This window comes from Podarcis raffonei, chromosome 16 (assembly GCF_027172205.1).
Source record: "Podarcis raffonei isolate rPodRaf1 chromosome 16, rPodRaf1.pri, whole genome shotgun sequence".
Classification (NCBI taxonomy): Eukaryota; Metazoa; Chordata; class Lepidosauria; order Squamata; family Lacertidae; genus Podarcis; species Podarcis raffonei.
In genome coordinates this window covers 30,553,629-30,691,762 of record NC_070617.1, presented here as the reverse complement: position 1 = coordinate 30,691,762, position 138,134 = coordinate 30,553,629, and the positions used below count along the sequence as shown (strand labels likewise).

Genomic DNA, 138,134 nt, shown 5'->3' with positions numbered 1-138,134 from the left:
GGGGTCCCTTTACCTTTACCTTTATGTAGATAGGTAGGTAGGTAGGTAGGTAGATAGAGCACCATTCAATGCTTATCAGAGCAGCTGATGAAGGCAGGAGCTGAAATATAAAATATATACGATAACATATGTATTGTTTTAGTGGGCGACCCTTTTGGGGCCACATAGCTATCATGGCCAGGGCCAGAGGCAAATGTGGGCAGAGAAAGGAAGGTGTATTTTATTTCATTTTATTCTGTTTTTTTTCAGAATTTTCAGAATTTCAAAGCCGCGTATGCCCCTGTTCATATCTGATGATAGTTTATCTCTTTTAACTAACCTATATATCCATATCTATTGCCCTCACAGAGCCATGCTTCCTGGTGTTATAAGAATCTAAGGTCTCAAATATATAAAACAAATGTTCAAAAATTTACAAGGCAAACACATACCTAAGTATATAAATCACGTGTCTGAAATAGTCCAGGAGAACAACCCTGAAACCATTTTGACACTCCCAGTGACCTCAAATATTCCTCTGCAGTAGGGAGGGAAATGGGGGAGGCCTTCCCATTTTCTCTTTCCTTAGAAATCCTGTCTTAAGGGCATATTTGTGTATGGATAGGGTGAGCCCGTGACCTGGATTCAGGAATTAAAGTATTTACCATCACAAAAGAATGTCCGGCTGCCCAGGTAAAGCAATCAGTGACCATTATCAAGTACCCTGGCAGACAGGATTTCTGCTGTAGACCGCCTCCTTCTGTGATGTATGTATGATGTTTTTTGGGGGGTCTTGGGCTACGGGCTGGGCAATTTCAAAAGTCTATATAAAGGCTTGCGCACCATTGTTCTGGGTTCCTCCTCCCTCCTGCGTGTGGCGAGTGAGGACCCTGTTGCAACAGTTTAATAAAGATCAGGCTTACGAGCTGCTTTGCTTCTCAATACAGTCATACCTCGGGTTACAGACGCTTCAGGTTGTGTTTTTTTCGGGTTGCAGACTGCCAAAACCCGGAAGTACCGGAACGGGTTAGTTCCAGGTTTCAGCGGTTGCGCATGCGCAGAAGAGCTAAATTGCTCTTTGCGCATGCACAGAAGCGCCGAATTGCAACCCGCACATGCGTAGACGCAGGTTGTGAATGCTGCGGGTTGGAAACGTGCATCCCGCACGGATCACATTTGCAACCTGAGTGTCCACTGTATTCTCTGGTTGGCCTCTGTTATTTTCTCCTCCTGATAGGGGACCTACTTAAGGACTCTGTACGGGCTCTTGGATACCCCATAAGGGAAAAGGAGCAGTTTTTTCTTATAACACTGGGAAGAGGGCCGACCCACCCAGGAGGCATGGTGAAGCGACCGCCTTGGGTGGCAGGATCCACACGGGCAACAGAAGGAACGCATTGCCAGCTACTGCTGCTGTGGTAGCAGCGATGGCTCTGGCAAACGCTTTGGAGTCCAGATCCGCCGTCTCCTCAGCAGCAGCACCCCCCAAATGCCTCTACAGTCATCTCTCACCCTAGGCAAGGGAGGAAATGCTGGGTGTTCCCTCTGGGGTCTCCTGGGGTCTACATGCGCCCAGTGAGATCCAGAGTGCACCCCTTTCCCCTCTGCCACGGCCTTTGATTTCCACTTCAGCCATCGGGTAAAGTTTATCTGACCCTCCCACCCCCAGTTTTCAGTGTAGATCTTCCTTCACCCCTTCCCTGGTGGTGGGTGTTATGTACTGAAGTTCTCACCCTGGGCCAGTAGGGGGATACTGTAGATAGCTTTCATTCAGGTCCGCATATGCAAATAAGGAATCGAAAGTGACGTTCAGTGATTGGATAGTTACAGAAAGTTGTTACTGTTGCTTTGTAGTTGAGCTCTATATAAGCAGGCTGGCTGAACCCTTCAGTTCAGTTCTGTTCTGGCCTGTGAATAAACAAGAGCTGTCTGAAGAATCGCTGCGTCGTCTGATATGTTCACCCACAACTTAACAGTGGGGGTGCCATTTTGTGGTCCGCCTCAGCCACCAAAATGCCTCGGGATCGCCAAAATGCCTGGGAATTGTAACTTTGTGAGGGGAAGAGGGGGGGTCTCCTTACAACTCTCAGCGCCCTTAATGAACTACAGTTCCCAGAATTCTCTGCTTTAAATGCACAGTGCAGATGAGATCTGAACCATGGGAGGGTAATGGGGAGGGGCCAGACTCTTGTGTTGTCGAACAATTGTTTTTCTCATTATTTACATTGTTGTTTTTTCCTGCCAGAGCGCTAGAGGCAATTTAGGTTTGAGAAGAATGACTTGATAGTCATCTCAGGCTGATTCTGCACAAGCATCCTGAAACATAACGTCACAAACAAATATTCAGTTTACAAAAAAAGATTAACACGCGGTTGCCCACGGTTAAAGAATCAACACCAGCCTTCCTGAACCACATTGACACAACAGTGTGGTGTAGTGGTTAGGACAATGGTTCCCAGTAGCCCCCCTTGGGGTGGGTAGAATTACCTTGGGGGCACTGAGGCAAGGGGGGTGCTGGAGGTGTAAATAGCTCTCAGAAAAACTGGTATCAGTTTTTATAAATAGTTTTGTTTAATTGATTAGGCTCAATTGTTTTAATTGGATTTTGAATAAATGTGCAATTCACAGTTACTATTTTGAATTTTATTGGCTTGTCTCCTTTGGTGGGCCTTGCAAGCTGCTATTCTGAATAATGCTTTTTAAGTAGCCTTGAAATCTGAATGTTTCTCTCATCCCACTCCTCTGGGTCTCCTCCGCCGCAGGGTGGATGGCAAGTCTCCCTTTTGTCATAAAGAAAAAGCCCCCGTCACCGTGCCTGTGAAAACATTTGCCGCTATCTCGCCATACTGACAACAAGCCCTCCTTTTTAAAAATAAAAATTGTGAACTGAGGACAAGGTGCCCCGGATCAGCAGAGGCAATGTCAGAGGCAATGTAAGTGTCACGGCAGCAATAAATCCTCGCAAGGACAAACTTCAAAAATAATAATGAAGTCTTTAGTGGTCTTTTGAAGCAAGTTACCATGGTCAAAGTAAATGCGTGGGGTAGAACTGACAGCAATGGGTGGAAATTGCAGTAAGAAAGAATATTAGGTTTTCCCAGTCGTGATGTATGGAAGTGAGACCTGGACCATAAAGAAGGCTGATCGCCGGAGAATTGATGCTTTTGAATTCTGGTGCTGGAGGAAATTCTTGAGAGTCCCACGGACTGCAAGAAGATCAAACTGATCCATTCTGAAGGAAATCAGCCCTGAGTGCTCACTAGAAGGACAGATCCTGAAGCTGAGGCTCCAATACTTTGGCCACCTCATGAGAAGAGAAGACTCCCTGGAAAAAGCTCTGATGTTGGGAAAGATTGAGGGCACAAGGAGAAGGGGACGACAGAGGACGAGATGGTTGGACAGTGTTCTCGAAGCTACAAACATGAGTCTGACCAAACTGCGGGAGGCAGTGGAAGACAGGAGTGCCTGGTGTGCTCTGGTCCAGGGGGTCACAAAGAGTCGGACACGACTAAACGACTAAACAATAACAACAACCATACCCTCCAACATTTCTCCAATAAAAATAGGGACATCCTAAAGAAAGGTGGGACATTCTGGGATCAAATAAAAAACCGGGATGGCTTCTGTAAAACAGGGACGTCCCTGGAAAATAGGGACACTTGGAGGGTCTGGTAGATTGAACCAGAGCTTTGAAGATCACATAGAGCTGCAAGAGGAAGTAGAAGAGTCACTTTTTCCAACTTCCTCCTTCGGCTCTATGCTCTTTTCAAGGGAGAAAAAGGCAAACACCCTCATGCCCAAGGGGGCAGTAAGTGGGGTCTCAGAGGCTTTGTGATCACAGGGGAAAACCTCAAGGACGCCATTGCACCCATGGGCAGCGTGTTGGCGACCCCTGATTTAAATGGGTCATTGTGCTTTTCCCAGTTCTCCAAATGGTGAGGACAACCCTGGGTGCAGAAGGGCTTACAGTCGTACCTTGCTTCTCAAACACCGTGGTCCTTGTATGTTTTGGCTCCCGAATGCTGCAAACCTGGAAGTAAGTGTTCTGGTTTGCGAACGTTTTTTGGAAGCTGAACGTCTGATGCAGCTCCTGCAGCCAAGCCACGCCTTGGTTTTCGAACAGTTTTGGGAGTCGAATGGACTTCTGGAACCGATTAAGTTTGAGAACCAAGGTATGACTGTACCTGCGTTTCCTCTCCTTTGGAATGAGGTCGTCGCAGGCATTCCTGGAGAGATAACTGAAGCTCAGTCATAGAGCATCCCGCTCGACATGCAGAAAGTGTTGTGTCCAATCCCTGGCGTTTTCAGGTAGGGATGACAAAGAACTCACTGCCAATCACTAGACAATACTGAGCTAGATGGACTAGTCTGACTCAGTAAAAGACAGCTTCCAGTGTTGCTCACTTTGGTATTTATTTATTTATTTATTGATAGTATTTCTATCTCAAGCATCCTCTGTTTTCCCCCATCCTGAAACGCCACGCCAACCCACTTAATTGCATTTATGCTGCTAATCTTAGGTTGAATTTGGCCCAGTATTTCTGGAATTCCGTTAATCTTTAGCATTCTTTAAAATAAAATTAAAAAATAGGGTCAGATTGCAACCAAATGGTAACTGATTCCTATAAAGAACTTGAACGCTTTATAGAATTACAGTCCTCCTCCTGCCCAAACGAATTTGGGGTATTGCTTTCGGATTCAACTTTTTTTACTGGAGGCATTAAAATACTTACGTCAGTCCAAATAAAACAAACATATTGAATGGGGTCTATTATACAGGTCGTGGGTTTTTGTTTTTTTAAAAAAACTAGAAACAAATATCCCACAGGTCTGTTCTTTATTTATAAGGGTTATTTTTTGCATTTCTCATCTAAGCTCATATTAAACAGGATTGTGGTTTCCACATCTGCGAGGCTGGTGCCCGGCTTAAGCTGCAGCCCAAGATGAATTTGGGCACCCTCCAAAATGCTAAATGGGAAACACACAGCTCGACTGCGGCGATCTTAAAAGACCTCAGAAGCCAACTGGAAATCCAACCAGAGCATACAAAGGGCTGGCAACCTTTTTTACATCTGGCAACACATTTTGAATGTTGAGAAAGGGCACCAGTCACAAAATGGCTGCCACAATGGGTGTGGCCTAACACAAAATGGCTGCCACCTCCAGAAGAACAGAAAAAGAAACTTTTCCCACTTGGCTCCCATTGGTTCTGCCTACCGTCCGACCTACTGAAAGGGATGTACATCGCTAGGGTTGCATCTACAGAAAAGTTTGAGGAGGAGATGTCCAGGGAAAAAGAAGCAGTAATGAGGCAAAATGTCACCAGGTGTCCAGAGTTGGCATTTCTTGACCTTTCTTTGGGTGATAATGCAGATCTGTACTCCAAATCCTAGCTGGATACTGGAAGCTTTTGCAGAGTGCCACGCTGACTTCATGGTCCAAGAAATATTGTCCACTAGCATTAACAGAAAAGCTAATCAATAAAAGAAAAATACCAAAGGAAATGAAAACAAAAGACACATTTTCAGTAGACTGGTACACCTTTATTACGTACACAGCAGTAGGGGAGAATGGTCGGTCCCCCTCACATTACATAATTTTTTAGCTGGTAGGATTGTATGCTGCAGCCAATGTTTTCACACAACAGGAAGCATGGGTACATGGGTAGACAAACTAAGGCCTGGGGGCTTGATCCGGCCCAATTGCCTTCTAAATCCGGCCCGCAGATGGTCCAGGAATCAGCGTGTTTTACGTGAGTAGAATGTGTCCTTTTATTTAAAATGCATCTCTGGGTTATATGTGGGGCATAGGAATTTGTTCATTTCACCCCCACCCCAAATATAGTCTGGCCCCCCACAAGCTCTGAGGGACAGAGTGCTGAAAAAGTTTGCTGACCCCTGTTTCAGTAGCTTAGGGCCTCATCAAACCTAAATCTGGCCCTGGCTACATTGGTGCCAACCCTCAACCTCAATGCAGGAGTCTGTAGCCAGAAAGATTGGCTCCTGAAATATACTCTGAGTCGAGAGTGGATTTCATGCTCTTTATTCAGCTCATAGTGGTGAGGAGGAATGGAAGTTCCACCAGAATGTCTGCTTTATATACATTATTTACACAATGGGCCCCACGTGATTGGCTAATTCCGGGATTCTCCTGTAGGCCAATCAGGTTGGGGATTCACTTCCACCTGGAGCTGGATTGGGTGGCTCCTGTGGACCAATCAGACTGCTGCATTCTGTATCCTATTGTTCTAGGACCAATTACACTGCTGCATTCTGAATCCTATTGTTCTAGGACCAATCACACTGCTGCATTTTGGATCCTATTCAACTCAGTACATAACAGCTCCCTTCATTGTACAGATCTGGCTGTGCTTTTCATGTGCTGAGCTATAACACACCGCCAGCCTCAGGTCTCGCTAGAGCACAGCCTGCAAAGTCCTTTCTTCATCAAATTAACCTAGATACAAGCAAGATCCATTAAAGGAAATGACAATGCATGTCGCAGCAGAGACCTCCTGCTCCTCCCCACCTAAGTCCAAACAATGATCTCTGAAGCCTAACTCAACCCTTTTCTTCTCTGCCCCCACCCCACGAAACAGTAATTATGATGTTTTCCTCTAGAGCAGGTTTGATCCTGACACACGAATGACGCACCGTTGTGCCATAAAAACATGTTCTTTCAGACTACAGTGGCATCGTTTGAAAAGGGATGATTCAGGCGGTGTTAGAAAATCACTCACGCACCGATGTGCAACATGGCCGATGCTGTGATGACAAGTAATTCTCTGGTTCTTTCAGTCTCATTTGACACTGCGGGAAGTTCAGAAGAATCTGAGGAGAGACAGTTTTGGAAGCTGCAGTGTCCTTCTGCAAAGCTGTAGGGCAGGGGCCCTGGGGGCCCTGAAAGCCGTGTTCCCTTGGGGCCACATACAAGGGGCAGTGGGCTCAGATACAAAAAATGGGTGGGGCAGCTTATGCAAATTTTATTTTTGCACAGTAGGCTGGTTTCTACACAAAATTCATTCATTCCCTCCTCTGTAGGCAAGAATAGTGCGATTCATGGAGCATGAGGCTCTTAAGCTCACAGTCGTGGGTTCAAATCCCACTTTGGGCAAAAGATTCCTGCAGGGCATGGGGGTTGGACTAGATGACCCTTGTGGTTGGACTAGATGACCCTACCAAATCTAAAAAAGAGATTCTAAACTTGTGGAAAGTGCTTCCTTTTAACTGTCCCCAACCTCCCAAAATTCAGCTGCAGAGGATGGCCCCAAATTCCAGTATTATGAGAGAAGGGAGGCGGAAAGTATTTTTTTCTGACTTTTTACATACCATGCATAATATTATACAGATCCTCCCACTTACCTGCTTTCGTTTATAAGTCTGTAACACCCATCCCTAAAAGCTAACCTATACCTTGGGATCATAGAGTTGCACCTCCAGCATCCCTGAGAGGTCCAGCCTCTGTCTCAATACCTCCAGTGACAGTATGTTCTGCTGCTGAATAATCACAGTTATGAAGGCCAATGTGGTGGCCTCCACACGTTGGACTACAACTCCCAGCAGCCCCAGCAGGATGGCCAGTGGTCAGGAAGGATGGGAAGTGTAGTCCAGCAACATCTGGAAGGCACTGTGTTGGCCATCCATGTGCAGAGGAGGGAGACCAAGATGATAAATTGTCCGGAAACCCAGCTTTATGGGGAACGGTTAAGGGAGTTGGTTCAGCCAGGAGAACAGAAGACCGAGATGTGATACAACAGCTTTCTTCAAATACCTAAAGGGCTGTGCCATGGAAGATGGAGGAAGCTTGAACCCAAACCAATGGATTCAAAGGAGATTCCGACCGAGTAACAGTAATGTGTTTCTGATGGTAAGAGGTGATCGACAGAGGAATGGACTCCCTCAGAAGGTGGTAGACTCTGCTTCATTTGGAGGTCTTTAAGCAGAGGTTGGATGGCCATCTGTCATGGATGCTTTAGCTGAGATTCCTCCATTGTAGGGGGTTGGACTAGATGACCCCACAGGGTGCCTTCCAACTCCATAATTCTATTATTCTATGTTGTTGTTGTTTAGTCGTGTCCGACTCTTCGTGACCCCATGGACCAAGAGCACGCCAGGCACTCCTGTCTTCCACTGCCTCCCGCAGTTTGGTCAAACTCATGCTGGTAGCTTTGAGAACACTGTCCAACCATCTCGTCCTCTGTCTTCCCCTTCTCCTTGTGCCCTCCATCTTTCCCAACATCAGGGTCTTTTCCAGGGAGTCTTCTCTTCTCATGAGGTGGCCAAAGTATTGGAGCCTCAGCTTCAGGACCCTGGAAAACACCCTTTTACATGCGGACCCTGAAAACTTGCCAAGCAGGGAATGTGGCCCTTGGGCTGAAAAGGTTTCCCCCACCTCTGGCCTAAATGGTTTCCAGAGCAAGGATAATAAGTGCAGGAGGGTAAAAGTGCAAGAAACATTCTCTTCCTTCTCTAATGGCAAAAAATTAAATAAAAATTTCTCTCAGACAGGGATAGCCTTCTCCCACTTTGTGAGCACAGGAAGAAAAATAAGGAGAGTTTGGTTCCATTTCGGTATCCAAGTTTTGTTTCCCTTCCACTTCTCAGGAATATTTTCTTCCCCTGTCAGCTGTTTGCATGAAGGAACTGACTGCACAAGCGAAAACATTTCCATGGCCCTGACATTTCATTGTTCAAAAGGCAAGAGGGTCACTCAAAGCAAACTCCCTCCAGAGCTAGACCAAGGGTTTCTGAACGCTATCCTGTGCGGAATGTAGGAAGGTAATATATACACTGTTGAGACCTGCTGTTACTCACACGGGAGGATCATGGCTCAATGGTACATCCCTGGCGTCTCCAGCAGACAATCCCTGCCTGGAACCCTGGAGAGCTTCTGCCAGTGTCGACAAAACACTGGGAAACACTGGTCTGCGAGCGCTCCAATTGGAGAACAGCCTTTACCAAAGGTGTCGTGGGCTCCAAAGACGCTCAAACTCAGGACGCAAGGAAGAAACGTGCTAAGAGGAAGGCACGCTTGGCAAACCCTCACCGTGATCAACTCCCGTCCAGAAAACTTATGTCCCCACTGCGGAAGGATGTGTGGATCCAGAATTGGCCTCCACAGTCCCTTACGGACTCACTGTTAAAACTGTGTTCGTGGAAGACAATCTTACTCGGCTACGAGTGATCGCTAAAAAGGAAGAAGATGGACAAATGGTGTTGTCTCCACCGGGGGCAGCAAACATGGCACCCTCCAGATGTTGGACTACAATCCCCATCATTCCTGACCATCGACTATGGGGCTGATGGGTCCTGTAGTCCAGCAACATCTGGAGAGACCATGTAGGCTACCCATGGTCTACATCTGGTTTTCTACATCTGGCACATCACATTGGTATGGCAGGAAAGGAGATTCAAGGGCAATCAAAGAAACATTTAAGCATTCAGTGTTGTGTAGCATACTATAGTATCTATCATCTATCTATCTATCTATCTACTATCTAATTTGCAGAATATGGATAGATTTCCCCTCCCAAAATGAGAGTAAGAGCATCAGGTGATACCGAGGTCAATCCTAGCTGTGATGCAGAATCGCCGTTCGGATAAAGGGCTAGGGAAAACTTGTTTATTAATTATATTTTGGGAATAATTCCTCCTGTTATGCAGCTGCATTGTTTTATACTTTCCGTGTGTCCCGAGATATAATAATAATAATAATAATAATAATAATAATAATAATAATAATAATCAAGTGTTAAAAACAGTACAGCGTTAAATATTAAAAACTTCCCTGAACAGGGCTGCCTTCAGATGTCTTTTAAAGATAGGATAGCTGCTTATTTCCTTCACATCTGAAGGGAGGGCGTTCCACAGGGCGGGCGCCACTACCGAGAAGGCCCTCTGTCTGGTTCCCTGTAACCTCACTTCTCGCAATGAGGGAACCGCCAGAAGGCCCTCGGCACTGGAACTCAGTGTCCGGGCTGAAAGATGGGAGTGGAGACACTATTATAAAGTGGTTGTGTTCTGTGTTATAAATCAAGCACTGCTAGGCATTGTTTATTTTTGTTTTCCAATGCATTTTCTTATCAATAAAAAATTCGGTGTGGCGAGAGCAAATTCTTACAGTGGTACCTCAGGTTAAGTACTTAATTCGTTCCGGAGGTCCGTTCTTAACCTGAAACTGTTCTTAACCTGAAGCACCACTTTAGCTAATGGGGCCTCCTGCTGCCGTTGTGCCACCGGAACACAATTTCTGTTCTCATCTTGAGGCAAAGTTCTTAACCTGAAGCACTATTTCTGGGTTAGCGGAGTCTGTAACCTGAAGCGTATGTAACCTGAAGCATATGTAACCCAAGGTACCACTGTATTCTAAACAAGTGGCTCTGAGAAAATAGACCACTGTGGTCTACACACACACTGACTAGCTAAAATGCTGCGTTTTTCATGAGGACTATTTTTTTAATAATTAAAAACTGATGTGGATATGCGGAGAACTCAACTTAAAATTGGAAAAATGAGAAACTGAAATTGAGCATGCATATCTCCATAGCTACTATCTAGCTGGGGGTGATGGGTGTTGTAATCTAACAATTCCTGAAGGTTGAAGCACACTGTTTTAGAACTCTTCTGTTAGCTTGCATGAAACCCAAGCAAGACATAGGTGAACACTCGAAAGTAAACACTTTGATTTTATTTCCTAGCCAATCAAAGCCCCCCCCCCCCCCCGGGGAAGGGTGTCTGATTTTGGCAACTGTTTTGAAGCCCAAAGCAGGTTTTTAATTGTTACATCAGAAAACGTGCCAAATAATAAAGAATGTTGCTTTTTTTAAGAGAGAGAGAGAGAAGGGGAGGCAAAAACAGCCCTTGGTTCTACAGAACTTCTCAACAACTTGACTAATACAATAATTGCTGCACTGATATTGCACTGCCTGGTGGCAATGTGTGTGTGTGTGTGTGTGTGTGTGTGTGTGTATCTTTCATTAAGAGCATTTGTTCTCTCTACAAAATTAACACTGAAAATCAACTTTCCATTTTTTAATCATTATTACCAGCCATCAGCAGCAGGGAAGGAGATCAACAACATCTAGACAGAGAAATGAAGCACATTATTATTTACTTTTCCCTACGACAAAGATCTACGTGACTAGGGGCTGTTAATCTTTATTTTAAGATTAAAAATAAGATGAGAGATATACTAGGTTTAAGTTCAGTTCAGAGACGCTGCTGAACATTTTGCTTAGATTTTGCTGATCTTGGCTAAATTTTAATAGCACTGTTTATTGGCCAATGGCCAAAGTATTTGTGTGCTTATATCATATGTTGGCAGCAATTTTAACAGGCTGCAATTATGAAGGCTTTGTGTTACCTGCACCAGGACAAAATCTGGCAACTGGTGCCAAATTAGTCACCCTGAGAACACCAGCGTGTTCTTTCATTCTATATCGAAATTGGCTTCCTAGTTCTCATGGTTGTTAACAAAATCTGGATGTGTTGGGGCAGTTGCTCAGATCCAGGGAACCCTCATCAAAGGCAGTGTGTTGCAATGGTTAGAATTTGGGAACTAAGGCTGCGTACACACTGCCAGTTGTTTTCCTCCCCTCTCAGTTTGGATTCAAGCTGGTTTGGGGGAAACAGCATCAAAACACGGACAACAGCAAATTGTGATTAGCCAGCAGTGGGTGTGAACTCAAATGGGAGTGTGCACATGATCTAAGAAGGTTGACATGAAGATGAATGAAAATTCAAGTCACACAGAAGGTGCACAGTAAATTGTACATAGACTCCCACAAGACTTCAGCTTCCAAAGCCTTTCTTTTAGGAATTTTAGGTGCCGAAATCCCAAGGGAGCAGAAAAGGCTATTTATGTACACGACCACTGCTGCGCAGGTGTTATTGGCCCCAAGATGGAAAGAAGATAAAGTCCTGACCAGAGAAAATTGGCAGATGACGTTGATTCTTCAGGATGGATCCCGCTCACTGTCTTGGCTTCTTTGCTCTTTGGGGCTGGGGGGGGACACCCGGGCTTCCCCCGGCAGCCCCGAGAAGCTCTGGGAGAAGCGGACAGGCTTTTTTTTTCTTGATTTCCCCCTCTAAAAACTAGGTGCGCCTTATGGTCCGGTACGCCTTATGGAGCGAAAAATACGGTACATTCTCTTGATTTTAGGCACGCAAACGACTCTCTGAGCCTTGAGAAGCTTTCTCACTCTGCCTCGTCCCATGTTCTTGAAGAAAAGGGACTCTTGTCTCTCTGTTGGGAACTGTTTTGGGAACAAATAAATAGGCGAGAGGTACAGGAGCGTTAACAAAATTTCTCAGAGGGTTGTGTTGCAGAACTTAATGATGCTTACTCAAGTCACATGTAAAGATTTTATGAGACCGTTAAATGGCATTAAGTAAAAAAAATGAGACTTCGATATAACGACTGCAACAGCCTGTGCTGAGAAAATATATGCTTCTTTGATACAGATCCTGCTTTTTGGAACCTGAGGTTGCAATTCAATATACTTTTATCCCGGGGAGCAAGCGTCCTTAGAAACGATGAAGCTTAATTCTGGTTAAGCATGTGTAGCAGGAGTGGTCCTCGAAAAGTTACGGGACTCCAACTGCCATCAACCTCCATTAGCATGGCCAATGGGCAGGGATGATATGAGCTGTACTCCTGCAACATCTGGAGGTCCCCTATCCTTGATTTATAGGCTCTCTAGAAAGCTTGTCTAGGGATGCGGGTGGCGCTGTGGGTTAAACCACAGAGCCTAGGACTTGCCAATCAGAAGGTCGGCAGTTAGAATCCCCGCGACGGGGTGAACTCCTGTTGCTCGGTCCCAGCTCCTGCCAACCTAGCAGTTCAAAAGTACGTCAAAGTGCAAGTACAGTGGTACCTCGGGTTACATACACTTCAGGTTACATACTTTTCAGGTTATAGACTCCGCTAACCCAGAAATAGTACCTCGGGTTAAGAACTTTGCTTCAGGATGAGAACAGAAATCGTGCTCCGGTGGCGCAGCAGCAGCAGGAGGCCCCATTGACTTAAGTGGTGCTTCAGGTTAAGAACAGTTTCAGGTTAAGAATGCACCTCCGGAACAAATTAAGTACTTAACCCGAGGTACCACTGTAGATAAATAGGTACTGCTCCGGCAGGAAGGTAAACGACAATTCCGTGCGTCGCTCTGGTTCGCCAGAAGCGGCTTAGTCATGCTGGCCACATGACCTGGAAGCTGTACGCTGGCTCCCTTGGCCAATAAAGCGAGATGAGCGCCACAACCCCAGAGTCGGCCACGACTGGACCTAATGGTCAGGGATCCCTTTACCTTTTTAGAAAGCTTGTCTACACCACCACCAGTGCCTTTGGTGATAGCAATCATATTCCCCAGAGTAAGCAGACTCTGCTGGACTTGCTAACTTTGGGGTGATTGGAAGTCTGCCTTTATTCAACTTCTTGGTGTAACCGTAAACTGTGGTTTCATTAAACCGGGACCTTAAGTGCTAACAAAGGTAGGAGGCAAGGGGAGGAGTGGGGAAGGAGTGTGAAAATAAGGAGAACCTTCTCGGATCAGGCCAGAGGAGTTTTTCTAGCACTGCATTCTCACAGTGGCCAGCTGGGTGCCTGTAGGACGCCCACAACAGTGCTCTCCTCGCCTGTGCTTCTCAGCAACTGGTATTATGAGGCAGACTGCCTCCAACAGTGGAGGGAAAACAAAACCCACATCATGGACTTTGATAGCCTTATCACCTACAGATTCACCTGATGGACCTGCTTTAAAACCATCCAAGTTGGCTCCCATCACTACCACTTGTGGGAGTGAATCCCATAATAATAATAATAATAATAATAATAATAATAATAATAATTATTATTATTATTATTATTATTATTATTATTATTACCCCACCCATCTGGCTGGGCTTCCCCAGCCACTCTGGGTCGCTTCCAATGAAATATTAAAATACAATAATGCATCAAACATTAAAAGCTTCCCTAAACAGGGCTGCCTTCAGATGTCTTCTAAAAGTCTGGTAGTAGTTGTTCTCTTTGACATCTGGTTTGACTTCTGCTGTGTGAATAAATCTTTTCTTTCACCTGCCCTGGATGTCTCTGAGTAACGAGAGCGGGAAAACAATTTTTTGCTATCCGCTTTCTGCATGCTCTCTGCCTTCTGCCTAATGATAGAGCCGGCCCTGGCTAGAACACAGTTTAGCCCTGGGAACAAGCAACAAATTAAGAGAAAGGCAAGTCAGAGGTGGCGTTATAGAGAAGTATGAAATTATGCATTCATGCCACCTCTGACTGGCCTTTTCTCTGAATTTATTGCTTGTTCCCAGCTGCTAAACTATGTTCTAGCCAGGGCCGGCCCTATCGTTAGGCAGAAGGAGGTTGTTCCCTGGCCTTAGATTTCCATTGAGGATAGAGCTCCATGTGCCACAGAGCCTGTCCTGCGCCCCCATAACTAGCCTGCTGCCCTCCAGTGTTATGGAGGATACTGTTATTATTTAAATAACTTATAACGCCGCTCCATGCCAAAATGGGCTTCTAAGCAGTTTATAGGTATAAAAACCGATTGCACGAGCATTAAAATATAAACATTCACCATTAAAATGCATAATGAAACAATCCATCTAAAACAACACAGCACTTAAAACAGTAGACTCAGGTTCAGCAATCAAGGGAACACCTAAGTGAACAGGTGCATACTCAAAAGTCGGCCGAATGCCAGTGCAGATGGGACTTCTCATATTTCAGCAGTGTGTCCATTTTGTAATGCCACTGTCATAATAATAATAATTTATAATAATAATAATTTATTATTTATACCCCGCCCATCTGGCTGGGCTTCCCCAGCCACTCTGGGCGGCTTCCAAAAAAATATTAAAATACTGCAATGCATCAAACATTAAAAGCTTCCTTAAACAGGGCTGCCTTCAGAGGTCTTCTAAAAGTTTGGTAGTTATTTTTCTCTTTGACATCTGGTGGGAGGGTGTTCCACAGGGCGGGCGCCACTACCGAGAAGGCCCTCTGCCTGGTTCCCTGTAACTTGGCTTCTCACAGCGAGGGAACCACCAGAAGGCCCTCAGCGCTGGACCTCGGTGTCTGGGCAGAACGATGGAGGTGGAGATGCTCCTTCAGATATACTGGACCTTGGCCGTTTAGGGCTTTAAAGGTCAGCACCAACACTTTGAATTGTGCTTGGAAACATACTGGGAGCCAATGTAGGTCTTTCAAGATGTAGGTCATCAGTGGAAAAACTCACCTCTGCATCGCCAGAAGTTGATTTTCAGTAGGTTGTGGCAAGACTAACCAGGTCTCATTTGATGATCTTAATGGCCATACTGGGCAATACACTGACATAATTTTCAACTGTCACTCCAGCTGAATAACGTATGTGGCATGGAGGGAACTAGAATAGTGTCCGCCATAAGCAGCAAAAAGTCTTTGGCTGGCCTTGAGTTTAGCAAACTGAGAACCGAGTGTGGAAACCAAGCCACTGGCTCCATTTGCAGGCTGGCCTCATATTAGGTTGGAGGCGTATCTGTTGATGGATTTGCTCTTTAAGCTCCACCATTTAATTTCCAGTTCAGAGTGCCTGTTCTGTTTTCTTTTCATAAGCAGAACAGTCATGTATGAAAGAAAACTCCCACTTAGGCTCTCAAATATTTCCATCCTTTTATGATGATGGCCTTGACTGGGTAGCTGATAGCATTGTCTGTGTTTTTCTTTACCCACTAAGGGAGTAGGCAAATCCTCCTCTCCTTTTCTTTTAAACCATTTGGAGAAGTTCCACTATAATGTCAAGTCACTTGCATCTCCTATGCTATAAATCAACTGTACTCTAGTTATCATATCTTGTAGTGTCCTTCTAATAGATCCTCCTAGCTCACATATTAAGGTTTTTTTTAAAAGATCCTACTAATGCATTTCAGCTGGCAACAGTGATTGATTCCCCCCGTCGTCCCCACTGCTATACTCTCCTGCAAGATTTCCCACCAGTTCTTTTTTAAAGCATTGTATTATTAAATTATTGGGATGCGGGTGGCGCTGTGGGTTAAACCACAGAGCCTAGGACTTGCCAATCAGAAGATCGGCGGTTCGAATCCCCGCAACAGGGTGAGCTCCCGTTGCTCGGTCCCAGCTCCTGCCAACCTAGCAGTTTGAAAGCACGTCAAAGTGCAAGTAGATAACTAGGTACCGCTCTGGCGAGAAGGTAAACGGTGTTTCCGTGCGCTGCTCTGGTTTGCCAGAAGCGGCTTAGTCATACTGGCCACATGACCCGGAAGCTGTATGCCGGCTCCCTCGGCCAATAAAGCGAGATGAGCGCCGCAACCCCAGAGTCGGTCACGACTGGACCTAATGGTCAGGGGGCCCTTTACTATTATTAAATTAATCAGCCATGTAATGCAGGGAAGGGGAACCTGTGCCCCCCCGATGTTGGACTCCCATCAGCCAATGGTCAGGGGTGATGGGAGGTGCATATTTTGGCAACATCTGTAGGGCCACTTTTCCCCACTCCATAGTGGCCACATATCACAGTAAACCAGGCATGGCCAAACTTAGCCCTCCAGATGTTTCAGGACTACAACTCCCATCATCCCTAGCTAACAGGACCAGTGGTCAGGGATGATGGGAATTGTAGTCCCAAAACAGTTGGAGGGCCAAGTTTGGCCATGCCTGCAGTGAACCATGAATGTGCTGGTCTTGGCCATGATTCCTGGCTTAGCGTTAGGTCCAAACCCAGGGTCATGGCTTATTTCATTCCAAACAAACAATGATCTGTAGCTAAGGATTCCGTTCACGTTTAAAGATGGAAATACCCAATTTGCTCTTTCCGAAACAGTATGCAAACTGGAATACAGCCACTGTTCAAAATCTGCACTTCTCCCAATTTTGCAGTGCCATCCTCCAGCTGGGGAATGTGTCAGTTCCAAAAGTCAGCTTGGTTTATTGTGTTTAGCAAGCATTGTGTTTACACAAACAACAACAACAACAACAACAACAGGAATACTCCTACTAATAATGGTTTACATTTCCACTTGCTGAGCCCTAGTGGATGAATTACCGTATTTTTCTGTGTATAAGACGCCCCCGTGTATAAGACGACCCCTATTTTTTGAGCCCCAAATCAAGAAATAAATAATTGCAACATTCCATGTATAAGACGACCCCCAATTTTAAACTTAAAAAATTTTGGGGGGGACATATAGATGGAAAAATACAGTATTTCCCGTCCCCAACTCAAGTTTTGCTACATCAATCTGTAAAGCCTTAATAAGAAATTTAGATTTCTAAATCTAAAGCCTCTCTCTCTCAATTTATTTATTTGGTTTTTCAAATCAAAGTTTTACAATCATATATCCAACATACATCATAAAAACAAGATTCCAAAGAATCTCCTGGACTTCCCTCCTCCCCTTTTATTCATCATTTTCTCCTGCATCTTTTATAACAATCCAAATCTTTTACATCTCCATTATATCCAAAATTCACCACGAAACTATAAGTGCAGGATATATATCTCTCAACATCGGACAGCAAAAGACAGGTCTTTGCAAGAGACGACCTTCCCTCCTGCGATCTTAGCAATGGGTGGATGTGATTGTTTCTGAGATTGTCACAAAAAGGGCACTCAAGGAGTACATGAATTATGTCTTCTTCTGATAACAGAGTTGCAGCTGCAAACTCTATCTTTCGTAGGAACTCCTTTATGTCGGCCCGTCCAGTCTGCGGATGGAAGGACGTTTAGTCTTGCCTGTGTAAAGGCTATCGTCATTTTAACATTTGGTAAATCTACCAAATATCTTGGCAGGGAATGGATACAATGGGATAAAAGAAACATACAATTTATTAGATTGACAGGTCTTGATCTCAGCCACCTGTGATGGCATCTTGGTGACTCTCAGTGGGTAACGTGTACAAAAAAGGCATATATTAGGGACGCAGGTGGCGCTGTGGCCTAAACCACTGAGCCTAGGGCTTGCCAATCAGAAGGTTGGCGGTTCGAATCCCCGCAATGGGGTGAGCTCCCATTGCTGGGTCCCTGCTCCTGCCAACCTAGCAGTTCGAAAGCACGCCAGTGCAAGTAGATCAATAGGTACCGCTCTGGCGGGAAGGTAAACTGTGTTTCCGTGCGCTGCTCTGGTTCGCCAAAAGCGGCTTAGTCATGCTGGCCACATGTACGCTGGCTCCCTCGGCCAATAAAGTGAGATGAGCGCCGCAACCCCAGAGTCAATTACGACTGGACCTAATGGTCAGGGGTCCCTTTACCTTTTAATGTGCTATTGTTGTGTTGAATACCTGCAGAATACCTGCAAAAAAACCCAAACCCACCCATCAGAGTGCCTGCAGAACTCTCAGAAGCCTCCTTTCCCTGCAAAGTTCTAACCCAACCTTATTTTTTTAAACACATTAAACACATTAAATTGCCTGTCAGCAGGGGTCCTCCTTTACTATTCTGCAAAACAATAGGTCCATATTGCCAATTACCAGCCAAATTGTGCTTCAATCTGCTGCTCTTAGGGCAAGCTGCCAGGAGCTCCCTTTCTGCTTGTTTAGTAGCCCTCGTATTTAGCATTATGAGGAATCAGGCTTAAAGGCTCAAATGTGGCATTTTGGACAGTTTGAACGATCTATAAAATAAGAAACCAGCTCAGGGTGGTTGTTTTTGAGGGGTTTTTTTTGTAAGCTTGCAATGTCTAGACATGCTCCTTCTTTCGTTTTCTTCGACATGCCCAACCACCACACAGCGATATTACCACTTTTTCTTTCTTCTCTCGCTCTCCCCCCACTCACCCACCCAAGCAATCAGACACGGCATAATAAACCGTCAGAGAGACCCCCACCCTGCTGTCTGCAAAATAAACATTCTTATTGTGGCCACGGCCAAGCTCCTTAGGGAGAGCTTTAAGTCTGAAAATCCAAAAGACACACTGTGTCCCTTCTAATAATTTAATAGTCGAGTGCCCCTTTATTTGCTCATTCTGTGGTGTCATGGAAGTTTTCAAAGATGCTGGCTTAGGTTTCGGGATTAGGTGAAACCAGAGCGCTTTAAACCTCTTTAGAGGGCCGGGATTAGGCCTACATCAGGCCTAATGCAGCCTTTTCTGTGCAAAGCTAAATTAAACAGCAAGAATATTTGTTGCACTCTTCGCTGCACAGGTGTCTGGCAGCTTCCCAGAAAGACTAAAGGAACCACTGGGGGGAGCAAGGGAAGGGGGTGGGAGGGTGCCGTCGAAACCTGAGCGTTAGCTAAGTACTGCCGTATCGCTTGCAAACCTGGGGTCCCTTCTCCTTGCCCCCGAAGAGCTTCTGAGTGGTTTAAAGCACGGGTATCGTTTTTATGGCTCTCCCCCACCCCCCACCCCTCAACACGAACGCGAGTAAATTGAATATCTACGGCACAAGCAGACCAAGGGCTCGGTATGGCGTGTGGGTAAAAACCACGGATTGCTTCGCAGCAAATGAATACGCACCGGTTGGCCAAACAGCTGCATCGTGCTGCGAGAACACAAGTGGGACCGATGTGACAGAAAAAAAGAAAGAAAAATGAAGCAGCAGGGAAATCAGTATCCGCCAGCCAGTCCTGCCCATTTCTGGGACACTCCGTTCCATCCCGATTTTCTGTGGTGTCGCACTAGGACAGGGATTGGGAGCCTAAGGCCCATGGGCCACATGAGCTGCCCACTCGGCGAGTCCCCACACGCCGTGCCAAACCAGCACAGCACATCAACTCACTCCCGCGGCGCCGGAAATCGCATCTGCACAGATGCCGGAAATCACATGTGCGATCTGGCCCACAGAAGGATCTCCGCTACAGTGAACTGGCCCAGGTGAGGTAAACCTTGCCGACCCCTGCTCTAGGACAATTGAGACCCTATTAATGTTTATGGTGCCATTTGGCAGCTCCTATTGGGACGCGGGTGGCGCTGTGGGTTAAACCACAGAGGCTAGGACTTGCCGATCAGAAGGTCGGCGGTTTGAATCCCTGGAACAGGGTGAGCTCCCGTTGCTCGGTCCCAGCTCCTGCCAACCTAGCAGTTCAAAAGCACGTCAAAGTGCAAGTAGATAAATAGGTACCACTCTGGCGGGAAGGTAAACGGTGTTTCCGTGCGCTGCTCTGGTTCGCCAGAAGCGGCTTAGTCATGCTGGCCACATGACCCAGAAGCTGTACGCCAGCTCCCTCGGCCAGTAAAGTGAGATGAGCGCCACAACCCCAGAGTCGTCCGCGACTGGACCTAATGGTCAGGGGTCCCTTTACCTTTATTGGGTTGGAGAAGAAAAATGGCATGGAGGGTTTAATTGTCATGGGCAGTGATTTCTGTTAGATGCGGAATAGACCTTAGCCTCTGGTGCTCAGATGACTGGCAACCCGGACTAGCCCTACACAAGCTACTTCCATAGGTGTGTATCAGGGATGGGTAACCTGGTGTTGGGACTTCAATTCCTATCATCCCTCTGACTTTTAGGTGCACACACCTCTGGTATACCCAAACATCCCAACTTGTTGTTTGGAATGGTGGAAAGTAAATTGTTGATGAACAATGTCAGGCAGTGTGAATGCAGTGGTTAGGTTGGCGTCACAGGTCCCAAAAGCCCTGCATGGGTTGCCCGTGAGCTGCCGAGTCCAATTCAAGGTGTTAGTACTAGCATAAAGGTAAAGGGACCCCTGACCATTAGGTCCAGTCGTGGCCGGCTCTGGGGTTGCGGCGCTCATCTCACTTTATTGGCCGAGGGAGCCAGCGTACAGCTTCCGGGTCATGTGGCCAGCAAGACTAAGCCGTTTCTGGCCAACCAGAGCAGCGCACGGAAACGCCGTTTACCTTCCCGCCGGAGCGGTACCTATTTATCTAGGTAGCTCACCCCGTCGCGGGGATTTGAACCACCAACCTTCTGATTGGCAAGTCCTAGGCTCTGTGGTTTAACCCACAGCGCCACCCACGCCCCTAGTACTAGCATACAAAGTACTAGCATACAAAGCCCCAAATGGCTTGGGACCCAAGTACCTAACCATCTCAGGCCCTCTGACTGGCAGGGGAGGCCCCGTTACTGATGCCACCTCTGGCTGTTGTCCGTTTGGCACCGACCCATGACAGGGTCGTCACGGTGGTGGCTCCTCATCTGTGGAAAGCCCTCCCTGGTGAGGCTCATCTCTCCCTCTCTCATGACGGACTTTCAGCAGAAATTTTAAAACATTCCCATTTATCCAGGCATTTAAAACATTCCCATTTACCCAGGCATTTGATGGCTGAAAGACCCTAATCATGGCAAAAATTAGTAACAGTGAGTTATTGGATTGCTTTTAAATGCTTTAAAAATGTTTTAATTGCTTTTTTTTTTAAGAAAAAGTTTTATATTAAATTGTACTGTTTTGCCATTTTGATGTTTGCTGCCCTGGGCTCCTTTGGGAGGAAGGGTGGGATAGAGTTAATTAATAATGATCAGTGCTTTTTTTCTGGGCCACAGTGACGGACAGTATTTCAATATGAGTGGGAAAATGAGAGTACAGTACCCCTAAACATTTTTTAAGTGGGGAAAAGCAGATAATAATAATAATAATGGTAATTAGATTACAGTGGTACTTCAGGTTAAGTACTTAATTCGTTCCAGAGGTCCGTTCTTAACCTGAAACTGTTCTTAACCTGAAGCACTATTTCTGGATTAGCGGAGTCTGTAACCTGAAGCGTATGTAACCCGAGGTACCACTGTACTGGGAACAGATCTGCTCACCTCATCTCAGAAAGTATATTATACACCTGGAAAAGGTCGACAAAAGAATAAAAGAGCTGGAGTAACTCTCCTATGGGGAAAGGTTACAACATTTTGGGGCTTTTTAGGTTTAGAAAAGAAAGAATGGGATAGATAGATGATAGAGGTATGCAAAATAATGTACGGTGTGGAGAAAGTTGCTCAAGAGAACTCAGGACCATCCAATGAAGCTGAATATAGAAGATTCAGAAAATGGAAAAGGGCAGTCCTTCACATAGTTCACAGTGTGAAATTTGTGACTACAGGATGTTGTGACAGTCACTAACTTAAGATGGCCTGAAGGGGTTTAGACAACTTCAAACCCACCTACACTATACATTTAAAGCAGTATTGTGTCACTTTAAACAGTCACAGCTTTGGGAATCCAAAGGGTGTATAATTACATTCTGTTTTAATTAATTTGGTTTTGCCACTAACATAAAAATGGGGATTTCGGGGAAGGGAATTGGGGCCGACCTTAGAAAAAGACTTTTAAGAATAAGTATTGACGTATAAAGATTGAGGTTTTTAAGTTAAAATTGGTTAATTGAATTGAGGGGGCGAATCTAGAAAAAGATTTTTAAGAATAAGTATTGATGTACAAAGATTGAGGTTTATAAGTTAAAATTGGTTAACTAAAATGAATTAGAGAAAATAAGGTAAAGTTTGGGGACAAGAACTTGCTGAGCTAAAAATTGGAACTGGAATACAAGAAGGGGAGGTGTGGGGAAGTCAAGGAAATTGGTCATTGACGGTAAGAAATGTAAACTTTATGTGTTTTTGTTTTTATTTTTATGTTTTTTCTTTATTTTTTGAAAATTCCAATAAATATCTTTAAAAAAAATAAATAAACAGTCACAGCTTCCCCCAAAGAATCCTGGGAAGTGGTTTGTTAAAAGTGGTTAGGAGACCCCTTTTCCCCCTCTTGAAGCTTTGTAAGGGGCATTGTGGGAAATTAAATGGGCTCCCAACCACCAAGGGCCACTGCCTGGTGAACCCACAAACCTGGGGGCAGGGGGCAGGCCTTCAGTAGCTACCTTAGGGTAACCAAGGGCTCTGTACAGTGGTACCTCGGGTTACAGACGCTTCAGGTTACAGACTCCGCTAACCCAGAAATAGTACCTCGGGTTAAGAACTTTGCTTCAGAATGAGAACAGAAATCGTGCTCCGGCGGTGCAGCAGCAGCAGGAGGCCCCATTAGCCAAAGTGGTGCTTCAGGTTTAGAACAGTTTCAGGTTAAGAACGGACCTCTGGAATGAATTAAGTACTTAACCCGAGGTACCACTGTTGACATTTTTGTTTTGCAGGTCAGACACCTGGAGCTCCTTGGAGGAAAGGTGGAATGGAAACGTAATCAATCAAATCAATCATGCGACCTTTTCTATGGCCTTTGACCTGATCCAAAAGGGCTCTTCTTAGATTTAACTATGGTCCATCCCCTTATGACATTAGTCATTAGATCCACTGAAGTCAATGGATGTGACTTAAGTCTTAATGTCAATGAATCTACGCAGGACTTAGCTGGATACAACCCCATGATTCCAGTCCTCTTCGTTTTTGCCAAAAGGGCTGATTCACATAGGAAGCTCTCTTCTACAGAGTCAGACCAGACTCTATCTAGCTGAGTAATGTACTGCAAACTGGCAGTGACGCTCTGGGTTTGAGACTTAAAAGAATTTCACTGGAAGAATGAACATTGAGCCTTTTTTTGTGCAAAGTAGGAGCTCTGGGACATGGGTGGCGCTGTGGGTTAAACCACAGAGCCTAGGACTTGCCGATCAGAAGGTTGGCGGTTCGAATCCCCGCGATGGGGTGAGCTCCCATTTCTCAGTCCCTGCTCCTGCCAACCTAGCAGTTCGAAAGCACGTCAAAGTGCAAGTAGATAAATAGGTACCGTAAACGGCGTTTCCGTGCGCTGCTCTGGTTGGCCAGAAGCGGCTCAGTCATGCTGGCCACATGACCCGGAAGCTGTACCAATAAAGCGAGACTGGACCTAATGGTCAGGGGTCCATTTACCTCTAGGAGCTCTACCTTTTAGCGTGCAAAAGAATGCAAAGGCTACTGGACCTTTAACAATTGTGAGGAACAGTGAGGAGAAGAGGGAGATTCTACAGGTGCAGGCAGCTTGTCCTCCAATCTACACCTGGTTACAGAAAGGTAGCCGTGTTGGTCTGTCATAGTCAAAACAAAACAAATTTTTTTTGCTACTGGAAAGAAAAAAATTTTTTTGTTTTAATCTACACCTGGTGATTGATTGATTGGTTGCTTGATCGATCGATCTAACACAACTATTAAAAGCGCAGTGAGTGTGTCCCCCTTTTCCTTTTGCAACCGGCCACCTCCACCTACCTAAATGCCATAGCTGCCAATTAAATACCCCCCTCCCACACGTACCCCTTTGCTAGCGCCCCTATTAACACCTGCCCGCCCTCCCTCCCTCCCTCCAAAACTCCAGATTTGCAACATTCCTCAACGTTCCACCGCGCCGGGCTGCAGCCCAGCCGAGGAATCAAGCCCGCGCATGCGCCGCGGAGCAGGGAAAACCTTGCCGCAGAGGCAGTCGAGCCGCCCCGGAGTCCCTGTCACGTGACGGTGTTGTCGGCGCGCCCGCGCTCTCTCTCTTTCTCTGTGCTCCATGCGTAGCTCTGCGCCCTGCGTGCTGTGCAGCCGGGCAGGCATCGCCTGCAGATCGCCGATCGATCGTCTTCCTCATGGGTGAGGAATGCAATGTAGTTAGCGAGTGAGGGGGGATATTTGTGGGGAGGGGCGAATGGGGGCTCTTGTGCTTCAGTTAATGGGGGGGGGGAGAGGCCTGTTGGAGAGGAGGCCACTCTCCTATCCAGTAAGGCCTTCTTTGGATTCCCCCCACGCTCCGTAGTTATGGTTTTAACAGCTGCAGAGCAGGTTGAAATTCAACCGGTCTAGCCTTGCCTGTGGTGAGGGGGGTGGGCTTTGACGCTTCCAATAATGCGGCACTCTTTGGATACTCCTCCCCCTCTGGCAGGCCTAAGTTAGCAGCTGTGAGGCAGGCAGGAACCCAACAGGTCAAGCCTTTAATCTTACCTGGTGAGGCATGCTTTGGGTTGCATGGGGAGGGTCCACCCACCCTCATTTGGCGTGGCCTTTATTTATTTTTTATTTTCAAAATATTTTTATTAATTTTCCATTTAAACATATATAATCACATCGTTATTATCCACTTTACTTCTTTGGCTCTTACCTGTCGACTTCCTTCCCTCCCACCTCTTGGCTTTCAAAACTATCCTTTATATCACAGCATTATATATATTTTCCAATTCTAATGTAACTCATTACTAAATACCTCAAAATTTAAATAAATATAGAAAGGTAAAAAACACTTCTCATTACAAGTCTTCAGATAACCCTACTAGTGTTGTTAATTGCTTACAACGATCTTTCAAATGTTGTATAAATTTTCTCCAGTCTTTTTCGAATACTTGATCGTGCTGGTTTCGGATTTTCCCTGTCAGTTCCGCAAAGTCCATCATTTTCACCTGCCGCTCTTCTTCCGTTGGTACTTTGGCATGGCCTTCAACAGCTGGAATGCAGGGAGAAATTCAACAGGTGCAATTTCCTATAGAAAGGTTGCAGTATTATAGGGTGGAAGGGGGCTTGATGCAGGGAATTCAACAGGTGTTGCCTTGCCAGCAGGGAGAAGAGCTATTTTATTTGGTAAGGGGTGTTCTTTGGATTCCTGCTGGCAGAGCTAAGTCTCTTGCAGCCGTGGAGCAGGAATCCAACAGGTAGAGTTGGCATCTTTACTGTATATGGCACAGCGCTCTTTCGACTGCATGCTGCCCCCTTCCTGCCCGCCCAGTGATGCAGAATGTGAATACCAGGGCAGGGAATGGAATGGAATAGAAAAGGAAATAAAAGCAGCTAAGCAACTCATAACATAAGCAAAAACACATAACACAACACACCATCAAACAAACAGGACAGCTAAAAACAACAGAGCGGGTTGAACAATGATCAGCTTACAAAACTTAAAATGCCTGCACAGATAAATATGTCTTAGCCTGGCATTGGAAAACTAACAATGGTGGCGCCAGACATACCTGAAATGGGAGGGGTGTTCAACAGATGGGACACCACAGTGGCTTTAACGGCTAAAAACCCAACAGGAATTATTTCCCTTCTAGATATTCTGGGTGAGGGCTTTCCAGCATAAAATGAGAAGGATTCCTCCATCTAAGTAAAATAACATTAATACAATGATAAAGAAGCTTAAACCCAATAGTGAACTGGTGGTAACCTTCTGCACATTGATGCTTGTGACTCTCATGCTTTCACAGTGTCAGACAAAAGCCTTTTCATTTTCCCAGGCTTTTAAAATGTTAGATCATTTGTTGCATTGACCATGTTTATTATTTTTCTATTATTTGTTTTACTGTTGTCGTGTGTGTGTGTGTGTAAAAACTAAGCTTATATGGTGGGTGGGGAATAATTTTCTTAAATAACCAAATAAAGATACACCCTTTGAAGGTGAAGCTGTGTTTCTAACAGGAGTAAGCAAGGCAGGAATCCAAAAGGTGTGGTCTTTCCTTGTGAATATAGGGTATCGGGCAGGATTTGTTGCTGAACCTGTCCCTCCTCCCTAGCATTTTCCCCTTGCCTTACCAACCGAACGCTGGGCAAAAATCCAACAGGTGTCATCTTCTTCATTGACATACAGTGAATTTCTGCCTGTCCCTTGATGCCAGTTAAGAAACAGGAGCACTTGCAGAAAGTGAATCTGGCGATCAGGAGTGATAGTGAACGGTTCAATAGCTAATAGATAACTTTCCTTCTTTTAGACAATGCATGTTTTCTCAAGTGTGTGAGAGAGAAGGGAGGTTGCCTCTTCAAGGACTAGTACCTGCCAACTACAGCTTCTGTAAGTATTTGGGTTTTAAATACTAATGAACCTTTTTGCAATTTTTAAGCTATCTGCTAGTCCACAAGAACACAAGAGCCTGTTGACACTGGCGGAGGAAGAGGCGTGCAGGGGGAGCACATTGCCCCCGGGATGCATGCCAGCCCCGCCCCCACCTGCTCTCCACCCCCGCCGCCCCCCATGCCAGAGCATGAAGCTCCGCCAATGCCTGCTGAATGAGGCCAGGGGCCCATATAGTTCGCCATCCTGTTCTCACAGTGGCCAAGTAGATCCTTCTGGGAAATTCTCAACTGGACCCAGGCACAAGAGTCTCTCCCCCCTGTAGTTTCCAGCAATAGGTATTCAGAACAATTACAGTAGTACCTCAGGTTACATACGCTTCAGGTTACATACACATCAGGTTACAGACTCTGCTAACCCAGAAATAGTACCTCGGGTTAAGAACTTTGCTTCAGGATGAGAACAGAAATCGCAGCGCAGCAGCAGTGGGAGGCCCCATTAGCTAAACTGGTGCTTCAGGTTAAGAACAGTTTCAGGTTAAGAACGGACCTCCAGAACGAATTAAGTACTTAACCCGAGGTACTGCTGTACTGCCTCCAACCGTGGAGGCAGAGCATAGCCTTGTCCCTCATGAATTTGTCTATTCTTCTGTTAAAGTCATTAAGCTGGTGGTCTTGTTTTAGGCCATTAAGAGATGGGTTGATTCAAAATATTGTTTATTTATAAAAAATTGTTTATAGATTGCAGTTTAATAAACTATGTGAAAGCAGTGTACGGCAAAAATATGTAAGACCATACAATGAAAACTACATAAGAAAGTTAAAAACAGGCATCAATTAACCATTCTGGGAATATGTATTTTTAATTTCTTGCATAGGTCTGGCAGGATGGAAATGTTTTCAGCAGGTGTAGAAACAGAAGGTGCCGTACCACCCTTCATCAATATGATCAAGGATCAATAAAAATATATTTAGATTTTTATTAAAATATTTTTAAAAAACCAATGAAACAGAGAATTGAAATAGTAAAAATTATGTCAAATTCCATCTATAGCAGCCGCTTAAATTATAACCTTAAGCTTGGTATTAATAACCAACAATAAGTGCATGAGCAAATAAGTCTTGCTTGGGCACAAGTGAGGGGCCACCACTAAAAAGGCCTGTCCTTGTGTCGCAACCATATGCAGCTACATCAGAGGGGGACACACAGATAAGGGGTTCAGATGAATGCAGGTTCTGTGTACTCTCTGATGCACTTCCCTGCCTGGTCATGTAAAGATGATTTCTTACTTGCTCCAGGCGAGTGGTTGTTTTCAAGCTTACAAGTAGGGATGCAATAATATTCCTGTAGTTTTATCTGTTCATCAATTCTTGTAGCAGGCTTTGGGGGGGGGAATGCAAATTGCCCATGACCTGGAGCATTTCCTTTTTAGGTCAATCAGTTTGCTGATTTTTTGCCTCGTTTACCTGAGCTTATAATATTGCTCAGCGCACCTCATTTTAGGCAGCGAGCCAAGATAATAAGCGCATCCAAATGTGTAATTTTGCACAAAGCATCCTCCGGTGCCTTTGGGTCCTTTGCAAATAAGCAGGAACAATTTTTAAGGGATGTTTGGACATGCTGGAGACCAGCAAGGTAACTTAAATCAGGAGCAGTACATCAGAAGTACACCAGAATAGGTGTGCACACATATGATCAGTAGTGGCTGGGGCCCATTTGGACAGGCAAGGAACCCAGACAGTAGGTGGAGCCAGAGGCAATGGCAGGCAGAGCCAACAAATTCTACTTTCATCGCCACCCTCTTCCCTCCTGGGTTCTAGAAGGGCAACACTGAGACTCAGGAGGTGAAAGCTGTCAGGCAGGGCCACCCCAAAGACCTTTTTGCAAATAAGAAGGCGGACCAGCCTCCTCTGGGTGCAATGAAGAGTTTCGTTTCAGGCAGCATTCTTGTCCCAGTTCGGAATTATCATCTTAAGAGCACTCCAAACCCCTGTGCAGAAGGTCAGGGGAAGAAGGAAAAAAACCCCTCCTCTTTTGCTATGCCAGCTTTCAGGTTGAAACACCCTTTTCAGGGATTTGTGCTATCGCCATCGACAATGCAGCTGGCTTCTGGGTGGGTGCATTGATCAACTCCCTCACTGGTTGAGGCAGCGCAGTGCAGAGGGACCCCTCTATCTCAACTAAATATCCTCCAGCCTGCCCTAGGCTACGGTCCTAAACACATGTGCTAGGAAGATCCTCTGAACTCTGTATTTCTATGCAAGCATGCATGGGATGCGGCTGCTAATGTCATTTATTTCACAGTAGGAGAGTTTGGGCAATTGTATCTTGACTGGTTTGTTCACTTGCACTGCGAAGGGAGGAACAAAGAGTTTACTTGGGCAGGCAAAAGGCTCATTCATATTTCTGCTTATTAAGCCGAGATAAGGATCACTTGGATGTGGTTAACAGGTTACACTGATGCAGGCATTTTGTGCTAAGGGAAAAAAACCAGTGTTTTGGAGGGTAGTAGTGTAAGCAGGTACAGGGTTTTTTTGGGGGGGGGGTTTAGCAGAGCCCAGTCGTATGTCCATTTTAGTTGGAGGTAAGTCCCACTGGGTTCAATGAGGCCTCATCCTGCGTAAAATGTACCACTGCACTTGCACTGTGCAAATATCCTATGCATGTTTTTAAATGTTTTGCTCAATACAGTTTACTCCCTAGTCAATGTACTTGGGTTTTAGTTTAAATATCTTTGATCAATAGGGTCAAAAGCCTATGAAATGCTGATGGATATGCAAACCAATTTTATTCCTGATTAAAACAGCTGGTTTGGACTATTACAAATGCAATTTTTGTAGACGTCTTGAACTGGCATCATTAGGGCTCCAGAGGGCAACATGCTCTGCTAGCAGCTGGTGCTTGGGATCTTTGTACCATGAGATCATATCAAACCACCTCCCAGATATTTAATCTCAGTGACCTGTAAATGCCCAAACAAGTGACCCACACCTTATAATTTTGTGCAATTTGAATTTGATGGTCTCTCTCTCTCTTTTATGACTCTTGAATGCTAACCGCCAACCCTGTGGTTCAAGACCTTGCTGAAAAGGGTGGAGTTAAAGAGCAGTATTACCATCCAGGCAAGAAAAGCCCTTCTAAATTCCATTGATCTCAATGGGAGGATTAAATATGGGCTTAGATTGCTCCGTTTGAGATTGGTGGAACTTGAAAGGCTTGGTCCTCAGTATGTGTTTTCATGGTGAAATGGTCAAATCACTGCTTAGAGAGTATTGTAGTTTAGGAGGAGATGAGAAGTAGAGTATTGCTGCTGTAGTAAGCAATTAATTTATTGGTGATTTAGAGAACAAACTTCAGATTATGTTTTTGAACCTAAGAAGAGCCTGCTGGATCAGACCAATGGTCCATGTAGTCCAGAGGTCGGCAGGCTAAGGCCCATGGGCCGGAAGCGGCCCATGAGGGTTTCTTAACCGGTGTATGAGCCGCCCCTGAACCTAGCCGCCCGCTTGGCGAGTCCCCATGTGCTGTGCTAAACTGGCACAGCGCGGCATGGGGACTCTCTTCCCGGGGCTCCAGAAATTGCTTCTGCGCATGCCCAGATGCCGGAAATCGCGTCTGCGCATGTCTGCGGTGCTGGAAATCACTTCTGCGCAGGTGTAATTTTCAGCATCTGGGCATGCACAGAAGCGATTTCCAGCGCCGCAGACATGACCAGATGCGATTTCCGGCATCACACTGCCCTGGTCTGGCCCACAGAGGATCTCCATGGGAGTGATCTGGCCCATGCCCAGTAATCCTTGCCGACCCCTGATGTAGTCTAAGATCCTGTTCCCAGATGCCCTTGGGAAGCCTGCAAGCCGGACATGCATGCAGCAGCATTCTGCCCACCTGTGATTCCCGGGAACTGACATTCAGAGGCATTCTGCCTCTGACAGTCTAGGTGGAACATTCTTTCCCATTGACAAGAGACCAGCTGCTGCTGGTTTGAGCTGCTGAGAACTATAGGCCAAAACATCTGAAAGGCACCAGATTGTGGGATCTAATTCTGTTTTTTTTTTTTTAACTTCTTTTTATTGAGTTTCATATAAGTAACCAAAAAAAAAAAAGAAATAACTTCACAATTACAAAAAGAGAGAAAAATACAAAACAAATATCTAAACATAACATAAGTATTATCTATTTCCGTTACAATTCTTTGTCCTCACAATTATCTCTTTATATCTCAAGAACTTAAATCATTCTTCTACGCTCTATTGACCTCCATCCCTCCCGCTTTCAGGCTTCTTAATATACATAATTTATTTTCCCCGCAGCTAATAATTGTTAATAGTTTACACGTCGTAAGGTTTATATCAAATCTGTTATAGTTTTTAGGCTTCTGTAATTCCCTTCAATGTATATCATAAATTTGTTCCAGTCATTAATAAACTTTGTATTTTTTTGGTTTCTGATTTTTTGAGTCATTTCTGCAAGTTCAACAAATTCAAATAATTTTGTTTGCCACTCTCTAATTGATGGGATATCTTGATTTTTCCAATTTTGGGCAATTAACAATCTGGCGGCAGCTGTGGCATACTGAAATAATGTCTTATCTTCGTTTTTAACTTCATCCCCAACTATCCCTAGTAGAAATGCTTCCGGTCTTTTAGGGAATGTATATTTAAATATTTTTTTTAACTCATTATAAATATATTCCCAATATTTCTTCATTTCTTCGCATGTCCACCACATGTGGAAAAAATTACCTTCTTTAACCTTGCACTTCCAGCAGTTCTTATTCCCAGTTTTGTACATTTTCCCCAACTTTGCTGGGGTAATGTACCACCTGTACATCATCTTTTCTAAATTTTCCCTGTGTGTTACACAAGCTGTAAATTTCATTCCACTAGTCCATAATTTCTGGGATCTAATTCTGAGTAGACTTGTCTAGGATAGTGCTGTAAACACTGCAGCCTGCCTTTGTGATTTGGTCCCCAAAATTTTGTAGGCTGGCCATAGCTTACAAACCTTACCAATTACTTATGAGCTTTGGATAATCTCTCTCTCTTTTTTGTATCTTTTAATATTTGGGGTTAAGCAATGAAAACAGTAGTTGAATGGGGTGCTGATCATACAGAAAGACTCTGTTTATTATCTAGGAACATACCGTACTTTTCCATGTATAAGACTATGTTTTTTCCTTTAAAAATCATGCTAAAAAGTGGGGGTCATCTTGATTGGTTGCTGCCACGGCTGTCATCGGCTATTGTGCGTGTTATTGGTTGCTGCGTCAATGGGTGGTGTTGACTGGCTGACGCTCTGGCAGTTGGGCGGGCGATTGGCAGCTTCTGCTGGCGATGGGACAGATGGGAGGTGGATTTTGTGACGTGTGTGTGGGCAAGCGATTTTCGGCAATCCCCCCTGAAGAAAGCTCAACAACTCTGTGCCATCTCCCCCCATTTTCTTAAATTTGAGTCCCCCCAAAATAGGGGGTGTCCTATACATGGAGGCGTCTTATAGATGGAAAAGTATGGTATATACTGAATCAGATTGCTGCTTCGTCTTGCTCAGTATTGCCTACCTAAATTAACAGGATTTTCGGCAGGGGTTGCTTCCAGCTTTACCTGAAGATGCCAGGGACTGAACCTGGGATCTTTCGCATGTGAGGCAGAGGCTGTCCCACCAAACTTTGCCCCCTTCCCTACAAAGTCTATAAAGTTATTGTACTCCACACACTCGTGCTTAGCATATGAGGGCATTTGTCTGAACACAGCTTCTTCATTTATTTAAATGTAACAGCATTATTCAGTCACTGTAATATTTTCTTCATAACCTTAAATCATTGTCCCTCACACGTTGTTAAGGTTCCTAGCCAGACGTTTTCCTGTTCTTTCTGTATAAACCATGAATTGCAGACACTATTGTATTGCGTATTCTCGTGTCTTTTTATAGAATTTCTTTTTTGTCCCTCAGGGTGAAGATTTTCCATAAGCTTATCCATAAAAAACACACATAGATCTGTTTCACTGGCAGCCTAAAAACTGTGAACCAGTCAGCTGTAACGAGTTGGCTTTTGTCAAGAAAAAACAACTAATTCTCAGGATTCCCTTTTCCAAGATAGATGAATGTGCTCTGCCCCTATTGGAGGAGGAGTAAGTTCTGAGCGGTGAAAAAGTCAACACTCAAACTTTCCCCCTTTCTCTCTTTTTTGCTTATATATATAAAAAAGTCACCATCAAGTGGAAATTTGCATAAATGTCCAATCTAACCCAAGTGTTTTTTGTGTTTTTTTGGTGTGTGTCTGTGTGTGTATAGGATCTGAAAAGGAAGGAATATTACTTTGATCCAACACACCCAGATGGATGGATTTACTGCTTCTTTAATATTAAAATGTTGATGTATGAAAAAGAATGAGGTTGGCAGGATGAGTCGAGGGTTTCGAATTAACACAGGCTCAACATCCATTGTTTAAACTCCTGAGCCGTTTCAAAATTATGAGCCTCTCTGGAGCAGTTAAAGTGATCCCCCTAAAAATGAGAATAAAATGAACCTATGAAAACACTTTTTAGCTCTCGATCTTCCTGAGACTTGAGGACAAATTTTGCTCCCAGGAACTTTGTTTCAACATGGACAAAAGTGGGTTCTGAGGGCTTTAGTTTGGGCATACACAGTGGCTGCATTTTGATGGATCTTATGCTGGTTCTGTTAGTATTGATGTTGCGGAGGTAGCTGGGGAATGTTCTTTGGGGGCAGAAGGGTTGGCGCACCCATAGCTCCCCCATAGGTGTTAGAGGGAAGCACCCAGCTCACTTGGAGAGCACAGATAGTGGGACCAGAGGCAAAAGTGGATGGCACAACATGTGCAATTCTTAGCTGCTGTATTTCAGATACAAAAAAATTGCCAGATGTTTATATGACATTGTCTCCTCCATCTCTCCATTCTCATCCAGGCAAGCAAGAGATGTTATCACAGTTCAAGGACACGCTCAAGCCTGGCAAAAGCACTTAAGGCAAGCTTCCTTAACCTCGGCCCTCCAGATGTTTTTGGCCTACAACTCCCATGATCCCTAGCTAGCAGGACCAGTGGTCAGGGATGATGGGAATTGTAGTCTCAAAACATCTGGAGGGACGAGGTTGAGGAATCCTGACTACTGGTGGACCTAGGACTACTGGTGGACCAGGGACTGGGCATAAAGATCTCTGGATGAATCACATGATGATGTTTGAATGGGTGGTGTTTATGGGCTGTCAGTCATTCCCTGTCTCCTCCAGAAGGGTGAATTACCCAGCCTCTGCTGGCACCTTTCCAGACATCCGGCTCCACCAAAGTCAGGCAGCCCCGACCTGACTGCCTTCTTTCTTAGAACTAGTCTAGAAGGTGGCATTTGGCTATCAACTTACTGCTGCTTAGTCTGAGGGTTAAATAACTCAGCAGGGAGGAAGATGGCTACATAACTAGAATTGACTCTGCCTGTCATTTGTTATGGCTGCCCCTGTTGTTGGCCTTATACCCAGCCAGTCCCAATGAACGCCAACAACCACGAGTCTCAGGTTTACTGTCCCAGGCCAAATGTTTTCTGCGAGGATTGAGCACCCTCCCTGCTGCATCTTGTTCGGTACTTCAAGAGAAAGATACTGCCTTTAAAAATTAGGCAAGACTTTCCAAACCCACACAGCTGCAGCAGTTTCCCCAGGGAAGCAGTCTGTTCTGCAAGGCTGATAGTAGAAAGAGTAACCAGAGTATTAAGTGGAAGGCCAAACTTTGGCTCTGTGTTGATTAGAAAGAAAATCCTGGTTGTAAAAATAAATGAGTTTGATGCATTATTTTCCTAAATATTCTTTCCCCCAACCTGGGCCATAAATCTATTTTATGGTTCGCATGAGAGAGGGTGGAGAAACTCCTTTTTTATGTAATCTTCCCAGAAATTGAAAGGCACATGAGTTGGAATGCTCATCCAAAAATGCACAGCCAGATTAGGCTTTTCATTATTTTCCTTAGCCCAACAATATTTCACTTCATTTAGCCACTGGCTGACAAAGCTTGAGCTTGCTCCATGTTTTTCTGTATCACAGTTGGGGGACCCATAAGCCTTCCAGATGTTGTCGGCCTCCATCTCCCATCAGCCGTGGGCCTCCAAATGCAGTTGGACTTCATCTGTTCTGGTCATCATGGTTGGGGATGTGGGGAGTTTCAGTCCTACAACATCTGGAGAACCATAGGTTCCCCATCCTTGGTCTTCCATTGATTCTCATCTAGTGGGTCACAAGCTACACTGGGGTTGCATGCTGATTTAAGGTGACTGACCAGTGGAACTCGCTCCCACAGGAGACAGTAATGCCCACCAGCCTAGGTGTCTTTAAAAGAGGATTAGACGAATTCATGGAGAAAAAGGCTAGCCATGATGGAGGCAAAATCTTTTCTGAATACCAGTTGCTGGAAACTGCAGACAGGGAGGGTGATCTTGTGCCCAGGTCCTGCTTGTGGGTTTTTCCTAGGTATCTGGTTGGCCTCTGTGAAAACAGGATCCTGGACTACATGGGCCATTGGTCTGACCAAGCAGGGTCTTCTTACATTATGTAACCTTAGATATTTTTTTTCTTAAATAATTTTTGATGATGAGGAGGAGACAGTAAGAGATGGGACATGCTTAAATGCTTAAAAGGGGATCCCATGATGAAGATGGACCCCTGGTCTTAGAAAGTCAAAAGCTATTCATCCAAACTTGTTGCTTTCAAAGTCTGAAGTCACTGCTCGATGGAAACACGAGGCCTTTCCTAATCGCTCTTTGAATGTGTGCATTCATTAATACAGTGGTACCTCAGGTTACATACGCTTCAGGTTACATACGCTTCAGGTTACAGACTCCGCTAACCCAGAAATAGTACCTCGGGTTAAGAACTTTGCTTCAGGATGAGAACAGAAGTCCTGCAGCAATGGCACAGCGGCAGCAGGAGGCCCCATTAGTTAAAGTGGTGCTTCAAGTTAAGAACAGTTTCAGGTTAAGAACAGACCTCCAGAACGAATTAAGTTCTTAACCCAAGGTACCACTGTACAAATGATTCCTTGTCCTAATGAATCATCCTGACGCTGTGTGTTGTGATGGATTGTCTTGGGATAATTTGCCTACTTCTTAATATTATAGGTGTTTCGTTACACTTTGGGCCCAAGTGACTGCCAGTTTTCACACCTGGGCGAGGGTGTTGCCAGCTGAGCGGTTCATCCTTGTCATGCCGTTAATTATCCTTGGAGAAGCTCAGGAGCAGGGGTCAGCAAACTTTTTCAGCAGGGGGTCGATCCACTGTCCCTCAGACCTTGTGGGGGGTCCAGACTATATTTTTTTGGGGGGGGAGGTGAACGAATTCCTATGGCCCACAAATAACCCAGAGGTGCATTTTAAATAAAAGGACACATTCTACTCATGTAAAAACACGCTGATTCCCGGACCGTCCGTGGGCCGGATTTAGAAGGCGATTGGGCCGGATCCTGCCCCCGGGCCTTAGTTTGCCTACCTATGCTCAGGAGTATGCTTCTCCCCTCACCCTTTTCACTTCGGGAACTTTTTTGGGGACAACCTTTGAGAAGCCAGGCTCATAGCTCTTTCTCAGGTGTCTCTGTTTGCTTTATCAGACATTCAGAAATCAGAAACCCAACCATAGAATTGACACTGCCAGCATAAGTTGACTGAGCATAGAGGTGACGAGGCCTAAAAAGACTTCTGATATGACCGGTGTTTGGAACAACTTTTGTAACTACAGTGGTACCTCGGGTTAAGTACTTACAGTGGTACCTCGCAAGACGAATGCCTCGCAAGACGAAAAACTCGCAAGATGAAAGGGCTTTTGGTTTTTTGAGTTGCTTCACAAGACGAATTTCCCTATGGGCTTGCTTCGCAAGACGAAAACGTCTTGCAAGTTTGTTTCCTTTTTCTTAAAACCGTTAATACCCAGGGTGCATTGCTTGAAGACGTGCAGTTGCGACTTGACTTCAAGGAGCAACTCATAGCACGCGGTGTGGTAGCCTTCTGGAGAATGTTGGGGCCACTTCTTAAAATTACTGCAGACTTAATACAGTGGTGCTTCGCAAGACGAAAAATTCGCAAGACGAAAAAACTCGCAGAACGAATTAATTTCGTCTTGCAAGGCACCACTGTAATTCGTTCCGGAGGTCCGTACTTAACCTGAAACTGTTCTTAACCTGAAGCACCACTTTAGCTAATGGGGCCTGCTGCTGCTGCGTTGCCGCCGGAGCCCGATTTCTGTTCTCATCCTGAAGCAAAGTTCTTAACCCGAGGTACTATTTCTGGGTTAGCAGAGTCTGTAACTTGAAGCATCTGTAACCTGAAGTGTATGTAACCCGAGGTACCACTGTACTCTGAAGTAACTGAGTAGTTTCAGCTACATATGTCACCTTGAGCACATTGGTGGCAGGCTGGCTTAAACAAATGAATAAAGCACATGTTACAAGGCAAACACAGGGTTCCTTATGTAAGGGCCTGGGAAGGCTGAGCCAAGAGATTTTGCTGTCTGAGGCAGAAGAACAAATGTCACAACTCCCCGCAAAAGTTCATAGTAAGTCCCCAAGTTTTGGCACCTGAGGCCACCTACCTCTACCCTCAGAAGTAAAAATACAGTGGTAATAAATTTGCCCTTTCATGGTGCCAAAAACCAGTTGCCGAAGGCGGCCTCTTGACACTATCTAATAGTTGGGCCGGCTCAGGCCAAGGCATTTGAAAGAGATAATTGGTAGGGAGGAAGAGGGTATTTAGTCTTCTACCCCCACCCCTAGCCACCAAGTCTCCCCTGCAGATTTGCTCTCCCACCCTTGCCCATTTTAGCCCGTTCTTCCTGTGGCGGCTTGGCGATCAGAAGTAAGCCCAGTTGAGGGGAAAGTGTGTTTGAGGCTGGAGCATATGTGCAGATATGGTTGATGTGGTGGTGCGGGGGAGGGTTAAGCACCGCCCACCCACCAGTTCTCACTGACAAATGTCCCGCCCCCATGTGGGCGCTCCCTTGGCAAGTGCAGGTTTGGGAATGCAAGCCGTTCCGCCTGAAGAGCTTAAGCCAAAGGCTTATTACATGCATATTTCCTGAGATCATCCTTTCAGATACTTGAAGCAATTTATTTTTATGAGTCAAGAGATGTGATGATGAGGGATCCGGTCTCTGCATAGGACAAACCTTCCAACATCTTGAATGCCTTCCGAACAACTTCAGATGGATGCATTTCAGAATCCCTTTTGTTTTTTTAAAAAAATGTATATGATACCCATCAAGTAGTACAGTTAATGGAAATCGAAAGCAATGGACCAGTAACAAAATAGAGTTGTAAGGTGGTGATATGTTTGCCATCTCCAAATATCGGAAGGGCTGTCACATGGAAGATGGGTAAAACTTGGGTATTTTTGTTGCTTCAGAGCAGGGGTCAGCAAACTTTTTCAGCAGGGGGCCGGTCCACTGTCTCTCAGCCCTTGTGGGGGGCTGGACTATATTTTGGAGTGGGGGGGGGAGAACGAATTGCCCCACAAATAATCCAGAGATGCATTTTAAATAAAAGCACACATTCTACTCATGTAAAAGCACCAGGCAGGCCCCACAAATAACCCAGAGATGTAAAAACATGCTGATTCCCCGGACCGTCCATGGGCCGGATTGAGAAGGCGAATGGGCCAGATCCGGCCTCCGGGCCTTAGTTTGAGCCTACCCATGCTTCAGAGGATAGGAACTGTAACAATGGATTCTTATTACAAGAAAGGAGATTCCGACTTAACATTAGGAAGACAATACTGACTGAGAGCTGTTTGACAGTGGGACGGTTTACCTTGGAAGGTGGTGGGCTTACCTTCATGGAGGTTTTTAAACAGAGGTTGGAAGGCCATCTGCCAGGGATTCTTAAGCTGTGATTCCTGCGTAGCAGATGGTTAGACTAGACTCCCAAACCTTCAGTTATATGAGTCTTTAAATATAGTTATTATATATACTGCTAGAAAACAGAGTTTAGATGTCAGAGTGGAGAAGCATCTCCTGCCAGCAAGGTAAAGCATGTAACGGATCGATAAATCATCAATCAACACCCAAGCATCCATCCTGCCTGCGGAACTGAATGAAGCGAGGAAGAATGGAAAACTTGGGCAGAATGCAAATGTGGACATACATGAGCATTTGAAATCTTGTTTCTCCCAACTAGTTTTTGGTGCTGTTCCATAGCGGGTGGAGGCGGAATTAATTGTTCTTTAATTGCAGTGGGGTGATAGGGCTTGGCTTCTTATGCACACCCTGCCATGCTTATCCCGCGGCTAACCTCTCTGAAGATGGAAGATAAGCTTCCGAGTTTGTTCCTAAGAATGGGTGAGACTGTCACATATGCAAGGCCTGTGCCACAAAGCAGTCAATCTGGACTAGTTGGACTAGTTGGATTTGGCCCTGCTCTGCTGCCTCTGGTGGAGCTAAGTCCAGGGTCTAATGTGTCCTAGTTTAGTATTCAAATCCATCTTTGTTCCATCCTGGCACTCAACCCTTGATGGCACAGGAACATAGGACATTACCATTTCCCAGGTCAGATGGGCCATCTAGCGCAGCAGAGTTGACCCTGGATGGCAGGGTTTCTGGCAGAAGCCTTTCCCATTTCCTGCTACTGGGTCCTCCTTTTTATTTTTTTCAGCTGTAGAAGACTGTGATGGACCTGGGACTTTCTTCCTTCCTCTCGCCATATAGAGCCAAGATCTGTTGGCTCCTAGCAATCTTCTCCTTTTTGTTTTCATTTAAGAAGTGTTGGATAGGATGAAAGCATTCTCTGCAAATCCAAGCGAATCCCTTAGACACATTTTATTTTCTCATGGCCGTATGACAAGCTTCCCAGGATAACAAATCATTTTGTTTTAAGTGAGCAAAATAATCCTTTTTTTGAAAGAGAGAGGGAGAGAGGGAATCCAGGAATTGGCATGTATATGGAACATCCAGGTTGACTGTTCATCCGAGATTAAAAGGAAACGGCTGGAGTTGTTATCTCAGAAGGCTTTCATTCATCCTTCTAATTGTCTTCCTCCTTGGCATATGACACCTCCTTCGCTCTTGCGCTTGGCAGTGAGTTCATGGATTTGGACTCTAAAACCTCAAAACGTCTGGGGCATTGTGGAAAAAGTGGCCTACCTCGGACCGATTTGTGTTTTTCTTTTCTACGTGTTCTGTTCTCTGTTTTCATTTTTTATAAAGTTGACATTGGAGAAGCCTCTTTTCTCAATTTAACAATTAAAGGACTCGGTTGTTTCCTCTTCCATTCATGGAAGAAAAGCTTTTTATAGCAAGTTTTTCCATTTGCGATCGCACTTCCTTGCGAGACCTCCATCCTCCCCAAACAAAACGATTGGAAACTTTCTCTCGCATTCCTAAATGTTGGGTCTGCTCATAAAAATGACTCCCTTTCCAGCTTGGAGACTTATCTTCTGGTGTGTTACTTGTTGCTTATTTCCCTGTATCTGATTTTTTTTCCAATGCAGAGGTTTAATGAGTTTACAGATTGGAATGGGTCGACTTGTACAAACCCATGCTCGGTTGATCTTCTGAATATCCAAGATTTATTAGCGGGGTGGGTGGGTGTGAAAATTAATTGGTTTGCCTTTTTTAAAAAAATGTATTTGTCTTACATAACCCCATTAAATTTACTGTAATTAGTAATTATTAAAATTAGTTGATAGGTTAATTAGGATTCTCCCTGTAGGGATGAACAGCTAGGCACATTGCCTTGACACCCATGAGCGAGTTCAGTTAAAAGGCAGCACTTAAATCACATAATTTGTAGGTTCTTCTCCCATCTGTGAACCAGGGAAGTGCCAGATGCCACGAGGCAGGCATAGGCAAACTCAGCCCTCCAGATGTTGTTGGACTACAGCTCCCATCAGCCTCAGCCAACATTGCCAACCATCAGGGATGATGGGTTCTGTAGTCCAGGAACATTTGGAGCAGGGTCTCTAGCTGGTTTTTGGACAGCAGCGCCCATCATCATGAGCTAGCAGGACCAGTGGTCAGGGATGATGGGAATTGTAGTCTGAAAACAGCTGGAGACCCCAGTTTAGGAAACCCTGATCTAGAGGGCGACAGGTTGTATGAGTGAGAAGTCAGGGCCTGGCTCTATACATGTAGCAGAATGAGGTGTGGCATGCATTGCACCATGGCAAGTGAGAGACCTTGAGGACTTCCTGATCCCTGATGTCCCTGCCCGATCCCTGATAAATAAGAGCAAAGCATTTTTCCACTTGCATAATGGAGATGTTTTCTGCTGAGGCTCCATAAAACCGCTGTTGGGAAGGTTATTTAGGTAGCGTCCTTAATTGCAAGTAGCAAAACTGCGGTGGAAACTTTGAATCTATCATTAAGAGTTTAATGACGCTTCCTCATGCTCCAGATCCAGGAGATCAGATGTTTACATCTTCATCTGTCAGCCAGCTGCATGGCGAGTTATTGCAGCATGTTTCTTAAGTGTCACTTTCTATTAAGTAACGTTTCAGTTTGGTTCACCAGTTGGCGTAGTTATGTGGTGGGTGTGGAACCTTTAATACAGCCTAGGTTGAAATTCTGTGTTTCTGCATAGAGGGGTGTTGGCAGGATTTCTGGCAGAGGGAGCTAGCCGTCTAATCTGTGCTGCAGTGCCCCCTCCCAGGGTGGCCAGAAGTGGTACTGCGGCTCATCTCTCTTGACTCGCCTCCCCTTGTTTTTGCCTGATCATCGGCTGCCAGCCTGCCTTTGCACTAGGGTGGTCACTAAACGCATCGCCCCCCAAAGAGGAGAAAAGCAGGTGCAGATTTGCATAATCTAATTTTTATATGCAGGTGCAAACTAAGAAGCTTCAAAAGAGAACTGAGAAGTTAAAGAAATCTCACCATAATGGGAAAAGACCGTGACTGGGTGAGCCACATGCTTGCTTGGTCTGTTGCTCACTGTTGATGAAAAACTTTATTTATTAAATTTAAATACAACACATTAAAAGTGCTTTTGAAAGAAAGTGAAGAAAGAAGGGGGAGAGGAATTTTTTTGATAAAGACCCCTGCTCTCACTTCGTGGAGTTCTTCATCTTTAAGCCAAAGGAGACAACTCTTCATTTCTTGAATGGCTTCCCAACACAGACATTGCTGCAAGTAACCAAGAAGGGCAGGCTGGGCGAGAGTGTCCGATTGGCTTTGCCACTGCACTAGTGCCATTCTAGCCTTGCCACTGCCTCACCCCCTCTCTCTTGGTTACCAGCCACAACCTCCATATTAGAAAACCAGCTAAACAACGCCCCACCCCCCGCCCTGCTGGTCTCTACTAATGACCGAAATTCTGCTTCGACCATGTCACTGTCTCCGATCCTGCTGTTTCCTCTGTGTTGGGTCTCCACCAGTGCCGGATTTACGTGTAAGGTAAACAAGCTATAGCAGGGGTGTCTGCTAGCCTGCTCCCTAAAATATCACTGGTTTGTTTGTTTCTATATACGGTACAGTGGTACCTCTGGATACGAATGGGATCCGTTCCAGAGCCCCGTTCGCATCCTGAAGTAAACGTAAGACGCGTCTGCACGAGTCGTGTTTCACCGCTTCCATGCATGCGCATGATGTCATTTTGAGCGTCTGCGCATGCGTGAGTGGCGAAACCCGGAAGTAATGCGCTCCGTTACTTCCGGGTCACCGTGGAGTGCAACCCAAAAATATTCATTCCGAAGCTACTTCAGCCTGAGGGAGCTTACGTTCTGCATGTGCAAATGGCTTTAGATACCCATTAGGTCCATAAATTACCTTATAGCATATATTCAACACAGAAAAGCAGCGACAATTTGTTGTTGACAAAGGACAGCTGGCCATTTAAGAGCCCCATTGCCATAGGTAGCTTAGGGCCTCATCAAACCTAAATCCGGCCCTGGTCTGCACAGCCATTCCTTTTCCCCCTCCCAGAGTAACAGCTAAACAAGTGATTGCTAGACTTTTCTTTATGGATTGACTAGTCAAGGCGTGAGCAAGGCACATTTTGTGGCTTCCGCATTTGGACCTTTTTCCAGAGCTCTGTGCAGCTGCATGCTGCCACATTGCCCCTCTATGCCTTAAAGTCTTGATCCAGGCCAGGGGTCAGCAAACATTTTCAGCAGGGGGCCGGTCCACTGTCCCTCAGACCTTGTGGGGGGCCATACTATATTTTGGGGGAAGGTAAAATGCGGTCTTGACTATGCTACCACTCAGTGGATTTGTAACTGGCTGACTGACCGAACCCAAAGGGTGCTCATCAATGGTTCCTCTTCATCCTGGAGAAGAGTGACTAGTGGGGTGCCACAGGGTTCTGTCTTGGGCCCGGTCTTATTCAACATCTTTATCAACGACTTGGATGATGGACTCAAGGGCATCCTGATCAAATTTGCAGATGACACCAAACTGGGGGGGGGGGGGTGGCTAACACCCCAGAGGACAGGATCACACTTCAAAATGACCTTGACAGATTGGAGAACTGGGCCAAAACAAACAAGATGAATTTTAACAGGGAGAAATGTAAAGTATTGCACTTGGGCAAAAAAAATGAGAGGCACAAATACAAGATGGGTGACACGTGGCTTGAGAGCAGTACATGTGAAAAGGATCTAGGAATCTTGGTTGACCACAAACTTGACATGAGCCAACAGTGTGACGCGGCAGCTAAAAAAGCCAATGCAATTCTGGGCTGCATCAATAGGAGTATAGCATCTAGATCAAGGGAAGTAATAGTGCCACTGTATTCTGCTCTGGTCAGACCTCACCTGGAGTACTGTGTCCAGTTCTGGGCGCCACAGATCAAGAAGGACACTGACAAACTGGAACGTGTCCAGAGGAGGGCAACCAAAATGGTCAAAGGCCTGGAAACGATGCCTTATGAGGAATGGCTAAGGGAGCTGGGCATGTTTAGCCTGGAGAAGAGGAGGTTAAGGGGTGATATGATAGCCATGTTCAAATATATAAAAGGATGTCACATAGAGGTGGGAGAAAGGTTGTTTTCTGCTGCTCCAGAGAAGCGGACACGGAGCAATGGATCCAAACTACAAGAAAGAAGATTCCACCTAAACATTAGGAAGAACTTCCTGACAGTAAGAGCTGTTCGACAGTGGAATTTGCTGCCAAGGAGTGTGGTGGAGTCTCCTTCTTTGGAGGTCTTTAAGCAGAGGCTTGACAACCATATGTCAGGAGTGCTCTGATGGTGTTTCCTGCTTGGCAGGGGGTTGGACTCGATGGCCCTTGTCGTCTCTTCCAACTCTATGATTCTATGATTGTATGAATTCCTATGCCCCACAAATAACCCAGAGATGCATTTTAAATAAAAGGACACATTCTACTCATGTAAAAACACGCGGTCTGGATTCCCAGACCGTCCGCGGGCTGGATTTAGAAGGTGATTGGGCCAGATCCGGCCCCAGGCCTTAGTTTGCCTACCCATGATCTAGGCCAATCACGAATATTTCAGAGAAAATCTTGCTTGCTGACAATCATTACTTTTTAATGAAGTTTAATAGGGCATTTAGAAGGGCCTTCTCAGCAGTGGCGCCCTCCCTGTGGAACGCCCATCAGATATCAAGGAGATAAAAGAACTACAAACTTTTAGAAGACATCTGAAGGCAGCCCTGTATCGGGAGGTTTTTAATGTTTGACATTTTATTATGTTTTTATATGTGCTGGAAGCTGCTCAGAGTGGCTGGGGAAACCCAGCCACATGGGCGGGGGTATAAATATTATTATTATTATTATTATTGGTACCACCGCGGCTTAATGAATTACGGGGAATGTTTCATTTTTCTTTTATTGTGCCAAAAAAGCATAACAAATCCAAAAGCCCCAAATGCATCTAGAAGCACTAGCTGCAAACTTTGGGGTGTTTGAGTAGGTGTAATAAGATCACACAGACACATTCCATACCAAGGCCCTCCAGGGAATTGCAAATGTAGCAGAACTAGCAAAATACCTAAAAAGTTCAGCCCCCATAAACCAGCCAAGTTCCATAAAGATTATATTAATGTGTGTGTGTGTGTGTGTGTGTGTGTGTGTGTAATGGTGGCTTCTACAAAGGCAATTAAATGCATAGTTTATAGCTAATGCCCAAAATATCCAATTTACTTTTAAAAAGGAGTCGTGTTGCCAAATCATAAATGCAGACCAATAAGCAAACAGAGCCAAAGTTTGCTTTATCTCTAATCATCTCCCCAAACCCTATAAGACAGAGAGGTCTATAGAAGAAACCTATAGGGCAGGAGTGGGGGAACCTGTGGCCCTCCAGATGTTTTGCGGGAGAATATTCAGACTGATGATTGTGAGCGCCAGCATGCCCTGCAGCAGCCTTCCTCAACGTGGTGCCCTCTAGAGGTTGTTGAATGATAAATCCCTTCATCCCTAATCATTGGCCATGCTGTCTGGGACTGTCCACAGGGTACCAAAATGGGGAAAGACTGATGTAAAAGAGCACTTTGGACTAGGGCATGGCAGGCTTGGGTTCTGCACTCAACCATGAAATGCAACGAAAGTTGCCTTAGGCCAATCATACACACACACACACACACACACACACACACAGCCTAACCTGCCTCACAGGGTTGTTGTGAGAATAAAATAGGGTGGTGTATATATACACTAATATAAGATTCGTGAAGGAAGCTTAGGATATACAGTCGTACCTCGGATGTCGAACGAAATCCGTTTGACTTCCAAAACGTTCAGAAACAAAAGTGCAGCTTCTGATTGGCTGCAGGAAGCTCCTGCAGCCAATCGGAAGCTGCGGAAGCCTCGTCGGACGTTCGGCTTCCAAAAATAGTTCACAAACCGGAACAGTCACTTCTGGGTTTGCGGCGTTCGGGAGCCAAAAGGTTCAAGAACTAAGCTGTTTGAATACCAAGGTACGACTGTAAATGCAGACAATAAATAAGTATAGGTAAAAATAAGTAAATAACCCCTGGGCGGTTAAGTCCATTCAAAGGCAACTATGGGGTTGCGATGCTCATCTCGCTTTCAGGCCGAGGGAACCAGCGTTTGTCCACAGACAGATTTTCCGGGTCGTGTTGTCAGCAGGACTAAACTGCTTCTGGTGCAATCGAACACTGTGACGGAAACCAGAGCACACGGAAACGCTGTTTCCCTTCCCGCCACAGCGGTACCTGTTTATCTACTTGCACTGCTAGGTTAGCAGGAGCTGGGACAGAGCAATGGGAGCTCATCCTGTTGCGGGGATTTGAACCGCCGACCTTTTGATCAGCAAGACCAAAAGGCTCAGTGGTTTAGACCACAGCGTCACCCACGTCCATAAATTACCTATAAATAAATATAGCCTGCACTGTCAGGTTTTCCGTTTCATTCATTAGTCTGGTCAGGTTAAAAGCAAATATTTGCCTAATTATTAGTTTCAGGGGATTATCTGCATATCTGTCTCTTTACCTGTGCACTTTGCTGGTATAATTATTGAGCATTATTTTTTGGGGGGGGGAATCTCTATCATTGTTAAATGCATTTGTGTTTCAGAATTATTATTATTATTCATCCTCCCTTCATCCTAAGATCACAGGGCAGGTTACAACCTAAGAGCACAATATTAAATTATGTCTCATGTCATTTAATGGGAACATATAGTTTTGGAGCAAGACCAGGTAAATGAGCATAGGGTTGCAGCCTCAGATCTCATTGAAAAATCAGTGAGGCTTAGTTTTTTTGCACTGATTTGAAATGGCAAGAAAGCATAAGTAACTTAGACTGAGTTCAGTCCATTCATGGGGTGGGGTGGGGTGGGGGAGCAGTTTGCAAGCATAAACTCCATACATTGATGTGGGGAGAAAACTTCCCTAACCTCACTCAGAAAGAATGTATTACAAGATCTAATGTGCTTGGCACAAAGTACAACCATAAACCCTTTACATAAGGAATTTACATGTCCATAAGATTTTGCAATAGAGCTCCAGTTATTCAGTATGTAATTATTTGTCTCAAGGCTTTTTTTATATTTGAGGGCACTACACAATAAGCATTTTTTAAAATGGCCTCTCCTGCAAAACACATGAATAACTTAATCACACATAGTTCTAGTTCTGCAGTAGCAGGAGTCCATTTATGCACTGTTTTACCTACGAGGAAATAGCTGTTATGTAGAAAAATTCACAGGTCATAATGTAAGAAGGGTGGTCTTGTTCTGTGAACGAGCTTTGAGCTCATCGCCTCTGCCCTCCCCTCTCTTCCTCTGTTGCAGCTTCACGGAGGAAATTGAAGGCTTTTGCTTCTGTTTTAAACCAACTAGTTTGGTGTGATGTCTGAATCCAGACAAACTGCGGGTCAGGCTTTGTTAAGATTTACTGTAACAAACCAACTTCAAACCTGAGTTAGTTAGGCTGGTTTGTTTCAGTAAAACTATACAGTCGTACCTTGGTTTTCACACAGCTTAGTTCTCGAACGTTTTGGCTCCCGAATGCCGCAAACCGGAAGTGACTGTTCTGGTTTGCAAACTATTTTTGGAAGCCGAACGTCTGACGGGGCTTCCGACTGGCTGCAGGAGCTTCCTGCAACCAATCAGAAGCTGCGCTTTGGTTTCCAAACGTTTTGGAAGTCGAACGGACTTCCGGAACGGATTCCGTTCGACTTCCGAGGTACGACTGTAGTTGAGTTCAATCATAATTTAGGGTGTGAGCATAACAGTAAACTATGGTTAATCAAAAATGGAAGTGAAAACCTCCAGTCCCCTCCACACTCGTATGGAGTAGGGAGTTTGTGAATTATAGGCTCATTCATTAAATGATATTTTATTCTTAAGTTTGAATGCAGCCAGTGGTGGACTAATCCATGGGCGTAGGGCAGAAGGAAAACAAACCCAGAAAACACTTCCTCCTAGACAGGAAGAGCCATAAAAAGTTTCCTGTTTGTTCCTCGGGCAAAAGTCCCATCGCAGGGTGGTACTCATGGCTCTGGTATGTTTCACTGTGTGCATCAGCTCTGGCTCCTGGCTTCGTTTCTTGGATTGGACCTTCCCCCACCCCCTGGAATAGCTTCTGGATTTTGACACCCTTGACTGATGCCTACAGCTCAGTTTGGGTGACCCAAATCTCCTGCCTAAGAGCCTGGCTCTCCACTGCCAGTCAGATTGGACAATACTGGGCTGGGTGGACAAATTATCTGACTTTTGTAAGGCAACTGTGCTGTTTGGGTCGGATTCTGCACATGATTTGTTATGCCTCTTGCTGTCAAAAGGCTCCTTTGCTCTCCAGCTGGTTTCTCTCATCTAGAGCAAAGTGATGTCCCTACCTGGTGTCTTTCAAGGAAGTTCCAGTCTTGCTGACTCTAGGGGAGTTCTGTAAACTTTTTTGTAATGGACTTCGTCGGAAGGACAGAAAGATAGGCAGGGGGAAAGGGAAAGGACAGTAATATCACTGGAGAAGGGACACATCAGAAGAGGGTTTTCTCATACAGTGGTACCTCGGGTTACAGATGCTTCAGCTTACAGACTCCGCTAACCCAGAAATAGTACCTTGGGTTAAGAACTTTGCTTCAGGATGAGAACAGAAATCGCGCAGTGGCAGCGGGATGCCCCATTAGCTAAAGTGGTACCTCAGGTTAAGAACAGTTTCAGGTTAAGAACGGACCTCCAGAACGAATTAAGTTCTTAACCCAAGGTACCACTGTATCTTCCATGGCTCCACACCTGGCTTTAGGCGGGTAAAAGAAGGCAGTGGTTCACTTCTGGCCTGCTGCAATTTGGCTTTATTAACGAAGACAACATTAAAATGTGTTATGAAAAATTGTTCTGCAAAAGCAGGCACGTTAGGCAAATTTGAGTACCAAATGTATATATCAGGAGAAATGCACACTGAAAAGAGGGCTTGCTTTTTTTTAAAAAAAAAAGCAAAGAGGCATCGAAATGCATAGAACTGAACTTAAGATTTGCAGAATGAGAAACTGGAAGAAACTTGACAGACGAGCCCTTTCCCAGTAATCATGCTACTTACTGCCTTTTGAAGGACACATTTTTTATTATTTTTATTTGCCAGCAGTTGACATGGAGTTTGTTTATTTATTTTATTGCATTTAGATCCTGTCTTTTATCCGAGGAGCTCAATATAGTTCTCCCCGCTCCTCATTTAATCCCCACAACAGCCCTGTGAGGTAAGTAAGGCTGAGAGGCCGTGACCACAGCCAAAGGTCACCCAGTGAGCTGCATAGCTGAGTAGGGATTCGAACCCTGATCTCCCAGCCCTAGTCCAAGACTTTAGCCCCTGCGCCACACTGGCTGTGATGGAGTTGCAATTTACTTCTATTTTGTAGTTAAAATATTGGCTACGATCCTGCCCGCAGTTAAGCACGCTTTAGCTTATTGATTTAAATAGGCTGAAGAACACCTAACCTCTTGCTGAATTGTGGCTCTCACACTGCCTTAAAGTTTTCGTCTGCGTGGGTTGTGAACGTGATCCGTGCGGGAGGCACATTTGCAACCCACAGCACCGCGTCTGTGCATCTGCGGGTTGCGATTCGGCGCTTCTGCGCATGCGCGAGCACCGAAACCCAGAAGTAACTCGTTCCGGTACTTCCGGGTTTGGTGCGGTGCGCAACCCGAAAACACGCAACCTGAAGCATCTGTAACCCGAGGTATGACTGTCTTTTGATTAAGCGTGTATCATACAATAACCACAGCAAAAATTCCTCTCAGTTGTTCTTTTTTTAAAAAATACCTTCAGCCTCTTTGCTAGCTTCTAATCAGTTGTCTGATCATCTCTTCCTGCGCATAAATGTCTAATTTACATGAGATGGTGAAATATGAAAGACAAAAGTTCTAAGAGCTACAAAGCCACCTTTATGCATTCTAAGCAGACACATTCAGGCCCCTTCTTAAGAAAGGAAGAGGGCTGTGTTTGGGGGGGGGGAGGTTGGAGGAGAGAGGAAACAGGACTCTGGTTGTATTATAAATGCAGCATCATAAAAAAAGAAAGATTAAATTTCTGGCCTTCCATTGTCTTCAGCCATAGCTTCCCTGCCGATGGTTATTCTGATGGGAATATTTGAACCCCCACGAAAAAAAATGCCTCTTGCACAAAATGAAGGGTGTGGGTTGTGTGTTTCTGGACAGAGCACAATGCAAAGGTCAGTTTGTGGTGGTTTTTGCCTCTCCTTTTCGCATGAAGTTTGTGTGTACATGAATGCATCCCTGGAATTTCACCGTGGGATCTGCCATCTTTTGAAGCTGCTGCTAAAATTACGGCCTCGCTTCTTCCAAAGGCGGATACTGATAGAAGATTCAATGAAATCGAAGGCCGTTGGTCTGGGCAGTGTTGAAAGATACCTGGCTATGATACTATTTCTGATTTAATAATGCGGACGAGAGGCTAGCCCTTTGTAATAATTAGGACTAATTACTGAAGAGGTGTTGACAGATGGGCTAAGAGGAAACAAACTGCCTTTATCCAGTAGCTTAGAGTCGGATTACTAGGCTTGTGTTATCTGTTTCTCAGAAAGTAGACGCTTCAATCATTCACTAAGTCTTCAGAGGGAGGCAAAAGGGATCCTAACAATATACAGGATTTGGGGCGAAGCTATGAAATAAGTCTTTGATTCAGAAATGGCTAAATTAATCCCCTTTCCGTAAATTGTCGTGGGGTTTGTTTGTTTTTTTTAAGTTTGAATTACAGATGGAGAATCTGATTCGGAGTACTTGGAATGAAGTCAACCAAGTATCAATGGCTTGTCTTGGTAGCGACTGTGGAAGTTTGTGGATTAAGCAGGGACTCCCCCCTCTCTCTTTCCTGTTATGGTGACAATAGCAATTTTCTCTCCCCTCTTTCCCCCCAAGTCCTGCTCACTGTCCCCTTTGAAAAATCAAAGCTACCTTTAGAATTTCCGGCTCTTCCTTTGGCATTTTGGCAAGTAACAGTTTGGGGGCTGCCAATGGTAATTGGCAAAGAAATAAGGACAGTGTCCACAAGAGACACACACCAAAATAAACAATTTAGAAAGAAGGGGGGAAATGTGATCCCAGTGCAGAGAGAATAAATTTTAGCAATAATGATAATTATTATTATCTTGTTGTTATTGTTGTTGTTGTTGTTGTTGTTACACCCCGCTCATCTGATTGGGTTGCCCCAGCCACTCTGGGCGGCTTCCAGCATATACAGAAACATAATAAAACAACAAGTGCCCTCCCATCTGATGTCAGGGACATAATAAAGAGCTACACAACTTTTAGAAGACATCTGAAGGCAGCCCTGTATCATGAAGTTTTTTATGTTTGACATTTTATTATGTTTTGGAAGCCGCCCAGAGTGGCTGGGGCAACCCAGCTAGATGGGTGGGGTATAATAATAATAATAATAATAATAATAATAATAATAATAATAATAAAAAACAACTTCCTTAAACAGGGCTGCCTTCAGATGTCTTTCAAAGGTTGCATAGTTACTTATCTCCTTGACATCTGATAAACATAAAATAAAAACGTTACCACCAAACATTTAAAAACATTAGACAACCTGGGCACTGATCTTTCAGATCTAAGAGCCATATGGTTTATTTCACAATCCTATGTTAAGGCTGGGGGAATTCTGACCTGGAGATACCATGGTCACAAAAAAGCGGTTTTCCTAGGGTGAGACTCATCCATTGTATTCCAGGTGTGCTGACCCTTGCGATTTCCCCAAATGCAGGAAACTTGACTGCATAGTTTATCATAGTTGCTGGACTACAACTCCCATCATTCCTGGCTGTTCTCCATGCTGGCTGGAGCTGATGGGAGTTGGAGTCCAACAGCACCTGGAGGGCCACAAGAGCCACATTATGGCTATGTGTGTTTACTTGGAAAAGTACCTCCAGATTGCTTCTGGACCACTCAAGTCACACTGCTTTTGTCCCACCTTCTCAGTATTTGTACATAGAACATATAATCATATAGAAAATAGTTCAGTAAGATACCTACAGGTGGTACCAGGTGACAGAAGGAACACAAACTTTCCCACGTCTTATTTCAGACAAATGTCTTGGGCTACAATTCTACGCCCACTTACCTAAGAGTAAGCCCCTTAGAACTCAAAAGTCATGTATAAATTAAGCAGCTCTCCAGGATTTCAAACGATGACCCTCTTAACAGATGCCATTTTCCAGCCGCTAACCAATCTTGACCCTGTTAGCTGCAGATAAATCCCATCATGTTGGATATTAGAGACGTAGATTTCAATTATTAATACCTTGCAACAATGGAGGCATTTAAACTAGCGTTTTAAACATTTATAACGGTTTCATTGTGCGGTAAACTTGGTCATACTTTGATCTAGATGTTCTGGTTTGAGCTAATAGTGCTGGTAAAAGTCCTTAATAAATTTGGTTGGAACACAACATGATCTGATTATCTGATGAAAGATTGACAGTGCAGTTCCTGCCAGCTTGACAGTGCAGCACAATAAGGGGGCTATTCAGAATGCATTTGGAGGCTGTTGGTTCAAGTTCAGGTACCGGAGGAGGATTTGAAATTCAGACGATGCAAACACTTTTAATTTCACAGTGACTTTTTGTACCCGGTGTAGAAATAACATTTCCCAGTCGCTTAACGATGGTTTGGAGAACTCTGGAACTTACAGGCTTCCTCCCTCTCCTCCCCTCCTTTCCAATGCAAACGTTTCTGTTAAGTTGTGGGTGAACATATCAGATGACGCAGCGATTCTTCAAACAGCTCTTGTTTATTCACAAGCCAGAACTGAACTGAACTGAAGGGTTCAGCCAGCCTGCTTATATAGAACTCCAGTACAACGCAACTGTAACAACTTTCTGTAACTATCCAATCACTGAACGTCACTTTCAATCCCTTATTTGCATATGTGGACCTGAGTGAAAACTATCTACAGTATCCCCCTGCTGGCCCAGGGTGAGAACTTCAGTACATAACAGTTTCCCGTCCCTTTCAAACTCAACCATGGTGCAGCGATTGCTCTCTGCCTTGGTGTCTCAGTCACTAGACCAGGAGACTCTTAATCTTAGGGTTGTGGGTTCGAGCCCCGTGTTGAGCAAAAGATTCCTGCATTGCAGGGGGTTGGACCAGAAGACCTTTGTATTCCCATCCAACTCTATGGTTCTATTATTCTAATGCTAAACATGGTTCACCTGAAACCAGGGTCATAACCCACTGATGAAAACAGGTCTTCCTGGTAATTTTGTTTTGCCTTGGTTTTCTCATATCCACATCCTTCTATATACCATCAGTTGAAGGTGGATACCCCTCTCTGTTGCAATAGTGTGCACTGGAAGCAAGATGTGTTTAGTAAACATACCAAGACAGGAGGTGTTTTTAAAAAAACCAATCCTTTTTTTGTGGATGGGGGGAGATGTTCATTAAATTTCTGAGCTAATGCCTTTGACAGATCTCAAGGCACTTTAAAAAAAAAATGTGTGCGTATGTGTATTTGTGTTGGTGTTGGTGTTTACACACAGAATAATTCCTTAAAGGAAAGACAGAAAAAGTGAAAAGTGTGTAACCTATCAATATCTCAGCAAACTGCAGGAAGCTTCCTTGTACAAAATCAGAACACTGGTCTATCTAACAGTATGGCCCACTCTGACTGATAGCTGCAGTCCAAGATTTCTGGCAGGAGCTTTTCCCTTGCCCTACCTGCAGATGCCAAAGATTGAACCTATGTATTCAAAGATTTGTGGATGACACAACTTTGATGGCAGAAAGTGAGGAGGAATTAAAGAACCTCTTAATGAGGGTGAAAGAGGAGAGAGCAAAATATGGTCTGAAGCTCAACATCAAAAAAACGAAGATCATGGCCACTGGTCCCATCACCTCCTGGCAAATAGAAGGGGAAGAAATGGAGGCAGTGAGAGATTTTACTTTCTTGGGCTCCATGATCACTGCAGATGGTGACAGCAGCCACAAAATAAAAAGACGCCTGCTTCTTGGGAGAAAAGCAATGACAAACCTAGACAGCATCTTAAAAAGCAGAGATATCACCTTGCCGACAAAGGTCTGTATAGTTAAAGCTATGGTTTTCCCAGTGGTGATGTATGGAAGTGAGAGCTGGACCATCAAGAAGGCTGATCACCGAAGAATTGATGCTTTTCAATTATGGTGCTGGAGGAGACTCTTGAGAGTCCCATGGACTGCAAGAAGATCAAACCTCTCCATTCTGAAGGAAATCAGCCCTGAGTGCTCACTGGAAGGACAGATCGTGAAACTGAAGCTCCAATACTTTGGCCACCTCAAGAGAAGAGAAGACTCCCTGGAAAAGACCCCGATGTTGGGAAAGATGGAGGGCACAAGGAGAAGGGGACAACAGAGGACGAGATGGTTGGATAGTGTTCTCGAAGCTACCAGCATGAGTTTGACCAAACTGCAGGAGGCAGTGGAAGACAGGAGGGCCTGGCGTGCTCTGGTCCAGGGGGTCACGAAGAGTCGGACACAACTAAACGACTAAACAACAACAACAAAGACTGGCCATAGCTCAGTCGCATCTCAATTTTATCTTGTATGCAGAAGGTCCCATGTATCTAGGGACTATCCCCTCTTTGCTGGAGTTCAGATAATACTAAGCGAGATGGCCCCAGTGGTCTGCCTCTGTGTGAGGCAAAGTTCCCATGTACCTTATCAATCCTTACGTTCCTAAGGAAGGTTTTGTGTGGTACAGTGGTGCCCCGCAAGACGAATGCCTCGCAAGACGGAAAACCCGTTAGACGAAAGGGTTTTCAGTTTTGGAGGTGCTTCGCAAAACGAATTTCCTATGGGCTTGCTTCTCAAGACGAAAATGTCTTGCGAGTTCCTGCAGGGTTTTTTTTACTCCCCCCCCCTTTTTCCCAAGCCGCTAAGCCGCTTATCAGCTGATCCGCTAAGTCGCTAAGCCGCTTAACAGCTGATCGCTAAGCCGCTTATCGGCTGATCCCCTAAGCCGCTTAACAGCTGATCCGCTAAGCCGCTTAACAGCTGATCGCTAAGCCGCTTAACAGCTGATCCGCTAAGCCGCTTATCAGCTGATCCGCTAAGCCCGCTAAGCCGCTAATAGCGCTAATCCGCTAAGCCGCTAATGGGCTTGCTTCGCAAGACGAAAAAACCGCAAGACGAAGAGACTCGCGGAACTGATTCTTTTCGTCTTGCGAGGCACCACTGTATTTTTGGCAAAGACACAGTTACATTGAAACGTTGCAAACAAGCAGTATAAGGTCTTCATGCCTGAACCTCCTGTCTCATAAAAAGTGGAAGAGGACAGGACAAGGTCAGTCACAGTAAAATGTACGGCACTGTGTGCCTTTGGGAATAAACGAGAAGTGTTCAAAACCTAACCTTTATTTATCTTAAGTGCAAAATCATTCCCCCACCCCACCCTACCTGCTTGCCTCTCCTACTGGCCTTCCTGCCTCTCCCCAGCTGCCATGGCTCAGACGTGCTCAGAAATGTTTCAGAAAACCAGGAGCCGAGGTGGGAAGAGAGGGCGGAACCAGTGGTGTGTGGTGCAGTTTTTCGTAAGGGAACAGTTAGGGTCCGAGGCACCAGCTTGCGAGGGCGATTCCGGGGGAGGACGTCCTGTTGTCCCTTTCATGATCATTGCGCCTCCCTCCCTAAGCTGGTCAGAGGCTTCCCAGGCTTTGGAGAGGAGGCCAGCATGCTTTAATACTCTTAAGTTACCAGGAACATTTAGGGGACTAGCCCAGTCCACTGACCACACACCACTGGGCGGCACCCTGCTGGAGGGGAGACAGCTGCCCAAGGGAGAGAGGGAGGCGCCAACTTGCAGAAAATGTTGGGGGGAGTGGCCTTCCTAAATATTTTATTGAGGAGGCCAAAGGGGCCAGCACCCCAATAGAGTTTGGTGCCTGTGATTGGTTATGTTCAGCATTATTCACGTCAACCAGGCACAGGCAAACTCCGGCTCTCCAGATGTTTGGGACTACAAATTCCATCATCCCTGACCAATGGTCCTGTTAGCTAGGGATGGTGGGAATTGTACTCCCAAACATCTGGAGGGCCGGAGTTTGCTTATGCCTGACGTAAACAATAGCCTCATGCTAAGCAGAAAGCAGTTTCTGCTTACTTTTTGGACCTTTAGAGATTCTAAAACCTTTCCCTGCTTATAAGAAAATGTGGCCCACATCTTTGCTTGAGCTTAAGCTGGCACTAGTAAGTCCCATTAAGTACCTATCAAAAGGATTTGTTTTGTTTTTTCCTGCCTGGGTTGCAAAGAGGCAGCCTGGGTAAGTGGTGTGCATTCTTAAAGGAGTTAGGATTTTGGTACGGGGCCCATTGTTCTCCTTCAGGTTAGAAATGTGTTTTCTTTCTTTAAGGACGTGCTTCGCCGTTTGGAGAGGAAGAGAGCGATGTGAGGTTGTCTATCATGTCTCATGTTCTTATGCCCCGTGGGTGGGAAAGCAAAGTAACAGAACAGACAAATAAATAAATGGGGTGTTGAAAGTGGCGCTCTGTGAGTCGAGGGGGGTTGTGCAACCACATTGCAATCAGCTTAACGTCTTCCACTGGGGAAGTGCCAAAAGTTACGATAATGTTATACCAAGGCTGGATTAATTAAAAGGTAATTAGAAGGGAATAAATCGGGCGCTCGTAAAAAAAAGTTTGTCATGGGAAAAATATTTGTCTAGGATTAATTAGGTTGCAAACGAAGTGTAGCTTCAAATTGCTGAAAATTATAGCGTCCTTAATTGCAGTGCAGGCTCGATTAATTTCAGATATTGTAACAACATGATATACTACTCTTGCTGTCATTTCCCCCTCTTTTTATTGTTTTTCATTGTGTGTGTGTATTTTTCAAAAAGCCTGCTCTTTCAAAGTGAGATTATTTCAGGAAACGTCTGCTAAAATGACTGGAAGGTGTTTAATTAAATCTGTGCTGTCTAAGGACGTTCTTAGCTAGATCTTGCTGTTGGATACATGAGGCTTTGTGCTTGCTGCTGCTGCACCCCTAATTAAGGGGGCTGGGCCGACTGATCTCTAGCTGACAGATGACTCTGCGTGGCTGAACGGGAAAGCCTCTCGAAAATAACCTTTGCAGTGGTCCTTGGCTTATCAATTTTCTGCTAGATTGCCATGGTTTATCAAGTGTGCAGGGCCCGAATGCACTTCTAAGCTGTGAACGCCAAGGCACAGATCCACCCTCAACCCCCCCCCCCACTTAACATTGCACATTTTTGCATTCTTTTAATTTTCCAAGGAGATGGGCCATTCTCCTGTGAACTTCTTTTAGCTCCCATCCACACAGTTCTCATTTAAGGGATTAGATGTGCTTGTTTGGGGCTGATCTGGTCCCCACAAGCACCAATGGTGCTAGGTTGGTTCTGTGAATGAGGGGGGGTGTGGGGGAGGCATCCTCTTCTATTATTATTATTAGTAGTAGTAGTAGTAGTAGTAGTAGTAGTATTCATAGCTTTTTTAAAAAACCCGAATTTTCCAAAAAGAAGCAAAACCAAAAATTGTTATTGTCATTATTTATTATTTGTATCCTGCCTATCTGACGGGGTTGCCCCACTTGTGGGAAACTATGTATAGACTCCCAAGGGCTCCAAAATGGCGCACAGGAGTTCTCATTGCTGCCACGCTACCCCACTCAACAGCTGCTGGGTGGGAAGCTGCGGGCTCCCTATGTAAGTGCATTTCGCTCATGCGCGCGGGGGCCTGGAACATAAAACCCATGTAATTGAGGCGTCGCCTGTATAAAAATACAAGGAATCTAAAATATAGCCAAAACAATACATTCTGTGCATACATTTAAGGGGAGGAAAAAACTGGAGGTCAAGACCAGACCAGCGCTCAAACATTCAGCCAAATAAATCTGCATATGGAGTCCACATATCTGAGAACTTCCCATCTTCCTTATGTTTAAGGGCATCTGCCATCTCATAAGCTGCCAGCTGAGTTTTGTCTTCTGTCCATTGTACATTGCATGGGGAGGAGTGGGGCAGACCTCTCCTTCCAGCATTAAGGTGCTTGAGTGTCCTTAATAACCAGTTAAATTGCCCCACTCTCAGGCTCCAGAGGAACAGTGCATAATGCAGTAGTACAGTGCAGAGGGCACCCTTTTGTCTATGGGGTTTACTTGCCTGGTTTTATATCCCATGCTAAAGCTTAGAGGCACCAAGCATGAAATCAGCTGAGAAGATAGAAACTAATTTCAACGGGGAAAGTATTTTTAAAAAATACCCACAAAAAGCAATCAAATGTCCTTAAGGACTCATGGAACTGGGACAGATTTTGCCAAGTGCCTGAAAAAAGACTGAAGGTTCCAGGTGGAGTTCCACGCTTTAGGTTAGGAGTCAGAAGTGAGGGGAGCCTGTAGCCTTCAAAATGTTCCTGGACTGTGGCTGCCATCATCCCAGGCCATCAGCGATGCTGCCAGAAGCTGATGGGAGTCGGGAGTCGAGCAACATCTGGAGGTCCAGAGGTTCTCCAGCTTTGCTTTGGGGGACTACCTCATCATGGTGGTTCCATAATGAACGTGATGTAGACTTCTCCATGAATTTTGTCTAGTCTGCTTTGAGCCATGCAAGCTAGTGGCTGGTCCCTCTTCTTTACAGGCACTTTGTGAAAAAGTACCGTATTTTCCGGCATATAAGACAACTGGGCCTATAAGACGATCCCCCAACTTTTCCAGTTAAAATATAGAGTTTGGGATATACTCGTCGTATAAGACTACCCCTCTTCCAACACACACCAAATAAAAATTAAAAAACCAGTCCCCAGTCTGGCTCGGAAATCCGCTCCACTTTCCAGTGGCCGGGGGCTTCTGGGGCCAATTTTCCAGCGTATTTCTGCTTCATCTAGAGAGCTTGGTGTCCTCTGATTTAATTTGCTATCATTTTATCCTTTGGTGGGGAGTTGCTGCAGGAGCTGCTGCTGTAGCCGGCGTATAAGACGACCCCCAACTTTTGAGAAGATTTTCCTGGGTTAAAAAGTAGTCTTATATGCCAGAAAATACAGTACATTTCCCCTCCACCTGCTTTGAACCTCCCACCAGTCAGTTTCATGGAGAACCCCAACTTCTCAGAGAGGGGAAACCATCCAATTGCAAGCTCAGGACCCAGCGGCTAATGCATTGTTTTTCTGCCTTGCCTGTGTTTGACTCCTGTCTGCTGGACCATTTCCCAGCTGCGGCTTGCGAAGCTATGCCTTTACATGCATTAACATTCACATTAAATAGAGATCCATCCTTGGGAAGAAAGTGGTGCAAAAGCAAGCCCTGTGCCTTTCGGAATTAAATTATTGTGGGGTTTGTTTTAGTCTTTCTTCAATTTCATCCTTGCATTTTATCAGGGAATTTATGGCTTTGTAAAACAGAACAGCTGCATTTCTCTCTCTCTCTCCTTCCCTCGCTCCCCCCCTCCAAAAAATAAGCTAATCTACAAAGTTGAACCTGTGTAGGAAAAATAAAGTCTCCTTAACTTCAGCTGTTTTTCATGCTGCATTTTAATGTTACATATTTCAAAGCATACGCCAAATGTGAAACTCGGCTATGTTTCAATCTCTCCCTTCTCCCCACTCCCACCCTCCGCCACAGTTTTTTGGGGGGACATTTACATCTTGCCGTGCTATTTGGCTGTCTTAGAAGACTTTGCTTTCAGTGCCCAAAATGTTTTACTGTGTTCGGAAAGGTCAACCAGCTGATAGCTGAAGGCAAATGTGTCAGAATGAAAGACTGAAAAAAAATTATCACTGTGACACACCGGGAGTATTAGAATGATGAATGTTTATGTTAATATATGGGGTGTACATATTGATTAATAGCACTTTTTTGTTTCACTGACTAAAATATATAAATGGCAATGAGATCCATATGCTAACTCGGTGTCCTAAAAATAATTACCATCACTCTTAGTTTTGCTCCCATGCTGAATACGTGTTTTCATATGGAAAATAGTTATAGTTGAAATTTCACAACACACAGATGGAAGCATTTGAAAGTGATCCTCAAGGCACCAGCTCAGATTCCAATTTTTCTGAAAGTCACATTTGATACAGCGTGATTTTCGTTATAGGACATTACTTACCCAAAGTAAAATACTCTATTTTTTATTTTATTTTATTTTTATTTGCCTGTTTGTGGTCAGTGAGAGAGGTGACTGAAAAAAAGTAACTTGGTCTCATATCTTGCTGTTTTAAACTCATAGTTTATTTGATTCAATCAGATGTCTTAGATTAATGCAGACAATCCTCTAAACCATGGTTTAGAGGAGGCTTCCTTCAGATGTTTTGGATTACAGCTCCCATCATGCCTGACTGTTACCCATGCTGCCTGAGGCTGACGGAAACATTTGCAAGGCACCAAGTGAAGTAGGATCAGGCATGTGATATAGGTTCATATACATCCTCTAGTATGTCGATTTCTTGTTTCCTTTAACCATAGTTTGCTGTGGCATACTAATTAGGCAAACAATGGTTAACACTCAGCATGGTTAGGAAGCAATGCTAGGCGGTGCTAACCGTGGTTTCCCCAGACTGGCCCTGGTTAAGTGGAGTGTGGCTTTAACTTTTACTCTGGTTTGCATAAATGTGTTTAATTGCTTCCTGCCCCTGGTCTTCCATATAGGGTGGAGCTGCTGATGGATGTTTAAATGAACAGAAGATATGGTCATTACAGCCTGTCTAGTGTCTTGTTTTAAAATGCAGGGTGCTGGCAGCATTTATTGTTTCCAGGCTGTTTAAAAAAATACATTTGGTCAATCAAGACAGAGGTGATGACAAGTACAGAGTAGCAGCTATTATCGTACAGACGGATGATAAAAATCGGCAATCTCTTGATGACATTCTTAATGTCTACTTAAAACTTCCAAAGGCAACAGTGTCATGTCATTTCATATGACTCTTGAACCAAGACTAGTAGTGTTTATAAAATAAAGTAATCCTTATCGCAACGTGTTTTCCAATTACAGACCTTTAAATTTTTTAATGGGCTAAGGTAACTTCACTGAGTCTCGTTTGTATGCCTAATAGGCATCATTACCTGCAAAGGAGACAGGTGTTGGGTTAGAACAAGGGTGGATGAACATCTGTGACCCTCTGCAAGTTATTGGACTCCAACTCCCATCAGCCCCTGTCAGCATGGGGCAACAGTCAAGGGTGATGGGAACTGGAGTCCAACAACATCCAGATGCCCACAGGTTTCCCAGCCCTGGGCTAAAACATAGACAATATATTTGATGCTGCAAACTTTCTGGAACTTAAGGAGATCTGAGTTGTGTCTGTGCCTGGAAGGAGAGACCTCCTTGAAACACTCATGTGTGCCGGAAAGGTAAGGGATAACTGTAATGCACAGAAGCTCACAAACAAGTTCCACTGCTGTAAATAATGGTTTTTAAGAAGACACATCGTTTTTGGAATGTGTGTGTGTGTCTTCTTAGCAGATGAATCATTCCCACTGTACTGTGCCATCAGAATTGTGTGTGCGTATTTGTCAGGCTTACCGTAAGTTAAGAATATCATTTCCGCAGCAAGACTAATGTGGCCAACGTCCTTTGCTTATGCCAAATGCAATTCGCAAACAGTTTTCACATGTTTCTGGAGTGTGTGTGTGTGTGTTTGTGGGGGGGAGAATACAAGTTAGAATTTGAATTAAAGGAAGCTTGGTCAGCAGAATTCAAAGCAGAAATGTCTACAGTAGGTGTATGGTAGGATTTCTGTATTGATCATTGAAAAGCTGTCTGTGGACAAACACTTCCTCTCTCGGCCTGAAAACAGAGATGAGCACTGCACCCCTTACTGAATTCAACTGGACTTAACCATCCAGGGGTCCTTTACCTTATTTTAAAATACCTTCAGAAAAATTTAGTTTGCAGACATTTTTAAAATGCAATGCATTTTATGAATGATGTGGCAGATTAAAATGATGTGGCGTCATTCTTTTTTTAAAAAACAGTTCAGTAATTTTAAAACATTAATCATTTTTATCCTGCCTCTCAATTTACCAATATACTTGTCAGGGAACTGCCATCAGTGCCGGAGGGAGAGAGCAAAAGCCAGAGGGATTCCGGAGAGCGTCCCGGGATCGGGAGAAGCAGCCCATCTTCTGGGGAAGAGAATCAGCGTAGCACCAGTGGAGAAGGGGGGCAGATGGGGGAATCGGCGAGGCGGTCCCATGACTCCTTGCCTGGGACCAGCGGGGAGAGTAGAGGTCCTCCGCTGCCCACGCCCTCCTTGCGCAGAAGGCTTTCGCGCAGAGAGAGTAGGAGGAGACTGGGCGTCAAAGAGCTTCTTTGCTGGAAGAAGTTTAAGAAACGCCCACTGACGGATTCTGCCAGCGATTGAGTCAGCCACAAGTGAGTGGCTGTCCAGACAGAAAAGGTTAACAGGCAACCCAGCCAGGTGTTTGCATCCAGCCGGGAAAATAAGCACCGGCTTACGCACGAGCAACCCCTAGAACCATTACAATACTGAATACTAGGTTACGGGTACATGCAAAAAGATGGAGGCCATAACTTTAACACTCTCTGGCCACTCTTGAGTGAAGGTTGCCGGACTTGGTGGTGTCTGCATTTATTTGAAAGGGTTGGCCATGTTTAGCCTGGAGAAGGGACTTTCACAGGGAGATGGGACAGAAGCCTTTGAATGGATGCCTGTAGTGCAGAAGGTGGAGCAGACTTCACCTGGGTTGCTGCACTAGAGCCAGTAGGTGGAAATTTCAGTTTCCTAATCTTTAGATTTCAAATAAAGATAACAAGGAACTTCCTTATGGGAAGAGCTGTTTTGACAATGGAATATGCTGCCTTGAAAGGCTTTCCCACGCTGGAGATCTTTAAATTCATTGTGAATGGCCACCTGTTTGGGGATGCTGTGGATCCTAAATCCTGCACTGAGCAGTAGGTTGTAGATGACCTCCAGGATTCTGTCCAACTCAGATTAAATGGGTTGTGTACAGTTATATCCTAGTTAGAGTAGACCCACTGGAATTAAGGAACCTAAGCTAGTCATGGCCATTAACCAGTGGGTCTAAATACACTGGTACCTTGGTTCTCAAACTTAATCCCTTCCGGAACTCTGTTCCAAAACCAAAGTGTTCCAAAACCAAGACTCGCTTTCCCATAGAAACTTACACATTAATCCATTTCAGACTTTTAAAAACAACCCCTAAAACAGCAATTTAACATGAATTTTACTATCTAACGAGGCCATTGATCCATAAAATGAAAGCAATAATCAATGTACTGTACTATAAAATAAATAAGACAGTTTTGTAGATGATAAAAAAAAAAATTTTCCCCTCACCTGCACCAATGATTGTCATTGTTTGGATTTCCACCGTCACACCCACTCAATCAATCAATCAATCAATCAGTAGCTGAACTGTGTTCCACACAGTCACAAAAACAATTTAAACTAAAAAGCCTCAATAATAATAATAATAATAATAATAATAATAATGCTGCAAAATAAATAGCAAAAGCAGAAGCTCCAAACTTAATCTGTTTCGGAAGCCCATTTGACTTCCGAAATGTTCAAAAACCAAGGCACAGCTACTGATTGGTGCAGGTGCCCCAGAAACAATAGCCGACAGCCGCATCAGATGTTTGGCTTCCAAAAAATATTCGAAAACCAGAACACTTCCGGGTTTTCGGTGTTTGAGAATCAAGACGTTTGAGAACCAAGGTACCACTATAGAGCCATTGGAGACACCCCTATGATTCATTTGTAGCCCACCTTCCATCATGGGATACCAGGTTTAGGGTTCTCAGGCACCCATCCAGCCACTGGCCGATCTGGACCTGCCGACTATTCAGCAAAGCTGCTGTACCATATGCCTTCAGATTGTGGCAAGGAGCTCCCCCCCCCCCATTAGATGGCTAAGAGGAAAATGGATTCCACCTGGTTAAAATCTCAGGGTCATTGTAAGGAGAAGGTGGGAAGAAAGGAAGCCATGCATCTCACCTTGAGCTCCTTGGAGGAAAGGCGAGATACAAATGTAATCGATAAATAAATGTTCCTCTGGGATTTTGAAGGCAGGCACATTTTTGCATCCAGTAATACAAGTTGGAGCAGGGAAGAAAAAAAATCTAATTGCCATACCTTGGTTGCTGTTCTTTAAATCCCAGACCAACCCAGAAACTACCATTTGTTATTGTATTTATGGAATTCCAAAGCTGTCATTTCGCCATGCAATCACAAAAGAAGTTTCCTAATTCATGTATATGTATATATGTGTGTGTGTGTGTGTGTGTGTGTGTGTGTGTGTATATATATATATATATATATATATATATATATGCAAATGTTAGCAAGATTATCTTTGGGCGGGTGGGGGTCAGACCAGAAAAAAGAACAACTTAAAAAAAACCACTACATTAACTGTTTCCCACAGGAAAAATTCCAGCAGAATTCATCAACTCTCCTGCTCCCACTCCTGTCACTTGCATTTCCATCGCACATTCAAGCAAAAACAAAATTGCTGGTAAAATATTGTGCGATCCCCTCCGTCTTGGCTGCTTCCAGCCCAATAATCCCGACATCTAGAGCCAAGACCCAAAAGTATGATTTTTCTAATCACTTTTAGAATAGTCATGAGATGGTGCCCAAGGAAAAACAAACAAACCGATTGTCAGGTATACCAGAAATAAATCTCTCCAAGGTACATCTGGCAAACCAATTGGGAGGACTCAAACCAGCAGGTGTGCAGCCATAATTATGGCCGCAAAAATATTTGAAACATCCAGGTGTGCTACTGATCAAATATATGAAATCCCTGTTATTCTCTGGAAATTCCAAGCCCACCAGGTGCCCCTCCTTACAAAGGAAAGCAAGATTAAAGAATTAGGAGGCTGATCTTCAAAGTGCTGGCACAACACACACACACACACACAATCCCTTTGCTTCCCTCTCTTTTATAGTACAATCCTATACCCATCTACTCAAAAGTAAGACCCACTGAGTTCAATAGGGCTTAAAAGGTAAAGGTAAAGGTACCCCTGCCCGTACAGGCCAGTCTTGACAGACTCTGGGGTTGTGCGCCCATCTCGCTCAAGAGGCCGGGGGCCAGCGCTGTCCGGAGACACTTCCAGGTCACGTGGCCAGCGTGACAAAGCTGCATCTGGCGAGCCAGAGCCGCACACAGAAACGCCGTTTACCTTCCCGCTATTAAGCGGTCCCTATTTATCTACTTGCACCCGGGGGTGCTTTCGAACTGCTAGGTTGGCAAGCACTGGGACCGAGCAGCGGGAGCGCACCCCGCCGCGGGGATTCGAACTGCCGACCTGACGATCGGCAAGCCCTAGGCGCTGAGGCTTTTACCCACAGCGCCACCCGCGTCCCCCTTCAATAGGGCTTACTGCCAGGTTAAGTGGACACAGGATTGTGTATAAACATGGGTGTTTCTCGAAAGATATGGAATGGATTGTCTCGAAGAATTCACAAAAGTGGGTGGAGAAGGGAGGAGGACAGCTCTCCAGTCTTCTGGGACAAGTCTTATTAAACCTAACCCCACTTCTGTCCATGTCTTTGCACTCTCTGAACGGTCCTTATCTTTGAATTTCTCTTCCTCCTGAAATTGGTTCCGCTGGTATGCAAACCGTTTCTGAAGACTCTTCGCTTAGACTCTTCTTTTCCTTTCCATTGATCTTGGAAGAGCTTTTTAAAGTAAATATCCACATCCCTATGCATTTTAGACTTTGGCATGGTTTGATTGCCATTCTGATCCACGTACAGTGGTACCTCGGGTTACATACGCTTCAGGTTACATATGCTTCAGGTTACAGACTCTGCTAACCCAGAAATAGTACCTCAGGTTAAGAACTTTGCTTCAGGATGAGAACAGAAATCGTGCTCCGGCGGCGCGGCGGCAGCAGGAGGCCCCATTAGCTAAAGTGGTGCTTCAGGTTAAGAACAGTTTCAGGTTAAGTACGGACCTCCGGAACGAATTAAGTACTTAACCCGAGGTACCACTGTACTCCTGAGTATGTGTGTGTGTAGGTTTGTAGCCTAAAGCACCTATTCCCCCCCACACACACACACCTCACCCAACTCCCCTGCTTTTTTGCCATTTTTCAAGTTACGCAAACCATTCTAGCAGAATGGGAATGAAGAATGGGTCGTTTCGAGGCACAGATGTTGAGCATTAAGGAGAACAGTCATTAAACAGCACCAGTGTGACATTTGAGGTTCTTGGTTTTGCAATAATCCTTTTCTGTGCAAATGTTGGGTGTTTAGTTAGCCCATTATCTTAAAAAAAGGGGGGGAGAGGTTTTAGCTTACTTTCAAGTCTGCCTGATGGAGAGGTTCAGTGCCACCAGAAAAATGACGTGTTCCTACACTATCAGAGGCTTAAGAAGCTACTCAGTACGTAGTGCTTTGCCGGTTTTGTATATCCAGGGCTTGCATGACTCTTTAAAGAAGATGGAGGGCCATTTACTGGCTGGGTCTTGCTTAAAAGACAGGAGGATTGTGGGAAGCTAGATTTCTTGCAGTAGGACTTTCCTATATTTCGTGGGAACATTCTGCATTAGAACAGGGAGGTGTTCCTTGCGCAGGCCCGGGGCTACCCTTGTTGCATTTCCTGAAGGATGCAGCTACAATCATAAAAACAAGCTGCGTCCTGAAAATATGCACCTCAAGTGTTAAAAGCCAGGCTACAGAAGTACACCTTCGGCATTCACCAGAAGCTGTATACCAGGGATGTCCAACCAGTAGATGCCCAGCTGATCCTGGTAGATCGCGGGATCCTTATCGTGTACAAAAATTTACGGGGGGGGGGGCCTAAAAAACTGGGCAACCCAACTCTGGGCAATCCACCCACCCCACGCACACACCTCCTCCCTCCAATGACAATGGGTAGATCACTGCTAGTTTTTTTATACTGGGAGTATACATGCCTAGGGATGCTTGTGGCGCTGTGGGTTAAACCACAGAGCCTAGGACTTGCTGATCAGAAGGTTGGCGGTTCGAATCCCCGTGACGGGGTGAGCTCCCATTGCTCAGTCCCTGCTCCTGCCAACCTAGCAGTTTGAAAGCACATCAAAGTGCAAGTAGATAAATAGGTACTGCTCCAGCGGGAAGGTAAACGGCGTTTCCGTGCGCTACTCTGGTTCGCCAGAAGCGGCTTAGTCATGCTGGCCACATGACCCAGAAGCTGTATGCCGGCTCCCTCAGCCAATAAAGCGAGATGAGTGCCGCAACCCCAGAGTCGGCCATGATTGGACCTAATGGTCAGGGGTCCCTTTACCTTTATACATGCCTGCCGCATACTGAAGGTGCCAGATACAAATATGTGGGGAGCAGAGACTCCAAGTTGCATGCAACATTGGGAGGGAGGCTTGTCGCATGCGTGTGTTGGGAGGAGGGACCTCTGCTGGCGTGGGTAGTCTTGACAGAGCCCGGCCCCTCAAGATTACAGGGGCTCCGCCTCATCCCTACATACACTGTGGGGGCTGAGCTGTCCTCAACCCGATAGAGTTGGTGCCAATGGCAGGGAGGGAGTTCAACAGCTATGGGGCTGCCGCAGAAAAATAACTAAATAGAAATTCAGTCCATCTCACCACAGTGAGGAAGTCTGTGGCCAGTTGACCTGTTGATGGGAAACTTTGATGCCTCTGCTGCCTTTCTCGGCTTACCTTTATCTTTAAACCAAACTTGGCGAGACAGCATGTCATGTTGAGGGCTTCTTCCAGCAAAGGCTGTCATCTGTGAGTTAAAGCACATGGCGCCCAGAATTCAGTTGCCCAGAGCCTAATCCTGCCAAGGCTTGAAATGTACACCATTTCCTGGTGCGTATATGGTGTGTGCCCTATTTTGCGTAGGGGCAGAGACTGGCTTCTGAACAACAATGGGAAGGCTATAAAACAATGGAAAACAAGGCTTTCACAACACACCTTAGCTCATTGCATCAGTAAGAGCTCTCTGGCGAGAAAAAGGAAATTCAGCTTTATTTATGAATGGATTTGGCGTATGTTTGAGATTAACTCCCCTCTCCCTCCCTTCCCTGGTGCTGTGTGTCTAAGAATCTTCCATGATCCTCTCCGTGTAGGGACATGCAATTGGAGTTCCAGCTTCATGCCAGCTTAATAACCCTCCCCATATTCACACACACAAACCTTACTTCTGTCAGCAAAACACTTGTGTGTCGGTAATTAGAAGTGTGAAAAAGAAAAAGAAGAACCTGGTATTAAATCCTTCCTCGTAATTCCAGATAGCCTCTGGGGTGACTCTCTTCTCCATTCTGCCTCCGTCTTCCTCCTGTAAAACTTCAGAGCTGTGCGTTTTTGGCTTCAAGGACAACACCCTTTTGGGTGTGTTTTTGCAAAGTTGCCGTCTTTCGAGTCAACAGAGCGCTGCATGCACGTGCCCCTGTTTTGAAGGTGTTCGCGAGGGTATTGACGCGAATGTGGAAGATAAAAGGACTTTAAATCACAATGTGGTTCTTTTTGCAAAGGCATCATAATTAAGAGAAAGTTTGCTATAGGCATTGAGGGAAGCAACTTTGTTCAAACGGTGTCATTTTGTGCAGGTTGTTTCGGACCTGAAAGAGGGAGTAATGGTCACTTCAGCAACACACGTGGGGGCCAGGAGTGAAATCCCCACACAAAATGGTCGCTGCCTGTATATAAAAATAATACAATACAGTGGTACCTTGGTTCTCAAACTTAATCCGTTCCTTCCAGTAGCACCTTAGAGACCAACTAAGTTTGTTATTGGTATAAGCTTTTGTGTGCATGCACACTTCTTCAAAGCTCATACCAATAACAAACTTAGTTGGTCTCTAAGGTGCTACTGGAAGGAATTTTTAAATTTTGTTTTGACTAACTCGGCTACCTACCTGTAACTTAATCCATTCCAGAAGTGTGTTCCAAAACCAAGGCACACTTTCCCATAGAAAGTAATGCAAAGCGGATTAAGCTGTTCCAGACTTCTAAAAACAGCAGTTTAATATGAATTTTGCTATTGATTCATAAAATGAAAGCAATAAACAATGTACAGTACTATAAAATAAATAAAACAGCATTGTAGATGATAAAAAAATAAGATTATTATTTTTTCCTTACCTGTACTAATGATAGTCATTGTTTGGTTGGGGTCTTTCATCCATTTCTGCAGTCACACAATCAATCAATCAATCAATCAATCAATCAATCTGTAGTTGAACTGGGATCCACACAGTCACAAAAACAAATTAACCAAAAAAGCCTCAAAACAACAAATAGCAAAACAAGTAGCAAAAACAAAAGCACCAAATATAAACTCCAAATATCACCTCAGAACACTGCAATCGGAAACGGAAGACTTGAATTACAGTGGGGGTACACAGATTAACAACGCAACAGGAAACACAAAACGGAGCATGTTCGGCTTCTGAAAGAAGTTTGAAAACCGGAACACCTACTTCCAGTTTTGCAGTGTTCGGGTTCCAAGTTGTTCGTGAACTAAGCTGTTCGAAAACCGAGGTACCACTGTACAGATTCCACATCCCAAACTAAACTGCTACTACTAAAAACAGCAACAATAATAATTCCACATTTTAAGTGACCTAATGGAGCAACAATAAATATCTCAGAGCAATGTACCGAAGTAAAATAAATAAGAAACCACAAAAGCAAATAATTCTGTGATTCTATGAAATCTTACACGAAACATGTCAAGATACAGCATCAAGCTGCCAGGTTTTATGCCGCATAAAAACCCCTGACAGAAATCGATCTTTCCCTTCAAACGTAACTCAATGCAGCAATGAAACGACGAAAGAAAGAGAGAGAAAAATCCAAACTCTAAACAAGGATTTGGGATGAAAATCACCTTAATTTCCCATGACACACTAAAGTCTTGATCCTAAGCATGCTTATCTTCAAATAAATCCTGCCGCAATCAGTGAGACTTGCCTCTCGGTCGACATGTTTCTGTTTGGTTGAAAGTTTCGTCGGTGCGATATCGTTCTTTTTGGGGATACTTGATTGCAACTGGCAGAGAGAGAAAAGGATCCCTTTGCCGCTTTCTTATTTTTTAAAAGAAGTCTCCATCTCAGGAAACATTAAAAACAAACTCTTTTGACAGATTCGTAGTAGTTGACATCCATCATGATGATATCTCCTACCTTTTTTAAAAAAAATTTTAGGAAAGCAGTATACAGGAAATAAAACATGTGATGCTATGGGGTTTGTTTGTTTTCCTACGAAAAGCAGTAAAAAACCCTTGAGAATGCTCAGAAAATATAATTTTGAAATACCCAGGGGGAAAAACCATCCCAGATCAAATCATGTCTGTATCTGGACATCTGCGAAAGGCTTTCCTTTTAAGGATATATTGATTTATATATTTATTTTAAATGAAACGTACTCCGCAGCAAAACCTTAGACATGTCTTCTCAAAAGTCAGGCCCACTGAGGCTTGAGGGCAGAGGACTCCTACTGGTGGGTTGTGGGGATCCAAAACAGGGGTGCCAATTTTAATAAAATGGGGGGGGGAGGTGACCTCCGCCCCATATAACTGATCACATGATGTTTTGCACACTTACCATTTGAATGGCAATGCCCAATATCTTTGGGGAGCCAAGCCCCCTCAAATATTTTTTTTTTGGGGGGGGGGAAGCAAAGGCACCTCAGTCCCTTGGAATTGGCTCTTATGATCTGAAATTTCGAAAACTCTTCTGGGCAAATGTGGCGAAAAATAAGGGAGTGGCCTTTCCCCAATCCCTTGAGGGGGGCACTTTTTCAACTTCATATTTCCTTCCCATTGTCCCTCCCTTATAAAGAACAGAAAGGCTTTGGCATGGAAAGATGTTGGGCCCTTTGGTTCAAAGCCTACACCCAGTCAGCCCCAGGCAAATCCTTTTTTTTTTTTTTTGGCCTCTGTTAATATTGGAGCTCCAATGTCGGTAAACTAAGGGCAGCTGAGGGTTCTTCAAGAAGTGTTCTGAGGTCAGATCTCTGGAATATATAAAATGCAGTCAAAGCAGCCTAAAACTGGCCTATATAAGCTTCTCTTTAAGCTCCAAAGGGGTGGCACTCTGCTGAACTCACAAACGTGAGGAAGGAAGCATAATGTCTAATAAATATATCCTCTCCTAGCATTTATTCACATCCCAACAAGATCTCCCCCTCCAAGGTCAGACCTGTCTCTCTGCCCTCCGTGAAGGAGATTGAAAACATCCTGTGACCTCTGGGATGCCATACGATTGTACCCTTAATTATTCTTGCAAATATCTAGTTGGCCTGTGTTTTAAATATACAGCGGTTTGTGTGCCACGGTTTGACAATTTTCTCTTGAAATGGTGCTGTACCGACAGCGAGCCCCAGAAGCATCGTGGTGGTGGAGTGTTTTGACATTTAGGTGTTGGGGCACAATTTGGCTAGGACAGGCATGTCCAAAGTCCGTTTTGGGGCCTAATCCAGCTGGCTTGCCGGTTTAATCTAGCCCCTGTGGCAGTGTGTTTATTTCCCCTGTTTAATCTAGCCCCTGTGTTTATTTCCTGGGGTAAAATCCTAACAACTTCAATCCTAAAAGAAGCTCAATAACTTTGGTTGGCCCTTTGGTCAGCCCTTCACTTCATCAAATTTGGCCCTCTTTGAAAAAAAGTTTGGACACCACTTGGCTTTGTTGTTTAGTCATTTAGTCGTGTCTGACTCTTCGTGACCCCCTGGACCAGAGCACGCCAGGCACTCCTGTCTTCCACTGCCTCCTGCAGTTTGGTCAAACTCATGTTAGTAGCTTCGAGAACACTGTCCAACCATCTCGTTCTCTGTCGTCCCCTTCTCCTTGTGCCCTCCATCTTTCCCAGCATCAGGGTCTTTTCCAGGGAGTCTTCCCTTCTCATGAGGTGGCCAAAGTACTGGAGCATCAGCTTCAGGATCTGTCCTTCCAGTGAGCACTCAGGGCAGATTTCCTTAAGAATAGATAGGTTTGATCTTCTTGCAGTCCATGGGACTCTCAAGAGTCTCCTCCAGCACCATAACTCAAAAGCATCAATTCTTCGGCGTCAGCCTTCTTTATGGTCCACTGGGCTAGGAGCGTTCATTCTCCTATCCCCGAGCCCAAATATCAGTCTCGGTTTATTACTTCTGTTAAATCAAGGTGTTTGAATTCACCAAAGCTTTGGGGAAGTAGTCAAAGTATGGGCTGTATATGAGTATCCTAGTTTTCCATCTATGGCAAGGGTGGGGGACCTCTGGCACATGGGCAAGATGCTCTCAGGGGTTCAAATTCGGTCTGCGAGGCCTTTTCTCACAAGCTACGTCCACCTGCCCCACATCCCGACATCTGGGGCAGGTAGAAACCCGTGTGCAAATGCAGGGTTCTCCTGATTTGCATGGGAAAGCAGGCTTTGGCTCTCAGCTGATGGGCACCAGAGGTGCTTTAAAGCAGTGGTTCTCAACCTGTGGGTCCCCAGATGTTGTTGGACTACAACTCCCATCATCCCTAGCTAGCAAGGCCAGAGCTTCAGGGATCATGGGAGTTGTAGTCCAACAACATCTGGGGACCCACGGGTTGAGAACCACTGCTTTAAAGCATTGCGCAGGGCTGTTTGGAAACCCATTAGGAGGCTCTTTGAATTCCCAGCTTTGGGACTTGAGAGCATGAAATCACACAGCATCATTATGATGCCAGGCGATTGACAGGTAGCTGGCCCCACCCACCCGTCAGATTTTGCCCGCGAGGCTAGGATCTTCTAAGGATCTGACCCGTGGAGCCAAAAAAGGTTCCACACCCCTGATCAATGACATATGTACAATGATGTATGTCAATAGCTGGTTGTTTCTCCATTCAGTAACTGGGTGTGTGTGTGCGCTTTGTGCTTCCCATTGACATTTTTTCCCCTCTTACAGGAGCTTCTAATACATTATTGCAGTAATGGCTCTGCCTTCCCCGGATCCGCAGTACGTTCTGCGGGGAACAACTGATGCAGTCAATGCTCTGTGCTTTCATTGTTCAGATCCAGAACCGGAATTTCCCATTCTTTTCTCTGGGTGAGTATGGGGGGGTGTCAGGATGAGAGATCAAATTACATTAGAAAAAAGTCTTAAACAAGCATAGTCTTATGATCTGCTCAGCAGTTTGTTTCCTTTTAATGTACCGTACTTTTCCGTATATAAGGCTAGTTTTTTTACTTTAAAATTATGTGGAAAACTCTGGGTTGTTTTATACACGGGGCAATCTCCCCCCTACTTTCTTAAATTGTAGTCCCTAAAAATAGTCTTCTACATGGGGGCATCTTATACACGGAAAAATACGGTATTTTATGTGCCAGGAATGTATGCATTGAACTCTGTCTGTTGGGTCTTTGGACCGCAATGAAGAATTGAATTGAAATTGGATGTTTGGTATTAACCTATGTATTCTTTTTCAAACTTTTTTTTTTAAATTGGGTTAAAATTTCAGATATACGTTTTCCACCATTTAATATACAACAGTACTTACAACGACTTTCCTTCTTCTCATTTCATGGTTCCTTGTACTTCCAAAATTAGCTGCATATTTTATTCCCGCCATCTAGTTTCCCCATTTCCATTATATCTTAATCAGGCAGAGGGCCTTCTTGGTAGTGGTGGCCGCCCTGTGGAACGCCCTCCCACTGACTTTTAGAAGACATCTGAAGGCAGCCCTGTTTAGGGAAGTTTTTAATGTCTGATGTTTAATCATTTTTATTACTATTATTATCATTAATTATGTTGGAAGCTGCCCAGAGTGGCTGTGGAAACTTAGCCAGATGGGCGGGGTATTATTATTATTATTATTATTATTATTATTAATTAATACTGTTGAATTTACAATAATCCTGCTAGCGTTTTCATTTGCTTGCAATTGTCTTCCAGTTACTCCACAAATATTTTCCGTTCCTCTTTATATACCCAGTCTTCTTGTTCTCTTACCATGCTGGCTAGACCTGATAGATCTACCTATTCCATTATTTTCAGCTGCCATTCCTCCTCCTTTGAAACCTGTATTCTTTTTCTAACTTTAATAACATCTAAAAAGAAAACCAAAAGGTGTGTGACTGCGTAAGACAAGCAAAGCAAGCATATTCAGATTCTATTTGTATGCAGAAGTTTTTTTGGAGTGTGACAGCTTAGGCATCTCTGCCATAAAATTTAACTTTCAAGGAACATCCTAACATTTTACTGATTTGTTTCCCCCCCTAAAGGGAAAGTAATGATCAAATCAGCAAGCCGGTAGTGATTTTTTTAAAAACAACAACAACAACCAGCCTCTGCAGTGTAGAAAGTCTGTAGGCAACTTAGATAAGTTTGGAAGTACCACCAGATTGCTCATGCTTTGAAACGGTTGCTGATGAAATTAGCATTTGTCTCCCTCCCACCCATTTTTCTTTTCTTGGTTAGATCTTCTAATGGGCTGGTCCATATCTGGAATCTGAAAACACACAGGGTGGATAGGACACTGGATGGGCATGGCGGGAAATCAGTGCACTGGGTGAAAGCTTTACGCAACAGAAGAAATGCACTTCTTAGGTGAGTGATGCAATTCAGAAGGAGCACGCTTAGAAGATTGCGGAATTAACGATATCTCTAGAAAAGGGCATCAGATTGAAAAGCTGGAGCAGTGGAGAGGGAATTCTTTTACAGCCCAGGAGCCCACATTCCCTTCTGGGCAACCCTTTGGGGGAAACATGGTAGCGGTGGGCGGGGCCAGAGGTCAAAATGGGCGGAGTAATAGATTGCATGGCACCTTTCTATGGTAGGCAAGTCTCTGCAACATCTGGAGAGGGACAAAGGCTCCACATCTCTGGATTTCATTGACTGGGAGCAGCTCTGCAGGGTTTGAGACAGGAGTCTTTCCCAGCTGCAACCTGGAGGTGCCACCAAGAATTACTGTATTTTTCGCTCTATAAGACGCACCCAACCATAAGACGCACCTAGTTTTTAGGGGAGGAAAACAAGAAATAAGAAGCCTCCTGAGCGAAGAGGGAGCGCAAGGCCCTGGGCTCATGAGACAGAGCGTTCCACCAGGCTGGAGCCAGTGTTGAGAAGGCCCTGGCTCTGGTTGAAGCTAATCTAACTTCCTTAGGGCCTGGGACCTCAAGGGTGTTGCTATTTATGGACCTTAAGGTCCTCCTTGGGGCATACCACATAGGATTGTGAAGGATTGTTACAAGACCGCTGTTCCCTTCACAGAACTACAATTCCCAGAGTTCTTTAACAATCAATCCTTCTGCTGGGGAATTCTGGGAACTGAAGCCCTGTGAAGGGAATAGGGGTCTCCTAACAACTCTCACTATTCTTAACAAACTACGGTTCCCAATATTCCTTTTTTGGGTGGGAGGAAGCCATGCCTTTTTAAAGCAGTATGATGCTGGTTTAAATGTATAGTGTGGATGGGGCCTTAGTATGATTAACGTTGGATACAGGCCATTTAATGCACACACAGAATCAGCTGAAGAGAACTTTTCCTGCGTCTGGATGAACAGGCTGTCGTCCACACAAGCTTCTGCCACAATAAATCTGCTAGGTGCCACAAGGCCTTCGGTTGTTTTGACTGACAGAACGCTCCACCTTCTTCTGGAGCGGATTGCCAAAGCGTCAGGGTAATTTGGAGATGTTTTGACATGTTTATCAAGAAAAGACATCTTCCGTAGCAGACCTTATTAGCATTTATATTTGTTGTCGTCTGCATAACCACAATTAACAACCCAGAATTAAATCTGAGTTGTTAACATAATTACATGGTTTTCATTTCGCCTGCACTCTGTGCTCAGAAGCATCGACACAGAAATCTTTCAGGACTACAGTTATTTTTGGGTAGTGTTCCTTAATTCTCGATCTCCATAAGAGAATGTCTGTATAGGTTGGACTCTGCACCTAGCTGGGGTTGGTTGAAGAAGCAATTCGGTCAGGATACCTGAGAAACCTCACTTGTGTTGATGGACTTCTGAGTCCATCTTTACACCCACATTTCAAAGTGTCTATTACTGTACTTCATATGAGGTTTGGTTCTCATAATTTTAAGTATCTCATCTGTCTTCTGTAATGCTAATTGTACTGCAGATCAACATAGTTGTTTATTTTCAAATTACATCGTAGAAACACAATGCAAATGTTTTGTTTGTTGCAGTTATTAATACTATCTTTGTCTGTGGTGTGTCATTGTTGTCGTTTGCTAGCAGCTTCATACCTGACGTGGCTCTGGGATTCTAAGAAACAAAAAAATCAGTGCTATTGTGAAAGGTTTAGTCCGCCATCTTGATGCAAAACAGTGTCCACTTGTATCCAGACATGGTCAAAAACATGCATGTTGATCTCAGATATCATCGTGCAAAACCTAGTTACAATATCTTAAGAGGTGCCCCAATGCACAGCAAATAACTTTCCAAAATGTATATATTAGATTTTTGTGGGTGGGGGGAGCTGGTGCATTTTATGTACTTCCACCTTTCATCCAAAACTGACAGGCGGCAATGTTCTTTTGGCTGGAACAGGGGAAAGCCATCCAGACTTCTTGCAAATTTGTTTCCCCTGTGGCCTGAAGCAGGGGTGGCTCGTCCCGTTTCAAAGCTTGAGGCGAAATGGAAATTGCCACCCTCTCTCCCGCTGCTGCACTTCCCTCCCCGCGGCTGCTGGCATTCGTGCCAATTTCTGGCAAGAACTCACCAAAATCTCATGAGATTTTGTGTACTCTACGATATCTCACGAGATTTCAGCGAATCTCACTGGAAATGGGCACCAATGCTTCGGCTGCTTCATTGTGGATGGGCTGGGCCAGGCCTGAGGTAAATTTAGCAGCTGCCTTGTTGAAGCTAAGCAGGTCTAGGTGTGGTAAGTGCTTGGAGCCACATGTGCACCACATTGTGTTCCATAATGGAAGAAAGGCGGGATATATATGTAATAGAACAAAAGCTCTTACCTGTTTCGGAAAGTTGCTTGTTCCGTATGCATCTTGAGGTGTCGTAATCAATTTGTTCTGAGAAACAAGGAGCAGGTTCCCATCTATGTTTGGATACAGTTGGGTGCCATTTTGAATCGAGATGGCAGGCTGACTTTTTGAAAGCTGCACTGATTTTAACTACAGTGGACGCTTGGGTTGTGAACATGATCCATGCAGGAAGCACGTTTGCAATCCGCAGCATCCGCAACCCAAGCGGGGGTTGCGATTTAGCACTTCTGCGCATGCGCAAGTGCCGAAACCCGAAAGTAACCCGTTCCAGCACTTCTGGGTTCGGTGCAGTGCACAGCCCGAAGCGTCTGTAATCCGAGGTATGATTGTACTGATTTCCATGTCACCATGTGTTGGCAGTTCATCCCCTTCCAACATTAGTCTGCAATAAATAACAACAACAAAAACTAGGCACACAGGTGATGCTGGAGGATCTGGTTCCGTACATCTCAGCTCACTGGGCCCCTTCCCAGAATCTAGTTCTTCCAGTTCCCCACTCTCACTCCATTCCGCTTCGCGCTCTGGCAATTCCCACCATGATTTCTTCATGGGACTCATGGCACCATAGAGTTAAACCCAAGGATGTTTGGTGCCTTCTATATCTGAAGGGCCTGTACTGCAGATTAGATATTTGATGAGTGCTATCACGTTCATCGCCATCCCAGCCAGGTCTCCCCTTCTCCAGACCGAACATACCCAACTGCTTCAGCCTTTCCTTTAACATTAGACTAGTTAGACCAATAGCCCAATTCAGGATACAACAGCTTCATACCTGGAGGCTTGAGCTCAAAACACGCAAGATTTGTTCTTGTTGTTTAGTCGTTTAGTCGTGTCCGACTCTTCGTGACCCCATGGACCAGAGCACGCCAGGCACTCCTGTCTTCCACTGCCTCCCTCAGTTTGGTCAAACTCATGCTGGTAGCTTCAAGAACACTGTCGAACCATCTCGTCCTCTGTCATCCCCTTCTCCTTGTGCCCTCCATCTTTCCCAACATCAGGGTCTTTTCCAGGGAGTCTTCTCTTCTCATGAGGTGGCCAAAGTATTGGAGCCTCAGCTTCACAATCATTCAACAATGATATTAATGTGACGTGTGTTGTTTTCTTTAATTTGACTGGCAAATACAGTGGTACCTTGTGTTACAGATGCTTCAGGTTACAGACTCTGCTAACCCAGAAATAGTACCTCAGGTTAAGAACTTTGCTTCAGGATGAGAACAGAAATCGTGCTCTGGCCTCAGCGGGAGGCCTCATTAGCTAAAGTGGTACCTCAGGTTAAGAACAGTTTCAGGTTAAGAACGGGACCTCCAGAATGAATTAAGTTCTTAACCCAAGGTACCACTGTAAAGGAAACAGAGACCTGCTTCCCTCCTCTCGGTGGCCAGGAAGTTGACAGCTCAGGGTGGCTTATGCGAGGGCTGGGTATACAGGAGTGTTAGATACGTATTGGCATGGAGCTCTGTTGAGGATCCATGTTGAAGCTGCTTGGCAAAGAGACGCTCAGAATCTGCAAATTCTGCCGTATGACAAAGAATGTTTCTGATTGTAAAAGCCAGGGCCGTGACCAAAACATCTGCCTGTGGGACTTGGCCGAAGGAAGGAGCATTGTCACAGACTCTGTTTCCACGGAGAATATTGGGTTCTGCAAATGCTCCCTCTTGGAGGTTGAAGAGAGACGGTGGCTACTAGCCATGCCATGGAAAGGCCTGGAAGAGGTAGGTAATGTATTTTTGCTACCCTCCATCATAAGGTTCTGGAACAGATTACCATAATATAAAACAACATTAAAATCCATTAAAAGACTTCAGAATAGGCCCTAAAAAATATACATCTTGGCTGGGAAAGGCCAATGGCAACGTCCATAGAGTGAAGGAGCCAGTTGCATCTCTCTGGGGAGGGACTTCCGCATCGTAGAGACCGCCCAGACCATCTCCCACTAAAATGTCCAAGGCCAGCAGAACAATCGAGAGTGCTTCCTTAGTCTGTCTTAACACCCAATAGGCTGTAGGGAAGGAGGTGGTCTTTGAGATGCTAGGTGGAGCATGAACAATATTTGGCATGCTCTAGTTTTTCATGAGTTGGATGATCCAAAATGTGGAAATGTTCATTATCTATGTAAAATAACTTTTCTCAGAAGGAGGCACAATGAATTCTTTGTGTTGGCTAATGAGATTCTGCTAATGTGGCTAATGTGTCTGCTAAGAACACAATGGCTGCTAATGGAATATTCCAAGCCTGGCTTTAGCTGATGCTTGAAAATGGGCGGCTGATGACCTTCTTTATATGTGCTCTGTGGGATCTGGGTTGGTGATCCTGACTGGCAGTAAATTCCCCTCGTTCTCAGGCAGATTCCTTCCATGTGGAAATGCCAAGGCCACCTTCTACATTCAAAGCAGTTGTTCTGCTTTGAGCTATAATCCCTTCCCCCAGAGGGTGGGCTTGGCTTTGCTGTTTGCAGTCACGGTCTTGCCAGATTATTTTTTTAAGTGCCCAAGTCAAAAATTCCACAAAATTCATGTGTAAGCTCCTTTTTAATATATATATATATATTAAATATATATATATATATTTTCTATCCTCAAACAGGTAACACCATGAGCCAAAGTACTTTTGAGGCTTATGATTAACATGAAGACTTAATATGTGTTTATGCTTGGCCGGGACCCAAAGGGGGTAATTTTGTCTTGAAGCAGATTCCGTCTATGAATAATAAGACCTGAACAGACATTTATTTGTTCCTGATTGCATTTAAATCACCAATTATGAGTTACATGCACTTCTCTTGCCAATTTGCCAGAAACATGCTAAAAAGCATTATAAATGTGCAAAAGGAGAAGGGTGTGTTTTCTTGTGGCCACCTATAGCCACCCAGGAACACTATTAGCCTCAGGCAAAGACAAAACTCTCCTAGTAAGCACAAAAACGAAGAAGAGAAGAGCAGCACGGAACGTCTTCTGGTTTCAGCTACAGTCGACAAAATACATGAGACCCGGGATTTGTTTCTGAGGCTCGGTGGCAACCATTCAGGCTTCTTCTTGGGTCTTCCATTCTAGCAGACTTAACCCTTTTGCATGCTGCAGGGAGTGCCCCAAACCCACTGCCTTTTGGTCTTCAGCAATAGCAGCCAACAACCCTCAGGTCTTGCCTTCTCTTTCCTGAGCTGCGATGAATGCAACAGATACTAAGCTGCAGAAATATTTCCTTCCCTGCCTAGATCGTGGATGGGGAAGCATGTGGCCAACCATATGTTGCTGGGCTCTCAGCCCCTTCAGCTCCAACCACCATGGACAATGGGCAGAGGTGAAGGGAGTTGGAGCTCAACAGGATCTGGAAGATTCACCATCCATGATCAAGGCCAGGGGTCAGCAAACTTTTTCAGCAGGGGGCCGGTCCACTGTCCCTCAGACCTTGTGGGGGGCCGGACTATATTTTTTTGGGAGGAATGAACGAATTCCTATGCCCCAGAGATGCATATTAAATAAAAGCACATATTCTACTCATGTAAAAACACCAGGCAGGCCCCACAAATAACCCAGAGATGCATTTTAAATAAAAGTACACATTCTACTCATGTAAAAACACGCTGATTCCCGGACCGTCCATAGGCCGGATTTAGAAGGCGATTGGGCCAGATCCGGCCCCCAGGCCTTAGTTTGCCTACCCATGGTCTAGGCTTTTCCACTTCTTTGCAGATTTAGCGACAAAGTAGACCTGATGAGGGTGATCTGATCACAGGTTTCCTCTTTTTTTAAAAAAAAGGCAGTGATGGAGTTGAAGTGGGAAAAGTGTGAATTGGGGGGAGGTTAACACACCATTTAAATTGCCCTCCTGAATCTGTTCCATGCCTCATAGGGAGGAAACCTGCAGGTACCATACTGGGCGAGTTGCACTTTTGGAAGCATGTGCTTTTGAGTCGGGGGTGGGGAGAAAGGGCCATTGCCCCAATCCAAATTATCTCAGATACACACACATGTCTGTAGCTGTTTTCAACTGAAGGAAGTTGGGAAACCTGACGGTGGCTCTTTCACAACTTGTTTAAGCTTGGCACTGGCACGGCAAACCTGAACACGCTTGCGAGCAAGGCCTATGGAACTCAGAGGGACTTCCTCCTGAGTAAATGTGCATGGTTCTGCTCTGTGCTGAGAAATGCAAAGAATCCTTAGGAACGCAAGCGCTCCTAGCCCTTTAAAATGAGAAAGGAGGCTCAGGCTGCTTTCTTCCGCACACTTTCCTGGGAAACTACCATGGCAGGCGATAAGAGCAAATAGCAAACTTGTGGCCTCCTAGGTATTTGGTGAGACACAAGACAGGGCCTTCTTGGTGGCTGCTCCCAGATAATGGTATATATTCCCACTCAAGGCTCACCTGATCCCCCACTCTGCTTTCCTTTTGCTAGCAGGCAAAGAGATTTTTTTGTTCCTACGGTCACTGGCTGTTACGATGGTTTAAAGTGATTTCAGTGCTATTTTAAACAAGGTTACTTATTTAACGGGGGCAGAGAGTGAATTTTTAGTTGCGCTGGTTTGTGTTGTGAGATGCATTGAGTTTTTCACTGGGAGAAAGGTGGAATATAAAATGAATAACTAAATAAAGACATAGTGCTGGCCTGCACTGTGGGTTAAACCACAGAGCCTAGGGCTTGCCGATCAGAAGGTTTGCTGTTCGAATCCCCATGACGGGGTGAGCTCCCGTTGCTCGGTCCCTGCTCCTGCCAACCTAGCAGTTCGAAAGCACGTCAAAGTGCAAGTAGATAAATAGGTACTGCTCTGGCGGGAAGGTAAACGGCGTTTCCATGCACTGCTCTGGTTCGCCAGAAGCGGCTTAGTCATGCTGGCCACATGACCCGGAAGCTGTACGCCGGCTCCCTCGGCCAGTAAATCGAGATGAGCGCCGCAACCCCAGAGTCGTCCGCGACTGGACCTAATGGTCAGGGGTCCCTTTACCTTTACCTTTATAGAGACCAGTGACTCAGTATAAGGCTGCTTTGTGTGCGATGAAGGAACCAAAGCTCAGCTGTAAAGCATGTGTTTTGCACGCAAAAGCTGTCCAGCATGGCCAAAGCCAACATATGGAGGACCACAGGTTCCCCACCCCTTTTGAGGACGATGCTGAGCTCAATGGACCGAGTAAGAGGCACCTTCCTACATTTCTTGGTGGGATTGACTTCCAAGTCAATGTGAATAGGACTGGACAGCAAGTTAGACAGCTGCCTTCCCCTAGTTAGAGCACTAGCAGTACCTTCTCCTCCCTCCGCAAATGCCCTGATTTTCTCAGCGCTGTGTCTGCTCCTGAGATGGTTTAATAAATTGGAGGCACACTTCGTTGGGAACACTGTTGAAATTGTGGGTGCTCTAGCAAGAGCTTTGAGCAAGCCCTGTTCATTTCAGTGGAACATGGCGAACTGAGCTTCCTACTGGTTCGCAGGGGCGAAACTAGGCTTCGTTTCACCTGGGTCAGGCCTAGTTTGGCACACACCCCAACGCGCATTTGTGTACAGTCTGGGAGCCTCAGTGGCACCCCTCTGGAGGTTTCATCTGGGGCAAAAAACCCTGGTAGCTCTCTCTTTCTCGTTCAGCAGTAAATCATTGACGTAGTTGTGCCTTCCACCTCTTGGGCTCTTGCGATTTAAATCACAGACTGCTCAAAGCAGAGCATGTGCTCTCAAAGCAGCTTGGCCCCCTTTGATTTTTCCTCCCAGGTCTTCAGCACGAGAGTGCCAGTAAATTGTAAGTGTTGTGTACTGAATACAACTCGTGCTGGTAAGGCTACCTTCTGGCCCTTCTGAATACCAAGAGTCTTAATGTGCCCAGAATGAGTTTCATGCAAATGGTTTGCCCTGGAAATGATTCATACAGGAAGAGGGAAGAAAATCAAGGGGAGAGAAGGGGTAGGAGGAACATCTAAAGAAGTTGGCTCCATGGAGCACTGCATGCTCTTGGGGCTCCTGCTATTGGCCCAGGATGCTACAGAGAAAGCTGCCTTATACCATTGCTCCATCTAACTCGGTGCTGCTCACACCAAGGATAGTCTACAATGGAGTCCTCTAGATCTGGTTGGACTGCATCTGCCCAAGCCGACATGGCCAGCAGTCAAGGATGAAGGGATTTGTAATCCAGCAACAACTGCATTGACTGTTTTTGTTCTACACCAGGCAGTAGGTCACTGGGATATCAGGACAGTGACCTTTCCCCAGTCTTAGCTGGAAAGCTGGGACTTTCTGAATGCAATTCCTGTGTTCCACTACTGAGTTATGATCTCTTTTCTTTTGCCATTGGGGAAATCCGACTAGCATGGGCTCTATTGCTGGATTTTGGTGGAGGCTACAATCCCATGTGGGACGCGGGTGGCGCTGTGGGTTAAACCACAGAGCCTAGGACTTGCCGATCGGAAGGTCAGCGGTTCAAATCCCCATGACAGGGTGAGCTCCCGTTGCTCGGTCCCTGCTCCTGCCCACCTAGCAGTTCGAAAGCACGTCAAAGTGCAGTACATAAATTCGTTTCACTGAATTAATCAGTTTCCTCAGAAGGAAATAAATAAATTTATAAACCTTAAATGATTTTAAGTGCTATCAAACAAACTCAAGAGCAGGGCTGAAACGCTTCCTTGACAAAAAAGGTATAAAAACCTCAATGACAAGTTTTAAACATAGCCCTATTTAAGAGAATATTATAAACCTTAAATGATTTTAAATAATTTCCAGCAAACTCAAGAGCAGGGCTGAAACACTTCCCTGAGTTTACAAAAAAGGTATGAAAACCTCAGTGACAAGTTTTAAACATAGCCCTATTTAAGAGAACCAAGCAGTAGTAATAAGAAATTGAGGACTTGGTTGTAAAAACTCTAGTATTGCCTTTACAAAAAGGTATTAAGAAAAACTTACAAAGGAATACAAGATAAGCTGTTTAGGTTTCAAACAAACTCAAAAACAGGGCAGAAAGTCAAAAACAGGGCTGAAGCGCTCCTGATCCCCTGTTTTTGAGTTTGTTTGAAACCTAAACAGTTTATCTCGTGCATGTGCTCTGAATGTAGAAGGACCCAGGTTGGACACCCCCCACGTCTCCTGGAACCCTGGAGAACTTCTGCCAGCCAGTGACGGAGGAAGGGGGAAGGGGGTACGGTCCGCCCTGGGTGTCATCACTGAGGGGGGTGGGGTGACAAAATTAGTTTTTTAATTAACAAAATTGGGCTCACAAAACTTTTTATTTATTTATTTTTATAAAATATTTATTAAAGTTTTCCATTTTATACAAACAAAAAAAAAGAAGACATAAAGAAAAAGAAAAATATTAAAAACACAAAATTTTCAAAGCCTAATTTCAAAACCATAGTTCCTTGACTTCCTCATACCTCCCCTTCTTGTTTTCTAGTTCAAATTATTTATCCAGCAAATCCTAATCTCTTAGCTTCACAATTAGCTAACACCTTATTTTCTATTCCACTTCTTAAATTATTATAACTTAAACATTATTTAATCAAAAGAAAAAAAGAAAAACATTTCTTCCATATTCTTTTACCATAACAGCTAAAGACCACTTAGTTTCAATCCAACCCCCTTCAACATTCAATAATATTCCAGTGTTTCTTTAAGTAGTCCTTAAATTTCTTCCAATCTTCTTCTGCCGACTCTTCTCCCTGGTCGCGGATTCTGCCAGTCATTTCTGCCAGTCGGGCTCACAAAACTTTTTAGGAGTGATGTGGTGGCTTAGGCGCCTGCAGATTCCATGTTGCCTGAAATGGCAGCGTGGAAGTTGCGTCTGCCTACCACCTCCCCCTTAGCCCCCCCCCACAGCTGAGGGGGCATCGATGGAGAGGCTGTAAGCTTCGGAGAGGCTCACCCCGTCCCCATGGGCACGGATGGCACCACCCCTGGCTGCAGGACACGCCCCCGCAGCAGGCACCCAAGCGGCTAGCTACGCCACTGCTGTCAGCCCGTGTAGACAGTACAGTGGTACCTCAGGTTAAGTACTTAATTCGTTCCGGAGGTCCATTCTTAACCTGAAACTGTTCTTAACCTGAAGCACCACTTTGGCTAATGGGGTCTCCCGCTGCTGCCACACCACCGGAGTACGATTTTTGTTCTCATCCTGAAACAAAGTTCTTAACCCGAGGTACTATTTCTGGGTTAGCGGAGTCTGTAACCTGAAGCGTATGTAACCCGAGGTACCACTGTACTGAACTAGATGGACCGATATTCTGACTCAGTATTGAAGCACGTGAACGTAAGCAGGTACTCGCTTGGTGTTAAATAAGGATCAGGCAGACTCAGCAATGGAGAATAAGAAGGTGAAGTTTATTGCCAGGCAATAAGGACCCAGTTTGGAATCTCTTCCAAAAGGAACTGGGACCCCGATTGACAGAAATCCAGAGGTCTTTATACCTGAGCAGATCACAGCAAATCATAGATCATGAGACAACCATGAGGCAGTCACAATATTGCCAGCGAAAATTAGCCAATTAGCAAGCTTCTTGCCATGCTACCAGCTCCTGGTCAAGCACGGAGTTCTAGTTCTGCTTTCCGATGCTTGCAGTGACGCTCTGTCTAACCTCTCCCCTATGACAGGACAGGGAGCTTGGAGATTTTGTGGTTTTGCTCTTCCTGTTCTGGATTAATTTAGCCTGTATCTGAGGGGATTTTGTACCAGAATCTCTGATTCACGTCTTCCCCTTGTCCAGGGTACACGGATGTTTGTAGGGGAAAGGTCGGCTCCTAATTTTGCTGTTTCAAGCAGTATGCAATTAGCTAAGGCACAGTTTCCCTTTGATTCAAAATGGATTATAAAATACTGTAAGCCCTGATTATGTGTGAGCATATATGAATATATTGATTACTGATAACTGATTATATGGATAGCATAGGGGTAGCCCTTCCTCCTTGCCTCAGTATAAGGTAGCTTCCTTTGGCCTTTCTTAGCAGTTATGATTTCTGGGGCTTCCTTCGGGTTGATTTGTTTTCTCCCACCATCCCTGAGCAACAAAAGAGCTTGCACCACCTTTTTTTGCAAATCACCTTAGGAGACTCATCCTTGTGCCTGGCACCAGGCCAACTAAACTTGTTTTCCTGATGTCAGGTTCGGGTTTTGGAGCTGCCATCCAAGATTTCAGTCTGTACCTTGAAGCCAGAGGCCGATGCCAAGTTGGGCATGCCCATGTGTCTGAAGATGTGGCAGGTAAGCCAAGGGGAGCTTGCTAATTACAAAATGCTTCCCTCGCTGTGATTCATTTCTCTATATACGGAGCCCATGAATCATTCTTCACTCTGAGGTTTTTATATTTATTTATTTTTGATTGATTGTCAAAAGCAATCAACTAATTATGCTATTAAGGGTGGGAGGGAAACAGGAACATCCTTCACGTAACCGCTGGAGCTTTCCACACTTCACCAGATAGTGTGGGCTGCGAGTTTTGTAAATACTCCCTGCAAAGTTTAGCCAGGGTAGTTTGGTTTTTTGAAGTATCCGGGGGGGGGGGGAAATAACGATCATGGAACTTGGATTTGGCAAGGCATTTGGTAGCCTGGCATTAATAAAACACTTGAGCTTTAATCAACATGACTGTATTTTGATTTGCTTGTCTCTAGTCTGGTGTGAACCAACCATGTTACTACCTACCTTGCCTCTTCAGATTTGGAGAGGTTAAACATATTTATTTATGTATAATGCTTACATTATCACATACAAGCAGCCTCATACTCAGCATTGCTTGGGGTTTCTGAGAAACAACACGACAAAATCGGTGTGGTTTTCAAATCGGTTTTGAACCATATTGATTCAAAATGGTGTCCAGTATCCAAACGCAAGACGAAAAAATGCTCTTGGATCTTGGGGACCCTCACACCAAAATTGGCTGAAATCATGACGTTTTGAAAGGTTCCGCGCGCCATCTTGACTCAAAGAGGCATCCGGCATCCGAAACCTAGACAAAATGGATCCACACATGGAAGGAAACATGTTCATTGGTCTTGGGAAACATCATGCAAAATGTAGTTGCAATATGTCAAGAGGTGTCCAAATGCATAGCAAATAACTTTCCGAAATATATGTTAATATATGTTTGGAATGGACTTTTGTCTTTGGAATTAAAGAAAGACTGGAGCCTGTATAGCCATCTGTGTTGGGCGCTCTTCAGCCCCTGCACTAAGCAATTGGGATTGGACTAGGCACCCATCAACACTGATTTTGAGGGTTCAAATGTAATTATACTGCTGGGCCTTATTTAGAGAAGTCTTAAGGTTCCCTCGGCCAATAAAGCGAGATGAGCGCCGCAACCCCAGAGTTGTCCATGACTGGACTTAATGGTCAGGGGTCCCTTTACCTTTAAGGTTCTCATGCTTTGTCATATCAACAGAAGACATGAGGGGCCAGTTCATACTTTTAGCATAGCACCTATATTTAACGAAGGATTTACTTGGGTGGCTTAGCTGATGGTTGTCTAAACTAATAGTTTAGATCAGTGGTTCTCAACCTGTGGGTCCCCACATGTTGTTGGACTACAACTCCCATCACCACTGAGCTCTAGCCTTGCTAGCTAGAGGTGATGGGAGTTGTAGTTCAACAACATCTGGGGACCCACAGGTTGAGAAAAGCTGGTTTAGATTATTGGGAATTAGTTGCAGAGGGCTTTGTCTCCTCCTTTGCACACAAGAGGAGGAGAGTGAAACCATGCTTTCCGTTTTGCCTCAACCATAGTGCCCTGGTGGTTTACAAACTTGAGGAACTGTGGTTCCTTCTATCACTCTCTGATTTAATAAACCAAAATAGCAAAATACAGATGGATCCTGCTTTAACCAACCAGCTTTAGCGGGGGGGTGGGGGGTGGATGTTTCCTCTGACCACAGTTTGGTCAAAATTGAAAGTGGGAGTGGGTCTCCAAGATTTTGATAGAATCAAAGAATTGTAAAGTTGGAAGGGACCCCTTTCATCTAGTCCACCCCCCTGTAATGCAGGAATAATAAAATTTTGCTAGACTCCCAACTTCCAGCAGCTCCAGTTAGCATGACCTTTGGTCAAGGATGATAGAAGTTGCAGTCCAACAAAATCTGGAAGTCCACAGATTCCCTGTCCATGTTTTACTTACTTCCCCCAGTGCTCCAGAGAGGGAAGCCTATAACATTTAGTCTCCTAGAGAGACAGAAACGTTCACACAACAAAAAAGTTGTCAAAGCTTTTATATAGCGCTTCATACAGCCTTGTCCCAGATCCTGGTAGAATACAGTTAATCACAAAAATCGTAAATGAATTACAGTGAGTAACAAAACATATTGTTTTTTGATAGCAAAGCATTTCAGCTTCTGCCTTCATCGACTGCTCGGATGTGAATCAAAAGGTGCTGTAGTCAAGGTGGTAGTTATAGAACATTAGAATATTCAGAAGTGTTACACTTAACTGCAGAGACAGACAGACAGAGGTTTATTGCTATTTCATTTGGAAGCCTGTCCAGGAAGGAAGGAAGCAAGCAAGCAAAGGAGAATCACTGTCAACTTGTCAGGAATATGCATTAATGGAGTTTATATAATAAAGTACTTACTGCATTTCCAGTTTCTACATGCATTCCTGTTAGTTGTTGTTGGTTTTTTTAAAATTATCACCATTGCACAACATAGCACCTTTCCTGCTGGGAAAATTAAGGGAAGACAATCCTTGGGTTTGCAGAGTCAACCCTTTCCAGTTGGCTATGATTTGCAGGAGCCCAGTGGCTACGCATCGGATTATAAGACATATTCCTTCAAAGGGGGGGGGGGGAGGAATGTTCCATCCAACCTCAAGCTGCTGTTTGGACCTTCCTTTCTACTCTTCCAAAGATAGCAGCGCTTTTAATTTATATAACATACGGCTCACATTCTCTGTTTAAAAAAAAAATGGCACCCAAGTTGCTGTGCAGTTCATCAACCATCATGAAAAGACAGCAAAACAGACTGCTATACAGTGGTACCTCGGGTTACATACACTTCAGGTTACATACGCTTCAGGTTACAGACTCCGCTAACCCAGAAATAGTGCTTCAGGTTAAGAACTTTGCTTCAGGATGAGAACAGAAATTGTGCTCTGGCAGCGGGGCGGCAGCGGGAGGCCCCATTAGCTAAAGTGGTGCTTCAGGTTAAGAACAGTTTCAGGTTAAGTACAGACCTCCGGAACCTATTAAGAACTTAACCTGAGGTACCACTGTATAGCAGTCAAAAAACCAACAATCCAATAATGGCACATAAATTAAAATAGGCCGGGGAATGCCTTTCAAAACAAGCTAACAAGTATACTTATGAATACCCATCTCTGGGGAACAGCAGGAGAGAACTGTTTGCTGTCATGAGCTACCTGTGAGATTCCCACGGGTATCTGGTTGGAATACAGGATTCTAGATCAGGCAGGCCTTTGGTCTGATCAGGGGCCACCCTCCCCATATGAACCAGGCAACACCCTGCAGTTTTCGGCAGATGCCCAGCCAAGGGAGATGCAGAGGGTGGCCACATAAGAACGGGCCTTTTCAGTGGTGGTTCCCCATCTATGGAATGCTCTCCCCGGGAATAGTAGTAGTAGTAGTAATAATAATAATAATAATAATAATAATAATAATAATAATAATAATAAATTTATTTATACCCCGCACTTCCCGGTTCAAAAACCGGGCTCAGGACAGCTAACAACAAATTTAAAACACTTTAAAAAACTTAATTATAAAAGCAGCATAAATGCAGTATAAAAACATGAATAACAATAAAAATCAAAAATCAATTAAATGGTGGCTGAATTGGTCCTACTTGGGCCAGCGAGGAGGCCAGGGGAGATTTAGCTGTGGGGTCTCAGAGCGGGTGATCTTCATAAAAGGGGAGGGGGAGGGAAGAGAAGGGAAATAAAAGATCAGGCTGAATTTAAATTAAAGGCCAGGCGGAATAGCTCTGTCTTACAGGCCCGACGGAAGGAGGTTAACTGCTGCAGGGCCCTGGTCTCATGGGACAGAGCATTCCACCAGGTCGGAGCCATCACTGAAAAGCCCCTGGCCCTGGTGGAGGATAGCCTGACTTCCTTAGGGCCCGGGACCTTTAAACTATGGTTATTCATGGACCTTAAGGTCCTGTGTGGGGCATACCAGGAGAGACGGTCCCATAGATACGAGGGCCCTAAGCCACAAAGGGCTTTAAAGGTCAAAACCAGCACCTTGAACCTGACCCTATACTCCACCGGGAGCCAGTGCAACTGGTAAAGCACTGGGTGAATATGGTCCCATGGCAGAGACCCCGTGAGGAGCCTCGCTGCAGTATTCTGCACCCGCTGGAGTTTGTGGGACAATTTCAAGGGCAGCCCCGCATAGAGCGAATTACAGTAGTCAAGCCTGGAGGTGACCATCGCATGGATCACTGGCCCGCTCAGTCTTTACACACCAGGCTAAGACCTTTTCCTTTACTCAGGCCTTTGATAAGGAAGTTGCCTCCATCAGTGGAGCTCATCGTTTCATGGGGCAGGTTAGGACCTTAGTCATACTTTTTATCTATTTTGTATTGCCCCTTCCTTTAATTCTTTTTTCTGGCTCTGAATTGCTTTCATTCATTGCATTTTAACCTTGCCAAGTCGCCGCGAAACTTTTTTCCTCTGTACAAAGCGACGGACAAATGTAACTCATGACCTTCGCCATTATCATCCAACCCGGATTCTTACGGCATTCTTAAAAATCTTCCCCTTATGACGAAGAGTGGAGAGGGATCGATCACAAAGCAGGCTTTAACAGGAAGGACTGCTGAGAGGCTATTTTCACCAGCAGGATCATCCATTGTAGCTAGCCTAGGGATTCTTAAAACAATTTTAGTACAGTGGTACCTCGGGTTAAGTACTTAATTCGTTCCGGAGGTCCGTACTTAACCTGAAACTGTTCTTAACCTGAAGCACCACTTTAGTTAAAGGGGCCTCCTCCTGCTGCCGCCGTGCTGCCGGAGCACGATTTCTGTTCTCATCCTGAAGCAAAGTTCTTAACCCGAAGCACTGCTTCTGGGTTAGCGGAGTCTGTAACCTGAAGCGTATGTAACCCGAAGTACCACTGTATTGTAACATGGGTCTTGATACCGGTCTGAAGGAGTAATGGGACAGGGAGAGGGTCAATGCACAGTTGTCTTGAGCATTTAATTCTTCAAAAGCTACCTCTAATTAATTAATTAATTAATTAATTAACATAAAGATCTGGCAAGAGGTCAGATCTGAAAGTGGGGCATCTTTGCGTTCTGTCGAAAAGTATTTTGGCCTTTGTGCGTGTGTGTTTTCTCCTTTAAAATCTATAGCTGGTGGTAACAGGCAATTGTTTTTTTTAAATTTGCTTTGATTACGACTTTTGAACCTTTTGCTCACATGGTGAGTCTTCCGATTTGCAGGGGCCATCCGTCAACCGGCCGGTGCAATGATGAATATTTTCCTTAAGTGTGACACGTAATCCAGTAACGTTCCTTTCTTTGAGTTATTTCAGAGACTTAAATAAATTGGGTGGCTGGCCAGGGTGCCATGCTCTTTGGCCTGTGACATCATTAATCAAAATATCTCTCGATTGGTTACAGCGGGATTCAGACCTGTTAACTCTTTGGGTTCAGGAGATTTTTTGTTTTTTCCCTTTGGGGAAGGGGGAGTGAAAGAAAATAGTTTCCCTTGATATTGGAGATAATATCCATGGACAGCACTTTACTTGAGCTTTTAAAAAACCACACACATATATATTCTTTATTCTGCACTTATACAAACTCATATGAACAAATCTAATATTAAGCAGCCACATTCTTTGCTCTTTTTCCAAGGCCTGCTCAAAACTCTGGTGTTTATTTATTTTTTACAAAACTGTTGATTTTATATATATTGAAGATTTTATTACATCTGCTTGCTTGCTTGTTTTAATATGTTTAAAATATAACAGGAAAAAAAGGATGCCAGCTCATATTAGCAGTTTGAACAATCCGTCAATCCTCAAACGTATCTATTATTATGAAACCATTCATATGTCCAAATAGATATCCAAATGAGATTGTCCTACCTATATAATCTATATGTTCAAAGGTTGAAAGGGCAGTGGATCTTGAAGAGCCCTTATGGGGGCCAAGAGACTTATAGGTTCAAGGTTGGAAGGATATAAACACCCACCATCCATTACACAGTGTTCTGAAATGTCTACTTGTTTTTAAAGTCTGTTGGTGTAACCAGTGTGAATATTGCACATTATTTTGTGTAAACACCTTAGAATGAGTTTTCAGAAATGTATGAGGCGGTATGTAAATTGGGTTACATCACAATCCAAACACTATAGTTTAAATGTTTTGTTGCAAGAACGAAACAGACTTCCACCTGGGCAACTGGACTCCCCATTCTTCTCCTTCTCCCTAACACACCCTCAAAATCTGCTCAGGACCTTCCAGATAAAACTTTTTTTTTTTGTCTGTTTTAATAAACTTTTTTTAAAAAAAAGATATTTATTAAAATTTTCAATTTTTATACGAACAAACAACAAACAAAAAGATTAAAAAAGACATATAGTTCATAATACAAACTTTTCAATAACATATTTCTCTGACCTCCTCATACCTCCCCTTCTTGTATTCCCTTTCAAATTATTTGTTCAGCAAATCCTTAACTTAAAGCATTACAGCTTATAATATCACCTTATTTTCTATCCTTTTTTTTCTTCCATATTCCCTTATATCATTACAGCTAGAAACCACTCAATTTCAATCCAACATCATTCAACATTCCTTAATTTTACAATATTTCTGTAAATAGTCCTTAAATTTTTTCCAATCTTCTTCTGCCGACTCTTCTCCCTGGTCACGGATTCTGCTCGTCATTTCTGCCAATCCCATACATCTGCCATTCTTCCAGAGTGGGTAGATCTTGCGTCTTCCAATACTTTGCGATGAGTATTCTTGCTACTGTTGTAGCATACATAAAAAAAGTTCTGTCCTTCTTTGGCACCACTTGGCCGACCATGCCCAAGAGAAAGGCCTCTGGTTTCTTCAAGAAGGTATATTTAAATACCTTTTTCAATTCATTATATATCATTTCCCAGAAAGCCTTAATCCTAGGGCACGTCCACCAAAGGTGAAAGCCAGATAAAACTTTTGAGGTACATGGGGTGAGGGCTGCAGGTAGAAGAAGAGGACAGCAAGCTGGGTTGGCTATCATCATAAATGCATACCGTACTTTTCCGTGTATAAGACGAGGTTTTTTCCCTTAAGAAATTATCTTAAAAATTGGGGGTCGTCTTATACACTGATAGTGCATAGGGGGGATGTGGGATTGGTTGCTGCCGTGAGCCGGAGATTGTCCTCAGCTATTGGGTGTGTTATTGGTGGCTGCGGCAAGGGCTGGTGTTGATTGGCTGTGGCTGCGGCAAGTGGGTGGGCGATTGGCTGTGTCTCCTGGCGCGGGGACAGACGATAGGTGGCAATGCGCGAGTGGCAGCATATGCCAGGTGGGTGAGCGATTTTCGGCAATCTCCCTTAAAAATGCTCAACAACTCTTGGCCACCCCGCCCCCTAAAAAATCTCACCAACTCTGGGCAATCTCCCCCCATTTTCTTAATTTGGAGTCCTCAAAAATAGAGGGCGTCTTATACACGGGGATGTGTTATACATGGAAAAATATGGTAACTAAAGGACGCAGGTGGCGCTGTGATCTAAACCACAGAGCCTAGGGCTTGCCGATAAGAAGGTCGGTGGTTCAAATCCCCGTGACAGGGTGTGCTCCCATTGTTCGGTCCCAGCATCTGCCCACCTAGCAGTTCAAAAGCACGTCAAAGTGCAAGTAGAGAAATAGGTACTGCTCTGGCGGGAAGGGAAACGGCGTTTCCGTGCACTGCTCTGGTTCGCCAGAAGCAGCTTATTCATGCTGGCCACATGACCTGGGAAAACTGTCTGCAGACAAACACCAGCTTCCTCGGCCTATAGAGCGAGATGAGCGCCGCAACCCCAGAGTCGTCTCAAAACACATTCTTTAATTGTTCCTTAAATTAACCCAACCCTAAAACAGAATCCTTCCTAGGATTCCAAGGGAAAATATGTTTTGACATTTTAATGCCGTTTTCTTCTCTCTCCCTTATTCTTCTTCCAACATTATAGTTTTAACAGCTTTAAATTAAAGGCCCAGCGTTTGAGTTCCCTGCCCATCATTCCTGCTACTTTGCCTGCTTTTCTGTTGTTTTGTACTAACGCCGCGGTTGCCATCGATGAATAATGTCATAAATGCTTTATCTGAGTCAGATCCAATTCTTTCCATATACGACCAATAAAATTCAAATTATAAGGAGATTTTTGATGGAGGGATGGACCACCAACAGAACTTGCTGTGAATTGAGTGGGAAATAATTGGGGTCCATACGGAACGCAGGTGTCGCTAGAAGCATTTTGGGACGATGAAGTGTTGAGAGGATGTTTGACATCACACTTCGGCAAGAGGAGAGAGGAATTTGGCTCTGCCAATTTGCATTCCAACCAGGCTTTTTTTATTAGGGCCCAACCCAAGATTAAACTAAATCATCATATTAAGCTTTTGAAATAATCGGCGTTATGAGATTTTAATTAAGGGTAGGGATAACTGTGTTCCAATTGCCCTTCCCCTCTTTAAAAAAATCAGTTGCCTACACATGCCAAGTTATGATAGTTAGTCTCAGTGGGTATTCAAGGTTTAGGGTATTGTAGCTTGTTTTAGCAGTGCCTTTTGGAGTTCTCTGCCCTGCTTGCATTTACCGTATTTTTCGCTCTATAAGACGCACCAGACCATAAGATGTACCTAGTTTTTGGAGGAGGAAAACAAGAAAAAAAATATTCTGAATCTCAGAAGCCAGAACAACAAGAGGGATCGCTGCGCAGTGAAAGCAGCAATGCCTCTTGCTGTCCTGGCTTCTGGGATAGCTGCGCAGCCTGCATTCGCTCCATAACACACACACACACACTTCCCCTTACTTTTTAGGAGGGACAAAGTGAGTCTTATAGAGCAAAAAATGCGGTACTCATCGGGTTTGGGTCTAATAACTGGTGGGGAGTTGGCCAGGCCACTTCACTCATCTGTTCTGTGTTTCCTACCAGCCCAAGGTCAGTTCGCATCCTTCCCTTCTGGTCGGCTATGAGGATGGATCAGTGGTTCTGTGGAATTTGTCAATGGGGAGAATGCAGAGCCGACTCACATGTCATCAGGAGCCAATCATGAGCCTTGACTTTGACTCTGAGAAGGCCAAGGGGGTCTCGGCCTCGTCTGAGAAGATGCTTTGCTGCTGGAGCTGCAATGATCAGCAGAGCCTAGAGGTCAGTGCCTTTGCCCCCTCCGCGCCATTTGTTCTGTTTTTTCGCTAACGGCTTGATAGACTGAAAAAATATTTAGTCATGAAGTGGGGCTGTTGCCAATCCCTAGCTAATTAATCACAGGCTGGTTATGATCTGGGGGGAAAGCTGGGTGAAGATGGAGACGCTTCTTCAACTTCCGTTAAGTCGTCGGTTCTTCTCTGTCCTTTTCATTTTTATGCAGGCCCCACTAAGGTCTTAACACAAGTGTGGGGGAACTTTTTTAGCCCGGGGGCCACATTCCTTTCCGGACAGCATTTTGGGGGCCATGTGTCGATGGTGGGCGGAGCTAGAGGCAAAGCAGTTGAAGCTATTAATGTAATAGCACAATTCAAAGTGTTGGTGCTGACCTTTAAAGCCCTAAACGGCCTCAGTCCTGTATACCTGAAGGAGCGTCTCCACCTCCATCATTCAACCTGGACACTGAGGTCCTCCTCCAAGGGCCTTCTGGCGGTTCCCTCACTGCAAGAAGTGAAGTTACAGAGAACCAGGCAGAGGGCCTTCTTGGTGGTGGCGCCTGCCCTGTGGAGCCTTCCCATCAGATGTCAAATAAATAAACAAACAACTATATGACATTTAGAAGACATCTGAAGGCAGCCCTGTTTAGGGAAGTTTTTAATGACTGATGTTTTAATGTATTTTTAACCTTCTGTTGGAAGCCGCCCAGAGTGGCTGGGGAAACCCAGCCAGATGGGCGGGGTAGAAATAATAATAAATTAATAATAATAATATTTACTCTGGTGAAGTAAGATGGCTTCATTGCACACACGTCCCCTTCTCTATCCACCACCTAGACCAGTGTTTCCCAAACTTGTGTCTCCAGCTGTTTTGGGACTGCAATTTATTCCCATAATCCTTGACCACTGGCCCTGTTAGCTAGGGATGGTGGGAGTTGTCGTCCCAAAACAGCTGGAGACCCAAGTTTGGGAAACGCTGGCCTAGACCAAGGAAGAGGCATTGTCAGAGGACACATTACAGCATAAAACACTCTAGATGTGGAGCAGGTGGGTAGTGAGGGGAGCGGCCATGGGAAAGTGGGTGTGGCCTGAAAGGGGTTCTGAAGGCCACATTCTGCCCACAGAACTGAAGTTCCTCACCCTTGGTCTTCTCAGGCTGATTTCACAACCTCGCAGGGAATTCTGGGGATTGTAGTCCTGGGAATCAGGGAAGAGAGGCCTCCTAACAAATCTCAGCACCCTTAACAGACTCCACTTCCCAGGATTCTTTGGGAGAAGCCATGACTTTTTAGAGTGGTATAATACTTCCAAAGGGACGCGGGTGGCGCTGTGGGTAAAAGCCTCAGTGCCTAGGGCTTGCCGATCGAAAGGTCGGCCGTTCGAATCCCTGCGGCGGGGTGCGCTCCCGTTGCTCGGTCCCAGCGCCTGCCAACCTAGCAGTTTGAAAGCACCCCCGGGTGCAAGTAGATAAATAGGGACCGCTTACTAGCGGGAAGGTAAACGGCGTTTCCGTGTGCGGCTCTGGCTCGCCAGAGCAGCGATGTCACGCTGGCCACGTGACCCGGAAGTGTTTGCGGACAGCGCTGGCCCCCGGCCTCTTGAGTGAGATGGGCGCACAACCCTAGAGTCTGTCAAGACTGGCCCGTACGGGCAGGGGTACCTTTACCTTTACTAATACTTCCAAGGTGCAGTCCAGACAGGACCTTATATGCTTTCTGCCACCAGCTGAGGCTGATTTGGGCCGGGGAGCATTTACCGTATTTTTCGCTCTATAAGACGCACCAGACCATAAGACGCACCTAGTTTTTGGAGGAGGAAAACAAGAAAAAGAATATTCTGAATCTCAGAAGCCAGAACAGCAAGAGGGATCACTGTGCATCGATCCCACTTGCTGTCCTGGCTTCTGGGATAGCTGTGCGCAGCCTCTCCCGGGCAGCGGGATGAAGGCTCCCCCTGCCCGAAAGAGGCTGCGCGCGGCTAAGCTGCCCTCTGTCCCTTCCCCCACCTCCCGCAAAAGCCAGCCAAGAGCTGCACACTCTTTAAAGGGAGCGCGGCTCTTGGGGGCTTTTCTGTCCCTTCCCCCACCTCCCAGAAAAGCCAGGGATAGCTGCACAAAGCCTCCGCAGGACAGCGGGATGAAGGCTCCCTGCTGCCCTGCAGAGGCTTAGCCGCGCAGCCTGCATTTGCTCCATAAGACGCACACACATTTCCCCTTACTTTTTAGGAGGGGGAAAGTGCGTCTTATAGAGCAAAAAATATGGTACTTGGGGTGAGCGAGATGTTGCTCAAGGTGCTGATGTGTTGCTCATTTATAGCTTTCTATTCTTTAAAGTGTAAGGTTTATTGCATTTTTTTTTTAAGTATTCATTATTACTTTTCTTGGGTTTTTATTACTTGAGAGTTGCCTCTGGCTAGAATGGCAACTAAAAAGAGTTATAAATAAAAATACAGAACATATGTGCAATGCTACATTTATGCACATGAGTAATCTGTTTGTTTTTCAAGGTAGAATTTCCTTCTGCACTTTATAGGATGGAACGGGCATTGAATATCTTCCCCAAGCTCTCTCGTTCTCTGCTTCTCTCTGTCCCTGGATCACACATGCCAGAAATCTGCCACAGGTATCAAGAGGCCATTGGTCTCTCATCGACGGAACATTAGTGTTCCAGTTTGGACAATATACCTGCAATCAGCTTAAGAAAGAAAGAAAGAAAGAAAGAAAGAAAGAAAGAAAGAAAGAAAGGTCCACAAATGTGATATTACATTGCATCGTAAACTTACTGACAGCAATTGAGCATTCATCCTAACCCACCAGGCTGTTGTTGTTTTTAGTCGTTTAGTCGTGTCCGACTCTTTGTGACCCCATGGACCAGAGCACGCCAGGCACTCCTGCCTTCTACTGCCTCCCGCAGTTTGGTCAAACTCATGCTGGTAGCTTCGAGAACACTGTCCAGCCATCTTGTCCTCTGCCGTCCCCTTCTCCTTGTGCCCTCCATCTTTCCCAACATCAGGGTCTTTTCCAGGGAGTCTTCTCTTTTCATGAGGTAGCCAAAGTATTGGAGCCTCAGCTTCAGGATCTGTCCTTCCAGTGAGCACTCAGGGCTGATTTCCTTCAGAATGGAGAGGTTTGATCTTCTTGCAGTCCATGGGACTCTCAAGAGTCTCCTCCAGCACCATAATTCAAAAGCATCAATTCTTCAGCGATCAGCCTTCTTTATGGTCCAGCTCTCACTTCCATACATCACTACTGGGAATACCATAGCTTTAACTATACGGACCTTTGTCGGCAAGGTGATGTCTCTGCTTTTTAAGATGCTGCCTAGGTTTGTCATCACTTTTCTCCCAAGAAGCAGGCATCTTTTAATTTCGTGACTGCTGTCACCATCTGTAGTGATCGTGGAGCCCAAGAAAGTAAAACATACCCAGTTCCCTCAACCATTTCTCATAAGACTTGCTTTCCAGACCCTTGATCATCTGGGTCACCCTGCAGCTGGTCAACATCCTTCTTAAATTGTGGTGCCCAGAATCAGACACAGTATTCCAGGTGTGATCTGGCCAAGGCAGAATGGAGTCATACTATTACTTCCCTTGATTTGGACACTATACAGTGGTACCTCGGGTTAAGCACTTAATTCGTTCCGGAGGTCCGTTCTTAACCTGAAATTGTTCTTAACCTGAAGCACCACTTTAGCTAATGGGGCCTCCTGCTGCCGCCGCGCCACCGGTGCACGATTTCTGTTCTCATCCTGAAGCAAAGTTCTTAACCCGAGGTACTATTTCTGGGTTAGCAGAGTCTGTAACCTGAAGTGTACGTAACCTGAAGCGTATGTAACCCGAGGTACCACTGTACTTCTGTCAATGCAGCCTAGAATAGCATGAGCCTTTTTTGTTGCTGCATCGCCCAGTTGAGTCATGTTAGGCTTGTGGTCTACTAAGACCCCTAGATCCTTCTTACATGCATTTCTGGCAATCCAGGTGTTTCCCCCATCTTATATTTGTGCACCTGGTTCTTCCTGTCTAAGTGCAGAACCTTACCTTTGTCCCCATTGAAACTCATCTTGTTAGTTTTGGCCCAGTTCTCCAAACTGTTAAGGTCATCTTGAATCCCAATTCTGCGGCATTGACTAACCCTCCCAGTTTGGTGCCATCTGCAAATTTGATGGTTTTGTCGGAAGTTGCAATAAACAGAGCCTTGAGGGGTCCTTCCACCCTTGTGCTATGACTGATAGTGCAGCCGCTAGCAAGTGGATGATTGAAGATTTGCTATGAAGGTCTAACAGGATTTTGATCGTAGCGTTCTGAAATTAAGTCTCTGTTCTTTGGACATTCCAGTCTATAATGGGAAAGGGAGTTTATTATTACAGAAGGGCAGGGTGTACAGTGTTCCACTCCAACGAAGCAGCTGCCTTCATTAAAGACATCTCCCAGAGTAGCCAAGGTCGCCTCATGACAGCAAATGGTAATGGCCACAGAGTAATCTGTACGTTGACAAAAGAGCCGGTCAATGCCAAGAGGTTAAGTCGTACTTAATTAGGGGCAGGACTTTCAAGCCTCCTGTTGCTGGATGGCCAAAGCCCAGATGCTTAGAAGTAGGACATGTGAAAAGCTGGGATGAGTCATTTGCATAGTAGGCAGAGTCCTCTGAGATCTCTGTTGTTGGTTTTAATCCAAATTAAGTTCTAATCCTGCACATTAAGGGATCAATTTCCACTGATGTTCAGTGGCCTCAGACCTCATTTAACCCTTAAAAAAATGCAGATGGGGGGGGGATTGTGCCTGCCATGTGATACCTCCCTGCAAATGGAAAGATAGCATACAGAAAGCCTGATCCTTTGCCCATTTAAAATGTGCATTGGGGGGGGGTTATTGAAATAGAATAGAATAGAAATACTTTAATGTCACTGTACCACTTGTTTACAGTGAAATTAAACTGTTGGGTTGGCCTGTTGGGTTGTTTTTATTTTGATTATATATTTTGTGGTTTTATATTTTGATTTTGTTCTGTGAACCACCCTGGACCTCTGGGTATAGGGTGGTATATAAATAATAATAATAATAATAATAATAATAATAATAATAATAATAATGTGCTCGCTTCGCACATGCAAAGCTTTTTCGATGCAGAGTTAACATTTGGATATGCAGTTCTCCTCCCATGCATGTACACATACACAGCCATTCTCTGATGGGGCAGTCCATTGTTTCTCAAGATTGGGCCTCCAGCTGTTGTTGGACTACAACTCCCATCACCCCAACCACTGGTCCTGCTAGCTAGGGATGATGGGAGTTGTAGTCCAACAACAGCTGAAGACCCAGTCGGCGTAGACAGTGCTGAGCCAATGGTCTGAGGCAGCAATCAAGATTTATTATGGTCAAAGACCAGACCACAGAAATTGCAATAATAACACATATACATCTACACAGCATAAGGCAGCTGCCTCTAACTTCTTATTGCAGGCCCCACTAGTCACACGACAAAAGCAACTATAGAATGGGCTTGTTGTCATCAGTACGGTAGTACCTCAGGTTAATTTGTTCCAGAGGTCCGTTCTTAACCTGAAACTGTTCTTAACCTGAAGCACCACTTTAGCTAACGGGGCCTCCTGCTGCTGCTGCGCCACCGAAGCATGATTTCTGTTCTCATCCTGAAGCAAAGTTCTTAACCTGAAGCACTATTTCTGGGTTAGCGGAGTCTGTAACCTGAAGCGTATGTAACCTGAAGCATATGTAACCCGAGGTAGAGGGGGGACCCCTGACCATTAGGTCCAGTCGTGACCGACTCTGGGGTTGTGGTGCTCATCTCACTTTATTGGCTGAGGTAGCCGGCGTACAGCTTCAGGGTCATGTGGCCAGCATGATTAAGCCGCTTCTGGCGAACCAGAGCAGCGCACGGAAATGCCGTTTACCTTCCCGCTGGAGTGGTACCTATTTATCTACTTGCACTTTGACGTGCTTTCGAACTGCTAGGTTGGCAGGAGCAGGGACCAAGAAACAGGAGCTCACCCCGTCGCAGGGATTCGAACCGCTGACCTTCTGATCAGCAAGTCCTAGGCTTTGTGGTTTAACCCACAGCGCCACCCGCATCCCAAGGTACCACTGTATTATAATAGAATTAGTTATTGTTACTTGGAGTGAACTCTGAGCTCTGGGCGTTTTTGCCAAGGCTGGTTCTGAAACATTCCCCACTTAGACTGAGGGACAGCTCAGTCAGTAGAGCATCTGACTCTTAATCTTAGGGCTGTGGGTTTGAGCGCCACGTTGGGCAAAAGATTCCTGCCATGGCAGGGGGTTGGGCAGGATGACCCTCGATGTCCCTTCCACCTCTACAATTCTACGATTCATTGATTCAAGGTCGTTCCCCCATCTTTACTTGCTGTCTCTCCAACGAAAGCATTAAGAGCCTCACATCAGGTTATTTCCACCTATCCCCTCCCCTCTCTTTCCTATTGGATTAATAATACGAACCAGATGGGTTTTTTCCCGCTCGACATTCCACATCCCTGAGGTAATGGTGGTGATTGGAAAGCCACTCAGTGGCACGTTATTTTTACTCCCGATGCATTTTGGCGACTCCTCGCTCGGTAACCGGCTGTCCAAAGACGTGACGCAAGAGCGGCCCCGTTTGGGATGGCACCGGTCCAGTGTGCCGGTGAAGAGTTGGTGAAACAAGGTTCTCTTGTCTCCAGGAGGCTGTCCAAAATCTGTGCCGGGCACCATGGTGGGGAGGCCGCAAAGGAAAGTGGTTAGGCCAGGATAGTGTAATGAAGAGATAATGGGTTTGAGGCTGTTCTTTCCTTGCGGGGAGGAATCTCAGAGGCTTCCTCAAAAGGCCAGGCATAGACCTGGAGAAGAAAACCGATTCATTTCACATTTGAAAGTGAACCTCGCCTCCAATCTGCAGCTTCCGAAATAATGCGCAATCCCAAACCTCAGCCCTCCTTTGAAATTTGCACTTCTCCAAATTGTGCAAAGCAGATCTCCAGCCAAGTTACGTGTAGGAAACTTTGCATATGCTCGGTTAAAGCATGCATGAAAGCACATTATATTAGAGAAAATCGCTTTGCAGAAATGTCTCTGCTAGGACAGATTCGCTCTGATACGCCGACAAGTTTTCACGATGGCATTGTTACTTGTAGAAAAATTGCAAACTGATGTGGAAATGTGGAGAGCTGAATTTAAGAGTGGAAAAGTCGAGAAACTGAAAGGTCCATCTATCCCTAGCCAAACATCATAGCTCATAATAAACTAGGGGCACGGAAGGTAGTGCATATGACCTAATACCCTGAAATTTAGCATTTTAAAACAGTACATCTGTTTCTGTTATTTATTCGCTTTTTTACTGCATGTATGTCTGGTTATTTTAGACTTTATATTGTTATGCATTGACACTATACATACACTGTATGTATATAAGCTTATTTAGACCTCTTTTAAAAAGTACTAAAACTCTATTTACATAACCAAACCTATGAAAGATCAGAATTGCCTTATCCACCAGATAAATAATAGACATTAAATTAAATGCCAGGTAAGTAAAAACCAACACCCCTAATAATAGGGCATTTAAATAATGCTTTAAATATCTAACTTTTTCATATTCAATTCATTAGTCTCTTGCTATGTAAAGAGTCTCTAAGCAACTTACAGCATTTTAAAAAACTTTAAGGCATAACATAAAATTGAGGGAACAGTGCATTGCAATAAAAACTATACAAAAATCTATACCAAACAGTCCCAGTAAAACATCAGCAAAAAAAAAAAAAAAAACCTTAGCAGAAAAATGTATCATCAAAATCCGTCCAATGCCTGGGGAAAGAGAGAGGTTTTTGCCTGGCATCAAAAATGCATTAACAATAGCACCACGTGGACCTATGAACTTACCTTATGTCCTTCCTCAGATTATAATTCATTAACTTTGACTGAATGAAATTATCCCAAATTTTCTGACGGAGGAGGAGAGACATATCCTGTCTCCCACCCTAAGAAAATGGAGTGGATGTTGTAGCTGCTATCAAAAAATAAGTGTGCGGTAAAGGTAAAGGGACCCCTGACCATTAGGTCCAGTCGCGGACGACTCTGGGGTTGCGGCGCTCATCTCGCTTTATTGGCCGAGGGAGCCGGCGTACAGCTTCCGGGTCATGTGGCCAGCATGACTAAGCCGCTTCTGGCGAACCAGAGCAGCGCATGGAAACGCCATATATCTTCCCGCCAGAGCGGTAGCTATTTATCTACTTGCACTTCGTGCTTTCGAACTGCTAGGTTGGCAGGTGCAGGAACTGAGCAACGGGAGCTCACCCCGTCACGGGGATTCGAACTGCCGACCTCCTGATCGGCAAGCCCTAGGCTCTGTGGTTTAACCCACAGGGCCACCCACATCCCTATAAGTGTGTAGAACCTGTAACAAAACATTGCAGCAGGTTCCTCTTCAAGGTTCCAGCCAGCTTGCCGTACCTTCTTTGAATGTAGTGGGACTTAATTCTGATTTAACATATCTGCTGGTAATAAAGTACCTGTATAGGATCTTAAAAAGTAGAGACATCACCTTGCCAACAAAGGTCTGTATAGTAAAAGCTATGGTTTTCCCAGTATTGATGTATGGAAGTGAGGGCTGGACCGTAAAGAAGGCTGATTGCCGAAGAATTGATGCTTTTGAATTATGGTGCCGGAGGAGACTCTTGAGAGTCCCATGGACTGCAAGAAGATCAAACCTATCCATTCTTAAGGAAATTAGCCCTGTGTGCTCACTGGAAGGACAGATCCTGAAGCTGAGGCTCCAATACTTTGGCCACCTCATGAGAAGAGAAGACTCCCTGCAAAAGACCCTGATGTTGGGAAAGATGGAGGGCACAAGGAGAAGGGGACGACAGAGGACGAGATGTTCGGATGGTGTTTTCGAAGCTACCAGCATGAGTTTGACCAAATTGCGGGAGGCAGTGGAAGACAGGAGTGCCTGGTGTGCTCTGGTCCATGGGGTCATGAAGAGTCAGACACGACTAAACGACTAAACAACAACATAGGATCTTAAATAGAATTCCAGTTCATGGTGATATTTCGGAGTAGCCAGTCATTGGCCAAAATCATCCTGTTCTTTTTATTTGTTAAAGTGCCGTGAAAAGGTTCGGGGCAAGTAGCTACTATAAACAAACAAACAAACAAACACCTCAAGGCTCTTAACAGTTTTGCACAAGGGATTCAAGTGCCTTTCAAAAAAAAATAGGTTTGCGCAACTGAAGCAGATTAAAGCCCTACAAACTCACTTTGCAAAATGGGGGGCTTTGTGTTTAGGAGAGTGATGAGGAAACGCAGTGAAAAGTATGGCAGGATCAAATGACTAACAGGAAGACATAGAAGGCACCCTGCAAGCAAATCAAGATGACTGCACATTGTCACATAACCACCCTGCAAACAAATCCAAATGTTTGGTCCAACCTTATGCCTGGTCCAACCTCTGCATAAGCTTTGCACCAGTAAATCGGGACGAATGCTCAAGAATCAGCTTGTCCGAGGAGCAAGTAGAGCTGAGCAGCTACGACATTCTTTTTTCAAATAATCACCGCATATGTTAAGCCTCATCCCCTTGTAGGCCAAATCTTCTCCCATCATTTTTGTAACGCTTCAACCTGTCAGGCCAGACGTGACTGCCGTGGTTTGCGGAGTTCGAATTACTTTCCCATCTGTGCAGAAATTGAAGCGAAAAGGGTGTTTCTCTCTTCCTTCTCTAGGGGGGTCCAATAGGTCAGTGGTCTTCAACTGGCTGGTCAGGACTCACTTCTAGACTGTGGCAGCAACACTATCGCCCTGCTCCTTTTCAGCTTTGTCTTGGTATCTGTCTGTCTCGAGAAGCAATGGAGTGTTCCTCTGGGGATGAAACAATAACGATACGATAATCTTTATTGTCATTGTCCCATACAGAACAACAAAATTGAAAAATCTACATCAGACATTCAAAAACCAACAAGCCTGCTATCCGAACTATCCCAGCCTGGTTAACCCCTAAAAACTCTGATACCCCATAATTGAATACAATATACTCACATAGAGACTACCTTAAAGGTAAAGGTAAAGGGACCCCTGACCATTAGGTCCAGTCATGGCCGACTCTAGGGTTGCGGCGCTCAGCTCGCTTCATTGGCCGAGGGAGCTGGCGTACAGCTTCCGGGTCATGTGGCCAGCATGACTAAGCCGCTTCTGGCGAACCAGAGCAGCGCACGGAAACGCCGTTTACCTTCCTGCCGGAGCGGTACCTATTTATCTACTTGCACTTTGACATGCTTTCAAACTGCTAGGTTGGCAGGAGCAGGGGCCGAGCAACGGGAGCTCACCCCGTCACGGAGATTCGAACCGCCGACCTTCTGATCGGCAAGTCCTAGGCACTGTGGTTTAACCCACAGCGCCACTACCTTACACTGCATTTAAAACCAAAATCGCATTTGGATAGAAACTGTTTCTCAGGCTAGTCTTAGTCTTCTTCCTTCTTCCAGAAGGCAGAAGCTGAAAGAGATCATTTCCAGGGTGCGTACTATCCTGCACTATCTCTGCAGCTTTCTTATGACACTTGGAAGCGTAGATTTGATCCAAGGTGGGAAGAGGTGCACCCAGTTATTCTCTCTGCAGTCTTTACAACCTTGGACAGCATTGTTTTTCCCCTGACCATGCAGCTCCCAAACCACACGCACAGACCTTAAGTTAATACACTCTCAACAGTACAATGGTAAAATGCCATCAACAGGTCTGCCTTAGCAGCACTGAAGTGACTTCCCTGGGACGCAAACCTAGGCAGTGGGTGTGGAGGTCCTGGGCTGCCCAGACAGCAAGGCCCCACTGCTCAGCCTCGCTGATGTGGTCTAAAGGAAAGTAGAGCAATACATTTGGCACCAGCTGGGCTGCAGGAGTTGCCGGAAGGAGGTGTACGAGGCGCCATCCAACCGTCTTAGGGATTCCATTACGGATTTGTGGAGGGTTTACTCCTTAGACTTTTCAACTATGCTAAAAATACACCTTGGGAGAAAAGCAATGACAAACCTAGACAGCATCTTAAAAAGTAGAGGTATCACCTTGTCAACAAAGGTCCGTATAGTAAAAGCTATGGTTTTCCCAGTAGTGATGTATGGAAGTGAGAGCTGGACCATAAAGAAGGCTGATCGCCAAAGAATTGATGCTTTTGAAATGTGGTGCTGGAGGAGACTCTTGAGAGTCCCATGGATCTTCAAATATCTAAAGGGCTGTCGCTTGGAAGAGGGAGCTGCGCCGGAGGGTAGGACCTGAACCAATGGCTTTGAGTTACAAGGAAGTAGGAAGAATTGCCTGGTAGTAAGAGCTGTTTTACAGTGGAATGGAGCACCTTGGAAAGCGGTAGTCTCTCCTTCCTTGGAGGCTTTTAAATAGGCTGGGTGGCCATTTGTCTGGGATTCTTCATCTGGGATTCCTGCATAGTAGGGGGTTGGAGGAGAAGACCCTTAGGGTCCCTTTCAACCCTACAGTTCTATGGTACTTTGAGTGCAGTAACAAATCATTCTCCAGGATCCTCAGCTTTGGCTTTGAATCAGTTTGATTCCCTCCCCCCTCTTTCTTTTTTCCTTTCTCCATCTGTGATGGAACTCCTATTTGGGGACTTCCCTGGCTTTTTTCTGGCCCATGTAGCACCAGTCTGGATAGTTAGCCTTGGTGAAGACTTGACATTTTTATCCCCAAAAAAGTTTTTGAATGAGTTTCCACTGAAATGAGGCTGCATTTTAATGTTTTGATGTTGTATTTTAATCTTGTTTTTTAAGCTGTATTTCAATCAATTGTTTTTATATTTGGTGTTAGCCCTGAGCCCGGTCTTGGCTGGGGAGGGCGGGGTATAAATAAAAATTATTATTGTTGTTGTTATTGTTGTTGTTGTTATTAATTTCCCCCTTCTTTTCCCAGCTCCGACAAACGTATGAACTCACCAATCCCGGGATCGCCGAGGTGACCCTCCGCCAAGACAAGAAAATCCTGGCGACTGCCGGCTGGGATCACCGCATCCGCCTCTTCGGCTGGAAGAAGATGAAGCCTTTGGCCGTCCTGGACTACCACACGGCAGCAGTCCACTGCGTAGCCTTTTCGGACCACAGCCAGCCCCAGGAGAGACTGATGGCGGCTGGCTCCAAAGATCACCGCATCAGCGTCTGGTCGATATATAATCAAACATGAAATGGGTTTGGAGCCGAAGAAGGAAGACAGGGCAGAAGTTTGCGATTTAGAGTTAAAGGGCAAGTCAGGGCAAGGCGAGAGGAAGAATAGAAGATACCCATCTCAGCAGGACTTCAGGACACACAATCCCACTTAGCAGAAGGAGGCAAAAATCAATGGTTTTTTTTAATAAAAATAAAAAAAGGATTTGTATTTGTATTTATTTAAATCAGATTTTTTTTTGAATCAATTTTTTGATTTAAATTGGATTTTTAAAATAAAATGCTTTTGGAGGAAAAAAATCTTTCTAAAGATAGTTTTCTGTTTAAGTTACATGATGGTCCAAAGGCAATTCATCAGGAAATAAGGATTTGTTTTACGTTTTTCATATGTGCTGAACTCAGTCTAAGTTGTGTGGTGGTTTGAGAATCCTTGGGCAATATGTCCTCTGACTCCCCTCCTTCTCCTCGCTGCCTTCCCCACCACTTGGGTAGAATCTAGACACTTATAAAAAAAAATGTGAAAGTGCTTTTTTAAAAATGTTTTGAAAAATATATTGAATTTGCCACCACCATCTGGTGTCACCTTTGTATAACGCACTTAAAACCTTTTATTTGCAGCTGAGTCCTTGCTCTCTGCTGCTATAGGGCAAGCTGAGCTGGTGCCTGTTGCTCCTTCTACTCTAGAGCAGGGGCCAGTAGTGGAGGGCCCTGCCTAGGCCTGGCGCCTCAGCAGGGGCCCAACAATACCAGTTTCCGTGCTGGCCGACCTACATTCCTGTGAGTAAGCCCCACTGAACAAAATGGGGACTTCTCTCTGAATAAGCTTGTGCTGTGAACCAGGAAAGTGAGGTTCTTGCCATAGTTTGTGATTGTTCTGCCCACCTGCACCAATATATAGCAGTTTGAAGGAGTGAGGGACTGCAGGCAATGTCTTGGAAGGTGGGAGGTAGATAGATAGATAGATGATAGATAGATAGATAGATAGATAGATAGATAGATGATAGATGATAGATGATAGATAGATAGATAGATAGATAGATAGATAGATGATAGATAGATAGATAGATAGATAGATAGATAGATAGATAGATAGAGGGCCAGATTTAGGTCTGATGAGGCCCATAGCTACTGAAGGTTATGGGGCCCTTTATATGTCCATCTGTCCATTGTCAGCAACAAATTACTGCTGCTTTTTGTGTTGAATATATGCTATATGGTAATTTATGGACCTAATGGGTATCTACCTAATGGGGAACGCCCTCCCTTCAGATGTGAAGGAAATCAGCAGCTATCTTGTATTTAAAAGACATCTGAAGGCAGCCCTGTTAAGGGAAGTTTTTAATTTTTTAATGCTGTATTGTTTTTAATACTTGATTGTGAGCCGCCCAGAGTGGCTGGGGAAACTCAGCCAGATGGGTGGGGTATAAATAATAAATTATTATTATTATTAATTATTATATCTAGAGCCATTTGCACATAATAGGAGCCTACACAACACAAAACACCGCTGCTGTATATAGGTTTTATTTTATTTGTTTTTTTTATCTCATATTTTGGAAATGTACATCCAGTTTGTTTTTCCCTTTAAATTTTTTTGGGGGCCCCAAGGGAGTGGGGCCCTAAGCTATAGCTTGTTTAGATTATATGTAAATCCGGCACTGGATAGATGATAGATAGATAGATAGATAGATAGATAGATAGATGATAGATAGATAGATAGACAGACAGCAGCAGGAGGCCCCATTAGCTGAAGTGGTGCTTCAGGTTAAGAACAGTTTCAGGTTAAGAACGGACCTCCGGAACGAATTAAGTACTTAACCTTAGGTACCACTATAGAGATAGATAGATAGATAGATAGATAGATAGATGATAGATAGATAGATAGATAGATAGATAGATAGATAGATGGTAGATGATAGATAGATAGATGATAGATAGATAGATGATAGATGATAGATAGATTAGATATGGATGTATTATATAATAGAAATATGTGGGGCAAGACCCAACCCAATGAATTCAAATTACAGGAAAGGAGATTCCAGTGAAGCATTAGGAAGATCTTTGAGATTGTAAGAGCTGTTCAAAGGTGAAACCGACTCCCTCGGATGGCGGTGGGAGGTGTTTCGGCATCTGTGGCCACCTGTCAGGGATTCTCTAGGCCTGATTTCTGCATTGCATGGGGTTGGACTAGATGACCCTTGGCTCCCTGCTCTACAACTCTATGATTCTCTCTCTATGCAGAATGTCCTTTTGCAACATTTACTCCCCTCGACACTTATGATTCCCCCTCTCTTTCCCACCCCTTTTGCCTCTCCCTTTACAGTCTTATTAGGGCCGCCTTTAATATGTTCACACTCCTGTCAGGTTTTCAAACTTTTAAATCGGCCAAGAATGTGGCAAGGGACAGCCTCTGGCATTTGTGGATTGCATGGTCTCCTGTCACCCTGAGCTTTGCAATTAATCAAGAGAAGGGAGAGAGAGAGAGAGAGAGAGAGAGAGAGAGAGAGAGAGAGAGAGAGAGAGAGTGTGAGGTTTTTGCCCAGGCCACAGTCTCTGCTTGCAAAGCTGTGTTTAAGAACCGTTTCAGAGCCGCTGTTAAATCCTTCCCCCTGTAGACCAGCTCTAGCAGGAGGATTTAACTTGCCAATCCAATTAATGCCTTTCTCCTTGGAGACTTTGGCATACTTTTTCAGTGTGGAGAATCAGGCAAGTTTGGGGCGCATAATTCCCATTCCGCGATCACGGAAGCAAGAAGATAAGATCCTCCTGCCTGTCTGACCTGGGGCAGCCAACCCCCCAGTTTCAATTTCTGCCGTTGCTTAATGATTTGCCTTTTAACCCAGTTGGTGGGTTCAGCTTTGGTTAAATTGGTGTGCTTCCACACGCCCTCTGTGTCGGCGCCTTTCTTGAGAGACTGGACACAGTTTTGAGATGGCAGCATCAGAAGCAAAGCCCTGCCATGCCTTGGTAGAAGGAAAGGGCCATCTTTCGGGGCAGAGAGTGGAGCACCCTGTGGCCATTCAGATTTCTTGGACTACAAATCCCATCATCCCTAGCACTTAGCCATTCTGTCTGGGGTTGATAAACACTGGAATCTAACAGCAGCCAGAGGGCCAAACCTCTCCAGCCTTGTTCAAATTGTATGTCACTCCTTATTGCGACACCTAATTTCAAAATAATAATAATGACAAAAAGTGTACCCTTAATTCTCAAAACCTCCCATTAAAACTGACCCTGCCAGCTAAAGCTGTTGGATGGTCTTCTGTTTTACCTGGTCAAATCTTACAGCCCAAAGATACGCTTATTCCTAGACACCCCTCTGTCTATCCTCTAGAGAAGGAACGTTTTGATTTGTTTTTAGGCCTTTTCTGCTGAGCTTTCTGCAGAGGAGAAGTGATAGTTTACCCCTAGAAAACAATTCAGGTATACAGGATTTCAATGTAGCCGTGATGGGAGAGTCGTGTTTCAACTAAAAAACAACCCAGAACATCACAGCAGAGATAGGGCTCATTTCATACTCCCCAGAGATGTGATCCTCTTCCCTCAAGTTTCTAAATAATCTTAAAAGAATTATTCTGCTAATTCCTACGTACATAAAGTCCCTCATTATTGTGCTCATGTTTCAAGAGTGGCTGGGGAAACCCAGCCAGATGGGTGGGGTACAAATAATAAATTATTATTATTATTATTATTATTATTATTATTATTATTATTAGGAGGTGGGGTGTGGCGAAAAGCTCTTCGTCCAGTGGGTCAGAATCTCAAAGCCATCCCAGGTGGGTTATGGCAAAGCTGTTGCCACCATGTTGATCTCTGGCTAAGGCTCGTCAGACCAAGGAATCACTGTCTGGGGAATCTCTCTGAAAATGGGGTCCATGTTGCAAGTTGGGAGTCGGTGGTGGGTCTTGGGCCTGGACCAGTTGAAGGCCACCTATGGATGGACCAAGCTGGCCTTTGCCATGCCCCTGTGCTCTAGCTGCAAGGCAAGCAATGCAGCCACCTTGGTCCCCCGGCCAATTACAGCCGCGTCCCGACGTGATTTCCAGCAACTCGTATTCAAGGTCTTCCTGGAAGAAGGTGTGGAGCCTGCCTTGGCTCACCTGTCCAATGGCAGAAGCCAGAGTGTGCTGCCCTTCAGTTCAGTCTATATCCAATCTGTGAACTGGTCTGGCTGGGGATTTGTCTGCAGCTCTTGAGACCTGCATTTCCACATCTCCTGCGACGTTGCAAGTGATGCCCCAATTGGGTCATACGGTGCAGCTGCTTGCAAAGGCGTTTTGTTTTTCGCTTGACTCCCCTCCCCACCCCCAGATGGGAAATTAAAGGAGAGAGAGAGCATGAGCCGCCTGGGGCCATTGGAGTCATTTATTTCAATTACTTCACAGTTTCCAACCTGCCCTTGCTCCTCATGTTCAGCTTGAGTAGCATCTTGAAGCAGATTAAGATTTTTAAATTATTACACACACACACAGACACACGGAAGAATTAAAGACTGAAAGATTTGGGACAGGTTTTAAAAAGGACTTCTTTTTCGTAAATTTATTTATTTGGGTTTTTCAAATTAGAATTTTACAATCACATATCAACATACAATAGAGAAACAAGATTCTACAGAATCTCCTGGACTTCCCTCCTCCCCTTTCTATTGTTAGCCCTTTCCTCCTGCATCTTTTATAACAATTCAAATCTTTTGCATCTCCCTTATGTCCAAAATTCACCATTAAACTACAAGTTTTATTCCAATCCCACTAACGATTTTAGCTGTTTACAATGGTTTTTAAGATTATAAATTTCCCCCATTCCATATTAAAATTTTGGTCTTCCTGTTTTCTGATTCTTCCGGTCATTTTTTGCCGTTTTGTCATAGTCCATCAACTTGATCTGCCATTCTTCTCTGGCTGGGACTTTTCCTTCTTCCCATAAAAAGGACTTCATACCAGCTAAGATGGCTTTAAAAGAGGATTCGTAGTCTATTGATGGACTATTTGTAGTCTAACATGAAATTTATTACAGTCAGAGACCAACTTGAGAAGCACAAATGGAACTACAATCCCAATAGCAAAACAAACATTTAAAACAATATACAACAATAGATTTTAAGTTTAAAAGTGTGATAGGCATATATATATACATAAAAACTTTAAAACAGACTACCTTAGAGAAATGACCCAAAGTCGCCAGTGGATCTGGGTTTGGGAATTTTCTTAACAAACTAGATTGAATCGGGAGATGGTCTGTGCCTACAGATCTGTGCGCAGAATCTGGCGACAATCCGGGTCGTCTTGTGGTCTTTGCCTAACAGGAGAAGATCGAATTTTTGCTTTACCGGGAGGTCAGTAAGCCTCACCAGCAGGGGGTCAATGGTTTCTCTACGTGCCTCATCGTAAAAGGGACATCTAAAAAATACATGTTCAGGGCTTCCTATATGCCCCAATGGACAAGTGCAAATTCTCTGGTCATATGGGACTTTTTTAAAGGATCCTTCGAAGACCGGCATGGGCAAAGCCAAGCTTCTGGCAAGTGTAAAAGCCCTTCTTGCATTTTTGGATACAAGAAAAAAGAGATATGCTGCTGGTGCAGCTATACATCTCTCGATTTCTTATTTGTAGTCTATACTCTGCCTCCACAGAGGGAGACAAACAGGCTTCTGAATCCTCAGGAAGGGAGAGGGCTCTTGTGTGCGAATCCTGATTTCAGGTTTCCCATCTAGTGGACCACTGTGAGAACAGGATGCTGGACTAGGTGGGCCATTGGCCTCATCCAGCAGGACTCTTCTCATATTCTTAGGCCTAAAAGTGATTAGGTAAAGGTAAAGGGACACCTGACCGTTAGGTCCAGTCGTGGCCGACTGGGGTTGCGGCGCTCATCTCGCTTTATTGGCCAAGGGAGCTAGGTCATGTGGCCAGCATGACTAAGCCGCTTCTGGCGAACCAGAGCACCTCATGGAAACGCCGTTTACCTTCCTGCCGGAGCAGTACCTATTTATCTACTTGCACTTTGACCTGCTTTCGAACTGCTAGGTTGGCAGGAGCAGGGACTGAGCAACGGGAGCTCACCCCGTCGCAGGGATTCGAACCGCCGACCTTCTGATCAGCAAGTCCCAGGCTCTGTGGTTTAACCCACAGCGCCACCTGCATCCCCTAAAAGTGATTATGGTGCATTTAATATAAACTTAACAAAAGCACACTTTGCAAGACAAAGCACAGTAAAACAGCCCCTTTCTAAAACGTCAACTCTGGCAAAATTAAAGGACTGGTTTGTACCCGAAGCCAAGAGTCAGCATCCGAAGGCGATGACAGCAACATGCTGGCTCTGCAGAGGCTGCCCTCCCAGCGAGTGGGTGGCTGCGGTCCTGCAGTTTTACGGGAAGGGGTGAGAACAAGCAACATTCCAAAATTAATTGATATAAATCTTGAGCACTCGCATTTGTCCACCAATTACATGGGATATTTATCACAGCCGAAAGGGACGCTGATCTCTGACCCCCAGACATTTCCTGCAAATGAATCAATTAGTTCCAAAGTCCCTTTCCTTCTGCGCTCCAGCGAGAAGTTCCCATTCCGTCTGAGCCAGCGGAGAGAGGACCGTGAACTAGCCTTTAGAGCTGGAGGTCTGGGGAATGAAAGAGACTCGGAGCCACATCCTGGAGGAGCACGACTGCACTCAGCGTCCTTTCTGGATCACTGGAGTGGCCTAGCAGCCTCAGCCAGAAAGGTTCTCAGAGATGACTAATAATAATAATAATAATAATAATAATAATAATAATAATAATAATAATTTATTATTTATACCCCGCCCATCTTCCCCAGCCACTGGGCGGCTTCCAAAAAAATATTAAAATACTGTAATACATCAAACATTAAAAGCTTCCCTAAACAGGGCTGCCTTCAGATGTCTTCTAAAAGTCTGGTAGTTGTTGTTCTCTTTGACACCTGATGGGAGGGCGTTCCACAGGACGGGTGCCACTACCGAGAAGGCCCTCTGCCTGGTGCCCTGTAACTTGGCTTCTCACAGTGAGGGAACCGCTAGAAGGCCCTCGGCGCTGGACCTCAGCGTCCGGGCAGAACGATGGGGGTGGAGACTACTGTACCTCTAATATAGAATAATACCTCTTAATATAGAAAAAACAGGTCTTAAGTAGCATAAAGGAAACCCAAAGGCAGCAGCAAGTGTTACAACAATGCTCAATAAAACCATCTGTCGTCACCCGCCTGTCTGTTTTAGCCTCTAAATACCCACTGAAAACTTTTCCATGCCGCCAAGCTTAATACTGGCAATTGAGAAATGTATTTATCTAAATACCAGAATTATTAGAATGGAGAACCAAAGTTATTGAATTCGTGGAGATGGCAAAATTAACAGCATCAATTAGAAGCTACTCTAATCAAAAAATTAATGAAGAGTGGGGATGCGTTAAGGAAAACATGAAAAAAGTCGGTGCTGGAGATTAAAAATTAAAATGCAAAAGTTTAAAAGGCGCAAGGAGATAGGATAATAATATATTAAGGATGGAATAATAAATAAAGTGAATAATGCAACAATAACAAAAATAATAGTAGGTAAAGAAGATCACACACCGGTGGAGGGAAGCACTGGGCTGTGGGGGAGGGAGGTGAAGGGATTTTTTTTTAAAAAAAGTACTTTTAAACTTTTTTTTTCAATTCAATTCATTATGGATTATTTCCCAATATTCTTCTACTCTTTTACAAGTCCACTATATGTGAAAGAAAATCCAACCCAGGGCTGGATTTAGGTTTGATGAGGCCCTAAGCTACAACAAATTGTCGCTGGTTTTTTTGTTGAATATATGCTATATGGTAATTTATGGACCTACTAGGTATCTACTAGGTATCTCAGGGACGCCGGTGGCGCTGTGGGTAAAACCTCAGCGCCTAGGAGTTGCCGATCGCACGGTTGGCGGTTCGAATCCCCGCGGCGGGGTGCACTCCCGTCGTTCGGTCCCAGCGCCTGCCAACCTAGCAGTTCGAAAGCACCCCCTGGTGCAAGTAGATAAATAGGGACCGCTTACCAGCGGGAAGGTAAACGGCGTTCCGTGTGCTGCGCTGGCTCGCCAGATGCAGCTTGTCACGCTGGCCACGTGACCCGGAGGTGTCTGCGGACAGCGCTGGCTCCCGGCCTATAGAGTGAGATGCGCGCACAACCCTAGAGTCTGTCAAGACTGGCCCATACGGGCAAGGGTACCTTTACCTTTACCTTTAGGTATCTAAAGCCATTTGCACATACAGAATGTAGGCACCCTATATATAGAAATGAGCAAACCAGTGATATTTTATGGAGCAGGCTAGCAGGCGGGGCCCAATACTTACATCATAGGAGCCTACACAACACAAAACGCTGTTGCTGTATGTAGGTTTTATGTTATTTGTTTTTTATCTTATATTTTGGAAATGTGCATCCAGGTGTTTTTTTCCTTTAATTTTTTGGGGGCCCCCAAGAGAGTGGGGCCCTAAGCTATAGTTTGTTTAGCTTATATGTCAATGTCAATCCGGCACTGCATGCGCCATTCTTCAAGTTTTCAGTAAAGGAAAACAACAACAACGCCCAATCGTTTTCAACACCAAGAAAACCCCTAACACGCAACAGGGGCGACACTGCGGTGTGTGGTCAGCTGAGCATGTTGCTAACCGTTACATCAAATGCGTACGCAAACACAAACACACAAACCTGCTTGGGCCTTTCCAGACTTGTCTGCATTTTGAGATTTGCCTGAAACGCTGAAGCTGTTTTCATTTACTTTCATTTTTTTTAACATAATATACTTTTACACTTGCGATCCAATTAAAGATTTCCTGCATTCCAACTTGCCCTTGGCTGATTTTTGATTTTTTTTAATGAATACCAATTGCATAAACAGTGTTTTGCTCCAGCTATTAAAAAAAAAAAGTCAGACATGACGGGTAATTGACCCCTTTCAGGCAGGAGTGTAATGACTTGTGGTTGAACAATTCTAGCTACCTTTACAGCAATGTACAGGGTTCAGGCTGGGCCTTCTTCGGTTAGAGGATGGATGGCAGCCAACAGGTTGAGGTTGAATCCTGACAAGACAGAAGTACTGTTTTTGGGGGATGGGGCAGACGGGTGTGGGAGACTCCCTGGTCCTGAATGGGGTAACTGTGCCCCTGAAGGACCAGGGGCGCAGCCTGGGAGTCATTTTGGACTCACAGCTGTCCATGGAGGTGCAGGTTAATTTTGTGTCCAGGGTGGTTGTCTACCAGCTCCACCTGGTACGCAGGCTGAGACCCTACCTGCCCGCAGACTGTCTCGCCGGAGTGGTGCATGCTCTAGTTATCTCCCGCTTGGACTACTGTAATGCACCCTACATGGGGCTACCTTTGAATGTGACCCGGAAACTGCAATTAATCCAGAATGCAGCAACTAGACTGGTGACTGGGAGTGGCCGCCGGGACCACATAACACCAGTCCTGAAAGACCTACATTGGCTCCCAGTACGTTTCCGAGCACAATTCAAAGTGTTGGTGCTGATCTTTAAAGCCCTAAACGGCCTCGGTCCTGTATACCCGAAGGAGCGTCTCCACCCCCATCGTTCAGCCCGGACACTGAGGTCCAGCGCCAAGGCCCTTCTGGCGGTTCCCTCATTGCGAGAAGCCAAGTTACAGGGAACCAGGCAGAGGGCCTTCTCGGTAGTGGCGCCCACCCCGTGGGACACCCTCCCTTCAGATGTCAAGGAAATAAGCAGCTATCCTATCTTTAAAAGACATCTGAAGGCAGCCCTGCTTAGGGGAGTTTTTAATATTTAATGCTGTGTTGTTATTAACACTTGACTGGGAGCCGCCCAGAGTGGCTGGGGAAACTCAGCCAGATGGGCGGGGTATAAATAAATTATTATTATTATTATTATTATTATTATTATTATTATTATTATTATTATTATTATCTTGCTCTGAGGTATTTGTCCTGCAAATGCCAGTTACCACATATTCCCTCTCGCTGCCAGCTTCTTAGGATCGAGAAACTAAAAGCCACATTGCCAGAGATGGGCGAGGCAAGAGGCAAAAGGTAGATGGAGCAATGAATGCAAATTTTTACCTTTGTAAATATTGCATCCCCTTCATGGATCACTGCCTTGTCGTGGAGAAGGGGCTTGAATAACTCCAAGAAACTATGAGCTATGCCGTGCAGGGCCACCCAAAACGGACAGGTCATAGCCGAGAGTTTAGACTAAATGTGATCCACCTAGAGAAGGAACTGGCAAACCACTCCAGTATTTTGCCAAGAAAACTCCATGGACATAAAAAAGGAGAAGCTTTGAGGAGAAAGTGAGAGTTTCCAAGGCATGCTCTGATTCATGGGATCACGGAAAGTCAAACACGACTAAGACGACTAAACAACAAAAATATTGCATACTGAAATATACTCGGAGTCTAGAGTGGATTTCATGCTCCTTATTCAGCTCACAGTGGAGAGGAGGAATGGAAGTTCCCCCAGAATGTCTGCTTTATATACATTATTTACACAATGGGCCCCACATGATTGGCTAATTCCGGGATTCTCCTGTAGGCCAATCAGGTTGCGGATTCTCTTCCACCTGGAGCTGGATTGGATGGCTCCTGTGGACCAATAAGACTGCTGCATTCTGGATCCTATTGTTCTAGGACCAATCAGACTGCTGCATCTTGGATCCTATTCAACTCAGTACATAACACATACCCTCCAACATTTCTCAGATGAACATAGGGACGTCCCATTCCATAATGATAATTTTAGTATTTATACCCCACACATCTTACTGGGTTGCCCCAGCCACTCTGGGCAGCTTCCAACACACATAAAAACATAATAAAACATTTTTTTAAAAAACATTCCCTATACAGGATTGCCTTCAGACAGCTTGGGGGGTTGGATAACACCATACCCTCCACCATTTCTCCAATTAAAAAAGGGACATCCTAAGGAAAAGTGGGACATTCTGGGATCAAATCAGAAACTGGGACGGCTTTTCTAAATCAGGGATGTCCCCCTTGCTTGCCTTTCCCCCCTTCAACCGCTATTAAGAAGTACAGTGGTACCTCTGGTTAAGACCTTAATTCGTTCTGGAGGGCCATTCTTAACCTGAAACTTTTCTTAACCTGAGGTACCACTTTAGCTAATGGGGCCTCCCGCTGCCACCGCTGCACGATTTCTGTTCTCATCCTGAAGCAAAGTTCTTAACCTGAGGTACTACTTCCGGGTTAGCAGAGTCTGTAACCTGAAGCGTTTGTAACCCAAGGTACCACTGTACTTAAGAGGAGCCCTCCTGAATCAGTCCAAAGGCCCAGCTATTTTCACAGTGGCCAGCCAGATATCTCTGGAAAGCCCCAAAGCTGCTTGCGATTGCCGGCACAACTGGTATTCAGAATCATACTACCTCCAGCAGCAAGTTAGCAGCATAAGCATCTTTTCCAAGTCGCCGTCTCCTCCCTGAACATGCCTTCGAGGTGGGAGGCAACAAAAGGCCTAATAACTTTAGACGGGTGCTACGATTTCTGCAAAAGATGGAATTGCAAGCCGCTGCGAGAGCGTCACTCAGCCTGTTTGATACCTAATAGATCTGCTCTCGCTCTCTCTCTTTTTCCCACAGAGCTGAGCTCTACATCACAGCTGGAATAAAGCGGCGTGCCGGCCTGGCAGTAAGAACATGGCCAGATACGTTTCACGCCATTAATCACATGGGCAAAACCCTTCACCGCGCAGGAATTAGGTTGCTACAATCCCAACTGCGGGCTTTTCGTACATTAAAGTGCCAAAGGCTCCGTGATGAATGGCGTCGGGAGGGAATCGACCCCCAACCGCTAAAAGCCGAGAAGGCAAACCCCACGCAGATAGGCACGCTGGAAGCACAAGGCTCGTTTCTCAGGGGTTCGTTTGCAGAGATTACCAGGAAAGTGGGCAAAAAAAATATCCCAGGCGGAGGAAACGGAGGGGGTGTAAAATCTAAGGCAGATTCGGACATTGTACAAGCGTTATACTCCGTGGTGGTTAGTGCCCATTGGGACTGGTGGGGTGGAAGGCAGGGAGGGCCAACAGTAGGTGGCGCCAGAGCCAGTGACAGGCAGAGCCAGCTGATTCTGGAATTGTCCCCCAGCCTCCCTGATGAGTTCTACAAAGGTGACACTGAGACTCAGAAGGAGGAAGCTGGCAGCCAGAGGCATACTCTGGACTGCGTGTAAGTAGTGCACACTTTACCTGGCAAATGCACCTTTGGACGCAGGTGGCGCTGTGGTCTAGACCACTGAGCCTAGGGCTTGCCGATTGGGAGGTCAGCGGTTCGAATCCCCGAGACGGAGTGAGCTCCCGTTGTTTGGTCCCAGCTCCTGCCCACCTAGCAGTTCGAAACCATGTCAAAGTGCAAGTAGATAAATAGGTACCGCTCCAGCGGGAAGGTAAACGGTGTTTCCATTTGCTGCTCTGGTTTCGCCAGAAGCGGCTTAGTCATGCTGGCCACATGACCCGGAAAAACTGTCTACGGACAAATGTCGGCTCCCTCGGCCAGTAAAGTGAGATGAGCACTGCAACCCCAGAGTCGTCCATGACTGGACTTAACTGTCAGGGGTCCCTTTACCTCTTTACACATTGCTTTGGTGGAGAACTTGCATTGCAAAATTCAGAGGAGTATGAATTTTGCTGTGTTTCGGCTTACTTAACTGGTGCAAATTAGACAGGTTTGCCTTTAAATGCAAACTGACTCGAGTGCCTCCTGCGTCACTGATGAGAAGAGGGGCACCTCTCGCTTGGCTTCCCAGCCCTCTCATTTCCACACAGGTGGTGCATCCTTCAGGGCTCTGGACTTGGGCCAGAACCCTGCCACCTGCAAATCTCTCTCTATCGCGTTCCCATGCCTCCGCAGCACGTTTTCAAACAGATACGCAGCAAAGCAGGTTCCCTGACCTGACTGTGATCCCAGACCTGCACCCCAAGGGTTACTTGCGTTGTGGGGTGGAGATAATCCCGGGGCGCGCAGTTCTGGCGCTGCCCCAGTCTGCCTCCCTCCTCCTGGGTGATGTGGGACTTTGAATCTCTGCTGGGCATAGGCAGGCCAGCCAATCTGGCCTGCCATTGCCTCATTTGCTCTCATTTGTAACAACTGCATTCGCTTCCGAGCTCTTAACCACAATCTCCTTCATCATCGCAGCAGAGACTAATTTGTGTGAGGAGTGATTACGGGTGCCTTACCGCAACTGAGCCCATCGGCATGGGTGGATACTCACTGGAAGAGCCTTTTCCGGACAGGGAGTGGAAGTTTTCCCCTAGGCCAGGGGTGGGGAGTCTGTGGCCCCTGCAGGTGTTGTTCGACTGCAGCTCTCATCATCCTGGTTCAGCAGACGCAATAGAGTGGCAGCCCAGAAGCACCTGAAGGATCCCAGGTTCCTCAAGGTATCTGCTGGGAATCCTTCTGCAAACACTGATATTGCAGCAGCAGTGGAGTCTCAGAACAGAAGAACATGGGATGCCTTCACTGAGATACTGATTTATTTCTGGGCTTAATTTAAAATAAAAGCTGAACATCAGATACAGGGAAGCAGGAGGAGGGCCTTCTCGGTAGTGGCACCCGCCCATAGCTGTCAACTTTTCCATTTTCTTGCGAGGAATCCTATTCGGAATGAGGGAATTTCCCTTTAAAAAAGGGAAAACTTGACAGCTATGCACCCGCCCTGTGGAACGCCCTCCCATCAGATGTCAAGGAAATAAGCAACTATCTGACTTTTAGAAGACATCTGAAGGCAGCCCTGTTTAGGGAAGCTTTTAATGTTTAATAGGTTATTGTATTTTAATATTCTATTGGAAGCTGCCCAGAGTGGCCAGATGGGCAGTGTATAAATAATAAATTATTATTATTATTATTATTATTATTATTATTATTATTACCTGCTGGATTAGGCCAATGGCTCCTTTCGTCCAGCATCCTGTTCTCACAGTGGCCAACCAGATGTTTGTGGGAAGCCCGCGAGCAGGATCTGAGCACAAGAGCACTCTCCCCTCCTGTGATTTTCCAGCAGCTGGTAGTTGGTCATTGGTTGGATGCAGACTGGATCTCAGTGGGTTCCACTAGATCTTACTTCCCTCCATGCATGGAAGCAGCCCTTCCGTCTGTGGAGGGGCACCTGCAGATACTTCCCCTGATTTTGAAACCCTGTAGAATTTGGGGTGTGGATATCGAGAGCAGGAGGTTGCCAACCTTTTAAAGTCCGTGTATGTTTGGAATTTTTAAGCAAGCGCTGTGCGCAACACCTCCTCTGGTCGCTTTCTCCCGCACCCCTCAGATCAGCCCCATAGCAAGACAGAAAGGCAAAAAACCCCACATACACTCACGCTTCACTTTTTCGAGGCATCTGGTAAAAGTCAGGTCCAGTAGATTTAATCTGAGCAGTAAAAAAAAAAAAAAAAGCACGTAGAGCTGGAGTAAATGGGAAAGGGCATCACTCTTTCCTCCAGCTCTATGTCATTTTGAAGGGAGAAAAAGGCAATTGCCCTCGCCCCCTCCTGACCAAGGGAGTAGTGAGAGGGGTGGGAAAGGCTCAAAGGGCTTTGAAGAAGACTTCAAGGGTACCATTTCACCCCAGGGCACTCTGTTGGCAACAGATCGAGCAGGTCATTTCTTCTGGTCACCCATGCAGTTCTCTTTTTCGACAGCAGTGCATTTTCTAAAACAAAACGTAGGCTAGTACCTTATTGGTCTGCCTTGCTTAATATTGTCTGCACAACAGTAGCTCTTCAGGGTAGCAGACAGGAAGCTGAAGAGGAGTCAGGGCTTAGTGAGAAGGGAGAGTCTGCGACAGAGAGGAGTCCAGAAGCAGAGGCTGGAGAGGAGGGGGCATAAGAGGCAGAGATGAGTCTGGCTGGGGAAGAGACTCTCCCCCTCCTGCTGGGACAACCTCCTCTCCCCACTTGTCTCCCAGAACCAGAAGAGACATGAAAAGGGCAGAGGAGAGACTGGGTGCATGCAGGCGCAGCCTCCGATTGCTTGGGAAAAGGCCCTGGAGACAAGGGAACTTCGATGGCTGTTGCGAGGCGGGGACTTCCAGTCTCAGCAACTGATCCATGGGGCAAGACCTACTGGGGATGAGCTGCGGTCACTCAAAGGTCAGTCAGTTTTATTGCACATAGCCAAAGGCTGCCGCAATGTACACAGAATCATTCAAAAATTGAAAGAAAATATACTGGTTAATACAAAAAACTCAAAACATTTATGTTATCAAGACTTTACCTACTCTTGTTCTTGCTAACAAAGTTAACTCCAACTTTAACAGTGTGATTTACTGCTGGCTCGCTCCTGACACCTACGCAATTTATGCTCTCTGAAACAATGCGCCAGCTCGAAATACATCCAATGTTTGAAATTTGTGCTATGATGAACCTTGCAATGCAACTCTCCTGCCAAGTAATAGGTGCACAAAATGCATAAAAGCATGTACAGTGGTACCTCGGAATTAAGTGGAACTTAATTTGTTCTGGAGGTCCGTTCTTAACCTGAAATTGTTCTTAACCTGATGCACAAACTGGGGGAAGATTCCTCGCCCCCATTCCATATATTTGTCCATCCGACCCGGTTTGGGGCTTGCCTAGGTTTCGCAAAATATATATGAAAATGAAGTCAAGTCTTAACCAGGGAAGAACAGCCAGACCACAAGATATCTCCATTTAATGTGCAGTGGTACCTCGGGTTAAGTACTTAATTCGTCCCGGAGGTCCGTTCTTAACCTGAAACTGTTCTTAACCTGAAGCACCACTTTAGCTAATGGGGCCTCCTGCTGCCGCTGCGCCACCAGAGCACAATTTCTGTTCTCATCCTGAAGCAAAGTTCTTAACCCAAGGTACTATTTCTGGGTTAGCGGAGTCTGTAACCTGAAGCGTATGTAACCTGAAGCGTATGCAACCCGAGGTACCACTGTACTGGGGTGAGGTGTGCATAAAAATGCATATATTAGGAAAATATGCACACACATATTAAGTTGAAATTGCTCTCTGTGCAGAGTTGCATACATATATGTGTGTGTCTCAGGATAAATTTTCACAAAAATGCTCATGAATTTTCTTGAGGATGTCACACACACACACACACACACACACACACACACACACACTTGCATACTAATGGGGAAATGTAGAGATCTGGAGACTGGAAAAAGCGAAAACCGAAACTGACGGATTCATTCAATCTCTGCAAGGCTCGGTGCTCAATGAAATAGAGACATTGAAATATTTCAGAGGGGTTTTTTTTTTATCTCATCAACTCATCTGGTTTGAAGCAGCGCACACAGGAAAGGGAACAGAATCAAAGGCACTCGCTGTGGTTGCTGAAATAGGAGAAATATGTGAGGTGATGTTTAAAGGACTCCAAGAAAGTGTCTTTCTCTCCCCTCCTCCCTCCACCCCCCAAAATATTCTCAGCCTCCTTTATCTGGCAGTTATGAAAATGCAGCGTCTCTGAACGTGCCTCTTGTAGCATATCCAAACAGAGCGCTTTGAGCCCCGGCTGTCGATATGGAGGCTCTCCAGAAATCCTCCTCCTTCTTGCATCCATGATGGTCTGTGCTCAAGATGGTATCAGGGCAGTAATACATGATCTCGCTTTCAGTACTTTCTGAGACGGCAAAAGATCCCTGAAAGCCATGCAGCTTCTTTTCCAATTGTTGCAAGTCCCTGAACATCCTGCCGAGACCCTGTGATTTTTTGTACCACAGGTGGTCCAGTGTTGCTGTCTCATTTTCTGTCGTAGCAGATCTATCAAGCCAAACCGCTCTGCAGACCCAAACACCCAAGAGCATCTGTAGGGATGAAGATGGCATTTTGGATACTTGAGGCCTAAGTCATGAAGGGCTTAAAATATTGTGGTGTAGAAGAAGAAGTAGAGAAGAGTTTGGGTTTGATATCCTGCTTTATCACTGCCCGAAGGAGTCTCAAAGCGGCTCACATTCTCCTTTCCCTTCCTCCTCCACAACAAACACTCTGTGAGGTGAGTGGGGCTGAGAGACTTCAGAGAAGTGTGACTGGCCCAAGGTCTAGTTCACCAGATTACAAGACTACCGCTCTTAGGTGAATTTTTTTTTTAAGTAGATAAGTATTCACTATACATAGCCGTTTCCCATCTATATTTATATTCAATTGTATAATTTCATCTTGTCCTTATCTACCTTAAAAAAGTGTTGTTGTTTTTTAAAAGACTTCCACACTGGTTTAGTGTTCTTATTTCCCTTTTGACTCTGCATAGACGCTAACCTTACTGTACGCTTGTGAAACATGGACCACTTATAAACACCATCTCCAACTCCTCAAAAGATTACATCAACTGTGTCTCTGAAAAAATGTACATATCACTTGGGAATACAGGTGAACTAATGCCAGTGTACTGGAAGAAGCAAAGATCACCAGTGTCGAAGCAATGATTCTTCAACATCAACTTTGTTGGACTGGTCATATTGTGCAGATGCCTGATGATCGTCTTCCAAAGCAACTACTCTATTCTGAACTTAAAAATGGAAAGCGTAATGCCGGTGGTCAACAAAAGAGGTTTAAAGACTGTCTCAAGGCAAATTTTTAAAAATGTAGTATGAACACCAAGAATTGGGAAACACTTGTCTGCGAGTGCTCCAGTTGGAAAACAACCTTTACCAACACAACTGCCTAATTTGATTGCTGGGAAGATTTAAGGACAATCAATAGGATATTCTGTAAATGATCTGTGTTCTTATGTAGCTGCACCATTTTATACATTTTGGATGTCCCATGATCATGTTATAAAGTAGTTGTGTTCTGCGTTATAAATCCAGCACTGCTTCTTGTTTCTTTTTGTTTCCCAATGTATTTCTAATCAGCAAGTGAATTTTTGTTCTGAAAGTGTGACCAGGAAAACAAGTTTGAGAGCCACTGGATTAAAGTGTCAGACTAGGACCTGGGTGACAATGACCAAATCCCCACTCAGCCATGAAACTCATGAGTGATCTTGGGGGTCAGTCACACACACTCTCACTGCCTAACCCAGAGTTGCTGTGAGGACAAAGGAAGGAAAGGGAGAATTGTGTACACTGCCTTGACCTCTTTAGAGGAAAGGTGGGATATATAAGTGCTATAACAAACAAACAACAATAATAAATAAACAACAAGCAACTGTGACCACCATGATCTTTTAAGGAAGTGTTTCCCAAACTTACAATCATCATGTACCCCTTTCTGAGTTTCCTCCCATTCTCAGATGAAGATAGTTTGGAGAGTAGTTTCAATAATGCTATTTTATCTAGACCAGAGCAAATTATGCCATGAACATTTCGAAACGCCTTTGCACACACTGCCTTAAGGGATCCCCACCTTGGAAATGATCCTCATCTCGATCCACCAAAGAGCTTCATTCTTTGAATTTAGTATTTTACAAAGAACTTTTCCCTTTTGTAAGGAAATTTCTGCTTATAATGTGAAAATCCTGAACTTGAGATTCATGTGTGACTCAAACGTCAGGTTTGTGGACTCTCTTCCTTTTCACCTTCCTTCCTTCCTTCCTTCCTTCCTTCCTTCCTTCCTTCCTTCCTTCCTTCCTCTATTTCTCTCTTTCTTTCATACCTAATGGAAATAAATGTGAACAATGTATTGTAATTACTTTGATATAGGCTGTTCTCAATACTTTTCTCTTCACAGAAATCTGGAAACACATTTAATTCCCCATATGGAAAAGGGGAAAGCCCACATTTATCTTAATTTAGCCCTAGACGGGTCAGCCAAATCTGTTGTCCGTATATGCAAAACAGATGTGACATATACAAACTGTTTGAGTGTCATAGGCTATGAAAGGGAATATAATAGGTATATTACAACAACATGTGTGCCTCGTTTGCAAACCTAACGTGGGTGGAATTCGAGCACCGAATGAGGCAAAACCAAAACGTTAGCCAGAATCGAAACAGATCATTGGGAGAATTGTGGCATCTGCGTTCGTGCTGGGCTGCTCCATTTCAGGCTGCAGGTGGGGAACGGCACGTTTAAATGTTTCCTCAAATTGAAAAGAAAAGAAGATTGACGATAGATCCTCTTTCTTTGGTGATAGTATTTGTGTGTGCGTGCATGTGCACATGTGTGTCTGCATGCCAGTATTTTTATGCAAGAGACTGAGTGTGTGGAATGCGGCCCCCGACAGGTTTCCATAGGGGCAATGTGGCCCTCGTCCTGGGGGAAAAATTCCACGCCTCTGCACAGCAGCTTGAACCAAAGAAGCTTCCAGACCCTTTTGCCTCCCTTCTCAGCAGCTTTCCAGAGACGCTGTGGCGACTGGACCCTCTTACTTCCTGCGATACAAGCGTTGTTCTCTAGAGGGCACTTGCTATTAAGCTGCTAGCTGAATTCTCAATGGCCGGCAGTGCAATCCTATACATTTAGAAGTCAACACTCCTTCAATCCAGTGGAATTTACAGGTAGGGATGGGCAAATACAGGGGTAGGCAACCTAAGGCCCGGGGGCCGGATGCAGCCCATTCCCCTTCTCAATCTGGCCCACAGACGGTCTGGGAATCAGCATGTTTTTACATGAGTAGAATGTGTCCTTTTATTTAAAATGCATCTCTGGGTTATTTGTGGGGCATAGGAATTCGTTCATTTTTTTTTTCTCAAAATAGAATCCGGCCCCCCACATGATCTGAGGGATGGTGGACCAGCCCCCTGCTGAAAAAGGTTGCTGACCTCTGGGCAAATATACCAAATTCAGTTCCTCACTTTTCCAACCTTATGTTCAGTTTTCTGCAGTTGGGATTTTTATAAAAAAAAGTCGTGAAAATTCACCAGTTTTTTGGGTGCGAAATTCTCGTGGTGCACACATTTCTGTATGCAATTGTCCCAATTATGCACCTTTTCACAAAGCAATTTCCCTAATATAATGCATTTTTGGTGATATTCTCACTACCAAATGCATTTCTCTGTCCACTTCACCTTAGCATCTGCAGTTTTTCACAGCTACTCCACAAAATCCAGAGACGTGTGAATTCCAAAAGATCACCATGTTTCAGTTTGCACCTTATTTTGCAAAGTGTGGCATACCGGTAGGTAGATTTGCCTTTAAATGTTGTGTTTCATCCCCCATCCCTATATAAGTGTGTATAAAACAAGAGTCTTGTTCCTTTCCCTTGGTGGCATGTAAAATCACATTGCTTTAATGCAGGAAATGTAACACAGGCCGCCACAGCTGGTTTTGCCACCTCACCTGTAAACCAAAAGGAAGCACAAGAGAGCATTGCTGATTTCTTCCCATGTTTCATTCCAGAGGCAGGCAAATGCTCCCAAACCATATATTTGCCCAATGGCCCTAGGATTGTAGGCTTTTGTGAGCAGAGCTGGCAAAGGTACATAAGAACATAGGATGCGGGTGGCGCTGTGGTCTAAACCACTGAGCCTCTTGGGTCTGCTGATTGGAAGGTCAGAGGTTCGAATCCCAGCGACGGAGTGTTCTCCCGTTGCTCTGTCCCAGCTCCTGCCAACCTAGCAGCTCGAAAGCACACCAGCGCAAGTAGATAAATAGGTACCGCTGTGGTGGGAAGGTAAACGGTGTTTCCGTGCGCTCTGGCTTCCATCACGGTGTCCCGTTGAGCTAGAAGCAGTTTAGTCCTGCTGGACACAAGACCCGGAAAGCTGTCTGTGGTCAAACGCCAGCTCCCTTGGCCTGAAAGCGAGATGAGTGCCACAACCCCATAGTCGCCTTTGACTGGACTTAACCGTCCAGGGGTCCTTGACCTTTTTTACCTACATACGAACATAAGAGGAGTCCTGCAGGATCAGGCCAAAAGGCCAAGCAGATGCCCCACTGGGAAGCTCAGAAGGAGGATGTGAGTGAAACATCAGCTTTCCTCACTTGGGAGTTCCCACAACTGGTACCCAGAAACATGCTGCCTCTTTTGCCATCGGGCTAGAACACAACCGTAATGACTAGTAGCAATTGGTAGTCTTGGGCTCCCAGAATTTGTCTAATCTTCTTCTACAGCCATCCCAGCTGGTGGCCTTTGTGATTTCTTGGGAGAGCAAACACCATAGATTTCTTTCATCCGTCCCAAACCTTCCAACACTCATCTCTGTTGGGTAGCCCTGAGTTCTAGAGTTGTGAAAGAGGGAGAAACGCTTTTGTCTATCCACCAGGCAGAATTCTATACACCTCATCATCTCCCCTCTAACTTGCATCTTCAGAGTTTGTCTGAAACCCTGGCGTGATTCAGGTGCAGCATGAACCTGGGGAAACTGAGCCACACAATCGGAGTCATGACGTGGTACAGCTCTTTCTGAACGGTTCCACTTCAAGCTGCTTGCTGGAGCATGGCATGCCTAAATTCTCTCCTGTATAATTAAAAGGACAGCAACAACCTTCCACCCAGAACACTAGGAAGATGGAAAGGTCACTTGCAGAGGGATCAGGCAGTCATGAAAAGGCCCTTGTCCATTTAAACTGTGCAGAAAATCTCGTAATGATCCAGTGAAGACTAGCTCCCATCTTCTAGTCCCACTCAGGAATTATCATCAGAGTCTGCCTCGCTCTTGGTTTCAGTTTTGGAAGGTTTGGTCTGTGAACAGAAGACCCGGGAGCTTTTCTGTGACAGCACCACAGCCCTGGGTTTCTTTGCTGCTCAAACGCCACAAGTTTCTTCTGGCTGAAATTAAATACACTTTTAAATTTCAGTGGGCTTTTAATGGGTTAGCACTCCATTTTATTGCCTCTCTCTTTCACATACCGTGATACCTCTGGACACACACACCTCTGGTTGCGTATCCTTCAGGAAGCGAACATAGCAAACCCGGAAGTATTTTTCCCGGTTTTGCCGTGCACGCATGCACAGAAGAGACCAGGATCCGACCAGAGCTCCAGAACGGATCCCATGCACAACCAGAGTTACCACTGTATAACATCTTTGAACCTCATTAACGTGAGGTTTTTGTTTTTGTTTAAAGTGCTGCTTGCTTTATTTGGTCATTTTGTCATTTTGGGTAGTTTGTAGTGAAGCCAAACAGGACAATTTTGATGCACATTGGTCTCCACTTTTTGCTATTATAAATAGGGAGAGTCATAGAATTGCTTCTCCCATGACTCACTCCTTCTTGTGGTTGGACTATATAGAGTCATATTACAATCTCGGCTGTATGTAACTGCATTTCTATGATTAGGGTTTTTCTCTCTCCTGGATATGCCTTTAATATGGTTCTGTTATTGTTTGCATGGTTATTTGTCATTTTGTACATGGGTTCATGATAAAACAATTTTTTAAAAAGTTGCTTGTGTTATATTCTTCATTCATTGGTTCTTGCATTTGTACGACTGGGCTCCAGTTAGGGTTATTTCAGCTAAATGAATGGTTGTGACATCATTGGAAGTTGTAGCTGCAACAAAAAGTTGCAGTGGTGAGTGCTTTGGATCAGGGTTCCACCTGTTCTGTTCCTGTCTTCCCTGCTCCCAAAAGCCTGACTCTATTCCGAGCCCACTGAGTGTACCCAATCCCTGTTGGACTGTCTGGGAGTTCCTTCCTCCAACATCTTCCTCGAACATCTGGAGGGCCAAAGGTTCCCTGCACCTGCTCTACTAGAACAGGATTAGACCCAGGATTCCCTTGCACAGCCTACAATGAGGATTTTTTCATTCATAAAAGTTGAAGTTCACCAGTCACAACTGAGAATATCGGGGAAATCTAGGGAGAGCCCTTTGGAGGTAAAATAAAATTAAAAAATGGGGTAGATATTTTCTTAAATAAACTAACCAATGTCCCAGGCAGAATTACCGTATTTTTCACTCTGTAAGACGCACCTGACCATAAGATGCACCTAGTTTTTAGAGGAGGAAAACAAGAAAAAAAATATTCTGAATGAAACAGTGAATGTATGATTTTTGTGGTTCATGCTGTAGCCATGGACATGCTATGTGATTTGACGGTGAATTTAGGGAGACCCAATGCAAAAATCCCAAGGATCCATGTGGATTGGTGCTTCGTAATCATGTTTTTGCACCATTGCGGCCCCACGAAACAGTGGATGCATGGGGGGGGGTTTGGTGCAGGCTGTAGCCATGGACATGCTATGTGATCTGATGGTGAATTTGGGGTGACCCAATGCAAAATCCTGAGGATCCATGTGCTTTTACCTCCCCCTCCCAGGCAGCCTCCTTTATCGCTAGAGTCCCTTATCTCCCTCATGATCGCTTGCCGATCAGCTGCTCAGTGGCTTCGTTTCAACACTCCCTTCCCTCTTTCTTAAAAAAAAAAAAGCATGATCTCCTTTTTGCCCCTGGGCAATTCAGCTCCAGGACCACGCATTCGCTCCATAAGACGCACAGACATTTCCCCTTACTTTTTAGGAGGAAAAAAGTGTGTCTTATGGAGCAAAAAATACGGTAGTTGGTCTGAAGGAAGGATGGGGAATGTTTTTTCAAACCAAGGACCAGGTCGGCATCTTGGCAATCCTCTGGGGGCCACATGCCAGTGGTTGGGGGGAGCCCGAGGCCAAATGGGGTGAGGCACAACAGTCGAGGAATGGCAGATAAAGATGATGGATTTTTTGGAGCTAGCTGACCTGACTGGAAGCGTCTGCGACCAGAAGGAGGAGTACCAAGAGGAAGGGAAGAAATTCAAAGACTACTTAGTTAAATATGTTAAGATAACTTAAACAGAATTACTTGCGAGTATCAGATTGGCCTAGTGGGACGCGGGTGGCGCTGTGGGTTAAACCACAAAGCCTAGGACTTGCCGATTAGAAGGTCGGCGGTTCGAATCTCCGCGACAGGGTGAGCTCCCGTTGCACGGTCCCAGCTCCTGCCAACCTAGCAGTTCGAAAGCACGTCAAAGTGCAAGTAGATAGTTAGGTACCGCTTCAGCGGAAAGGTAAACAGCGTTTCCGTGCGCTGCTCTGGTTCGCCAGAAGTGGCTTAGTCATGCTGGCCACATGACCCGGAAGCTGTACGCCGGCTGCCTCGGCCAATAAAGCGAGATGAGCGCCACAACCTCAGAGTCGGTCATGACTGGACCTAATGGTCAGGGGTCCCTTTACCTTTACCTATCAGATTGGCCTAGGATTTAAATATGTGATGTTGTAGAATACTATGGATAAAAGTCAAAATGAAAAGAAAGAAAGATGTTAATGGACCAAGTAAATTTTATGTGAAAATAGTTTTGGAAAACTGCTATAATGACTTATATGGAAACTCAGCCAGGGGGATTCGAGGAAGTCACCCAACAATGACAACAAAAGTGGAAATACTATAGTTAGGATACATGTTTGTTTGTTTGTTTGTTTGTTGATGGTTTTTTTTGTTTATGTTTGTGGATATGTTTGTTATAAATTTGGAAAACTAATACAAATTTTTGAAAAAAACAAATGGATGTGAGGCAACAAATATAAATATTAACCTTCCTTCCCCAATTAACAACTGTCCTCCACCCAGACAAGTGGGAGCCATGAGTGTGAAGCAAGGCAGGCAAGTAGCCTGGGGAAAGTTCTGCAAACCCGATTGAGAGCCCTGGAGGGCCACACCCGGACCCTAGACCTGAGGCTCCCCACCCCCTGAGGTTTGTGCTGCAAACCGGGCTTTTAGTACTGCAGCTCCAGCCCTCTGGAATCAGGATGTGTGAAGAGCTCCGTTTTGCTTTTGTAACGTGAAATGAACACCGCTCCCGCCCCCACAAGCATGTGATTTCAAAGGGGAGGGGGAAAAAAGACAGGAGATTGAGAAAGAAGGAAGACGAAAACCTTTTATAAATGTTACTGTCTGTCATCTCTCCCTCCCCCCCCCCAGTGTAACCGCGGTATGTTTATCTACAGTTATCTACAAATATCTACAGATTATCTACACTCTTTGCCGATATGACTCTTTGGTTGAGTTGAATATTCCGGGCCCCCCAACCCCACCCCACCCTTCACTTTACACTGCAACTATCAAGAAGAGAAGAGAAAAAGAACACACGCACACACCACAAATTGCATAATTGCTGAAAGAAAGAAAATAATAATATTAATAATAACAATAAATATACCAATGTCATGAAAGACTTGACCCAAAGCTTTGGCACTAATCCACGTAATGGGGGAGAAAACCCTTCCAATAATTTGGAAAGAAGAGTGACAAAAGCAAAAGCTCTCATAGAGGGGGAAGGGAGGTTCTCTGGTGATGGGCGGGTGATACACAGAATTGTAGAATGCTAGGGTCATACGGGACACACCTCCCCAAGGGTTATCTAGTCCAAACTCCCTACAACGCAGGAATCACACAATATAAACCTGCAGCCTTGGCCAGTCTGACTCCATCTATTTCAGATTACAACTTCCATCAGCAGAACTGTGCTGGCTGGGGCTGATGGGAATTGTAGTCTGAAACAGATGGAGGCGGTCAGGGCAATATTGATTGCAATAGTCCAGGCCTCCTCAACCTCGGCCCTCCAGATGATTTGAGACTACAATTCCCATCATCCCTGACCACTGGTCCTGCTATCTAGGGATCATGGGAGTTGTAGGCCAAAAACATCTGGAGGGCCCAGGTTGAGGAAGCCTGCAATAGGCCATCAGCCATCTAATTAAGGGCTGTGCTTGACAACATGGTTTAGTCCAGCCCTTGAAAGAATGCACAATTACCACTACACTTTTTTTAAAGCATCCCTTTTTGTGCAACGCATTGTGATTGAACCAGACTTTCTTGCAAAGGGAAAAAAATAATACAATAACTAGAACACATCTGCTTTCGTCCGTGACTCTTCCAAGTGCTGCTAAAGCCTTCTGAAAGTAGAGTTCTCACTGCAGTAGTAACACAGTATATCCGGGGAAAGAGAGAGAAGGCAGGAGAAGCTCTCTTGAAGGAGATCAAGGAGCAACTTGCAGAATCTGGGGTGCAGAGGCATGAAGTTGCACTCAGAGCTTGGGTATGTTTAGGTGAGAGGTGGGTCATGACTGCTGATGTGCATACGAGATAGGTAGATTTGCCAAGTTGAAGGTAGATAAGCCTGCATCAGGGATGATCAGAGCACCAGGAAGAACAGTGTTAGAACATCTGCTTGGCATGCAGAAGGTCTCAGGTTCAATCCCCAGCATGTCCTGGTGGGGCTGGGAGAGAACCCTGCCTGGAACCCTGGATAGACACTGCCAGCTGGGAGTAGACAATATTGAACTCTGAACTCCAGAGAACTGTTGCCTGAGTCCCTTCCAGGAAGCGCCACACTTAAGGCATTAACTCTCCCCATTCTGTTGCTCCTGTTCCCCGCCCCCTCCCCCACTACTGGTAAACTAAGTGATAGACATCCACTGATCATAGGTGATTTATTTAGCTGTGCTGGCAAAGCATTTCTGGGGAAGGCATAGCTCAGTGGTAGAGCCTGGGGTACAGAAACCTCCATTCCCTTCATCTCCAGGCAGAGAAGCCCTGGAAAGCTGCTGCCAGCCTGTGCAGGCAATACTGAGTCCAATAGACTAAGGGTCCAACTTGGAATATAGTGGTGTCTTATGTTGCCAAGAGCTGTGAATGGATCTTCTTGCAATGACCCCCCCAAAACCCCTTTAAAGCCCATCTATGTCAGACGAGCCACCTCTGCTTCTTACATCAAGTTTAAAGAGTACACCTAAGAAAGTAGGTGGTGCTGTGGGGACGCGGGTGGCGCTGTGGTCTAAACCACAGACCCTAGGGTTTGCCGATCAGAAGGTCGGCAGTTCGAATCCCCACAACGGGGTGAGCTCCCATTGCTCGGTCCCTGCTCCTGCCAACCTAGCAGCTCAAAAGCACGAAGTGCAAGTAGATAAATAGGTACTGCTCCGGCGGGAAGGTAAACGGCGTTTCCGTGCGCTGCTCTGGTTCGCCAGAAGCAGCTTAGTCCTGCTGGCCACATGACCTGAAAGCTGTCTGCGGACAAACGCCGGCTCCCTCGGCCTATAGAGTGAGCTGAGCGCGCAACCCCAGAGTCGTCTGCGACTGGACCTAATGGTCAGGGGTCCCTTTACCTTTAAGAAAGTAATAAGCAAAGGCTGGTGCCCATTGGGGCTGATAGGGGAAAGGGCAGGGAGGCCAACAGTAGGTGGCGCCAGAGCCAGCAATGGGAGGAGCCAACTCACTTCTGGTTTTGTCCTTTCTGATCTAGGGGACTTGACGCAAGGCAGCTTCTAGGAAGGTCAGAGAGTCCAACTGCTCTTTCAAAGAAGAGCAGGTGCATAGGACAACAGACCACTGCTGAAATTTGAAAGCCAAAACTCTGCTGCTGATTAAAGCACACTTTGTCAGATAAAGTGGAATAGAAGCAGTGATCTCCAGCCCACTAAAGCAATAAATGTATTCGCCTTTAAGGCGTCGCAAGTCTTGGTTCTGTTTGTGCTCCAATGAATGCCCCTCCTCCTCCAGAAGGGGCAGTAACACAGTGGCAGAGGGAGGGGGGCATGTGGTGCGGACAGGTTCAACCCCTGGCATCTCCAGGTAGGACCAAGAGAGACGACTTCTGCCTGATGCTCCAGAGAGCCACTGCCAGTCAGTGTAGAACCAATAGCCTGATTCGGTAAAAAGGCAATTTCGTATACTGGGGTGAGAGCTGAACCAGAGGCGCAGTGGTGCAATGCATGCTATTCCTGCAAAGGGTTGCAGGATCAATCTCCAACATCTCTAGGTTAGAGCTGGGAATGGTTCCTCTCTGAATCCCTGGAGGGCAGCTGCCAGTCAGTGCAGACAGTACTAAGCGTGATGAGCCAATGGTTGGACTCAGCATAAGGCAGCAAGGGTCACTGCTCCACAGGAGAGAATCTCCTGTGCATGCAGAAAGTCCCAGGTTTAATCCCAGGTTGTCCCTAGGTAGGGCTGGGACAGAGTCCTGGCTGAATCCCTGCCAGCCAGTGTAGACAATATTGAGCTAGATAATGGCCTGGCTCCTTATAAGGCAGCTTCTTGTTAGGGTTAGGGACCTAATTCAGTGGTTGAGTATCTGCCTTGCATGCAGAGCATCTCAGGCCCAGTCCGAATTGGTGGAGAGCTGCTGCCAGCCAGTGTGGACCAGCATCCCCAACCTGGTTCCTTCCAGGCGTTTTGAACCACACTTTCTGCCAGCATGTGAGATAAGAAATAAATAAAATAAATATAATGACCAGCGTGCAAGGACCTCCTGTTAGGGTCCAGAAATGGTTCCAAGCATCATTTTTGGCCAGGGGCGGTTGGAACAGGACAGGACAGCTGCTTCAGAACAGGCTGGTACCATCAAGGTCTACTAGTCAGGGTGGCTATGATCTGCCTCTGCTGTTGGAGGCAGCCTGCCTCTAAGTATCAGCTTCCGAGACTCGGAAGTGGGGAGAGCCCTGTTGCACCCAGGTCCTTCTCTGGGGCTTCCAAGGGGGTTCTGGTTGGCCTCACAAAGAGGATGATGACTTGGTTGGCCACTGGCCTGATCCCATCAGAGCTCTTTGCACCTGAACCCACTAGAGGGACCTTCTCGGTCATTCTTAAGGTCAGACACAGCTCCGGTCAAGTCGGCCGAGGTTCCTTTGTTGTTGCAGCTGCGTGGGGAGACTGAAACTTCCTTTCCCTGCTATCTGCTATGTGATGGGGGGGAAGGGACCCGACAGCAGCCCATGAACCCAAGTGTTATGTTTTGATTCGGCTCAAAGTCTTCACTACAGCTTCCTTGTCTAAAAATTGCCTTTGGGGAAAGAAGCACAAACTGAGCTATTCAATCATGAGTACGACTTTAGGGGTGCGGGGGTCAGTTATTTACTTTTATAGCCTGCCTTTCCTCCCAAACTAGCCCACACGCTGCAAGAAGATCAGACGTGTGCATGTGCCCACACACACTTGTGCAACTTCTCTGGTTCGTCTGACAAGTGTGTCAAAATAAAATATCTAGACAACCCAGCGATAGCCTCTGGTGTCGAGCAGTAGGGGGTTAGCCCCACAGCTCAGGACAAACCTGACCACCACTGCACACAAATGGTAACAAAGGAGATGTTGGCATTTGTATGATTTAATCCAACTCCCTCTCTCTGTCCCCCAGCAAAAATGGAGGTGTTGTCTATAAAACTTACACCCATTTGCATGAGTGCAATACCCAGCTTACACGATCCATGATGCAGCCGGCACATGTACCTGCTCTCTGCCATTGAAAGGAAGCTCTTGAGCTAGGTCCATCTATGCCACTTATCTTCAGCTAATGGGTGGGGACCCACTATTGGGTGCCAGCCTGATCCCATGTGGGCCACAACAGAAGCACAACCACCAAATGCACATCTGGGTTAAATGTGGGTCCTGGATCTGAAAAGGATGGCGATACCTGATCTTGGCAATTAGTATTGCCTAGGACTCAGATGTATGGAAGTGAGAGCTGGACCATAAAGAAGGCTGATCGCTGAAGAATTGATGCTTTTGAATTATGGTGCTGGAGGAGACTCTTGAGAGTCCCATGGACTGCAAGAAGATCAAACCTATCCATTCTGAAGGAAATCAGCCCTGAGTGCTCACTGAAGAAGAAGAAGAAGAAATTAAGGAATGTTGAATGATGTTGGATTGAAATTGACTGGTTTCTAGCTGTAATGATATAAAGGAATATGGAAGAAAAAAAGGGTTTGGATAGAAAATAAGGTGATATTATAAGCCGTAATGCTTTAAGTTAGGGATTTGCTGAACAAATAATTTGAAAGGGAATACAAGAAGGGGAGGTATGAGGAGGTCAGAGAAATACGTTATTGAAAAGTTTGTATCATGAACTATATGTCTTTTTTAATCTTTTTGTTTGTTTTTTGTTCGTATAAAAAATTGAAAATCTTAATAAATATCTTTTAAAAGAAGAAGAAGAAGAAGAAGAAGAAGAAGAGGAGGAGGAGGAGGAGGAGGAGGAGGAGGAGGAGTAGTTTGGATTTGATATCCCGCCTTTCACTCCCTTTAAGGAGTCTCAAAGCGGCTAACATTCTCCTTTCCCTTCCTCCCCCACAACAAACACTCTGTGAGGTGAGTGGGGCTGAGAGACTTCAAAGAAGTGTGACTAGCCCAAGGTCACCCAGCAGCTGCATGTGGAGGAGCGGAGACGCGAACCCGGTTCTCCAGATTACGAGACTACCGCTCTTAACCACTACACCACACTGGAAGGACAGATCGTGAAGCTGAGGCTCCAGTACTTTGGCCACCTTGTGAGAAGAGAAGACTCCCTGGAAAAGACCCTGATGTTGGGAAAGATGGAGGGCACAAGGAGAAGGGGACCACAGAGGACGAGATGGTGGGACAGTGTTCTTGAAGCTACCAGCATGAGTTTGACCAAACTGTGGGAGGCAGTAGAAGACAGGAGTGCCTGGCGTGCTCTGGTCCATGGGGTCATGAAGAGTCGGACACGACTAAACGACTAAACAAACAAAACAAGCTTCCTTATACTGAGTCATCAGGTCCATCTAGCTTAGTATTGTCTACACTGACTGGCAGGGGCTCTCTGAGGTTTCAAGCAGAGGACGTACCCAGCTTTACTTGGAGATGCTGAGGACCTTTTCTATGCAAAGACAGATGCTCTGCCACTGAGCCAAAAACCTTAAACTGCAGACAACTTCTAAGGATACTCCCACGCGGACAAAATCAGAACCAGTATCTACTGCAATTTCACACCATCTTGATGCATAATCATCAGTCTCAGCAGTGCCCTAAGCCTGGCAAAAACGTTGTGTACATAATTCAAAAATACCTGCAGTTCTGAAAGTCTTTCTCAACATAGCACCCCTTTTGCGTAGGCATGTAATGATTCTGATGGACCTTACAGAAGAAACCCACCTTTGCATACACTGGAAACCCTGTGAGTACGTATCACAGAAGTGCTTCTGGTGGTCTCAGCTGTGCCACTCCAAGGGCTCCCTGGGCTGTATCCAATGCCGGTCCTACTCAGAGAAGGCTCACTGGAATCAATGGGCCCAAGCTAGCCATGCCCAATAATTTCAGCGAGTTTACTCTCACTAGGACTAGCGCTGGATACAAGCCTATGTGTGGTTTGGGACTATGGTTGAATGGGTTGAGATGCAAGCACATAAAAGCAGCCTTGCTGGAACCAGCCAAATGCCCATCCAGTCCGGCATTCTGTTCTCACAGTGACCAACCAGATGCCCGTGGGAAACTCCCAAGCAGGATCCGAGCACAAGAGAGCTCTCCCCTCCTAAGCTCTCCAACAAATGGTACCTTTGAGCATTCAGGGCCTGTGGAACAGATGACAAATAGAGGCCACTCTTGGTGTTGAAATCAGACACATGCCAGAACAGCAAGCACTTTAAAACTGCCATGCCAGCTGCAAGGGGCCTGATCCAGCTACATTTTTGCACTAGTGGTAGCCAGCACAATGAGCCCCACTAGTGCAGTGTTTCTCAACCTGTGGGTCCCCAGATGTTGTTGGACTACAACTCCCATCATCCCTGACCACTGGTCATGCTGGCTAGGCATGATGG

General features: G+C 45.2%; 1 protein-coding gene across 5 annotated transcripts; it reads left to right on the top strand.

Moving 5' to 3' along the window:
- Positions 1 to 24,314: 24,314 nt before the first annotated feature.
- GNB1L (G protein subunit beta 1 like) lies at positions 24,315 to 106,914 on the top strand. 5 transcript variants are annotated; one of them, XM_053369486.1, is made up of 8 exons: positions 24,325 to 24,420; positions 26,523 to 26,602; positions 72,289 to 72,429; positions 73,801 to 73,929; positions 77,898 to 78,060; positions 85,414 to 85,512; positions 94,386 to 94,601; positions 106,505 to 106,914. In XM_053369486.1, exons 3-8 carry the CDS (start codon positions 72,314 to 72,316, stop codon positions 106,769 to 106,771), a joined length of 990 nt encoding a protein of 329 aa, XP_053225461.1. In that variant the 5' UTR covers positions 24,325 to 24,420; positions 26,523 to 26,602; positions 72,289 to 72,313; the 3' UTR covers positions 106,772 to 106,914. The 5 variants fall into 5 exon arrangements, with proteins under 5 accessions (XP_053225463.1, XP_053225465.1, XP_053225461.1 ...); XM_053369487.1 differs by lacking the exon at positions 24,325 to 24,420 and adding an exon at positions 24,949 to 25,290; XM_053369488.1 differs by lacking the exon at positions 26,523 to 26,602 and having other exon boundaries at positions 24,315 to 24,420.
- Positions 106,915 to 138,134: the final 31,220 nt, after the last annotated feature.

Coding starts and splice junctions, on each gene's coding strand:
- GNB1L (XM_053369488.1), top strand. CDS start 72,314: ATGGCTCTGCCTTCCCCGGATCCGCAGTACGTTCTGCGGGGAACAACT. Junction 78,061..85,413: donor CATGGAAAGGCCTGGAAGAG/GTAGGTAATGTA, acceptor TCCTGATGTCAG/GTTCGGGTTTTGGAGCTGCC. Junction 85,513..94,385: donor TGTGTCTGAAGATGTGGCAG/GTAAGCCAAGGG, acceptor GTTTCCTACCAG/CCCAAGGTCAGTTCGCATCC.